We start from the raw sequence: 144,179 nt of genomic DNA, 5'->3' as shown, positions 1-144,179 counted from the left end.
TCATTTTGTTGCCCAATTAATGGGGCCAGTTTTTTTTTCGCCCGATGTGCTCAGGGCTGGTTCATACTTAGTTTTTGTGCGACGACATATGCCCTAACGGTTACAATATCATATCGGGAAGTTTCGAAGATCCCGTCTTATTTTCTGCTTTCCTCATATTAACTCTATCCTTTCTAATCTTACCTTCGATATCTCTTAGGGATGTCATCCCCGCTGCCTGTAGTATTTTCTCTTCTCTTTTTGTTGTTGCCCATGTTCCAGTAGCATATGTTATTATTGGTTCAGAATAAGTTTAATATAAAACTTTTTCCATTGCTTTGGAACGTTTCGGTCCCACAAAATATCCCTCACACTCAAGTTGAAGCTGGCCGCTTGTTGTATTATTTTCCCTATTTCCTCGGCTATCTTTCTATCTTCTGTAATCTCACTTCCAAGTACGTAAACTTTTGACCACTTCCAGAATTGTGTCATTCAGTTTTATCTTTCCCGTTCCTTCCTTCCTTCCTTCCTTCCTTCCTTCCTTTTATCATCACTATTGTTTTACCCTTTTCTGTGCTTATTTTCATCCCACATTTTTCCGTCTCTTGGTTCCATACATCTACTTGTTTTTGCACTTCCATTTCATCCTCACACCATATCACTACCATATGCAAACAACAAGGCTTTTGTTTCATCTCTTGCCATTCTCTTTTTAATGGTATTATGAATTTCCTCCACGACTATTATGAATAGTATGCTGACAAGACACTGTCGGAAATCCGTATCAACTTGAAACAATTTCGACGGCACTGTAATCGAAACCGACTTTCAACCTATTAGGTCGTGTTACGTACATTCAGTACGTGTTGAAGAGATTTTAAGTACAGAACAAAAATGGCCAACCAGACACCAGTGGGATCCGAACCCACAACCTCCCGTCGGTTACACCTGTCACATGCACAGGCACTGCTCACAAGTGGGGTTCGAACCCACTATCTCCCGAATACTGGATACTAGCCGAACTTAAGCGACTGCAGCTATCGAGCTTGGTTGTATGCACACGCTATTAGGTGACTATCCCATGACATTTGCTAAGTCAGTGTATATTGAAAGAGTTTACTAAAAACAGCTTTGGCAAATCCGTCCGTGCGGTCTACCGGACCGATTTCCTTCATTTCTGTTTTATTTTCTCCGGAATCACCTGCCAGTGAATAATGAGACTGATAGATCTCTAAGTTCAGCCAACTTTTGAGTAATCATAAAATCAAATCATTAAAAAATCACGTCAATAATTGCAGGCGAAGACTTACCCTAACCCGCAATACATGCTGTACTTAGCAGATTGCTAAGCGACTAAAACTTGCATTATATTCAACAGATGGCAGGGCGTTCCTAATAACTTACATGCTGCTAGGAGGAAAAGTCTACGTACAAACAGACCCCATAATCACATACGCCTTCGACATTATGTGGGAACACCTATCGAAGAATAACCTAGCTACGCTAGAAATAGCGAAGGTCATGTATCGTAATAAAAATTCTCCGCCTGGCAAAAAATGCTCCTTCGAGACTGACCTATGAGCCCACAAGACGACCGCTCTATACAGAAGGACTGCGATTTAAAATACCATTGCTTTCTATGACACCATACCAAGATTTACACAAAGAACTGATGGATTTGAAAAAAGCTAATATATGGATAGATTACAGATGGCATGATGACGTCAGATTGGATTAATTCTGACCGCGAACTGCGGCATACCATAAAGCGCTTCTTATTAAATGTTCAAAAAACCATAGAAAAGGGCGGGAAAACCAATATGACTACGAAAGGCGTTTCAAGACGAGTTATCTGACCTGTTTATAACGAATGCTGCTGAGCAGCACTGGTCCTGTAGTATTTAATTAATTTTAATTGGATTTTTAAAATGTTGCAATATTTATTCATTTTTGGGCAGCTACCTCCGATGGATTGTATTTATCCGAATAACCTTTAAGTTATACAGCTGATTTTGTATTATTTGGAGTGAATCTCTCAAAATACTGGTTGACATTTCTTGTAGAACATTAGTAGGGGATCGAAACATTTTGAAAATAATCACAGAGAAATTTGTGATTTTTACGTGCTCACCAACCAACATACCATTAACTTTCCTCCACCTCCTCCTTCTTCTTCTTCTTTATCTGTTTACCCTCCAGGGTCTGTTTCTCCCCCGGACTCAGCGAGGGATCCCACCTCAAGGGCAGTATCCTGGAGCTTCAGACTCTGGGTCGGGAGTTAAAACTGAGGAGGATGACCAGTACCTCGCCCAGGCAGCCTCACCTGCTATGCTGAACAGGGGCCTTGGTGGGGGATGGGAAAATTGGAAGGGATAGACAAGGAAGAGGGAAGGAAGCGGCCGTGGCCTTAAGTTAGGTACCATCCCGGAATTTGCCTGGAGGAAAAGTGGAGAAACCACGGAGAACCACTTCCAGGATGGCTGAGGTGGGAATCGAACCCACCTCTACTCAGTTGACCTCCAGAGGCTGAGTGGACCCCGTTCCAGCCCTCGTACCACTTTTCAAATTTCGTGGCAGAGCCGGGAATCGAACCCGGGCCTCCGGGGGTGGCAGCTAATCACACTAACCACTACACCACAGAGGCGGACCACTTAACTTTCCAATTATTAACTTTATACGTAATGAAAGGTATTAGAGTAAATAAATTACAAGGGCCTATATAATAATCATTTCGCTTACTTTCTACCAAGAAATATGTCATAGAATCGTAGGCAAAATCTGATGGGAAATTTTAGAAAAGTTAATTCTACAATAATTATATTCAATTCCTTGATGACAGTCCACATATGATATGAAAAATGCGCCCACCTTGAGGCTATGATCGTTAAGGCGTCAAATCTACATGGTCTGATATCCCGCTTATCCAATTCGAGTCCCATTGATGGAAAAATATTTCACTATCAGAATGTTGGCCAGCAGGGTAGAGGAGGGATCTCACCTCGACCACCTCAAGGGCAGTGTCCTGGAACGTTAGACATTGGGTCGGAGGATACAACTGGAGAGGAGGACCAGTACCTCGCCCAAGTGACCTCACCTGCTATGCTGAACAGAGGCCTTGTGGAGGGATGGGAAAATTGGATGGGACAGGCAAGGAAGAGGGAAGGAAGCGGCCATTCAAACCTCTCCGCAGTGTTCACATGGAGTGAGGGCATATGGCCCTGTTGATGGTGATTAGTTTTGGACAGTTGTTTGTAGCTTTATGAAGAGTACGCAGATCCACAGACGTTAAAGCACAACTCTGAGCTACAACTGCACTCAATATGGTTTGTAATGTACTTCTACAATACCTGTCTTGATTCCATTCGAATGCCATATAAAACCTGGAGAGTGTAACTTTTATTCGTAAGATAAATTAATAGTCCATTTAGATTGTCCAATTACTTAACAGACAGTATATTGGACTTTTGAAGACAGGCTTGTGTACTAGTATAATAATAATAATTTATGACAACATAATGCAGTAAATGTGCATGTTTATGACTAGAAAATCATGATATTATATTCCAGTAATTTTTGAAGGTTAGTTTCGTCCTTTGCGGGATCCTCACCGTCAACTTGAACTGAAGTCATATATTTCGTCTTCCATTTATTAAGCTTCATCCGTACTGGCCTAACCGATCATTCCAATCCTGGATATAGAGTTGTAGATCCAGATTTTTTTCTGCAGCTAGCATGACGTCGTCAGCGTAGAGAATGATCCAAGGCAAAGGTTGGTAGAGGTCGGCTGTAACACTGTCCGCTACAAGGACGAACAGGAATGGTGATAGGGTCCAACGTTGTTGAATGCCGAATATGAGTAACCGGACACTTCTGCAGCGGTTCTAACATAACTTCTTGGCTCTGTACAAAGAGATTGTAGTCAGTTGGCAAGATACCCCACGATGCTATACTGTCAGAGTGCTACCAAATGAGGTCACACGGCACATGATCAAAAGACTTCTCGAGATCTAACAAAGCTAGATATGGTGGCTTGTTCTTCTCACGGTATTTCCTAATAAGCCGTGTGGCGTGAATTGTATCGGTTATTGGTCCATTTTTCGAAGATTCATCTTGAATTTTGACCATCTCGATGATCTCACAAATCTGCTTGTCGAGAATGCGTTCAAATACACCCATGATGTGGCTCATTTCAAGACGAAATGGATAGTAATTGGCACAATCATTTCGTAGATGAACACCGTGATGCTTTGTAGCCAGTCACTTGGCGTTTGTCCCTCTTGGACTATTTGGTTGAAGAATCATGTTTACCAATCTGCAGCATCTTATCTTCGGAAGCACGACACCTCTGCAGCAATGATATTTGAACCATTGGCTTTTCGCGATTTTGCCAGATTTAAAGCAGCTTTTATTTCTATGACGTCGGCAGTGCGATGGGTTCCTTGATGGCAATCCCGAGTGGATTGGATGGTGCGTAAATTTAGATCTGCAGGAAGTAATTTTCCCAGCCTCCTCATGCTGTCTTCCAATCAAGAATCAGGCACCCAGTTTCGTCATTAATGCCATAGAAGTATTGGATATCTTCCATTTTAAGGTATCTTGATCTGACGAGTTGGTAGAAGTCTCGCTCGTCCTTGCATGCGACCATTTTTGCGGATAGGTCAATGTGCCTATCGGTCTTTGTTGCTCTTACAACCTCCTTAACCTCTCTAGCAGCTGTTTTTAAGCGTTCCAATCGGAAGGGGTTTATTCCTCCAGAATCCCATGATACAGCTATTTCTTCCTGTAAGGCACATCTTGAACTTCGACTTTCCAAAGTCGTACGTCTTTTTCTTCGACTCGACATCATCCTGACGTTGTTATTCGAAGAACAGTACTCGCGTCTTCCTGGACAGCCTACCTCATTTTTGACCAGTTTTCTCCAACCGTTGTGATCGGTGGCAGAATAATTCGCTCAATGGCGTCGGTTTCCTTCTGATTAAAGCGTCGCCGTTTGATCCTCGCTGATTGGTGTTCAGTTGCGACTGATTCCTAGGGCTGTAGTGTATCTTAGAGTTCGAAAACAGAGCCATCAAACTTTGCTAATGCAACTGGCCTAAGACCCACGCCATTTGTCGTTCCGCATGTCCCATTGTAACACAATTTTTATCCACATCTGATGTTGCATGACTTCAGTCCATCACGTTTCCTGCACCGAACAGGCTTCAATGCACCTTTTTCCTACAGTTTGTAATGCCTACGCGAGTGACGCAATATGGGACGTGGTGACTAGCTTGTCTGTCTCTGCTCATGCGACGTTAACCCTTGCATACTTCTCGCGTCAACGGGGCCTCACAGACATGTGTCACTTCCAACGGATTCCCTAAGCTTTAGAACTGTCGCAAGAAACAGGATTCCATGAGAATGTGACTGTTTTCACAGTCGGCTTGTCACGTAGCCTGTCGCCAGAAATATTAGAACTACTGCGAGGGAGAAAATTAGGTCACTCTTAATATGGAGACGCCCGTTGTAGCCACTCGACGGGAGTACAGACGCTACCTTTAATAGGACCTCAAGAGCATTTCCTCTGCTGAGTCCCATTAGCCTCCTGCAGGAGATCATCCTCTCGGAGTCGTTGGTCCTAACAGGGAGCGGAGTTGTTCACCGCAGTCCTGAATTCGGCGTTGAGTCGCTGACTGTACGATCTTAGTCCATTACCGCAATAGGACTTAAACCATGGCTAGAAAATTGTGTTCTGTTCTATTAAAAAGGAACATGAGTATACTTATTCGAAAATATTGAATGAGTCTTCTCGTTCATTGAGATTTTTGTTTGCTTTGTTTAGATTTTTACAAGTTACGTCGTACCGACACAGACAGGAAAGGATAGGAAAGGTCTAGGAGTGGAAAGGAAGCGACCTTGGCCTCAATTAAGTTACAGCCCCAGCATTTCCCTGGTGTGAAAATTGGAAGCCATGAAAAACCATCATCAGGGCTGCCAACAGCGGGGTTCGAACACACTATCTCCCGAATGCAAGCTCACAGCTACGTGACCCAAACCACGTAGCCGCTCGCTCGGTCATTGAGATATTGGTGGTGATGAATGTTTTAACGTAAAATACGAGATAGTCATCCCCTCTTAACGTTTGACGTGGGAGAAAGGGGGGGGGGGGAGATCCGTCCCTCTGAATAAAGAATGTATCGGCAAAAGAAACATGAGAGGCTTGATAGAGAAAGACTCTCCACGCTTCGCAAACTTCACTCCACCGTAGTCAGATGACCAAAGGAGACAGGATGGGAAAGAGTCAGACACTAGTTATTGGAAGAAATGCCATCCCCAGTTCGAAAGCCGTGAGCCCATGAGGGTGCTTCAAAGAATAATGTTTTTAGCTTTACATCCACTAAATACTTTCTCGGTTTCTGTAGACTCCGACGTGCTAGAATTTTGTCACGTGAATTATTTTACGAGCCAGTAAATCTACTCACACGAGCACCTTGGACTCAGAAAGCCAGCTCTGAGCCCTGCAAGTACGTGGTTCTCTGAAACACAGATCAGTTAATCGGTAACATGTTTTGTCCTATTGTTATATCTTTAACATCGCATAACACTGGTAGCAGTAACACTGGTGCATGAAAGAGTTAGGACCGAGAAGGTAGCGGTCGTAGCCCGAATCCTCGGGTGGTCACAGAGCTATCCGCATGTCAGCGGGTCTCGGGAGTTCGTTTTCTTTGTTAAGTGCTAAAATAAAACAATAAACAGAAATACTCTGCCAGATTATGTAAGGAGTGGTTTAAGAAAAGACATGGTTGGCTTAGAATACCTAGAGAGAGAATATCCTTATTGACGATGTAATGATGAGCAGACGTGTTTATTGTGCCAGAGGAATTGGCACTGAAAATTTATATAACATATTGTCCTCAGAAAATGAGTAGAAATAGCGTACGACATTTTCTGCGGTGAGTTTATATGAAAAGAAAGGGTCTGTGGAGTGAAAATATCGGTCAGTATCCTTGAAGAGCGGACCGCGTCTCGTTTATGTCCACAGTTGACAGCGTCAAATGAATGACCCTCCGGCGTCAGAAGAAGGAAGCCAAAGCATTTCACCCGAAGTTATATTGTAGTATTCACTAGTGAAATCTTAATCTTTTAAAGTCTTAAAATACCAGGATATATTGGTGCCTTAAGACTAGGTAATTAGCTAACGAGTTATAGGTGGTAGAAAAACCTTCCTTCTTAAAAAATAAGAAATACGTAAGGTTTCTTTTTCAGTGACCCTCCATAATGGCAGAATACCAATAGTTCGAATCCCTGGCTAATGCATGGGAAGCCACGCACGCGTTTGTTTACCTGGCCAGAGACGTACACCCAGCAAGTGCTATGATTTTTGTTTCGTTTATTGTGTTTGTGTTGGATATTATTCTTGTATTTATTTTTGTTTCTGCGTGAGTTCTGCCTCGTCATTGTATAGTATCTTGGGTTCGTTGTTCAGCGTTCCAAGAATGTATCTACCAGTTTGATTTAAGTGATTATTATTATTATTATTATTATTATTATTATTATTATTATTATTATTATTATTATTATTATTATTATTATTATTATTATTATTATCATTATTATTATTATTGTGTTGTTAATCATTGAATTTGAAATACTTAAAACCTGTTGGATATAATTATAAGAAAAACAAAAAAGTCAGTTTTTATTAAATGAGAGAAAGGTGTCATAATATGCGATACTTAGAATAAATACTGGTGAATATGTGAACTAAAACTAACGGTTACTACATTGTTAAGTACTTCTCCTTACTAGATGAACACTTTCCACTATTTTCGGCTCAGTTTACAACACTCAGGGCACACAAAGTTGTCTTATTGTGCTCAATTCTCTCCATGAGTATGTTCGGAAAAACGACAAGTGGAGAAGAGACATTCTGCGGCTTTGTCTTCAGCATCAACATCCAAACAGTCACTCTCCACGAGATGAATGTCGGAATCGGAGTCCCTCGATCACTCGTCTTGATATTTTCTTTTTACAGGTATCCGAGTCTTCTGCACGAACAACTTTTCCACCACTGTCTTCTACATTGACTTGATAGCATATTTATGCTCTCTGGATTCTTTTAATTGTTTCATGCAAGGAGAAGATGTTATCAGCTCAGCTGATCCTGTACGTGAAGGTCTCCTTGGACCAATTGTATCCTGAGCTGATTTGAGGCATGGATCTGATGTTTTGTGGACTCACGACTAGTCCAGCGTAGATGTTACCGCTTGTACCAGGCCTGCCTGATGTTATGGGAGAGTAATGTTCACTTCCATATTCACTATGGTTCGAAAGGCGAGAGTCAATTTCCCGATGCACTGCGAATTCGTGTTTTCTGAATATGTGCCTATTGCAAGGGACGAATCCTTGTTTTCGGAAGGCATTTACAGAAGGCATAAAACTGATTTTCAATAGCCAAATAGTACTTCACAAGTTCATTTTTAAGATCGGATGATAAAACAGAGTTTGTCCCAAGATGAACATCTTTCGGAATCTAAACTCCTTTTTTGGCACCTCAGAATATTTTAAATATTTCAAATTTCCCATTTCTCCAATTCTCGCGCATCTCACAGCACGAACCATAGCTTGTTTGTCCCAAGTTTTCCTCTTAGCAGTAGGTGGCATATGAGAAAGGTAAAATAAAATAATGTCGTCGCTCGACCGGTAAAAGGTTGTATTCCACAAAGCTCTTCCTATCAATTATTCTCCTTAAGACTGGTCTCGCCTCCCAGCCACGTACGGATATGCAGGCCATCAGAACAAATTTTGTTGAATTCATTTTCCTATGCCCATGTGTAAAGGAAAATGAACCTTACAGTACCGTACTGTAGGAATGTACGTTTGCATTACGTATTTACGCACTCCTAGTGTACAATGCATGTAAGGTTCATTTTCGTTTAACCATCGACATAGGAAAACGAACACAACGGACATTGTTCCGATGGACTGCGTATCCATGTGTGGCTGGGAGGCGTGACCAGTCTTAAGGAGAATAATGGATGGGAGGAATATTGTGGGATACAACGTTTTACCGGTGAAGCGACGATGTCATAAATATCTGTGGAAGAGCTATCATTCAAACGCAGTTTGTCAGACTACTTCAACTGGTACTTCTAAAAGATAAAAAAGGTATGTAGCAAGGACATGTGATCAACATTCCGATATTTCATACGGTTTACATAAAACAAAATCACACATCATGCATTTTCGAAAACATGTAGGTAAACCATGTTGTAAACAGAATATAAAGTGCTCATTTACGCACGGCAAGAGATTCTACTCGAACAAATAGTTTATATTAACTCAACAAAGAAAGAGTTCCCAATATGCGACAGGGTGACCTAATATGGGATAGGTCCTCATATTAGGTTCCCTGTGGTATCGCAAATTAGGAGCTAGCTACCTTGCTTTAAAAATCTTAAATCATAGTCATCACGTTTGGTTTGAAAGAGAAATAATTGCCGTGAACTGTGGTTAATTTTATTACAAACTAGCTGTAGTACCCGGCGTTGTCGGACAGTTTTTTAGAGTTTACTTTTAAGATTTTTATTACCAGTTAGTTATGTGTGAAGTTAATTTTTATAGAATTCCTTTTTGAGATGTTGATTCATATTTTACGATCTATTATGTAGTTTTAGAGTTATTTAGATGTGTCTGATTTCACGTTTTAGATTATTTAATTTTCGAGTAAAACTTTGTCCTTGTGGAAGCTCGAAATGACTGGGGGGTATTTGATCCTTTCAAAAAATAATAAGTGAAAATTACATTTAGGCCTATTTACCCGTCGCACTATTGTACACGATTTCAACAGCCATTAAGATTGTCACCAATCAGCTTTGTGACTCCAAAAGCAGTGTATTCAACACTAATCTCGGTCATTTTAGACTATTTACTTTTAAGCTCCTCTCAGCCCTCCCCTCCCCATCCACCCCCCTCCCCCTCCGTCTCAATGGAGGCTGAACGTGGACTTAAACGGTATCCAGAGCGTCACAGTTTGTCTCAGTTTCACATAACAATGCATTCGATATTAATATCAGTTATTTTTCATAGTAAATAGTATTCCAACAGTATTCTTTTTCCAGATGATAAGTCATATGTGTAGGTACCAACTTTCGTTGAAAACTGTTCTGGGACATACCCGCATGCATCCATATTCTCGGTTATTTTTCATTCATATTCACCCCTTCTCAACCTCCACACTGACTGCGGCGGAAGTATGACTTACCATCCAGAGTGTCACAGTTCAACTCGGTTACCTCGTAAGCAATTTATTCGACATGAATATCAGTCATTGTCGTTATTTCTATATTTCACCACCTTCCCTAGAAGTGCTAGGGGTGTTTTACCCCAACAGTACTTTTTTCAGATAGAAAGTCATATGTGTACCAATTTTGTCTGAAGTTTATGCTATAAGGAACACAAATACATTCGTAATTTCGGTCATTTCGGACACTTTTTCCACCCCTGCTCAACTCCATGCCGAGGGGGCTGAACACGGACTTCAACGACATCCGGAGTGTCATTATTCACCTCAGCGAACCCGAAAACTATGGACTCTATATTAATATTTGTCGTTGTCTATTATTTTTATATTCCACCCCCTCTTTCTGTGTTCTTTTACAATTAACCCCCGCCGCTAGGAGTTCTAGGGGTATCTTATCCCCATGGTAATTTCTTCCAGACATACTTATACTCGGCCCCTTTGGATATTTTCCTTTCTTCACCCGTTCTCACCCCCTGACGATTGGGACTGTACTTTGCCTTAAAGAGCATCCAGAGTGTCACAGACCATCTCAGCGACCCTGAAAACTATGGATTCGACACAAATAGAGGTCGTTTTCGGTTATTTTTACATTTCACCCCTACTCTAGTGGGCTAGGGGTCTCTTACCCCCAAGGAATTATTTTTCAGATAGTAAGTCATGTACTTGTATCCTTGTATCAATTTTGATTAAGAGCTATGCTGGAACATACACACGTCCATTATCTCGGCCATTTTGGAAATTTTGTTTTTCACCTTTTCTCACTCCTTATACGAAAGGAGGCTCAACTTGGACTTTTAAAAAGTCCGGAGTGTCAATATTAACCTCAGCGACCCCGAAAAGATTGGATTCGATTCTTTTTGGATTATTTTTACATCTTACCACCTCCCCCTACCCCTCAGGCTATAAAAAATTCGGAGTGTCACTATTCATCTCAGAAACCACTAAAACTAAAGATTCGACACTATTTTCGATTGTTATTGAACAATGAAAACCTACAACCTGTTTTCCAGTCATTGACCGGGTCAGGGATGGAATGAATGAAGCAGGTATAGGCTATTAGTACGATGGGGTCGCCACTCCCAAAGTGATTTATTAATGACTGATAGATGCTAGGAAATGAGAATGGAGAGTGTTGCTGGAATGAAAGATGACAGGGAAAACCGGAGTACCCGGAGAAAAACCTGTCCCGCCTCCGTTTTGTCCGGCACAAATCTCACATGAGCGACCGGGATATGAACCACGGTATCCAGCGTTGAGAGGTCAACGCGCTGCCGTCTGAGCCACGGAGGCTCCATTATTATTATTATTATTATTATTATTATTATTATTATTATTATTATTATTATTATTATTATTATTATTATTATTACTACATCCTACTCCCTCCCTAGTCTCCACCCCAAAGGGGGCTGAATTTGACTTTAGAAGTCGGAGTATCACTGTTCATCTCAGCGACGCCAAAAACGATGGATTCGACACAATTTTCCATTATCCCCCATTTTCCCCCGTCTCCCCCCCCCCCAAAAAAAACTCCAAAAGGCGCTGAACTTTGACTTTAAAACCGCAGTGTCACTGTTAAACTCAGCAACCCCAAAAACGATGGATTCGACACTATTTTCGATTATTTTTATATCTCAAACCCCCCTCGCTCTCCACCACAAAGGGGCTGAACGTAAATCTGGAGTGTTGCTATTCATGTCAGCGACCCCGAAAAGTATGGATTCGACGCTCTTTTCGATTATTTATATATCTCACTCTCCCCTCGCCCCACCCCAAAGGGGCTGAACTTGGACTTATAAAAATCTGGAGGGTCACTATTCATTTTACTGTCCCCGAGAACTATGAATTCGACACTATTTTCAGTTATTTTTATATCTGACTCCCCTCTCGTACCCCCACCCCATAGGTGGCTGAACTATGACTTTAAAAATTCCGGAGTATAACTATTCATCTCAACGACCCCGAAAACTATGTATTCGACACTATTTACGATTATTTTTATATCTCATTCATCCTCGCCCCCACCACAAAGGGGACGAACTTGGATTTATAAAAATCTGAAGGGTAACTATTCATTTTAGCGACCCAGAAAACTATGGATTCAACACTATTTTCGATTAATTTTTATATATCACTCCCCCTTTCGCCCCCCACCCCAAAGGGAACCGAACTTGGACTTTAAAATAATCCGGAGTGTCACTATTCATCTCAGCAACCCCGAAAAGTATGGATTCGACACTATTTTCGATTATTTTATATCTCACGCCTTCGCCCCCCGCCCCTAAGGGTGCTTGGCGTGTCTTACCCCCACGCGGTTTATGTCCTGATACTAAGTCAGAAGTGGACAAAGTTTGTTTGAAATCGCTCCAATGGTTTAGGAGATGTGGTACAAACCCGCATACACACATACATACAGTGACTTGTATACCAGTATATTGAGAGATTATTATAATTTATTAAAGACTCGCCTTTGCTCGTTGGGAATCCCCAGTTGCTGTTCGTTACGATTGGTGATAACTCGTGTCATTCCACTGTTGATATTCTACATGCATCACAAATATTTTTTCACATCTAATACACAGCTACAATTTCCAAACGGGCTAGACCCATCAAAACTGGTCCTATGACATATGACGGTAAGTTGGATTACTATTTCCAAATAAAAGGCACGGTCATGAACCTCTTAGCAAGAAATGTGCACCGTAAAACATAGCGGCGTGTTTCCATCCTCCTATACCGGGTGGCCCACCAGCCCCTTGCGATCCAGATTTATGCATCCCTTCACATTTACTACAATTCTGAAACACATCGGTCCATCTTCCTAAACCAGGGTAATATAACGAGATGTGTGTTTACGGACCAGAAGACAGAAGGAATCGTGAGCGCCACTATTAATTCATTATGGGTACCTCGAATGAACCAGTAAACCGAGTACAGGTACACAGATCACGTACTGTAAAACAGGTGGTGGACGCACAGACCGGGAGCACGGTACTTTATAAGCTGGGAAGTGGGGGCCGTAGGCCAAGTGGCGGAGTAGCTCACATGGCAAGCGGGCGGGGACATAAGTGATAGTGGACAGTGCTCGAGGTAGGAGGTTCGAATCCCGCGTGCAAACATTTTTAACAGCCAGTTGCCTGGGATGTGGTGAAGATGCATACTTGATAGCTTCCAAGGACTGATTTGTTTATTGACCCTGTAAAAGACCGTATGTATCGTTGCATTGGGCATGGTGCTGGGTTGGACGAGGATGAGGAGATGATGGTCTGTTGCCAGTTAGTTACGTCGTACATGTTCCATGCTTCGTAGACCACAAGTAGGGCAAAGTATGCCCCATTGGAACGATAACAACATGCGATGGCAGGTAAGTATTGTACCGGTAAAAGAGCCCGACTCTCAGATTATATTTTAAAGTAAGTAAGAATATAGTTCTCAGGGCTAAAACTGGGTGACTAGTAGCTAGGGCTCGGTACAGGAGGTAGGGTCCTATCTACAAGAAAACTTTGACTTTGACTGAACATGAGTTTATTCATATAAGACATGAAATTGCACATCACCTCCAGGTAGATATAAGCTGTCTTCCACATAGTCCTATAATATGGCTCGGATTCTCTAGTTCACCAAGCCGAGCAGGTTGGAACACGTTCCAGAAGATTCCAGGGACTCCGTACAGAAGCAGCTGGACTGTCCGGGTTGGTAGAAGGTAGAGATGCCTCGAACTTTCGAGGCCCAGGTTGAACCCCGATGATCCAGGTGATGTTGCGGATGATCATTTATTACCTCAGTCCAACATGACTGAGAGGGTTGATGTCTCCAAGGTCACTCGCAGTACTGATAAATCTGAGTTCATGAAAACCTTGGATGATTAACCTATTAACGAAGTCACTAGTAACTATTTGTCAAGACTTTCAAAATTTAACACTCGTAAAATGATATGTCTCTGTATACGAGGATTATGAACACTTTCAAAGGTCACCACTAGCAAAAGTCTTTCGCCTCTGAATAAATACTGGCAAAATAACACAAGTCCCTTCTCATGAAACTATAACCAAATTTAAAGTTCATCACTGGCGAAGGTACAAGTCTCTTAATGAACACGGACGAAAAACATAAGTCCATCCACATGAAAATCTGAACAGATTTAAAGCTCATCACTGACGAAATTTATACATTTTTGAATCAACACTGGCGAGTGTACAAGTCTTTGAGTGAACAAGGACGAAAAACACAAGTCCACCCACATGAATAAATTTACAGTCTATCACTGACGAAATTTATAAATCTATGAATCCACACTGGTGAATGTACAAGTCTTTGAGCGAACATGGACGAAAAACACAAGTCCATCCACATGAATAAATTTACAGTCTATCACTGGCAAGGTATCCAAGTCTTTGAATAAATACAGGTGAAATCCTAAATTTATGTTTTAAAGACGTTGAATGAAGTTAGAGTTCATCACCGGCAAGTTTATAAATCACTGTTTATTAGAGGAATGAGTCTCTTAACACTCGCAAGTATTGCAGGTTCAATTTATGAAGAATTCGTTCTTTAACATACGTAAATAATACAAGTCCAATTATGAATGTAACACACGTAAATAATACAAGTCCATTTCATGAATAATTGGAAAAATTCCAGTCTCGAACACCCGTAAATATTGTAAGTTCAGTTATGAAGACTTAGAAAATGTTCTATAACACTCGAAATGTTGCAAGTCCACTTGAGAATACTTGGAAGAATTCGTTCTCCTACACTCGAAGAAAACACAAGTTCACTTTATGAATACTTAGAAAATTACAGAGTTCCTAGTCGGGACCGTCACTACACGACGATAGTAGCAGCGAGAGTGTCCACGCTGACTACTCAGCTGTAACTGAGTGAACAGGCTACAGTGGGCCCTCGTTTTATTCGATCCGGGACGTCTACGTCACAATACGGCTTGACTGAATATCTCCTGAACCCTTCGATGGGTTTACTTGAAACTCGAGCATTGCGACGTTCAGGTGATTCCAAACAAGATGACATATCGCTCAAGCCGCTAGCATAATTATTACGGGAGTTACAAAATTTTCCCCGTCGAACAATCTGGAAGACGTGACGTGGAATCTAGAATATACGAGTCCAGGCTGGGAACACGTGCTGTGACGGGCGGGCGGTCTAGCTAGCCCCTGTGGCTACGTCACAGCTCACAGCTGTCCTTCACTCGCTTGCTTGTCCCGCTGACGGTAAACAAACCAGGCGTGCTCAGAACATCACGCGTGATAATTAAATGTCATTTATACTCAAAAAATACTCATGTACAGGTCGTAACCGGTACAGTATGTAGCTGCGCGAACTCCCCTCCTTCGAAACAATTCACAACACAAATTTTATTCACTGCCTCGAAATGTATTCCAGTGACGAGTATGTGGATATGTTACTTATCTATGGAGAATCTAGAAAGAATGCATACCAGGCACAACGCCCGTACCAAGAACGCTGTTCGGATAGACAACCGACGGGCATGACATTTCGGAGTGTGGAAAGACGCCTGCGGGATACTGCATCCCTGAGGAGGACACGGCCTGTTCGAGATCATCCCGTGACGTCTGCTGACAATGAAGAGGTCGTGTTTGACGCTATCCGGGGTAACCCTCATACTAGCACACGGGCCATTGCACAGGAGACGAACATCAGCCGAGCGTCTGTTATGCGGATATTGCACACCCACCGGTTTCACCCGTACCATCTGCACTTATACCAGGAGCTCCGTGGTCATGATTTCGATGCTCGGTTCAATGGATCCTACAGCATGTAGACACTGATCCTGCTTTTCTAGCGGCTCTCTTATTTACGGACGAAGCACGATTCCACAACAATGGAACCGTTAATCGCCATCATATCCATTACTGGATTGTGGATAATCCCCATTGGGTGCGACAGACAGTTTTCTAGGCACAGTGGGGCGTGAATGTATGGTGTGGAATCATGGGAGATCACCTCATCGGTCCCCATTTCTTTGAGGGCGATCTGACCAGCCAACGCTATCTACGGTTTCTCCAAGATGAACTACCCCGTTTTTGGAACATGTGCCAGTCCTTGACCGCTGCAGGATATGGTTTCAACATGACGGAGCTCCACTGCACGCGGCGGTGGTCGTCAGGAATCATCTCCATGCGACGTATCCTGATAAATGGATAGGAAGGGGAGGACCTGTCTTCTGGCCCGTCAGATCGTCCGATATTACACCCCTCGATTTTTTTCTGTGGGGCCATGTAAAACATCTCGTGTATGCACAGTTGCCGGCCAGTCCTTGTCACCTTAAACAGCTCATCACCGAGGCATGCCGATCTGTTTCGCCGGAGATGTTGCAACGGGCTAGACGGTCCTTATAACATCGCGCGCAGCTCTGTATCGACCACGGAGGTCGTCAGTTCGAGCAGGTGCTGCATTAAATGACATGGATAACTGAAATCCTGTCACATGTTTCTTAGCCTCCGTCAACCCAGCTCCATATCAATGGTTCTAAAATACTTGCATGGGACTTGAACCTTCTAACCCTCGAGTACTGTCAACTATCACACATCCTACCGTGCATTGGCTATATGAGCTACTGCAACACTTGACCTTGCGGTGCCCACTTCCCAGCCTATACAGTACCGTGCTCCCGGTCGGTGTGTCCACCTCCTGTTTTAAAGGACGTGTTCTGCGTATCTGTAATCGTTTTACGGGTTCATTCGAGGTACACATAATGAATGAATAGTGGCGCTCACGATTCCTTCTGTCTTCTGGTCCGTAAACACACATCTCGTTATATTACTCCGGTTTAGGAAGAGGGACTGATGTCTTTCAGAATTGTATTAAATGTGAAGGAATGCATAAAACTGGATTGCAAGGGATTGGTGGACCACCCGGGGTATAGATAGATAGATAGATAGATAGATAGATAGATAGATAGATAGATAGATAGATAGATAGATAGATAGATAAGTGATAAACATAACGGTGACATCCATTCACCTTTAGGCATAAAAACCCGTCAAGCACAAACACTTCAAAAACTCCAAGCGGAAATAACTTAAACACACTAGGTTTTTTCCAACACGTAGTTCGCTACCAATACATGGGCGCATTCACGTATATAGGCCTAAGCATGTATTGACTTCGTATTGGTTAGGGATTGATACACGATCAGGTTGTGCTGGAATGGATTCTCGTTCATGTTATGAATAGGCATAGAGGAATACCTTCTTTCGTTGTCACTTTGCATAATATCCTCAATAGCCTAACATTTGATGAAGGTATCGCAAGGAAGAAAGAAGTATGCCTGCATCAGGAGACAATGATTCAGTGTTTCTGCGCATGTCACAGAAATGTACGGATCAGTACATGCTCTAGACCGCGGGCTACTTCCGACCGTTAGGGACCGATGCGAAGAGTTAGTTGGAAAGCCTGACTATAGTACACGGACGAATACATGAACGCAATTTTGACTGTGTTGGAAAGGATGTTCCGTGTTTCGCATGAGCAAAGCGGCGATGTACTGGTACAAGGACTGTGTTGGAAAGAACCTAGTCTCTGCACGCTGGCCAGCCTCGCATTGGCGGCTTTGTTCCCTCCGTAGATCTTGAATCCGTTGGAGACACCTTTCGGGCAGCGTCCGATAGACTTCACCACTTACCACGGCTAGAATCTAGGCTTTTCATATTAGGAAACCATCTCATGCGGTATTTGACACCTTCCGAGACACACAAAGGAGTTACAAACGTCAGTTCAGAGAAAGGTCTGGTGTAGACACACTTTACAACGTAGTGCGTTCAAAGGATAGCAAAGGAAAATGTTCGTGCGTCGGAATTCATTTCAATCCAATCAAGGGACTGGAGTGACCAACAAATGCTTAGGAATTTCTGCCAACATTCAATAAAAGAAAACAATTGGAAAATAGATGCTTGGGTGCGATTCTGTACTCTCGACTGTACATAACATACGCATTCTCCCAGAATTAAAGCATTGTGAGAGAAAGTTATGTTAGATATAGCAAACTATTAGGCCTATATTCGATTCATAGTGATGATTATCAGTATTTTGTGAAAATAAAAGAAGTCCCTGGACCAAAGTATCCTTTCTTCGCTGTTTTCAGGCTGACTTCGATGTTAGGAATGTGTTGGTGAAGACAGGTACATATCCGACGGCTTTCCATGCTAAAGGCTCGAACTCCAGTTTGAACTTTCAACCTGAAAGATCACGTAGGGTCAAGGCTGGTATCCGACATCAAACCCTCGGGCAAAGCCAAAATGAGCTTGAATAGTTCCATTAACCCATTCTGTCACTGGGCTCAGAATTCCTCCAAAGAATAAGTTATGAATGAAAACCTTGAAGGAGCTATGCAAATCTGGTGCGAATGGAGCCAACAGATTTCCTCCGAGAATGATAGGTGGAAGAGGGCTAGGAAAATTATTTAGGAGAAGAAGATCACTCTGAGTATCTCAATATTTCAAGGGTATCTCAATATTTCAAGGTAACAACCATAGAAACAAGAAAGACCAAAATACGAGATGTGAAAAGAATATTATAAGAGGGAGGAGCTCAGATCACACACATAGTCTTGGGCTGAACACTAAAACAGGTATAACAGTTCGTAATGCAAATGAATTATTATTATTATTATTATTATTATTATTCATAATTTTACAATTGGGAATATGTGCTTCTTCGGTACAATGTACAATGTAGCCTACTGTTTAATGCATACGCACATATGCTCCGTATGTGCTGATATATACTTACAATGTTGACATATAAATTTGACAGATATTTACAGGATATTTCTTCTTATCATTATTATTCATTTTACCCTCCAGGGTCGGTTTTTCCCTCGGACTCAGCGAGGGATCCCACCTCTACCGCCTCAAGGGCAGAGCCCTGGAGCTTCAGACTTTGGGTCGGGGGATACAACTGGGGAGAATGACCAGTACCTCGCCCAGGCGGCCTCACCTGCTATGCTGAACAGGGGCCTTGTGGAGGGATGGGAAAATTGGATGGGACGGGCAAGGAAGAGGGAACGAAGCGGCCGTGACCTTAAGTTACGTACCATCCCGGCATTTGCCTGGAGGAGAAGTGGGAAACCACGAAAAACCACTTCCAGGATGGCTGAGGTGGGAATCGAACCCACCTCTACTTAGTTTACCTCCCGAGGCTGAGTGGACCCCGTTCCAGCTCTCGTACCACTTTTCAAATTTCGTGGCAGAGCCGGGAATCGAATCCGGACCTCCGGGGGTGGCAGCTAATCACGCTAACCACTGCACATAGAGGCGGACTATAGGATATTTACTATTCATAAGTAGTCAAAATTATTAGTAGACTATTTTCATTAGTCCTCTGTAGATGGTGGACGGTTCATGCCAACAAACTTCCTTACTATATGGCAAGTGGCCAGGATTGTTACTTTTTGTAATTCTCTGCAAGTGAGAGGGTGGAGATTAAATTCTCCAATGCTCATGTGTAGTGTCTTTGGTACAATACCATTACATCCAATCACCACTGGAATGAAGATAACATTGTTGAGTTTCCACATGGTGTTCATTTCTGTGGCCAGATCTGTGTACTTGGATAATATCTTCTCTATATGTTTTGATTGGATGTTGTGAGGATTAGGCCAGGCTATGTTAATTATGAAGCAGTCTTTCTTCTTTTTATCGACAAAATTTTTGTCTGATATATTTCAGATAATAGTTTTATCAGTGATGATACTTCTATCCCAGTAAGTTTTCTAATTTTCACTTTCCAAGACTGATGGGGGTTTGTATTTCCAATATGCTGTATTACAATGGATTAGGTTATTTTGTCGAGCTTATTTCTGATGAATAATTTTTGCAGTTTGGTCATGTCTGTACTTGTAGTCTATATTTGTCATTAATCGACAACCTGAGGTTATGTGTTTGATTGTTTCTGGAGATGCATTACATTGTCGGCACTGATCTGAATAGACAGATGGATCATGCAGTACATGCTTTCTGTAGTTCCTTGTGACAAGGCTTGATCTTGTATGGCGAACATGAAGCCCTCTTTTTCTGGGTATATATCTAAGTGTGTCAGCCACTCATGCGACGCTTGTTTGTCGATATACGGCTCATACTCATTTGAGTATCGTCCGACAAGAGGTTTCTTTTTCCATAGAACGATCCTTTCCTCACTTGTGGAGACTGAAATTGTAAGTGAAGCCGGGGTGTTTAGACTGAATTGTGTAAAACCATTTTGGCTACAACCATTGCACTATGGCCTCCTTGGCTCAGACAGCAGCGCGTCGGACTCTCAACGCTGGATACCGTGGTTCAAATCCCGGTCACTCCATGTGAGATTTGTGCTGGACAAAGCGGAGGCGGGGCAGGTTTTTTTCCGGGTATTACGGTTTTACTGTCATCTTTCATTCCCGCAAAACTCTCCATTCTCATTTCATAGCATCTATCACTCATTAATAAATCACTTGGGGAGTGGCGACCCCATCGTACTAATAGCTTATATCTGTTTCATTCATTACATCCCTGACCCGGTCATTGACTGGAAAACAGGTTGTAGGTTTTCATTTTTATTGCACTATGCAGGGCAGAGGTTTCTGATTTATATTTGAAATAGCACTTTAGTTATGCAGTTTGTTCATTGTGTAATTTCACAAGTTCTATCAGTCCACTACCACCATCAGAACGTGGCAGAATGAAGCTTTCTTTCTGAGGCTTATTTTGGATGATGCATGCGATGTTTTGTCAGTAACACATTCACTTTGGTTTGAAGATCCTTCAACTCAGCTGTAGTCCACTTCATGACTCCAAATGAGTATGTGAGAACAGGTATAGCAAACGTGTTGATGGCCTTAACGATGGTTTTTCCTGCGAGCTTAGAAGGCAGGATTCGTCTTACTCTTTCAATATATGTCAGTCTCACTGCCTGTTTAGTTCCTTTGTGTCGAATCCTTGGTGATTGGTTATATCCATATATCTGTTGATTCAGACTGGATGCCTTGTGCTGAGAAAGAACTCCTCCTTATTGTCTGAGTAGCACATTTATCGAGTCCAAATTTCATGCAGATGTCTGTGGAGAAATTGGGGGTAATTGAAACAAGGTGTTCAAGTTGTCTCTGTGATGCAGCATACAGTTTAAGATCATCCATATACAGTAGATGTGAGATTTTGTAGATTGTTCTTTGCTTATTTTGATAGTGAATCCATAGGTTGTTGTACTCAGTAAATCTGAAAGTTGGTTCATAGCAAGACAAAACCATAGCGGACTGATGGGATGCCGTTGGAAAATGCCTCTTTTTTATTGGTACTTTCATTGTGGAGGTTAATTGTAGTTGCCCAAGTCTCCATGGTAGTTGCTAGGAATGTCACTATTGTAGGATCAACTTTATAATATACTCTAAAGACCTCAAAAATCCAGGAATGTGGCACTGAATCAAATGCCTTTCTGTAATCTATGCAACAAGTGTGCATATTTCGGTTGTTATGGTGTGCTTATCCCATTATTATACTATCAATTATTAATTGTTATTTATAGCCTTTTGTGAACTGTTTTCAGCCCTTTTGTTACTCAGCAATGATGTCATTGTCCCTACAGTGCTTCTGGATTCTATTTGTAACAAAACATATTATAATTTTGTATAGAGTTGGCAGGCATGTGATTTGCTGGTAGTTAGCTGGATTTGCTGGGTTGTTATTTTTAGATTTTAGGTACGTGATTCCTGTAGTGAGAAAGTGTGGAAGGGTATGATAAAATTGAATGTGGTAGGTGAGCAATCTGTGTACACTGGTGAATTTCTTATAGTAGTAATTGTGTATGCGGTCTATTCCTGGGGTCTTCCGGTTGTGTAAATTGTTAATCGATGTTACAACTTCTAATGTGAGATTTACTTGGGCCACGCTTTCAGTATTCTCAACTTTTTTCTTGATAGTTTGAAGACAGTGTGGTGCCGCTACATTATATTCTATGTGTGTAGCCCATATAGTTGACCAATATTCTATTATTATTATTATTATTATTATTATTATTATTATTATTATTATTATTATTATTATTATTATTATTATTATTATTATTATTACGAATTGAACACACTACATAATACACATAAACTACTCGCTTAAAATATAGGATACTTTATTACGGGATAAGTTAGAATTTTACACAGTATTATCGAGAACAATACTGAAAAGTTATTATCGTAAAAATTTGAATTTTTCATGAAGCTCGCTGCCGCTGATATCAGAATTAAAATGTATTGCTAATCGTTATCTTTTCTGTAAAGTATAAGATAAATTTAAGGTTTAATTAAAAGTTACAAATTTCCATTTTTAGTGGCATTAGATTAATCAGATGCAGTGAAATAGATAGAAGGGTAAAAGTACAAGTGAGTTGAACTAGCTGTCAAATATTGTCGCTGAAATATCACGCCTGCACTTTAAGGCATAAAATGCATTTTAATATTAGAAGTAGCGTACACATTAAGAAAAAATGAACCTTCTAAAAATACGTTCGACTAGCCGCTGGTTATCTATGATTTCACAATGACAATGTAAAACGTAATTTGATGTCATAATGCTCGCTAACTCATCTTTCTGCCAGTTACTCGACAAAATAAGCCACACAAATCTCACAAGCATGTCAGATGGGATGATGTATGGTCGCATTAAATCCAGTTATAAGCCAAAGAAAAGAACTAAAAAGATCTTGTTTCCTCTTACTAGCATGAACAATCACTTCAACAGTATGCTTTCTCTAGAAAACAGCAAATGGTGGTTGTCAGTCATGTGATTCATTGAATTTGAAATCAAATAGCGGTATAGAAATTGTTTATGGAGATGATGTTGTTCTTGTTCTCGTCTCGTCAATTATAGTTTATTGGCATTTTATCAGAAACGTTGATTTGTGCTATATATCCTCAATGTCGTCAATCTTCTTCCTAATCTGGCACTGTCTTCTCACGGAGGGTTGGCGACCTATTTTATGATTCTAATGTCAGAGTTGTCCAACCACTGTCGGAGGTTTCGCATCCAGGATAACCTTCTCCACCCGCGTCTACGTCACTCTTCTATCAAGCCTCCTATGATCAGTTGTATCAGCCTGAATTTGTCATTTCTGAAGATGTGACCGAAACAAGCTGGTTTAGCAAGGGCCAGGACTCGACGGAGTACCTCTTCGTTCGTGATGTGGTCTACCCATAGGATCTTCAACATCCTGCGATACAATCTCGTTTCAAATACCTGTGGTATGTTCGTTGACGAAGCCTGTAGTGTCCACCCTTCGATACAGTAAAGCAGCACCGATAACACATAATACTTAACGACACACCAACGAGTTTCTAAATGGAAGTCACAGTTGCACACAAAATGTTTTAATTTCATAATGCGCCGTTCCCACGTCCAGGTCGAGTCATAAAAACGATCCAGACTAGCTCAATGTTATCATCATTCATCAATTAAATATCGATTTGGTGTCTTAGGTTTCAGAAGTACAGCCATCCGATGAGACAAACGGATAAATTTTATATCATATCAGCTCGTTGGACGTCTCCATCTCGCAAATTAATTCATGTTCTTTCATAAATTTATATCATTCTTAACCTATAGATACTTATAAGTACTTATCTAACCTAAGGTACCATTAAAAAATTAAATAAATTCGTCTAACATCTCTTTATTAAATTAAAAGATCTTAAAAATAGAGCGAAATTGAATATCCTATAGAAAATCTGGCTATCTCTCCACCTAATTAATCTAATTAATACTTATATAAAATATTTAAAGGCCTTTGATATCAAATAAAATTTAACTCCTTGCTATATACATTATTTCTGTTGAATATAGAAAATGATTCAGAGATGCTCATCATTTATGATAAATTGTTAAATTAAAATCACGTTTCTTACTCTTTCTTTGCTTATACACAACATAATTCCTTACATTCTTCCCCTAAAATTTGTATACAATACATTTCAAATCTATTCACAAGTTTTCAGTTTGTTTTGTCTGCATCTGTCTGTCAACATTTCATAATTACCGTACGTTTATATCACGTTTATTAACCTTTAATATAAGGAAAGCATTCGTTTTCTCATTCATTTTTATCGAGTATTTCAAGTTGAAAGTCTTTTATATTCATATATACAAGGAAGAAAAGATAAAGATAAGTCATTGAAACATCACCAAATAATCATAAATTACCATTACTGGTCATTATTTAAGTCATTCATCAAAAATAAATATAAATTTCCAAAATCCATTTAAGTGCCAATTATGTATACCATATGTGATCTGTCATCATGTCACCATTAACACCTGACATCTTATTTAATGTTATTTCTGGAAATTCTGTGGTTTGTCATCTAAGAAGACTCTAACAACCAATGCCATTATCATCCAATTATGGAGAACCTATTCTGTGATACCATTAAATATGAACAAGCAAGCCTCCTAACTCCATTTCTTTGAATAAACACGTTTGTGGTTAAGAATTCAGGATAATATGGGATAATTTCACTTTCACTTCCCTATATGGATTCGTTTTTTATGATCTACAGGTACCTAAACGACATATGCAAATTACATGGGTCATATTTAGTGTTATATATGGAATACTGAAGGATTAATATACGTTATGGAATCAAATACATTTACTCTTAACTTTAAATCGCGTCAACTAATTTATTATGTATGTGTTGTTGTGTATGTTGGGTATTCAGCCCGAAGGCTGGTTGGATCCTCAACAGGTTCACCATTAGCTGTCATAGATGGCCTAGGTGTAATTGAAGAGGCGTACTAGGGAAATGAGGAGTGAGGTAGTTTCCCGTTGTTTCCTCACTAATTTATTATCATCAATAAAATAAAAATAATCATCACCATCATTATTCTTCTTAATACACAACCATTATTTATATATATATATAACATCTACTTCATATTTCTCATATCATATCTCATCCTTCATTTCAATAACCGCAATAATCTATCTGGACGCATATGACTTCATAATTATTATTCATCCACCTATATATTCCATTTCCTTCTCAATTTTCTTCAGATTCTTCTCATATTATTCACATGCCTTCTTATGGTCTCAATATAACCTGTATATGGCATTACATTATCTCCATTTCATAGTATAACACCCTAATATAATCATAACACTAACCACAATGTCGTATCATATTAACAGCTGAAGTAAGTTAACCTCTTTACTCAATATAGACAGCATTACGAACGCATAACCTGGTTATCACTGATTAAATACATCCTAACCCAAAGGATTTGTCATTTCAGTTAGATGACTACCTATCATCCTCTTATGTTGTTAAATCAATGTTTTTTTTCCATTCGTAACATCACTTTTCTTGAATATAAAATTATGACAGCACTGCACACACATATTGCATACAAATAGAAAATGGCACTTTTCAAAAAATGTTATTTAAATTACTTACGGTAATGTTATTTCAATAAACTTATCATTTCTTCCCTGTATTCCCTCGCTGGTATGTCCAAATGCTAAGGACATCTCGTCAATACGGCTGTTATATCGTGGTGGTCTCTGGGAAACATATGGGTAGGTCTCTCCTCCTTCTCCGCCATCTAGGGATAGCTTAGCTGGCTTCAGGTAACCATCTCCAGACAGCCTGCCTCGGTCTTCTTAGTGCATGACGCTGGCCATTTCTTGCGCAGTTAGGATATAAATACAGATTAACATGGTCAGTTTCGTCATCTTGGTATTAAAAGCCTTCTATGATTCATAAATATATATTGAGAATGATGCTTCTTTCAATTAAACTGTGCTTATGTCTTGCAGACTACTAATATGGCTATAAAGATCTCAATTATAATCAGATTTAATTTACTTATAGTTTGTTTCTAATCGCCGTAGTATTTCTTATCTTCTTGCAAGTAGTTTATGATGCTATGTGTTTCTTTCGCTTGGTATCTCGTGACGTAGCTGGTTACGTAACGATTTCGACAAGTCGTTCTAATTCTTCAGCTTATTAATACGCAAGTATGCAGCATTTCCGTAGTCTCGCTCAATTTTCTTGATCTTAGTCCTGTTTCTTTTCCAATTTAAGCCTTTCTATGAACGTAGTCTCCTTTACGTGTTAATACGTTGTAGCGATCTGCTCGAGTTGGTTTCTTCTGGAATGATTTTTGTAATAATAAATTTGTAACAATCTTGAATCTTTCATTCTTTTTTCCCCGCCTTCTAGATGTTATTTCTCGGCTTATGCCTGATGAAAATACAATCTTCTCGACATTTACGTTTAGATTTGCGTCTTGTTTTTAATGTCCCCACGGCATAGCGTCCATTTTTGTTCCATGACGTTTACTGCTAACTGTGAAATGGCACAAGAAGTACACTTCTTGCAGTACCGATTCTGGTTTGGATTTCTAAATATAGATCCTAGGGAAGGAACAAGCACAAATATATTTCTGGAAGGAGCAAAAATCGAATCAGCTTCCCACTTCAAGTACCTCGGAAGCACAATCTCTAAAGACAACACTGACAGGCAAGAAATACTCAGCAGGACACAGAAAGCATCAAACTTCTACAGTCAAGTCAGAAATCTTCTCTGTGACTCCAAAGTACCACAAAAAGCAAAAACGATCATGTACCACATTTACTTCGATTCTCACGTACGGTTTAGAGACAATTACCCTACTAAACAAATACCTAAGTAGAATCCAAGCAACTGAAATGAGATACATTAGAACCATGAACCAAACTACTAGATCAGAAATGAAGTGAATAGGAAAGTAGCTGGTAAAGAAACGCAGACTTCAGTGGTATGGGCACATAATGAGAATGAACAGGGAAAGACTGCCAGAAAATATTTGACCTTAATCACATAGGAAGAAGACCCCAGGGAAGACCAAGAAAACGCTGGATAGAGACTGTAGGATCAGATGTGGAGGAGAGAGGACACAAATGGGAGGATGTACTGGAACAGAAGATGTATGAAGACAGAAGGAGATGGCGAGCGCTTGTACACCACACCCGGGAAATTTGAGTTGGGAAATGATGATGATGATGATGATGAGATCCCATTCTTTTGTTATCCAGAATCCTAGATATTTGAACGTTCAATGGTGTTTCCGCCCAGGGTAATTATTATTAATATTATTTCAATGTGATGTCATCTGGCTTTCTGCTCGTCAATTTCGTCGTTCCGTTTTACTGTCGGCCTATTAGACGGCACAGTAAACCAAATCACTCGTGGGCGTCTATTGTTGAGTTTTAATCAAGTTTGTCGGGTGAACATCATATGTGTCACCAGAGATCTTTACATGCCAAATTCCTACGACATGGAGTGTCGCGTGGATTTTTGTCCGTCCTTCAAAAATCCGACTATCGCTGCCGGTTTCGAACTCGCTACCTTGGGATCCGAAGGCCGACACTGATCCACAGATCCACTCAGGGTGATAACAGCGTTAGTGATATTTTGTTTTCCAATTTCTATGAATTGTGGTTTTTGAATGATTTAAAGTTCGAACTCCTTGCTTATTTCGTTGATGCTGTTCGGAAAGAATTGAAAATCTTCTAAGTACTAATCTAGTTAGCCTATAGATGATATAATAATTACTTAAATAGCAGCAAACAGTGTCATACATATCTGAAAAAATCTCACGTGGAAGAAGAGAACTTGGATAAACAACTTGGAAACTAAGATGTGTACAAAGTTGAGATAAATGTCAGATAAAAGAAATGGACTCTAAATTTTTAAATGCATAGAACTAAAAAACCAAGTAGCCTTAAATTATGATATCTTTGCAAAATGTCAACGAAAGTTATTAGGTGATCAGCAGAATACACCTACCATCCCACTAATTTTATTCACTTGTCTTAGAATCTGCATAAACTCCCTGTGCGTTTCAATTCTGCACTTCGGTAGACGGAAAATAACAATTTGTCTCGTTTTGCGGGAAGGAATGCGTGTTAATTTTAACTCGGGTAAATTAGGATAGTCCAGGCAGACCGACATACATTATGAACTGTGTATTCATATCCCCGTGGTGAATTCTTAGTGAATCGATATGCATATTTAGACAGAATAAAACCTAATTTGTCGAACAGTTTAGTACATTAACACTTCATACCGATTCATTTTGAGAATTTGATCTTTACTCACTTTCAGCCACTTATGAATAATGTAAGAGAATTTACACCTTAAATATTACTCTAGATTTGATCTCACGAGTGACCAAGAATATGGACTGAAAATTGCTACAATTTCTTTTCGGGAAGCTTAATTTTGTAAGTGCATTAGAAACGAAGTAATAAATACTCATTAAACGATACCGGTAGTTAATTTAGTTACTAAAATAGGATACCGGTACCAAAATCACTAATTTCGATACCGTAAAATTCAATTCTTCAGCCCAAATGTTGTAGTTTGAACTTATCAGCTACTAATTTCCTCTACGATACACTTTGAAATATTTAGGGTTAAATGTCACTTTTCGCACTAATCACTGATATAGTTTACATCTAACTATAATTATTCCCAGTCACATATGTTTAGGGTAACCAAATCACTGTGTTCAGCTGGGTGCAATCCGAGTTTTAGGCACTCCCCGCGAGATGCAAATAAGGAAACCAAGGTGGGGTTTCTTTTCTGTTTTATAAATACGTATAGGGGAGACTGCAAGATGACTTTTAAAATCGGGCAGTACCCATCTAAACTGAGTTATTTGGTAACCCTGAACATGAGTGACTGGGAATAATTATAGTCAGATGTAATTGGGCTGATAATAAATTCAGAGGGGGAAAGTGTCTAGATCTTAATTTATTATAGTATGTATTAATGGTAAGGGATTTTTTTAATTGGTATTGTTTTATCAGTATTACAATTTGTGTCTATGGCATTTGCATCCTCTCCACTAAACTTGATATCCGCACCCTCCCCCAGAGAAAAGTGGCTGGATTCAACGCTATTTGTTCTTTGCTCTGACTTATCAAATGCAGTGAAGATGCCGAACGACAAGTTAAAGTACAAATTAAAAGAATAAGGCTGAATTCGCGGTTCTGCATGAAGGAAGAATGGTATTTGAAGCAGAATGTTTGCTTAGCAAATTTCATTAGCAGGTATTCTGATGACAAATGCACTGAATTCTGGATAATTGTGCAGTGTTTAATACAGCCGTAGAAAAACTATTTCCCTTATTAAACGCTCATTGGGTAGATGAGAAAAATGTGTTCGTGTCAAAAAAATGTCTGATTGTCTCCTATGACTACAGTTGTGACTTGTTCTCAATTCTATGACAGCATCAAATCATTTTTTTATGATTTTTAAATGTTTAGAATCAAGTTTCTTCGAAAGGTTGGGGGAGTAGAAATATTATTGTTTCAAAAAATGCATAATATTCACAAGAATAATGTTCATTGTTAATATAAAGAATACGTGCAATAGCCCCTCGTTTTTTTCATTTTAGAATATGGTGACCCTACTTATGTTTTGAAAAATTGTGTAATTGTTAAGGTCATTAGCATAGAACAGCAAATTGGCTAAACGTATTTGTGTATTTATAAAAAGAGATCTCGATGATTACGTATTGCACACGTGCAATTTCTGAAAATCTTTGTTATTGTTATATCTGTTTCCTTATTTAACGCATGACAAGCCATATTGCGTATCTAAAATGAACTGGGAATATAAATCGATATATCGCCCACAATAATTATCCAAGTCGAATGTAGAATTATCTCAGGATCGAAATATTCAATGATAATTTCCCATACCGAGCGAGTTACGGGGTTCGATGGGCAGTTCGAGTCCTATCATCGGTCCTCTGAAGATGTCTTTACGTGCTTTCTCTTTTACACGCCAAGCAAACGATGTGACTACACGTTAATTAAGGCCAAAAAATCCTACCTTCCTAATCCTAACCCGTTCTTATCACATCACAGCCAAAAAATTACCTCCGAGTTGGTGATCCGTTAGAAATAATAGCAAAAGCTCGCCAGTCCTTTCATTAAATAAGAAACCGGAGTTGTATGGATTCATATCACAAAAATTTAGCAAGCAGAGGCAGATTCTTAGACGTAAACCAAAGCCATGCACTTTATTCCATAAAATGATAAAACATGTACCTAGGGCCCACACAATCTTCAAAGTTATACCGACTTTTTCTGAAGAGATTTACACTTCACTGGATTATCCACTTCCGGATTACTTATCAAGATCAAGTTTATGTATTTTTTTACTATAGAAAACACATTCAGTATTTCTCAAAAGAGAGTGTTGTGAACTAAATGTATGATATGACTGGTTCGAAATACTCTGAACGATTTTCATCATTTTCTCTAATAGAAACTTGGAAATGGTTATCGGGGAATGACCTTCCTGCCTAAGAATTGTCATAACGTGTATCACTTAAATCTGTGAGTAGAGAAAAAACTAGTAATTATCAAAGGAAAGACACTCACTAGCGAATGTAACAAATCAACACCCATACGAAGCGGATATTCGTCTCAATATAAAGATAGAAAAAGTTCATCAGCTACCAGAAAGAAGAGATTCGAAGTGAGAGTTCTGAGCAAGGTAGAAGAACTAAAAACTTAAATAAATAAATAAATGAATACTGGATTAAAGCCACTGTGTTTATTTAATGAAGCCGAGCTTTCAGTCAAATTGCATTGGCCTTCATCAGGGCAAGTTAAATTCTGGTTCCGACAGTGAGCAAAGAAATTCAAAGAAACGTGGAAGTCATGGCCGTACTATCCACGGCCTACCCCACTAATAGCACTCAAGGATCGTCGTGCTGTAATTCACCACCCTCTGTCGACGGTTTCGTGAGCACGTCCCGCTGTTCCATGGTTGTGTTATGCATGTATTTCTGCAGTACAGGTCTCCATGTATTTGATAACATGAAGTCGTCTTCCCTGTTGATGTTATTTGGGCGCAGCTCTATCTCTATGGCTTCTCTTACCAGTCGAGCATAGAAGTCTTTTACAGGCGCGATGACCTTCGCCTGGTCAAAGATGATTTCATGGTCTGTACTGTAGAAATGTTCTGCTATGGCATTCTCCGACATTCTTTACCGATCTAATGTGTGCTTTCACCCTGGTGCTGACAAACCTTTTCGTCATGCCAATATATAAGCAACCCCAACCACATGGAACTTCATACACGCCCGGTGTTTCAAGATCTGGTTTTCTTTGAATGGTCGAAACAGGGATTTGAGGCACTGCCTACATGACTGAAAACAGACTTGTTTTCCACTTGTCCACCCAATTTTATCCTCGAACCGTGACCTTCTAGTCTGTTTACCACACTTTCTGACAAATACTCTGATTGCTCAAGATTGCTTCACTCACTTGCTCACTGAATGTGTTAAGTTGAGACTAGCTTTAAGAATGCTTTTAAATGTAATTTTTAATTCTGCACTTATTCACTGCACTGACATTTAATTACACTTAATTTCTCACTTTCACCGACTTTGCTATGTCTTCTTTTCATATGTTATACTTAACCTGATCTCAATTATTAGGGATTTCCGACTGGGAGGTCACGGATCGAACCCCGTCTTTACAGGTCATGCGACGAGCAATATGGAAAGCCCCAAGGTGAAAATAGCCAATTTACTAACATTGGATGCATATTAGAAATTGTATGGGAAAGACATTAGATTTACAGGTTACACCTTACGAGAGAACGCCAGGTGTTTGTTTTAAAGATCAACGGGAAATACAATGATACTCTGTGGGATGGAAATTAATCACTTATGTAAATTTGAGTAAATTAAATATGGAGTACGAAAAAACATACAAAAGTCCCAAACATTATGTTATCAATTACAACAAGAACTAAATCACACTTGCCGACACGAATTACAATTAGAAGCAAGCCGATTACAAAAGGTTCAGAAATTAAGAGATAATATAAAAACAATTCACTGAAGAAAAGGGTAAACGTGAAAGGAGAGAAATTTTAAATTTAATAGGAACTATATCTAAAACATTACTCTGCACATTAGATCAGAAAGATTCGGACTACTATAAAATAAAATTTTATAATTAGAGAAAGAACGAATGTCAATGCTCATAATCAAGAAGGAACAAATGACCGTTGTCAAATCAACCCTACAATCGGCCAATGAGTTAAGATTGAGTAAACATTGAGAACAAATAAGATAATTTCTCGAAATTGAAACGGGTCAGTTAAAACAAGTGTTTTTACCCAAATGGATGTAGAGATTGCGATCAATAGGCAGCTACTCGAAATCAAAGCTATTATATAACAATTGTACGATCAATATACGGTAATTGCATCCAGGATAATGTATGCCCAATTAGGAATTATACATGTGCAGATTTTAAGCCCCTCGGAATTGTAAGAGCCTATAGAAAATCTAGGGATCAGTTTCCACAAGGTATGACCTAACCATTTGAGCTGGGAACGACTCAGGAACATTTAATCTATAAGATTGTAAATGTAAATGCATTTGTCAATAAGAATATGCTGGTATATGTAATAATCATGCCTATAAGTGACAAGGAGACTTATAATTTGTATGAAATACTTCCTTTCCTAACACCAGTACAGAACAACATAGGAGAATTTGTACATATTAGAAGTGAAAAAGATTTTATTGTGATAGACACAGAAAAACAATTGCATGCATACTTAACTGAAATGCAAACAAAAATGTAAAGGAATTAACGAGAATTAAAGAGTATGTAAATCAGAGCTTCCACTAAAGATAATACAGGAAGAGTATGTAAATCAGAGCTTCCACTAAAGAAAATACAGGAAGAAAACGGTTGTATAGTTACCTTACTAAAAGGTGTAAATGTTGTACCTAGAAACTGTGCAAAGGATGTCCCTCATATCGAACAATTAACGTGGCTTTTCTTCTTCTTCTTGTCCGTTTGACCCACTTTGATGTACGATCGATCAATCAATGGTTAGGGAGTCGTGTTTTCCTGTCCTCCAGGTACTTTTTCATCCTTTCAGACCTTGCCTTCCTCTCTTCTTCAGAAATTCGGTGTAGTCGTTTGGGCTTCACCCTATTCTGAAACCTCTTTATTTTATCTTTGGTTATTTTCTTTGCGGATCTATCTACAAGCATAACTTCTGTAATTTGGAACACTCGTAGGTCCTTCTCAGTTTCCTTAAACCAGTTCGGCGTGGTTTCCTTATTGCAGAAATAGTCTGTGATTCTTTTTGTGATCCTTTTCAGGTCCATTCTTAGGATGTGGCCATAAAAGCCAGTTCTCCCTTTCCTTATTGTGTCGGAAATCCTTTCAGGTTTCCTATACAGGGTTTCATTCCTGATGTGTGAAAGTTTCGTTATTATAAAATTTGGGGCCTAGAATTTGTCATAGTATTTTCCTTTCCTTGATCTCCAACTTTTTCATTGGACCATATGTAGTTATAGACAGTGTTTCTGCAGCTTAAAGGGCTTCAGGCTCGACTACTGTATTAAAATGTCTGATCATGGAATTTTATGAGAGGGATTTTTTGTGATAGGTGTCTTTCGTAAACTGGAAGGCTGTTTCTATTTTGGTTTGTCGAGATTCCATTGCTTTATTTTCAAGACCATTCCAACTGATCTATTTGAAATCCTCGACGATTTCTAATTTCTGTTCCCCAACTTTCAAATATTTTGGAGGATTCTTAATGTTGGTTATTATTTTGGTCTTTCCAAAGGCGATTTTGAGACCTATCTTCTCCGCTTGTTTCAGCAGTTCGAAGGACTGCTCCTTGGGTTCCTCCCACGTCTCAGCTAGTAAGGTCATGTCATCTGCGAAAGCTAAACATTTGATCTTGATACCCCTGTTTACCGATCCCAAACGAATTCCACCACTGTTTGTCTTATACCATTCTCTGACTGCCTTCTCCAAGGCACAATTGAACAGTATAGGGGACAGTCCGTCACCCTGTCGGACACTAGTTTTGATCTCAAAAGGAACCGGCAATTCTCCCATGAATTTGACTTTGGAAAGTATATTATGAGAGTTTCCCTAATGAGGATTGTTGTTTTGTTGTCTAGACCAAATTCTCTGAGTACAGAAAGGAGACTTTCCCGGTTTAGTGAGTCATGCGCCTTTTGGAAATCAATAAAGGGGATGTTTGTTCATTAGAGAGAATAAATATGTATATCTAGCACCAGAGCCAACAAAAATAACTGTAGTGTGTAAGGACACCACTGATGGCTTTAAGTAATTCGCGAGGAAATTACATTTTATTAATATTGTACAGTATATGGAACCAAACAGCAAAATAGGTCCACAGAGAAGGTAAACACGACCAATAAAAGAGATGTGATACCAGATGTCTTGAACAGTGATTTGAAATTCGGAGATGTAATAAAGTTGGATGAAGCCCCCTTGCACACTTTGCTAACACATGTTGGGGATTTTAAACATGCAGGCAAGAAAGTAGAAGAAGTTGAGAATTTAATTATTGATAAGTAAAAGGAAATGTTTGCAAACCATTTGTACTCCAATTTTAACGTCTATGAGATAATTGTGTGGGCAATTGTCGTCATACTTTCCGTGTTAATATGTTGTCAGTGTTGTAATACATGTCTTGCCTATATGTATTAAAAGTAATATTGGGATTCAGCTACTGGATTTTGTGCTAAGATTTGTTTTAAACAAAAGATAATTAATGCAAGCCTAGTAAAGAAAACGTCACCAGATGATGACATAGTAGTACATTTTGAGAGACTTGGAGTGAGTGGCACTCGGCCAAGTACTCGTAAGTTAGAATCAGAATCAGGTATTTTAGAGATAGAGAAAGATAGAGAAAAGTGCAAATATCCCGTATCCAGAGGATTAAAGACAAAGCGAAAGTATAAGAGAGTGAAAAGGGAAGAGACTCACAGAAGTGATCGCGACGTAGGCCGCGATACACTTCTTTTCCCGGGCGGGGGGGGGGTGTCACGAGCGCAGATTCGCAATACGTCCGTACGGGGGAATTACGGAGCGAGCGCACCGAACGTGGTTCGACACGTGACCTCCCAGTCGAAAATCCCTAATAATTGTGATCAGTTTAAGTACAACATATGAAAAGAAGACATAGCAAAGTCGGTGGAAGTAAGAAATGAAGTTTAATTAAATGTCAGTGCAGTGAATAAGTGCAGAATTAAAAATTACATTTAAAAGCATTCTCAAAGCCAGTCTCAATTTGACACATTCGGTGAGCAAGTAAGTGAAGCAATCTTGAACAATCAGAATATTTGTCAGAAAGTGTGGTAAATAGACCAGAAGGTCGCGGTTTGAGGCTAAAATTGGGTGGGCCAGTGGAAAACAAGTATGTTTTCAGTCATGTAGGTAGTGCCCTGTGAATTAAAACGCACTTAGTGGTGCAACAATTCCTTCTAGAAAGATTGAGTGGAAGACATCTACAGTAGTCACATGTATGTGGAGGAGACGGGTGGGGCCACACCTGAAGTAACCAATAGGAAGTTAACATGTCGGTGATGATAGAGAATATTGAAGTAGGGATGGTGGTGGTGGTGGTGATTATTGTTTTAAGAGAAAGTACAACTAGGCAACCATCCTCTATATAACACTAATCAGAGAGAAAAAATTGAAGGGGTCCGACACTTCGAAAAATGAAGATATCGGCCAAAGGAAGACAAGGACCACCAAGGGCGTGAAAATGAAAGACTCCCTAGCCCTCACAAACCTAATAGTATCGAGGTCGGAGAAGAACAAGCGTTGACCAAGGGAGGTCGGATAGGACAGATGAAAGTGATGAGCCTGGCACAAGTAAGTGGAAGCAATGCCAGGACTCATCAAAGTGCCCCGTGGTCTCCAACCCACGCTCCAAAGTTCAGAGCCCATGGGGCCCCTTTAGTCGCCTCCTACGACAGGCAGGGGATACCGTGGATGTTATTCTACCGTCCCCACCCACAGGAGGTTTGTAGTAGTGGTTGCTATGTTCTAGAAACTCAGAGAAGGATAAAAAGGAGTGGCGAGGGAGACTCGGGATCAGTTTGGTCAGTCGATCAGTCGGATCAATCAGCCAGTGAGTGATCAGTTGAGTGGTCACTAGAGAGTAAACTTTGGGTCTTGGTCACCCGTGTTTCATTTAGTTATGACAGACTTTCTAAGAATTTATTCTGAATGGAGGCAGACAACAGGCCTCTTCGTAAAACGCTGTCTAACGCAAATAAGCTCTGTACGCTAGAAGTTAGTAAGCAGTTTGTGTAGCGTAGTGGACAGTTCTCCACTTGGGCTGAAATTATCTGAGAGGGACTCCTAAGTACATTACGGTACGCACGTAAGAACGTGTCACCTACCAGGATCGAATTCTGGACGCCAAGGAGGGAGGTGCAAGTCAGAAGAGAGAAGAACGAAGAAAGAAGCCATATTCCACAGCTAAGTATTTACCATTTAAGGGACAAAGCGAGCAATAGGAGCTGCAAATGGTAGTGCAAGGAAAGGACTCAACGATAAGAGAATTTAAGAACTGCTTTAAGTGTTTGTAGAAGAATTAGGTAGTGCCAGTATTTTATAGAAAGTATAGTGCGCAATTTGTTTAATAAATAAGTAGAATAAGTTGTAAAATTACCAGGGTGTCAGAAACATTTTTATTCAGTGCCAATCTATGTTCGAACCCAAGTCCTCAGTCTACCTAATCCTTACTGTCACGACACTTTCTTCTCTTCTCAAGCTATCGTTACCTCATGGTACTTTAAAATTAAAGTATGTCTGACAAAATGTGTATTTATTAATTATCACTAACCACAACATCATAGCTCCGTAACTGAATAGTAGAACAGTCGGTATCTACAATTTTCAAATTACGACCGCTTGCAAACTTCTTGTATTAGAACCTGATAAAACACCCAATTAAGTTCTAATTTACTCCAGTCTTATTTTGTTCATGTCAATAAGAATTGTTCCTGTACCGAGGGTACAGTACCGGTATCTCTTTTTATGTACTCCATGAGCCGTCCTATAGTATGTCCAACCATGCTAAAGACTCTGAACTTTGAGGTATTGTAAGAGTTTTTCTTCTATAGTTGGATGTCTCTGCCATCGATAAAAAGAGACCTCTTGAGAGTAAAACCCTAATCCTAAAAGGAAGTTTGTATTGCTATGTTTTTAGTTTCGAAGTTACTCATATTTCCTCTAACTCCTCCTCTAGTTCCGTCAGCCTATCTTCAGCTAGATTGTAATATTTCTGACCCGTTTGGAACCCTTTGGCTACTGTAAGCTGCCCAATCCGATCTTTGGATTGTAAACATCTAGATTTTTCCGGCTTTTTCTCTATATAAGCTGGGGCATTTTCACCCTCAAGGTCTTGCATTACGGTGTGATTGTATGAGCGCATCGACTGAGGAGAGAGAGAGAGACCCTCTCCGTGACGTCGTGGAGGCGGGGGTCTAGGCGTGAAGGAACTTACAGCTAATAAGGTATGGCGGAGTAAATTTATCGGAGTGTGTGTGAGATTTTAGCAGCTTTCTTTGAATACAATTATTACGGCTCTCCATTTCTCTTCATAATGTAGATTCGTCTTCGGAATTACATAATTATACCCTTATTGGATATTGGATGAAAGTAAGGGATCACGAGTGGTTACCCTCGTGATTTTCTCATTTAGTTTGAATGGAGTGACGAAGTTTTTGTAAATTTAAAAATTAAATTTGTTTCGACCTTAAGTGTTTCTTCCAGTTAGTCACTCAACAGTATAAGATTAGTCTCTGCTTCATAGGGATATCAGTCCACTTAAGATTGGAATATTTTCCGTTTTGGAGAGCTTGATTTCCGCCTCCTTTTAAATTAGTTGTAGGCCAATTGTGAAAATTATATTTTTCTAATTCGATTCCATGTGGCCAGGTAGTATAGGCCTTTGTTTGGCCTCTGTATATAAGTAGTAGGCAAGATCTGTATGCTTCAACATAACTGTTGAATTTATTATCATTCATGTAATTTGATAGACTTTTATAAGTATTCCATTATGGGGCTGATTTGTGAAACTTTTCAAAAAGGGTTGTATCCCTTAGCTGGAAACTATAGTAAGAGGCGTGGTATGTATGTCTAGCCTCTACTAATCCATTAGTGTAAATGGGAGTTTACTGCCTAGACTATGCTACTTGTTAGGAGCCAATATGCTCAAGTTGTACCTGTGGAAGCGCGAATTAGCTCTTATTTTGTTTTGCTGGAGCCGGCGAGCTCCTGTGTTGTGCAATGTTATAAAGGTTTATAGAGCAACTCTGCTCGTCTAAAAATTGTTAACTTCTCGTCATGAAATTGAAATGTTAATAGAAAAGGAAGAAGTAAATTTTCCGGAATTTTGCTAGTTCAACTTTGAATATTCCTTGTCTTCCCATTCAACCCAGGCACTTCTTATCCACTGCGAGCCACGGAACCACCCCAAGAGTGGTAGCAGCGCGTGGTTGAATGGGTCTGGATAACGCCCATTTTGACAGTTTTCCACAAAAGTTGAAATTTGAACTAGAAAATTATCTGTTTTCCAAATTTTTCTATAGCTTTCCAGTTTTCAATATTCATCACGTCGATCCCTAGAGAGGTTCTTGCGCCTTGGTATCTACGCAAGGAAGAATTCATTTACGAGCTATTAATTAGGAAGTATCAGTCTCGTAGAACGGTTGCAACAGACGCGCCACGGCTAAAGGACACGTTAGTGTTATCAATTAGTGGAGAAAAGGAAGTTGGGGTGCAATTGTCCACAATCACCACCAATATTGCTTGATCTTGAATCTGTTGTTAGTTTTTGTTTGTTTGTTTGCTTGTTTCTTGAAGGAGGTGAGCCCTCTATTAACCAACTTAAACGTGTTCAGGCCAGGCTATTTCACCTTTACAATCGAGTGGGGGATCTGTTGTCTCTTAAGGTTAGCGAAGAACATTCTAGTGTGTCTACCTCATTGTGTCAACATATCTCAGATCGGTGTAATAAGGTGACTCAGTTTATATCTGGATTCATTAGTGGAAAAGTAATTACGTGGCTCCTTTAACCATTAGTGTGGATGAGGATCACAATAAGTCATCGAGTTTAAATCTACCAATCACATTCCTGTTTTAGATGAAGAGACACCTCCTAAAGTTATGGTTGATTGTCCTAGGTAAGATTTGAAAAGCGCTGCTGATACCCCAGGATTTGTGCCATTCCTTAAAATCAAACCACAGCGAGCTCAGGCCCCATCCGAACCGTTAGCGAATGCTGCAGTTGAGTAACAAAGTCTGTCACCATTTTCGTTAATAATGCGGCTTTTGAACCGCCTAATCGTCCACTGGCTGCTCCTAGCTTTTCACCGGCTTTTAGTAGATTGCCACATCTTCTAGCTATGTTTCTGAAACGTATTTCCATATTTTCGATCAACTCGACCAATGATGGAATATCATTCTCAGATCTTGCAAATAATATATCCCTATACAGATGGTTTTTTATCCGACAATATTGTTAAAGCTACAATGGAATGACCTCAATCGAGACGTTTTACGCCCACCTCCTGACGAATTGTAGTCCTTCTAGAGCGGTGTCTTCCCTTCTGCAAACATACTACTTTTGGGTTCAGAGGCCAAATTAAAATCAAGCCGCTTTTATTCTGGACATTAGGTACTATGCCCGAGTCTTCGCGTTGCACTACTCTCCCATGGTCCAGACCATAAAAGAAGGCATTTCACCGTCCTACCGCCCTTACTTGTGTTTCGCTTCCCATCCTCAAATATTTAGGGAGCTTGAGGCTATATCTGCTTCTGTGGAGGGAGTGCAATACGCCGATACTCTTAGAATTGCGCGCAATCTTCTACCACCTTCAAACATTTCTCGGCCAACTCAGCGTAGAAACTTCGCCCCTCGTAAATGCTATGCTTGCGGGTCTACGGACCATTTAAGGAATAAGTGTCCATTATTAATTTCAACAGCTTCTAAGAATGGATCTTCTGCCTCCACAGGCTGCTTTAACTGCGGCTCATTTATGCATATAGCTAAGAATTGTAACTTCCCTAAAGCTGCTTCTTCTTTTCAGCCTCTAGCAGTAACAGCAACAATATGTGACTAGACTGTCCGGCTGAGTCTTCTTCTTACTTCTCCGTGCATCCTGGCTCAGTCGAGTTTAAATCGACCGAACAGATTTTTGCTGTAGATGAGGAGACACCTCCTAAAGTTATGGCTAATTGCCCTAGGAAATGTTTGAAAATCGCTGCAGATACCCCAGGATTTGTGCCATTCCTTAAAGTCGAAATAAAGGATGAAACAGTTGTTGTTTGAGTCATCAGTCCTTAAACTGGTTTGATGCAGCTCTCCATGCCACCCAATCCTGTACTAACCTTTTTATTACTACGTAACTACTACATCCTGCATCTCTTATAATCTGCCTACCGTATTCATACCTTGGTCTACCCCTGATGTCCTTAACGACTACACTTCTCTCATAAACCAACTGCAGAAGTCCTGGGTGTCTCAAGAAGTGTCCTGTCATTCTATATCTTCTTTTCGTTAAATTTAGCCAAATCGATCACCTCTCACCAATACGATTCAGTATCTCCTCATTCGTGATTCGATCTATCCATCTACCTTCAGCATTCTTCGGTAACACTACACGTCAAAAGCTTCTATTCTCTTTCTTTCTGACCTAGTTATCGTCTATGTTTCACTTCCACACAATGCCACACTCCAGACGAAAATCTTCAAAAACACCTTTCTAATTCCTATATCAATGTTCGAAGTGAGAAAATTTCTTCTCCTAACGAAGGCCTTCCTTTCTTCTGCTAGTCTGAATTTTTTGTCCTTCTTACTTCTGCCATCGCTAGTGATTTTACTACCCAAGTAACAATACACATCTACTTCTTTTACGACTCCATTACCTAATCTAATGTTTCCTGCATCACCTGACTTCTTTCGATTGCTCTCCGTTACTTTTGTTTTGGAGTTATTTATTTTCATCTCGTACTCCTTACCCAAGACTCTTTCCATACCATTCAGCAATTTCTCCAGATCTTCTGCAGTCTCGGATAAAATAACAATATCATCAACAAATCTCAGGGTTTAGATTTCCTCTCATTGGATCGTGATTCCCTTCCCACGTTCGTCTTTTATTTTCTTTACTGCCTGTTCTATATACACATTGAAAAGGAGGGGAACAAGCTGCAACCTTGCTTCACTCCTTGTTGAATTGCTGCTTCTTTTTCAAATCTCCCGATTCTTAGCACTGCAGACTGATTTTTATACAGATTGTAGATAATTCTTCGTTCTCTGTATCTGATTCCGACCACCTTCAGGATCTCATAAAGCTTGGTCCAAACAACAATATCAAATGCCTTTTCTAGAACTACGAATGCCATGTACGTTGGTTTGTCCTTCTTTATTCTATCCTCTAAGATCAGGCGTAAAGTCAGGATTGCTTCCCGTGCTCCTACATTTCTTTTGAATCCAAACTGATCTTCCCCCAGCTCAGTTTTAATTTGTCTTTCCATTCTTCTGTAAATAATACGTGTTGAAATGTTGCAGGCATGAGATACTAAACTAATGGTGCGGTAGTTTTCACACTTGGCATCATCGGCCTTCTAGGGAATATGTATAACGACAATCTGCCGAAAATCGGATGGCACTTCCCCTCTCTCATACATCTTACACATTAAATGGAATAACCTCACCATGCTGGTTTCTTCCAAAGCAGTCAATAATTCAGAGGGAATGTTATCAATTCCAGGTGCCTTGTTCCTATTTAGGTCTCATAAAACTCTGTCGAATTCTGACCTCAAAACTGGGTCTCCCATTTCGTCAGCATTAAAAGCGTCTTCTTGTTGGAATGTTGAGGTTTTCTCATAAAAATAAAATGTCATGTAGCATATCTTGTACATATTTTAGTCAAGTGGATTATCTTCGTTTGTTTTATTCTTTGGACGTTTTTTAATTGCCATGTGTGTGTGTGTGTGTGTGTGAAAGTCAGTTGTAGTCAACAGTTCGTATTAAATGGATGTGTCATGAAGCTGGTGTTTCAATGGTATAAGTTGTTGTCCTCAACGCGGTGTAAGCGAGTAGAAATGAAGATATTTCAACACTTCTTGTTCCAGAAAAGTTGAGAGAAAAGAGTGTAAGGAACTGCTTCAAGGAACATGTTGTACAAGGACAGAAAAGGTTGAGGGAAACACAATAGAGGAAGAATGGACAGTCGTTACCTTGATGCAACTGTTGGATATGTTCCTCGCATCTTTCTGCCTTGTCTCATTCTTTTAGTGGTTTCAAATATGCGCTCTTAATATTCATGCACCTAGATTTCCTTTCTCCAAAGGTTACCTTGGTTTTCTTGTATGCAGCATCTACCTTTCCTACGACCATACAATCTTCAACATCCTTGCACTTCTCCTTCAGCCATTCATCCTTAGCTGTCCTGCACTTTCTATCCACTTCATTCTTTAATCACCTGTATTCTTTTCTGCCCATTTCATTTTTACATTCTTGTACCTTCGTCTTTCATGAATCAGGCCCAGTATATCCTGAGTTATTCACTGATTCTTAGTTGATCTTTCCCTTCTTCCTAGCATTTCTTCAGCAGCCCTAGAGACCTCATTCTTCACGACTGTCCATTCTTCCTCTATTGTGTTTCCCTCAACCTTTTCTGTCCTTGTGCAACATGTTCCTTGAAACAGTCCCTTACACTCTTTTCTCTCAACTTGTCTAGATCTCATCTTCTAGTGTTCCTTCCTTTCTCCAATTTCTTCAACTTCAGGTGGCATTCCATGACCAACAAGTTGTGGTCAGAGTCCACGTCTGCTCCTGGAAAAGTATTGCAATCCAACAACTGGTTTCTGAATCTCTGCCTAATCATAATGAAGTCTATCTGATACCTTACAGTGTCTCCATGTCTCATCCATGTATACAGTCGTCGTTTGTGGTGTTTGAACCAAGTATTAGCAAGGACTAAATTATGATCGGTACAGAATTCAACCAGCCGACTTCCTCTTTCATTCCTTTGTCCCAATCCGAATTCTCTTACTGTAGTACCTTCTCTTCCTTGGCCTACCACTGCATTCCAGTCTCACAATTAAATTCTCAATCACCTTTTACACACTGTATTAAATATTCTTTCTATTCATATATTCTTTCGATTTCCTCATCATTTGCTGAACGAGTGGGCATATAGACCTGCACTATTGTGGTGGATATTGGTTTGGTGTCTGTCTTGACAACAATAATTCTTTCACTATGCTGGTCATAGTAGCTTACCCGCTACCGTGTTTTCTTATTCATTATTAGACCAACTCCTACATTTCCCCTGTTTGATTTCGTGTTGAAAATCCTGTGATCGCCAGACCAAAAATCCTGCTCTTCCTGCCAACGTACTTCGCTTATACCAACTACATCTTACTTTAATCTATCCATCTCCCTTTTCAGATTCTCTAACCTACCACAACGATTAAAACTTTTAACATTCCACGAATGTCAGTATCCATCTTCCTGATGATTTCCGCCTCCCGTGTAGTCCCCACCCGGAGATCCGAATGAACCAGTTACACGTACTGCCCTATTTTGGGAGTATAGTACCTATTATTTCATAAGACTGGTATTCCAAGTTAAAGTCCAGTGGTAAATTTGCTGACTATGCTCCTTCCAACTTAAAATGTGTTTCGGCTAACTCATCCCCCTTAGAAATTTGGGATTATCTTTGGAAAAATACGTATTGCTAAATGTACATGGAAATTCAAGTTTTATATTGCTAAACATTGTCATGCCTCATGATTCTGGGTGCCGATTTCATGTCCCATTCTGGTCTCGTTCTTCATCTTCAAAGGAAATCATGGACTTTCAAATTTGATAATGAGCTCTGGGTTTCTATTTTACCACGCAATTCTGCGTCATGTTCTCGTATTTCGCCACCACAGAGTGATATGCTCTTAGCTCTTAGTCATTTACTTTTTTTGCCAGTTGCTTTACATCGCACCGACACAGATAGGTCTCATGGTGACGATGGGGCAGGAAAGGGGTAGGAGTGGGAATGAAGCGGCCGTGGCCTTAATTAAGGTACAGCCCCGATATTTTCCTGGTGTGAAAATGGGAAACCACGTAAAACCATCCTCAGAACTGCCGACAGTGGGGTTCGAACCTGCTATCTCCCGCATACTGGATACTGGCCGAACTTAAGCGACTGCAGCTATCCAGCTCAGTCATTTACCCAAGGACCAGGGCAATTATATTCGTAAATTATGCCAGTCATTTCCCGATGTACTTTCCGAAAAGCTAGGTGTGACTGACATGATTGAATACAAGACAGGGGTTGCAGATTCGATCCCTGTCAGATTTCCGCCTTATAGGTTGTCACCTCTTAACATGAAAGCCCTCAAGGAAATCTTTGATAAAAACATTCACTCCTCTACTTCAGCATATCCATCCCCTATTTCCCAGTGTCCAAACCAAAGATTGTCTTCAGGCCAGCAGTTGATTATGGGGCGTAGAACCGTTAGGTTATTTTAAAATCAGTACCTCTCCCTGACTTGCATTCTTGTTTTTCTTGGTTTCGTAAGGCTAAATTCTTCACGATCTCGGATTTGAATCAAGCCTATAATCCGATATCCCTTGCTGAAGATTCGAAGCACTTAAGCGCCTTCACTACGGGTTGGAATCTCCATGTATACAACCCTGTGCCCTTCGTGCTCCCTACAGTAGCGGGCCGTCTATACTAGACTGCCAGATAGAGTCTTCTCAGATATCAAATTCAACTATCTTTACCACTATTTATATGACGTTGTTGTATTCTCTGAGACTTTTGAATAACGCCTAGTTCATCGAAAGGAAGTCCTCAGGCGTCTTAGAAAAGCAGGATTGACTGTCAAATTGTCGAAAGTATAATTTGCAAAACCACCGATGTCCTTCTTGGGACATATAGTTTCCCCTGATGGCGTTTTAATAATAATAATAATAATGTTATTTGTTTTACGTCCCACTAACTATTCTTTTACGGTTTTCAGAGACGCCGAGGAGCCGGAATTTAGTCCCGCAGGAGTTCTTTTACGTGCCAGTAAATCTACCGACACGAGGCTGACGTATTTGAGCACCTTCAAATACCACCGGACTGAGCCAGGATCGAACCTGCCAAGTTGGGGTCAGAAGGCCAGCGCCTTAACCGTCTGAGCCACTCAGCCCGGCGATGGCGTTTTTGTTGGCCATTCTAGGACTCGAGTCATTCGTGACTTTAAGCCACCTAAGGTGTGGCCAGGTTCATCGGGATGATCAGTTTTTAGGAAGTTTATTCCCAACTTCGCTAACCGTGTGGCACCTTTGAATCTGTTTCGCAGAAAAGGAGTTAAGTTCGAATGGTGTCCGTCTCAACAAGCTGCCTTTGAGGATCTCAAACTAGCCCTCTGTAATGTGCCGGTGTTGACCATGCCAGATTTTTCTAGCGAATTTATCGTTCGAACAGACGCTTCTTCATCTGCGATCGCAGCTGTTCTTCTCCAAGTCTCGGAACTCGGAAGGCGTCCTATTGCCTAAGCGTCTCGTACTTTGTCACTTCAAGAGGCTAATTAGTATTCTGTGTACCAGTTAGAGGGTTTTGCTGTAGGGGAGGAGGGGGAGGGATGGGACAATGGGAGGTTTCGGACTTTCTGTTTTAAAAGAATTGGTTGGCAATATGGAGTCAAGACATCATAATCATATTTGAGTTTCATTTATTTAAGGCTGTCATGCTGGAATTGCTTCAGTGTGATTCAGTTTACAAGCTAGAGGTAAGTTCACATGATTTTCACTATCTAAAGTAAAAAATAAGCTGTTTTTGAACTAAGTATATAGTACAATATTTCATTTTGGAACTGTGAAAAAAGTATTGTTGATTCAGTATTACTTTACGTTATTATGAGTTAAAAAATTAGTTTGCTTACATAACCTAAAACTAGTATTTAGTAACAAAATAGAAATATGGTAACCAAGGGAGGGTTGGGAAATTGTGTCCCAATGTTCCCCCATGTTTTCCTTTCCTGACATAATTTTTAGCCTTTTTATATTCTTTTCAGATCTCATTAGCAGTTAGCACTATGCCACTCGTGTACAAGAAGAAGACAGATAGGCAGCCACCATCTGGGGAGGTAATTGAGGCTGCTGTACGTGATATGAAGAATGGCAAAGGGTTACGGTGGGATGGGATACCTAAAACAACTTTGTCTAGGTATGCAGTGGACCATGCTACTAAATTATCTCATGTTGAAAAACGCAGTTCCTTATATAATCACTCCCAAGTGTTCACAAAAATAAGAGGAGTTCTTGTTAGCACAATATTTAATCATGAGTTCTAAATTAAATTATGGACTCACTAGAGTGGGGGCAAAAATCTTGCATTTGAGTTTGGTCTTAAGAATGAAAAAGGGATACCTGCAAGTTGGTTGGCTAACAAAATAGCAGGGGAAGACTGGATGAAAGGTTTTATGAAAAAAACCACAGTGATCTATCATTGAGAAAACCTGAAGCAACTAGCCTCTCACGGGGAACAAGTTTCCAAAAAACAAAAGTAGGAGATTTTTTGGGAATTTGAGATCTGTTTTTGAACGGTCCCATTTTGAACCCCACTCTGTATATAATTGTGATGCGACAGCTTTAACTACGGTGCAGACACCACAAAATGTAATTGCTGAAAGAGGAGCTAAGCAAGTGAGCCAGGCAACATCAGCAGAACGGGGTGTGCTGGTGACTCTTTGTGGAAAAATATCTGCCAGTGGTACATTCATCCCACCTTACTATGATTTCCCTAGAGTGCATTTCAAATAGCACACGTTAAATGGTCCCTGCCAGGATCAAGTGGGTCCGCAATCCTTCAGGATGGATGACTGCCAACATTTTTAGATTATCTGCATCATTTTAAGAAATTTGCTTCTACAACACAGGATAAGCCAGTTCTCCTTATATTTGACAACAATGATACCCACATTTCTATTGAATCTCTGAACTTATGCAAAGAGAATCATATCATTCTTCTTACACCACCTCCTCACTGCAGCCATAAACTCGAGCCGTTAGATATTGTCGTGTTTGGACCTCTGAAGAAGTATTAGAACACTGCTTGTGACTCTTGGATGTTGTCTAATCCAGGCAGGATTATTTCCATTTACGACATATCTGCCTTATCAACCACTGCAATGACACAGGTTTTTTCACCAAGTAATATTCTGTCAGGACTTAGGAAAAGTGGAATAAGTCCTTTTGACTATGAAATATTTTCTAAGTCAGATTTTCTTGGTTCAAGCGTAACGGATTGCCCTTTCCCAATGAAAAATCTTGTACTACAGCCTCTTCTGTAGTAAACTCTCCAACTACCAGCTGAAGTACCAGTAAACTGCAAGCAAAACCAACAGTAACAGACACTCAAATAACATCGCCAGAACAGATACGAACATTTCCAAAGGCCCCACTGAGAAAGATTGTGGGAAGAGGTCGGAAAAGAGCCAAAAGTCGCATACTGCCCGATACCCCAGAAAAAAATATAACAGAGGAACAACCAGAGAAAAGAAAAGCAAAGGGCAGTGGTATGAAGAGTGCTAAAAGAAGAAAGCTGATATATTCAAGCAGTAGTGAAAAGGATTTGAATACATTGTGTGACAATTCCGATGATAACCCTTTTGGCATAACATCATCTTCAGATTCAGAGCCAGAAGAGGAAATATGCTCTGGAATGTACGTCCTTGTCAGATTTTCTACAAAGTTAAGCATCATACGTTATGTTGGACATGTAATGAATATACATAGTGATGGTAATTGTGAAATTAAATTTCTGAGAAGGAAATGTTCTGGTTGTGAATTTGCCTTCCCAGAAGTGCAAGATATTTCCAGTGTCAGTAAGGACGATATTGTTTATGTTTCTCATAACCCAGTGAAAAGGGGAAGAACCGAAAGAAGAGAAATGCAGATAATCTCCTCAGAAAAAGTTTCAAAATGCTCGATAACCTGTTTCCAGAGGAAGAATTGCCTCACTTTGTATCAGTGTTGTTCATGTTTAACTTTTTTGTAATTATTCTCTATGTTGATGTGATAAATTTGTATACCATTCAAAACATCATGAATGTTTTCTATGTAAAATGATATATTTTACATGTCCCAACCCTCCCACCTCACTGTCCCAAACCTCCCATTCTAGGGGAGGGTTGGGACAGAATGCAGGCTATAATAAATCTGCTCGTGCAGATTTCAAATATTATATTGTGTAAAAGGAAAAAAGAGGTCAATTGAGGAATGGTCTGAAGAGAGTATTTCATATAAAAAGTTTTTTTAGAATGTTTGAAGAATTAGTCTAAAAATTAAGTGGGGTCTTTGCTGGACCTCGACATACTGATAGAATTTCTCGCTGGGCCATTCGAAACTCTGCATTCCACTTTGATGTACGACATATTCGTAGCTCGGAGAGTGTGGTATCGGATGGCTTAAATAGGATGTTTTCTGGGGATGCTATTAGTTATTCTGATTCTGAGGAAAGTTCTCTGCCTTTTCTCTTAATAAATGCCTGTGTCGATTCCATTCTTAGTGACGCTATAATTTTGTATCATGATATTGGTGAGTTGCAACAAGAAGATCCTGTACTCGCTCCCATCATTTAAACCCCTTCTTCTGGGGAACATGTCCCTTATGTGCTGAGGAATGATTTTTTGTTACCCTAGGCATGACCAAAAGATAAAAATTGTGTTCCCTCAATTTTAGTGACCATGATTTTTAAGTATTATCATGAGACCTCACTTGGTGGACACCTGGGAACTTTCAAATCTATGAATGGAGAAATGAAAGAACGCGTGAAGGTATGTAAAACCTATTTGATTACCAAAGTTGGGCTGTTGTCATCTCATCAAGCTTCCCGTCCCATGGAGCGATTACACATCGACTACGTGGGACCATTCCTACAATCAAAAGGGATCGGCAATAAATTCATGCTCGTGTATGTGGATGGGTTCATTCGTTTTTTCATGGTTGTTCCCTACTAGACTTGCCACTGCCCAAACTACTATTTCATGCCCGAACTCTATCTTTTCATAATGTGGCCCTTGTCAGTATATTGTTTCTGATAATGCTAAAGTTATTAACTTACTTCCAATCTATTTCGCAAGTTTTGTTTTGATCTTTCCATTTTCCATGTAACTAATGTAACAAATTCCCCCTATTATCCTACGCCACCTCTAGCTAAGCGTGTTAATCGCAATCTTCAATCAGCACTTATTGCCTTCCACCACAAAGACCATCTCGTTGGTATACCGCATTGCATTGGCTGTCCTTCGCTTTCAATTCAGCCGTGCATGAGTTACACAAGTTCTCACCCATCTCTCTTATGTTCAAGTTCGTGCCTAACACCCCGTTGTCTAATTTTTAGTCTATCAACGAGCTTTTACCAGAAACAATAGATCCATAAAATATCCGTGACCTATAGAAAACAGCTAGGAACAACCTTAAAGCCTCTCATAAAGTGAAAATGAGGTATAATAGTGGATGAAAACCCACGAATTTTAAGGTTGGAGATCATATTATGGTCAGGAATTTTGTTCCATCGGGCAAGCTTGCCCCCATATTTCATGGACCTTGTGTAATTGTAGATTTTCTCACGCCTGTCACCCTTCTGATGACTAAGTCGGAGATTGAACGTATTTTCCGAGTTCATCTCTTGCAATTCAAACCTGTTTGAGGCCCTTGTTGCTTGTTTCATTTACTTTCAATACACGAAGCTCCTAAACATGGTTTCTTCATTTTCTGATATTAGCATGTAAGTTTAATTTAAATAGTCTTAAGTAGACTCTTGCACCCTTATTACCAAAAGTTAGAAAGGCAACTGTAGCCTCTTCTTTATTTTCTACTTAATATTTAATTTAGTAACAGGTCGCATCCCATATTTCTAGACTTGCTTGGGTGCATCCAAGATTTTAAAGTAACTTTAATTAATATAAATTGTTTTGTAAAATCTTTCCATAAAAGTTTTTTTATTGTCCCACCTTTCCGCCCCCATCTCCCTAAACGGAAATTTACTCTCAGCTATACCTTTCCTATATTTTTCTAAAACCACCTCAAACTCCCTAAAAGTATGAAAAACTGTTGTTCTTCTTGGAAATAACTGTTGTTGCAGCGCCCAAATCTATGTCGGAGGTGTCGAGCAATCATCCTATGAGATACTCCGGGGCGTGGACAGGGCCCTCCTTCGCTCCTGATCAGACTCCAGACTCAACTTCAACTCGGGCTTGTTTCCTGGCAAATGTGCTAGGACTCAGCACTAGCTCCACCACTCGCTACTTAAGCGATCCGATGATCTTCGGTCTTGGCCACTCATCGACCTGGATCTCATAGTACCGAGGGGCCGGTATCTGAGGGTACTAAACAGACCTGACCTACTCGTCCGAACTTCGGCCGCTAGGGCCATGCTCGCCATCAACCTGGGCGTCTCAGCCCACACTTGGACTTCTGCCGTGCAGTTACCGTCATCTGTCGTCGACATCAAAACAGAAAAACATTATGGATGATGTACTCAAGATTCAACTTTTGTTACGAATTTTAAATTTTTTGACAATACACCAAAATTATCAAAACTGTTTAAGTTGTCGTAAATCTTCGGAGGGAAGATCTGTACCTAGGGTATAGTATCTCTATTTGTGTACTCCATGAGCCGTTCTATACTATGTCCATCTCTGCTAAATACTCTGAACTTTGAGACATTGTAATAGTTTTTCTTCTGTGGTTATATGCTTCTTCAATCGACATACAAGAGACCTCTTGAGGGTAAAACGCTAACTAACCCTAAAAGAAAATTTGTATTGTTATGTTTGTAAACTTTATATTATGCTGTTGTTATTTTTAGTTCCGAAGTTGCTCATACTTCCTCTGATTCCTCTTCTTATTCCGTCATATTATTTTAAGCTAGAACGTAATATTTCTGACCCATCTGGGGCCCTCTTTTGCTTACTCTAAGCCGCCCAATCCGATCCTTGGATTGTAAACATCCAGCTTTCTGGCTTTCTCTCTACATACGGTGAGGCATTTTCAACCTCAAAGTCTTGAATTACGGTGTGATTGTGTGCGCGTATCGACTGAGGAGAGAGAGAGGTCCCCCTCCGTGACATCGTAGTGGCGGGGGTTTCAGCCTGAAGGAAGTTCCAACTAATAAGTTTTGACGGAATAATTTATCGAAGTGAGCGTGAAGATTGTAGCAGCTTCCTTTAAATGTAACTGTTACGGCTCTCCCTTTCTCTTTATAAAGTAGGTTGGTCTTCAGACTTAAATAATTATACCCTTACGGGAAGTTGGATGAAGGTAAGGGAACACGAGTGGTTACCCTCGTAATTATCTCATTCAATTTGAGTTGAGTGACTAAGTTTTGTAAATTTAAAAATTGAATTAGCGTGTTTCAGCCTTAAAAGTTTGTTCAATTTAGACACTCCATAGTATTGGATTAGCCTCTACTTCATTGGGCCATCAGCCCAATTAGGTTTGGAATATTTTCCATTTTTGGAGTGCTTGATTTCCGTCTCCTTCCAAATTAATTACCAGCCAACTGTAAAGATTCATTTTTTAATATCGGCTCCATGTGGCCAAGTACTGTAGATAGATAGATAGATAGATAGATAGATAGATAGATAGATAGATAGATAGATAGATAGATAGATAGATACTAGTTTATTTTAACTGACACTTTTAGGGACACGTGTCCCTGTCTTACACTTAACCAGTGAAATACATAAATAATATAAAATAAAAATGTAAAATACTGAATAAATGAAGAAAGATACTGAAACAAATTACTATGCTACTATGCTATCCTACTGTAAATAAAAATATATATAATAATACAGAAATAAATTAACATTTTGCTTCCTAAGTACAATAATATAACACATACGAAGAAATTAACATACAGCGAATTACAATAATAATATAGATAAACCACGCTAATATTTACAATTTATTTGCCCAATTCCAGGCTTTGGCCTCTGAATATAAGTTATCGAAGGGTAACCTTTAGTAGTAAGCAGGATCTGTGTATTTCAACATAATTATATAATTTGTTGTACGGATGTTCAGTCCTCAGCCCTAAGGCTGGTTGGATCCTCAACAGCTTCGCAGAGGCGTAGCCTACTAAGGAAATGAGGAGTGGGGTAGTTTCCCGTTGCTATTACATATCAGTCTGCCAAGCGCGCTGAAATGCATGCACCAACCAACCCTGTGAGCAACATTTTTCATACAATTCATAGCAGGGACTGGCTACATAAGGAATGGCATTACTCATACCCCAGTCATTTTCATATTGTCAAAGCCAAGGATAAGACTGAGACAGATCAATGAAAGTAACAAGAAATCAATCATGTAATTTGAAATACTTTATAAATAGTCCATTATGGGGCTGATTTTGTACAACTTTTCTAAAAGGGTTGTATCCCTTAGCTGGAAAATGTAAGAAGAGACGTGGTCTCTTTTCTGAAATGTATGGCCAGCCTTCACTTATCTATTAGTATAAATGTGAGTTATTCCCTGGACTATGGCACTGCCTTTGTGATGTACAGGCCGTACCGCAGCTAGCGCGAGAAAGCAATCAGCTGATCGTTAGGGTGGAATTTTAGTACATGAGTTAGTTGAGTTACATGTGAATTCTTCGCTGTTTTATTGAAATTTGTATCGTTGGCCGCATGTTTACTCAGATATAGATGAGATAAGTTGTCGTCGACTGCATTGTTAAGTGAAAAGTCCTTAATTAGTGAAGAAAACTTAGTATGAGCGTGTATTCATGTGAGGCTATAGATTAAAAAGAACGTTCTTTAGTGTGTTAATTTTGTAGTTTATTTGTGTAATGTTATCTCCGTAGTTAAAAATTATATTGAGTTAGTACGTTCTATGTTTGTTTGTTTTTTGCTATTTTGCAAAAGATGAAATAAATCGAAGAATTGAAATAGCAAAGGTAGCGATGATCCGTCTGTGGAAGATCTGGAAAGATAATAACATCACCATCAATACAAAAAAGAAGCTCGTTGAATCTCTAGTCTTCTCAGTCTTCTTGTATGGCCCAGAGACGTGGACCATCCTCAAACGTGATCGTGAACAGATAGAAAGCTTTGAAATGTGGTGCTGGAGGAAAATGTTAAGGATTCCTTGGACAGCTCATCGCACGAACACATCAATCCTGAACCAACTTCAGATAAAAGTTCGTCTATCGTGTAAGGTCTCTCAGCGGATTGTACGCTACTTTGGACATATAATGCGCCGAGATGGTAGTCTTCAAAAGCTGATTGTTGAGGGCAAAGTCCAGGGAACCAGACAACGAGGACGAGTACCAGCGCGATGGATTGACATGGTGAACGGTCCCCTACAGAGTTCTCTCAGAGCAACCACATCGAAAGCTTCAGATAGGGAAGAATGGTGGAGTATGGTTCATCGGCTAGAGAGCTAAATATTATGATAGTCACGACGCCTCAGTCATGGGGCAAAACGAAGAAGATGATTTACGTCGCACCGACACAAATAGGTCTTATGAGATAGGAAAGGCCTAGGAATGGGAAGGAAGCGGCCGTGGACTTAATTAAGGTACAGCCCCAGCATTTGCCTGGCTTCAGGGTTGCCGACAGTGGGATTCGAACTTACTATCTCCCGGATGCAACCTCACAGCTGCGCACTCCTAACCGCACGGCCAACTCTCCCGGTGTTCTATGTTTTATTACCAACCACAATGTGTACATAATTAAAGGTTATCAGTAGGAGAAATCATCATGCCTACGAGTTGCTGTGTGCCTGGCTGCGAAGCGAATTATAAACGAGGAGAGTACACTCCAGTATTTGTGTTTCCTTCTGATGAAGAAAGAATTATATTATAGAAGAAGGCTATTCCTAGGGAGAATTGAATAGTTAATCACAACACAGTTGTATGTACCAACCACTTTCCTGAAGACCAACTCATGAGGGGAAATAAGAGTGTCTCGTCCAGATGGTGAGTTAAAATGTCTAATTATGTCATAAACATGAGTAATTATGTGATAAACATGGTAATATTAGGATTAGGTATTGAAACGGTAACGCCCTACGAGCATTCACGTTTCATTCTTTTATTAAGAGAAGCTCGCTAACACCCGGCCGTAAGCCTTTAAAACTTGCGCCGAGCGCACAGGCATAATGGGAACTGCGAGCAAGTTCGCGACGTTCCAGAACACCGGCCAAGGACAAGCGACGTCACGCAGAAGGTTCCTTCGTGTTCCATTGCTGCATGAACGAAATATAAGCGAGTCGCCAGCCTGGGGTAAGGCAGAATGTAAGCAGAAAGCCTGCAGTAAAGCAGAGGGAGTGCGCGGTATGCGACGGCAGTGTGCTGAAGGCAGAGAGTGGAGTGAGTCGGCAGTAAGCCGTGAGTCAGCGAGTGTGTGCAAGTAAGTCGTCGCGACATAATTCGTCTCTCGGTCCGGCTGTATATTTGAATTCGTTTAAAGACTGTGTTCTCGCCAGCTTGAATTCATTTAAAGACTGTGTTTTCACATAAACTGTGCCCGCTTTGAATTCGTTTAAAAACTGTGTTCCTGCATTAATTGTGTCAGCTTTGAATTCGTTTAAAGACTGTGTTCTCGCCAGCTTGAATTCATTTAAAGACTGTGTTCTCACATAAACTGTGCCCGCTTTGAATTCGTTTAAAGACTGTGTTCCTGCATTAATTGTGTCAGCTTTGAATTCGTTTAAAGACTGTGTTCTCGCCAGCTTGAATTCATTTAAAGACTGTGTTCTCACATAAACGGTGTCAGCTTTGAATCCGTTTAAAAACTGTGTTCGCGCATTAATTGTGTCAGCTTTATTTCATTTAAAGACTGTGTTCTTGCATTAACTGTGCCAGCATTGATTTCGTTCAAAGACTGTGTGAAAGCAGCGGTAGTATTTCTAGCCAGCCTCAATTTCCTTTAAAGACTATGTCTAACCGTTGAACTGTGTTGCATTATGATCTTAAGTGCCAGTGTTAATCTGAAAATCACGACGTACGGGAATTTGGACTGTCATTTATTTCAACAAATGTATTATGCTGGTGGAGTACAGTGCAGAGACTGTACTCGATAAATTTAATTTTCTTTATGAAGTGCTTGATCACCGCACCTCGGAAGGTTCTAGATTGTTTCATTTGCGTATTATTCCAAATACGAACTGTGACTCTAACTTTATCCTTGCTACTGTGGGAACTATTCCGGCGTGCTTCGCCATAGGGAAGTGTCACACCAGTACCCCACGACGTCAAATGTGGAAGCTCCACATTTCCCCGTTCCTGCCTCTGGTTCGAGTCATCGACGGAAGACAACGCCGACGCCGACCGCAAGACGACGCAGCCGCCGCGGGACAACGTCCTCTTCACGCCCTCAGGGACAAATCTACAATTCAGCTATAAAAGGTGACGTAATTATTTGCCTGTTTATTGAATAAACTGAAGGATCCACTTAATCATGAATTTTTCTTTCACTACCCTTCTCTCTTACTCTCTTAGCATGGGCCGTACACGCCTTGTCGTTCCTCATGCTCTCCGATAAACTGAAGTACGGGCGTTCCTGTTACAGAGAGAAGGTAGTGAATAGTGGCACCCGTGACGTTGGGGCCAGATTAAAGAGAGTAAAGTGATAAAAATTAACTTTGAAATCAGTGATATCTTAACTTACCAATTCAAATAAAAGTGCATAGTACGTACGTTAATTCCAGTTCAGTGAATGTGTTAAAATTTTACGAAGTTCAATTCAATGACTTTGACGAAATTTTAAACTTTTGGCACAGAACTCTGATCAACTTTATGGCACAAGTGATTATTTTTTTTTCTTTCTCTTGCTATGTAAAACATTTCAGGCATAATGTTCATGCACAGGCTTATATAAATTTTGATATTTATGTTGGTGAAATTTTGAACTTTACCATTGGACAATAATGGTGATATTTAATTTTATGCACAAGTGTTTGATATTTTGTGTTGGTGAAATTTTGAACTTTACCATTGGACAATAATGGTGATATTTAATTTTATGCACAAGTGTTTGATATTTTGTGTTGGTGAAATTTTGAACTTTACCATTGGACAATAATGGTGATATTTAATTTTATGCACAAGTGTTTGATATTTTGTGTTGGTGAAATTTTGAACTTTACCATTGGACAATAATGGTGATTTTACGTATGAGGTGAATGATTGTATTTTCTGCATTTTGTGAAAATAACGACATTAATATGGAAAATATACTAGCTGCCATCGAGGCTTTGAAACTCAGTCTAGATGACAGGATTACGGAAAGTAACACTAATCTCGGGCGTAGAATTGCTGAATCTAACTAATAACACTTTAGGAGCTCAACTTAAAGAATCTAACAATACTTTAGGAGCTCAACTTAAAGAATCTAACGCGACCCTGGAAGCCACTAAGGCTAGTATAGGTCAACTTAAGGAGGCTAATGAAGCAACTAATCGTAGTATCACTCAACTTAAGGAGGCTAATGAAGCCAACATTGTAAAATTGACAGAATCTGTTGATCAAAAATTTGCAGAAGTTAATAATAATTTGGAACGTAGGCTCAATAGTGCAGGTGCCGAAATTGAAAAAAGATTTAAAGAATCTAACAAAAGAATGGATTCTAAGTTTACGGAAATAAATGAAAGATTAACACGTGACTTAGAAACCATTAAGCAAGATATAAAATCACAAGTGGCGGAGGACTTAAAACTTGCTTTCCCGTCTTCTTCTCAGGAGGTCCTTAAAGAAGTAGAAAGCTTAAAGGAAGAATTTCAAGAGTCCCATGCTCAATTATCTCTTGCGCAAACTAAAATCGCGTCTATTCAAGACAAACTTCATGAATCTGTTAAAAATAATTTCATGAAGTTGGGAAACGAAATTACTCTTCTGAAAAGTCAGCAAGAGGAGGCCGATAAACGTGTCAAGACTCAGTTAGATAATGCTCACACGCAGATTACTCGTATCTGTCGCGATGTAGCAGAAGTCAAGACCGACATAGAGAAGGAGGTCAAGGAAATTGAGAATTCCGTACAGGGGAAAATTAAAACCCTAAAACTTGAACTCCAAGGGGGTATAGAAGCTCTCAACAGCAAAGTATCGCAAATCGAACAGGATGTTTCATCATCTAGCCTTCACAACACTAGTGGAGAATCCATGAATGTTTCCACAATTTTTAAAATAACTGAGGAAAAACCAGCCAAATTTTCGGGGAAAGAGGAGTATACTGCTAAGGAGTTTATCCTCAACCTCGAAGAATTCTTTCAAGAAAATCACGTTAAGACCGACCGTCGTTTACGAATAGCATCTCGATTGTTAGAAGGCAAGGCGTTAATGTGGTTTACCGCTTTTAAATTCAGTATTAACACTTACGAAGAATTTAAGGAAGCCTTACTTAGACGATTTTGGAGTGCTGAGGCTCAGCACCTGATAAAACTTCAATTATACTCTAGAAAGTATAACACGTCCGTCAATTCCTCGCGATATTCAGATTATCTCATATCTCAGCTTAAAAAGATGCAGTTTTTCGACCCTCCTTTACCGGAGCAAGAACTTATTCAGGTCATAACGCTGCAATTTCCACCAAATGTTCAGGAAATATTGGTGGCAGCAAACGTCCAGGACTTGGAGCAGCTCGATGATGTCCTGAGGAAACTCGATACTGCGCACACTCAGAGCGCAGCAAAAGCAGGTCGAACCAAAGAAACTACAACCAACTTTACGGAAATGAAAACTCCGGTTCAAGTAAATCCAGAACCGCGAGAAGAAAGAGAAACTCGCCGAGATATTCCGTTTCGGTATAGAAGATCTAGGAATCGCCCCTACGAAGGGAGGGCTAAGTTTCAACCTGGACCTTCATGGAGGCAGGCAGCTAATCAACCCAATGATAATAGGAACTCCCAGCGGGAAGAATTAGAGAAACGTTGGAGAGAGACTACGGAGTATGTAAGGAATAAGAACAGGGAAGAGGGTTTACCTGGAGCAGCTTCTTTGGAATACCAGGCAGAGATACAGAGAAGAAATGAGAGAACGGAAATGGATCCAAGAGCTACGGGTACAAAAAAAAACTTTGTCGAAGCAATAAAGAGACTGCCTGAAAACCCGGAGGGAGGAGAAGTAGTATGTAGCGCACTCATTAACCATTGGTATTTAGAGGATGCAGATTTACTATATGAGGATTCAACACCACGACAGCCTCAGATACAACGCGGCTTACCAATCATTATCACTAAGTTAGGCAATATGATTGTCCACTCTCTAGTAGACTCGGGATCGCAAGCCTCACTAATTTTGCAGAAATTAATAGATGTGGCGCAGGAGACGACCTACATCTCCATCTTGCCGGTTGCTCAAGTTAAGGTTAAAGGCATAGTTCCTGACAAAGCTATTAAATGCAAATTCCAGGCGTTTCTTGAGTTAGAAATTGGTGGTGTTAAGTTCCAACATCTATTTTTGATTTTGACGCAAATGAAATTTGACTTAATTCTTGGATCAGACTTTCTCATTCAACATGGGGGAATCATTGATTATCCCGCTAATGTGATTAAATTTTTCCACGTCGAATCTGTAGGGCTACAGTTGGTTACTTATAATGACGTGAAGAATCCGGAATGTGAGACCCCGGTGGGCATAGTAGAAGGCAAGATGAGCGAGGCTCCGCCTGTCGAAGAAAGCGTCCACGAAGAGGGGCGACCCGAGGAAGTGGGACCCGTAGAGGACCAGATGGCGTTCATTATCGATGATGAGTTTAACGAGGACCACTACAACTTCACGCTTTTCGCCAATGTAGCTGAAAGCCCAGATTACGATGATGATAAAGTAATAAAGGCAATCCAAGAGCTTTTTAAGAAGTTTCCAGATGTATTTTCTGAGAAACCTGGAGTCATTAAGGGTTTCAAGCACCACTTAGATGTTACTGACACATCACCTTATAAGAAACGGCCTTATCCGATACCCATGAAGTACTTGGAAGAAGCACGGGTCATCATTAAACAGATGGAGAATGATGGAATCATATCAAAATGCGTCACACCTTACATTAATCCTCTGGCTATAGTAAGAAAACCAAATGGTAATCTGCGCATATGCCTCGATGCGAGGGCTTTGAACGATAGGCTTGTGTTAGAATATGACCACCCTCCCCTACTCCGGGATGTAATTAGGAGATTTCATAACATGAAAGTATTTTCTGCTATGGACATGGCTTCTTCATATTTTTACATTTTATTGGATGAAGATAGTCGGAAATTTACCGGATTCATCTTTGATAATGTCACTTATGCCTTTAATAGACTCCCTTTTGGCATTAAGAACTCTGGTGCAGTTCTTATCAGAGCCTTAGAGGAACAACTTTCCGATGAAGTAAAGGCAATCACCACCATTTATGTGGACGATATCATCATCGCGTCCGAGTCCCTGGAACAACATGTACGAGATGTTCATAAGGTGTTGGAGGAATTACAGACCAAGAACTTTAAAATTAACGCCAAGAAAAGCCAGTTTTTCAAAACTGAAGTTTTGTTTTTAGGTCATCTTATTGGAGGGAATGGGATCAAACCCAATCCGGCTAAGATTCAATGTATTCTAGAATTTCCTAAACCCACAAGAATGAAACACATCAGGCAATTCTTAGGCCTCTGCCAGTTCTTCGCACAGCATTGCCCTAATTTTACTGAAACGGTAGCACCTCTGCAGCAGTTGTTGAGGAAGAACAACAGGTGGAAGTGGACTGATGTCTGCGATAAAGCATTTGTGGCGACAAAACAGATGTTGAAAGACAATGTTCAACTCGCCTATCCTAATTACGAGCTACCCTTTTATATTGAATGTGACGCCAGCCACGTAGGGATCGGTGCAGCTCTTTTCCAAATTGATCCAAGGGAACCTGAAGTTCGCATCTTTCTCTCGTTCATGAGCCGCAAGTTGAGACCCCATGAAAAGACTTATACGATAACAGAGTTAGAAGCCCTTGCCGTAGTACATTCTCTCGTTTACTGGAAGAAAATAATCTTTGGATATCCGGTGATTATTTGCACAGATCATCAAGCTCTGACGTTTATTCTCAAGTCAGACATTACAAGCGAACGGATAACCCGATGGGCGCTGTTTGTACAGCAATTTGATATCACTGTTGTTCACAGGCCCGGAAGGAAAAATATCCTAGCCGACGCATTAAGTCGGAATCCGACAGATGAGGTTTCGATCCATGCGATTGAAGTCATGAATGAGGAAGACGAAGAGTTCTTGCGACGACTAAAGTATCTAGCGCAAGCTCAAGGAAGAGATCCTCTAAGCCATAAGCTGATTCGTTTTTTAAAAGGATTTATCCCTCAAGACGACGACGAGTATCCTCGTATATCTAGGATAGCTCAAAATTTTTGCTACCATGATGGCCTACTTCACAAGTACGTCGACCTCGCTAGAACAACAGATCGTATTTATGCCCCTCCTCAAATAAGGACTGCTATTATATGGCATTGCCATTCCATTTCTGGACACGCCGGTACGGACAAGGTCCTAAACCTGATTAGAGAAAGGTTTACCTGGGAATACTTACGCCGTGACATCCGTAACACCATTAGGACTTGTGATATTTGTCAAAGGATCAAGCCCAATAACAGGCTCCTCCGGGAATATCCACGACCTCTAATACCTGAAAAACCTGGCCAGATCTTCGCAATGGACCTATATGGACCTTTGCCCAAGGCGTTACGTGCCAACAGATACATTGTTGTCACCATAGATGCATTTTCTAAATACACTATGTTGCTTCCAATTCAGAAGGCAAATACCGGGAACATTCTCCGCAGGATTCGTCGAAACATCATTCCCGAGATGGGCAAGCCGGAATTTCTCTTAACAGACCATGGAAGTCAGTTTACCTCCATGGAATTCCAAGTTGCACTGGAAGAACTTGGGATAAGGCATATCATGAACTCCATCCGACACCCGGAAGCCAACCCAGCCGAACGGGTTATGCGCGAAATTGCCAGATTCTGTAGATTGTATTGTGGACAACAGCATTGGAAGTGGGTTGAAGTTCTGCCCATTATGCAAAGGATCGTCAATACCACCATGCATGAGTCTATTCAGGACATCCCTTTGAGTGTACATAAAGGCCTCACCCCTGACAGACCTTGGGATCGAGTTTTGCCTGATCAACCTGACGCAGCAGTGAGCCAACAAGCTCGCATTACCAAGGCACTTCGGCAATTACGACACGCTGCTCAAATCCGAGAAAAGAAGTTACGACATCACAAGTTTCGACAACCCTTACAGGTGGATGACCTAGTATTAATACGCAAGCCTGCAGTTTCACACCCTGACCAGGGAATTTACGCCAAATTTTGTCCCTTGTTCATAGGACCCTTCAGGATACTTACCGCACTAGATAATGGTGCCTACGAAGTAGGAAGGGCAGATAGCGACGTTGAGGGGATCTTCAACTCGGCCAATCTCAAGAAATACTTTACTAGGAGATGAGCAAAAAGAAAATCGCCCAGCAATTTTCTTTTTCCCGAGCAGGGGGGGAGATGAAACGGTAACGCCCTACGAGCATTCACGTTTCATTCTTTTATTAAGAGAAGCTCGCTAACACCCGGCCGTAAGCCTTTAAAACTTGCGCCGAGCGCACAGGCATAATGGGAACTGCGAGCAAGTTCGCGACGTTCCAGAACACCGGCCAAGGACAAGCGACGTCACGCAGAAGGTTCCTTCGTGTTCCATTGCTGCATGAACGAAATATAAGCGAGTCGCCAGCCTGGGGTAAGGCAGAATGTAAGCAGAAAGCCTGCAGTAAAGCAGAGGGAGTGCGCGGTATGCGACGGCAGTGTGCTGAAGGCAGAGAGTGGAGTGAGTCGGCAGTAAGCCGTGAGTCAGCGAGTGTGTGCAAGTAAGTCGTCGCGACATAATTCGTCTCTCGGTCCGGCTGTATATTTGAATTCGTTTAAAGACTGTGTTCTCGCCAGCTTGAATTCATTTAAAGACTGTGTTTTCACATAAACTGTGCCCGCTTTGAATTCGTTTAAAAACTGTGTTCCTGCATTAATTGTGTCAGCTTTGAATTCGTTTAAAGACTGTGTTCTCGCCAGCTTGAATTCATTTAAAGACTGTGTTCTCACATAAACTGTGCCCGCTTTGAATTCGTTTAAAGACTGTGTTCCTGCATTAATTGTGTCAGCTTTGAATTCGTTTAAAGACTGTGTTCTCGCCAGCTTGAATTCATTTAAAGACTGTGTTCTCACATAAACGGTGTCAGCTTTGAATCCGTTTAAAAACTGTGTTCTCGCATTAATTATGTCAGCTTTATTTCATTTAAAGACTGTGTTCTTGCATTAACTGTGCCAGCATTGATTTCGTTCAAAGACTGTGTGAAAGCAGCGGTAGTATTTCTAGCCAGCCTCAATTTCCTTTAAAGACTATGTCTAACCGTTGAACTGTGTTGCATTATGATCTTAAGTGCCAGTGTTAATCTGAAAATCACGACGTACGGGAATTTGGACTGTCATTTATTTCAACAAATGTATTATGCTGGTGGAGTACAGTGCAGAGACTGTACTCGATAAATTTAATTTTCTTTATGAAGTGCTTGATCACCGCACCTCGGAAGGTTCTAGATTGTTTCATTTGCGTATTATTCCAAATACGAACTGTGACTCTAACTTTATCCTTGCTACTGTGGGAACTATTCCGGCGTGCTTCGCCATAGGGAAGTGTCACACTAGTACCCCACGACGTTAAATGTGGAAGCTCCACATTTCCCCGTTCCTGCCTCTGGTTCGAGTCATCGACGGAAGACAACGCCGACGCCGACCGCAAGACGACGCAGCCGCCGCGGGACAACGTCCTCTTCACGCCCTCAGGGACAAATCTACAATTCAGCTATAAAAGGTGACGTAATTATTTGCCTGTTTATTGAATAAACTGAAGGATCCACTTAATCATGAATTTTTCTTTCACTACCCTTCTCTCTTACTCTCTTAGCATGGGCCGTACACGCCTTGTCGTTCCTCATGCTCTCCGATAAACTGAAGTACGGGCGTTCCTGTTACAGTATATTTCTACGTAATCAGACTTGCGGCTTATTTGAATTAGTGTGTTTGAAAATTCAATTACAATTTATGCAGTTTCGAAATGCATTGTGGAATAAGACTGCTGAGATTTTCCCCATCAAGACTCATATCATAGGCAATGGTTGGTACAGGGTAATGCTATGAAAATTTAATATGAAGATAATCGTATAGGTGTTATTTGCTGTATAAAAACCTACATTTTTAACAATAACTTGAATTCATTACAGTGACAGTACCATAAATGTTTTGTTATTGTTGGAGGTTAGCTTACTCGTAATCTCTTTTGTAAGTACCGAATTGGTGGTACAGAAATAATTTACATTTTTACCATGTTGTATTGGTAATTGGTTGCATATTTTCTATCGGTATGTATGATGTGAATGTTCCAGTTGACTAGAAAATGGATAGAAATCGCAAGACTATGTCTCAAAGTGTACTCACACAAACGAACGGATATACGCGATAAATAGAACGTTATGTCAGAATTAACAAATATTTATGGATAGTTTTTGGTTTCATAACGTGTTAACAGTTTCTTAAGTAATTTAAACGAGTGTGTTATACAAGCGGAGCGGATGCGTATAGCCTACAAATCCCATCCAAAGCGTGATTTCATCAGAGCTACAGTACGGCCTGTACATCACGAAGGCAGCCTGACTATAATCAAATACTTTAATACACCAATACCGGACAGCTTGCTGTTTTCAGCGAGAAGTCGATAGTGCTGCTACCTACTTGGAATGGTGTGACCAACTCTTCAATAACTTATTGCCTGCTTATTGCCATCTGTATGATTCTTGGCGTACTGGCGTGTTGTTTATAATGTACAAGTATTTGTCACTAAACAATCTTATATTGCATTTGGATTCAAAGAAAAGTTTTATGCGCTGAACATAATGGCATGGGAAATGATAAGGACCGCAAGTATTAAAAAAAGTAATGACCTCGCACCTGTGTTGAGGTTACATTCTATGCCCCTTATACTAAGAAATCGCTTTTTTTTATTTTGCTCTTTGCTTAACATCACACCGGCACAGATAGGTCTTATGGCGACGATGGGATAGGGAAGGCCTAGGAGTGGGGGGAAGGAAGCGGCCGTGGCCTTAATTAAGGTACAGCCCCATCATTTGCCTGGTGTGAAAATGGGAAACCACGGAAAACCATCTGCAGGGCTCCCGACAGTGGGATTCGAACCCACTACCTCTCGGATGCAACCTCACAGCTGCGCGACTCTAACCGCACGATCAACTCGCCCGGTTATTAAGAAATCAATCAAATACTCTACTGAAATGTTAGTGGGACGTAAAACCAATAACATTTACAGACTCTAGTACACTCAATCTTGAGTATCCGCATTGTTAAATAGTACCATCAATTTCACAATTGAAAACTTGTGGGCCTGTAGGGTAATGATTATCGCGGTAGTCTTGAAATTGAAAACTGAAAGCCATGAGTTTCGAATCCGGTCAGCTTTTTTTAACTGTAAGAAAATAGGTCATAACTTTCTTTACGTCCCACTAACTACTTTTACGGTTTTCGGAGACGCCGAGGTGGCGGAATATAGTCGCGCAGAATTTTTTTTACATGCCAGTAAATCTACCTACACGAGGCTGACGTATTTGAGCACCTTCAAATACTACCGGACTGAGCCAGGATCGAAACTGCCAAATTCGGATCAGAAGGCCGGCGCCTCAACCGTCTGATCCACTCAGCTCGGCGTAAGAAAATTATTTCAGTGAAATGAAATGAAATGGCGTATGGCTTTTAGTGCCGGGAGTGTCCGAGGACAAGTTCGGCTCGCCAGGTGCAGATCTTTCGATTTGACTCCCGTAGGTGACCTGCGCGTCGTGATGAGGATGAAATGATGATGAAGACAACACATACACCCAGCCCCCCGTGCCAGCGAAATTAACCTATGATAGTTAAAATTCCCGACCCTGCCGGGAATCGAACCCGAGACCCCTGTGACCAAATTTCGTGTCAGAGCCGGGAATCGAACCCGGGCCTCTGGGGATGGCAGCTAATCACACTAACCAATACACCACAGAGGCGGACGATTACTATTTCTCCAAATATATACTGGTACATTGTACTTCAATGACTCGATCAAAATCACACTTTTTAACACAATGTAAACACAGCTATGAACCAACCACATGTCTCAAACGTTCGCCCACGGAGGCGCCATTTTCCTCCCAAATGATAGTAGTATTAAGGTCCGATATATTGTAGTCGGTCTTGTATTAGCTCTTAACGGGTACCATAGCAAATACTTTAATACACCAATACCGGACAGCTCTATCCTCTATCTCAACAGCCTTGAGTGGAGTACGAACAAGCGACGGTGGTGACATCTAGCGTGTTGGTGTGAACTGCATACTTGTCTATGCTACAGTTGAGAGGAATGCATCTACACTCATTGGAAATATTTTTGTTAAAATAATTGAACTATCATAATAATCAAGGATGAAATTTTAAAATATGAAATGCCTCCTTCATAAACCTCCAAATGAGAAATATGTTAGCCGTGCCTTTCGCTACGTCTTAAAAATTAAAAGCAGAATTTGTTTGAGGATCCACCCAGCCTCTGGGAGGAATATTTAACAACTACTCTCGCCTCCTAGCTTTCTCCCGATTACCTGGCGCAGCACTTTGTATGGACTTAGCCTAGTTTTGCGGCTGGATGCCTTTCCTAACCTCAATCATATGTGGAGGGATATATATTCACTATTGCGTATTTCTGTGGTTGTTTCTCGTGTGATGTGTTGTATATATTTGAAGATGCGTGTGAATACGAACACAAATCCATAGCCCCCGATCTACAGGAATTAAAAGACGCAATTAAAATCTCCGACTCAGTCGGGAATCATACCAGGACCCTCTGAACCGAAGGCCGTACGCTAACCATTCCGTGGTGGTGATTATTGTTTTAAGAGGAAGTACAACTGGCCAACCATCCTATATTAACACTTTAATCAAAAGGGAAATGGAAGAGATCCAACACTCCGAAGAATGAAGGTATCATCAAAATAAAGAGAAGGGCCACGAAGCGCTAACCATTCAGCCAAAGCGCCAGAGGGGGCAGATAACTTAACAACATCCATGATTTATTAATATTTCGGGAAAGAGAAGGTGTAATTAAGGAACAGGAGTTTTGGTCCATTATTTTGCCTTCTTCTTCTTCTCCTCCTTATTTTTCCTCTTCTTCTTCTTCTTCTTCTTCTGCTGCTGCTGCTGCTGCTGCTTCTTCGTCCCCTTCGGTATGGCCGATCTTCCCGAACTCTACAGGGAAACTCACCTCACGCTACTATCTCGCTTTTGCTGTACTTTGAATTTTCTGTTTTACCTCTGAAGACAGAAATACATAATCTATATAATTATATAATACACTAGCAGATGTACCCGTGCTTCGCTATGGAATTCTATACTGCATACAGAATTCTAGGCTATAATTGTAGTGTACATGTTGTGAGCAAGACTGTATTAAATTGCACAGCTCCTAACGTTACCCTACATACGCGACGGGGAAATTACCAAATGAATGAAGAATGGGATAGGGAATTTTCATTGTAATGGTAGGCCTGTATGCCTACTATCAGTCACAATCAGGTTGGGGAATTTCATTATAATGGCAGACACTCACTCTTCATCTGCCTGTTTACATCCTCAGAAAGACTGTCTTAGTAGTTTTCCCAACTGAAATGAATATAGGTCATTCCACTGTCCGTAGAAATGGCGCAAGTAAAAGCAATGCGTTCATATAAAATACTCAATCAAATGGAAAACCATTAATTTCCTCACTTTTTACGAACAATATGCCTACAGCACGATATTATGTGCTGACAGAGGTAGTTACCCTACATGTGGTTACAGTGTTGCCAGATTGCCACTCTTCAACGTCCTTTTTCTGCCGGATATACACGCAGGACGAAAGTTTGTGAGAGACTTTTTTATTGCTGGCATGTGAGGAGTCGCACTGCGACTCCCGAGTGTGCGAATTTCGCTTCACCCTGTATATTGCCGTACTGCAACATTTCACAAAATCGGTCATTCCTGCTGCGTTCCTGGTTGTAGACTGAATTATACCGTTGCGGATACTTCAACTTTTAAATTCCTTAAAGATGGAGCTTTACGGGAGAAATGGATAAGGAGTATTCATAGGGGAAAATTTGTAAATCAAAGACCAAACTGTTGTATGTGTGAAACATTTCGAACCCAAATTTGCGGTTAGGGAAGATCTCTTTATTTATTTATTTCTTTTTTTCTTTCTTTCTTTCTTTCTTTATTTCTTTCTTTCTTTCTTTCTTTCTTTCTTTCTTTCTTTGGGCCAATGACCTCGATGTTAGGCCCCTTTAAACAACGAGCATCATCAAGCTTTCTTTCTTTCTTTCTTTCTTAATCTGCTTACTCTCCAGGATTCGTTTTTCCCTCGGACTCAGCGAGGGATCCCACCTCTACCGCCTCAAGGCAGTGTCCTGGAGCGTGAGACATTGGGTCGGGGGATACAACTGGGGAGGATGGCCAGTACCTCGTCCAGGCGGCCTCACCTGCTATGCTGAACAGGGGCCTTGGTGGAGATGGAAAGATTGGAAGGGATAGATAGGGAAGAGGGAAGGAAGCGGCCGTGGCCTTAAGTTACTTACCATCCGGGAATTTGCTGGAGGAGAAGTGGGAAACCACGGAAAACAACTTCCAGGATGACTGAGGTGGGAATCGAACCCACCTCTACTCAGTTGACCTTCCAAGGCTGAGTGGACCCCGTTCTAGCCCTCGTACCACTTTTCAAATTTTGTGGCAGAGTCGAGAATCGAACCCGGGCCTCCGGGGGTGGCAGCTAATCACACTAACCGCTACACCACAGAGGCGGACGGGAAGATCTCTTTCCAACCGAAAATGGTGAGCCTAATCGTGTGCCTCGTAAAATTCCTAAATTAACTCCTGATGCAGTTCTTACACGTAGAGCTAACCACTCAATCCCATAAAGTGCCGAGATTACGGATAGTGGAAGCCTTTACCTTTCACCCCTCCAAGGGCCTGCATGACCTGTATAAAGATGACTTTCCTTTTGCTTTGCAATTCCTATAGTTTTCCCAAATCAACCTCCTTATCATACAATTAGACTCCACAAAGGTAGGAGAAATCCAGAAGAACGATTGAAACAAGTGATCTGGAGGGAGGAGAAGAATTTCGCTAAGTGGTGTGAGTAGGACTTTTGAATATTTCAGCAAAATTCTTTGCAGCAAACAGGTAGTTCCGTTCACAGTAATTATGAGTGAAAATAGTGTTATATTTATTAAGATAGGTGATGGTTGTAAATTTTGTTTTGAGGATCCACCCAGCCTCCGGGAGGAATATTTAACAACTACTCTCGCCTCTTCTTTCTAGCTTTCTCCCGATTACCTGGCGCAGCACTTTGTATGGACTGTGTGTTCCAAAGTACCGAATTCCTTAGATTTAAAAGTTTTTATAACAATCTGTGTGTGTCTACTGAGGAGTTTAAGTGGATACTGCAGAGTGAAAAAACCAGTGACCTGAAGAGTAATAGGTGGAGTAAATTGGACAGTTTGGTGAGTCATCTTTCAGATTACAGTGAGGAACATATTTCCACATCTGATAGAATTTTTGTCCTAGTAAATTGATTAAAGAAGGCCTTGATGCTTGACAGTGATATGGATACTGTAAGATATAGGAAAATTAAATTTCCTCTAGAACAATTGGAATTGTCTGTAGTAACTCATGTACAGTATTCGTCAGAGCTGTTTATATAGGCTGTCACAATTTCTTACTCATATCCAGGAGCCTATCAATCAATTCGTAAAACTAATCATATGACTCTACCTCATCATTTATATCTTCGTCAATTATTGGGTAGAATAGGTCCAAAAGGCTGTGGTATTGGACCTTCTCAAAAATATTTCTTAATGGAGAAGTCTGAACTTTTGAAGGATGAGGATAAAGGTTTTACAGTCATGATGGATGAAATTAATGTTAATGACAAGCTGACATATAAAACAGGAAAGATAATAGGGATTGCTGGAAATGAGTCAGAGTCAGAGGCAGCCACCACTATGCAGGTTTTTATGTCTTCATCCTTACATTCGAAGTACAAGGATTTCATAGGTCTCTTCACAGTAAAAAGCATGAATCTGAGACACTACTGAAACTAACAGTAGATGTTCTCAAAGTCATGAATGAGCTTCACTTTGATATAGTGTGCTTAGTCTCTGATATCGAACCAATAGGAAAATGTTTGAGCTATTAAGCGACGGGATCTTAAAAACGTGTGTCTCTAATCCAACTGATTCTTCTAAGTCTCTATTTCTTCTCTTTGACAACGTGCAGTTATTGAAGTGCATTCGGAAAAATTGGTTAAACAAATCCAGTGAAGCATTTGTTAACCAAGATGGTAAACAGACATTCAGTGTCACTGGGACCATGTTGAACATTCCTGAAAGTAAGACGACATGCCAGTTCACAACCATTCAGGCTAATTTTTCAGACTTGAGAGACCTATTTCATTCTGAAAAGAGGATGTTATAAAAGCTAGCTCTAAATTTGACCAAGAAGGCTTTGTATCCCACGGCTATCAAGAGGCCTAACGTTGCTCTACCTATGGGTATTTTTTATTCTAAAAATATTTTGGCTTTTTAGATGCTACGACAACTCAATTTTTAAAGTTAATCTCTAAATGGCGGAATATTGTTAATGTTCAGCGTGTTATGAAAGGAACATGCCCCTTAAGTAAGGATGCAAACCCATTTTATGAGACCAATGACTCCAAACTCCTGTTTTTGCAATCTTTGAGATATAGATATCTGGCACATGCCGCAGACCGAAGGTAAAATCACTATTGACACATACATTCCTAGCAATTGTTGATATATGTAAATACGATTTTGATAAGTACAATTATGACTATATACTCACATCCAAGTAACAGACAGATAGTTCGGAGGGAACCTTTGCAGCTTATAGGAGACTGAGTGGCTGCACGTGCAAATTTTGCTAAAAATGAAGTAATGATCACCAAGTTTGTTCTATTTGCTTTTGTAAAAAGCTTGTTTATCAAAGTTTTTACTTTCTCTACAGCTTCGTTTTGAGGAATGTCAATTCGAAGTAAAGTGAGCAGGTGGAAGGAGGCTGCCAAAATAGAATACCACTCTTTGACTTTCCTAATCCCCCTGAAAACTTTCTCGTGAGTCAGGAAGGCCTCGAACGAAAGAAGGCTGCTTTCATTGTTTGTATATAAAATTGAGTTTGTCAATTTATTGGGATGGTAATTTATTGTAATAATCTTTCTTTCTTTCTTTCTTTCTTTCTTTCTTTCTTTCTTTCTTTCTTTCTTTCTTTCTTTCTTTCTTTCTTTCTTTCTTTCTTAATCCCTTTGCCCTCGAGGGTTGCTTTTTCACTCGGACTCAGCGAAGTATCCCACCTCTACCGCCTCAAGGAGCAAGAGCAGTGTTCTGCAGCATGAGACTTTGGGTCAGGAGATACAACTAGAAAGGAGGACCTGGACCTCGCCAGGCGGCCATACCTGCTATGCTGAATAGGGGATTATGGAAGATGGGAAGTTCGGAAGGAACAGTCAAGGAAGTGGAAAAAAACGGCCGTGGCATTAAGGTGGGTACCATCCCGGGAAACCGCAGGAAACCACTTCGAGAATGGCTGAGGTTGGAATCGAGCTCCGCCTCTACTCATGTGACCTCTCGAGGATGAGTCGACACCGTTCCAGATCTCGTAACACTTTCCAAATTTCGTGATAGAGTCGGGAATCCAACGCGGGCTTCCGAGGGCGGCAGCTAATCACACTAACCACTACACCATAGAGGCGAACAATAATTTTAATAATTTTGTAAATTCATGTAATACAGTGACCTCTCATATCCTTTAACATTTAGGCACAGTTTTCTTGATAATTTGCATAACATACTCAATTATTATTAGTAAGCTTATATACTGTTTTACCGAGCTCGATAGCTGTAGTCACTTAAGTGCGGCCAGTATTCGGGAGATAGTGGGTTCGAATCCCACTGTCGGCAGCCCTGAAGACGTTTTTCTATAGTTTTCCATTTTCACACCGGGCAAATTCTGGGTCTGTACCTTAATTAAGGCCACGGCCGCTTCCTTCCCATTCCTAGATCTTTCCTGTCCAATCGTCGCCATAAAACCTCTCTGTATCGGTGCGACGCAAAGCAACTTGTAATATACATACACAATTTATATCATTCTGCTATAATAATGAACTCACATCCTCATCCAGAGGGTATTTTTTTTTGCTATTTTGCTTTACGTCGCACCGACACAGATATGTCTTATGGCGACGATGGGATAGGAAAGGCCTAGGAATTGGAAGGAAGCGGTCGTGGCCTTAATTAAGGTACACACCGAGCTCGATAGCTGCAGTCGTTTAAGTGCGGCCAGTATCCAGTATTCGGGAGATAGTAGGTTCGAACCCCACTGTCGGCAGCCCTGAAAATGGTTTTCCGTGGTTTCCCATTTTCACACCAGGCAAATGCTGGGCCTGTACCTTAATTAAGGCCACGGCCGCTTCCTTCCCACTCCTAGCCGTTCCCTGTCCCATCGTCGCCATAAGACCTATCTGTTTCGGTGCGACGTAAAGCAACTAGCAAAAAAAACGGAGGTGAGTAGTATATATAATTTCAATTACACATCAGCCTTCCTGCCATTCTTAAATTTCTGGCAGTATCGGGAATCGAATCCGGGGCCCTTAGAACGGAATCTATTACCACTAATCTTTAAGCTACGGAGGCGGACACACTGTTGTAATGTATCGCAGTTTTCTAATATTTGCGTGTTTTCCTTTTACGAGGAATGTAGCCTAAAATGCTGGCTGTAATATTTATTGTAATAATGTTGTTTAAGGCCACCAACCGGGCTATCAGCTGAGGTAATTTCCTATCAGTAGTTTGTGGCCAGATTCCATACCCCTTTACACTTTTATTTTGGTTCCTCACGCCTGCCTATATGTTATTATTTAATTTTAAGCGTCCACGCTTTTCTGATCATCATATTGCCTTGTTCAGGCTCAGGTACCCTTAATTAGGTCTACTAACTCAAAAAATATTACGATGGTTTTGTCATATATTCTGCTTTTAATTCCATTGCAACTGCTCACGATATATGAAACCCAACCATTTATAGGTGGCACAATAGACATCATTATATCACAATTCGCAGGTTAATTACATATCATCTGAGGAAAATAAAACTAATTTTAACAGCTTACGTGTTCGTAAGTACGTTTTTTTTTTAACTCGAAACTCGCCTATATCCAACTTGAAACTGCTATAGGGATCGCCCACATTGAGTCCCAAAAATGGCGGCTCTATGAGTAACATTCGTGTCCTGACCTGCTTATTACAGATCTTGCGCGATGGCGAGACCAAGGTCAGTTTGGGAGATCAAGACACGAATGTTACTTATTGAGCCGCCATATTGAGTCTTTAAGTGAGCGTAACCAAAGGAAGGTGTATTCGAATTTAGAGGATTTAGGTATCAATCAATACTGATCTGCATTTAGGGAAGTCGCCCAGGTGGCAGATTCCATATCTGTTGTTTTCCTAGCCTTTTCCTAAATGATTTCGAAGAAATTGGAAATTTATTGAACGTCTCCCTCGGTAAGTTATTCCAATTCCTAACTCCCCTTCCCCTTGCCCCAGTTTGTCCTCTTGAATTCCAACTTTATCTTCATATAGTGATTTCCTACTTTTATAAACGCCACTCAAACTTATTCGTCTACTAATGTCATTCCATGCCATCTTTCCGCTGACAGCTCGGAACATACCACTTAGTCGAGCAGCTCGTTTTCTTTCTCCCAATTCTTCCCAGCCCAAAATTTGCAACATATTTCTAACGTTACTATTTTGTCGGAAATCACCCAGAACAAATCGGGCTGATTTTCTTTTGATTTTTTCAAGTTCTTGAATCAGGTAATCCTGGTGAGGGTCCCATACACTGGAACCATACTCTAGTTGGGGTCTTACCAGAGACTTGTATGCCCTATCCTTTACATCCTTACTACAACCCTAAACACCCTCATAACCATGTGAATAGAACTGTACCCTTTATTTACAATCCCATTTATGTGATTACCCCAATGAAGATCTTTCCTTGTATTAACACCTAGATACTTACAACGATCCCCAAAAGGAACTTTCACCCCATCGACGCAGTAATTAAACCTCAGAGGACTTTTCCTATTTGTGAAACTCACAATCTGACTTTTAACCCCGTTTATCAACATACAATTGCCTGCTATCCATCTCACAACATTATTGAGGTCACGTTGCAGTTGCTCACAATCTTGTACCTTATTTATTACTCTATACAGAATAACATCATCCGCAAAAATCCTTACCTCTGATACCTGTGGTACCAAACATTGAAATAAAAACAAACGAAAAACTATTTTTCATGTAGAATTTAACTGGGCATCTATTGCCCACGTAACCCGTAAATGATATGAGCACATTCACAGCTATTTGAATAGGAAGATAAATAGAATCAAAATTTAATTTATTGAGAAACAATCAGCAGAAGTGCTCATGTACACTCTTTTACTTCTATACAACTTGGTCTTACTGCGTTTCTTATTAATATCATCTGTCAAAATACGTAACCTTATTGACAGGTACATAGAAATCTATACGGCCCCCCTGTTATATTATGAATACATGAAATATTGAACTTCAACTACCTACTTAAAGATAGTTGTAGTAAATTACCTTAGGCATTTCCTTTTATTTAAAAAAAGTAGTTACCGGCACTGCGTTTCCAAAAGTTTACTTCAGCATCCAGCATGTCGACAAACATTGAATGCTTCTTGAGCCGAGTGCATTAAATTATGTTTGCTAATTGTTGCCATCCATTCATGTGGTGAATTCTTTGGGTTCTTGGGCAAAAATACTCTTCACATATACAACAACAGTGATGTTTTTAGCTACTCTTACTAGTTTATGGATAACCCACGCAGCTAAATAGTAAAAAGTGATTGTGGTGACTATCGTTTCAAGAGAAAGTACAACTGTACAACCATCCGCTGTTAACTCTGGAGGAAAAAATGAAGGAATATGACACTTCGAAAAATGAAGGCATCGGCCAAAGAAAGACAAAGCCTATGAAGTTTGTGAAAATGAAAGTCCCCTAGGCTTCAACTGCATGAATACCGTCGGGATCGGAAAAGAACAAGAATTGACCAAGGGAGGTCAGATAGTATAGAAAAAGTGAGGAGCCAGGCGAGTAATTGGAAGCAATGCCACGACTCAGCTAAGGGCCTCGTGGTCGCAACCCACGCTTCCAAGTTAAAGAGTCCTGGCCCCCTTTTAATCAACTCTTATAACAGGCAGGGGATACCGTGGGAGTATTCTACCACCACCACCACCACCACAAAATGGCACAAAGCCCACATCTGTATTATGTTTTCAACATCATTTGAAAACTGGTGATTATAATTTGTAATTATGTAAATATTGGGCTACACTTATCATTCGAATCACATGTTTCATTTTTATAGGAGTGGTATAACACTGGCGGTAGATAACTACGAACATGTTTGTATATGCTTTCATAATTCTTTACCCCTTATGGGTGGGCGTTTTATACTAAAACCCACGCTATCCCCTACTTGTAAGAGGCGACTAAAAGGGGCCCAGGGTCTCTTAACTTGGCTTTTGCCACGGAAAAAATTCAAGGTAGTACTCATCAACATCATCATCATAAAAAGAAGAAGAAAACGAGAAGAAAATCGAGCAAGTGACTGTGCGGTTAGGGTCACGTAGCTCCCAACTTGCATTTGGGAGATAGTGGGTTCGAACCCCATTGTTGGCAGCCCTCGAGATGTTTTTCATGGTTTCCCCATTTTTCACACCAGTCAAATGCTGTTGTTGTTCCTTACTCAAGGTAACGGTCGCTTTCTTCCTATTCCAAGACCTATCTGTGTCGGTGCGACGTAAAGCAGATTGTAAAGAAGATGAAGACTACTCAGGCATTATGTAAATATTGGGCTACATTTATCATTCGAATCACATGTTTTACTATTATAGGAGTGGTATAACACTGATGATAGATAACTACGAACCTGTTTGTATAGGCTTTCATAATCTTTACCTCCCTGTGGGTGGGGATTGTATACTAATACCTTCGCTGTCCCCTACTTGTAAGAGGCTACTAAAACAGGCCCAGGATCTCTTAACTTGGAAGTGTAGCTTGGAGACTATGGGGCCCCTTAGCCGAGTCCTGGCTTTTTTTTCACTTCGTCTACTTGCGCCAGGTTCCCTACTATATTTTTTTTCTAAATGACCTCCCTTGCGTAGTTAACACGAAAAGGAAAACACGAATAATATTATTATACTATTGCTTCTGGTTGCTTTTTAAAAAAAATATTGGTTTGGAAGCTTTCCTAGAACAGTTTAACGACTTGGGTGTATTAGGAACACTGTTGGGATGGAATTCCACTTGAGGGTTTCTGTCCATCTAACTTCTATTAAAACTACGATTTATCAAAATGTTATCAGAAGAAAATACATAACGCAACCCACAAATACAAAAATAGTTCATATAAAAATATGATTCTTTAGGAGTAATTTCATTATATTAACTAACTAACCTCGAACAAGACGGAATTATAAGTGGGTTGCCATTTATCACGCCTGCATTTTGTACCGTATCAACCGAGGTCACCATTGCTTATCACTGGAAAGCGAAACAGTCCAATCCCACCAGTTAAATTATTCTGACAATTTGGTGTATTGCAGTACCCCGTTTTCCTTAAAAATGCAAATATATTTCACATCATCACATCAGGATCGCTCACATCATATCGATGCTTAAAACTCAATATGGCAGCCACCGCAAAGGATTGTGGGAGCGTGACCAGACCAGACCTTCATATACAGACCTTGGGGAACACGGCTTAATAGGGAGAACTCTAATGTCGGTAGTCGGAAGTATTTTGAGGAGCCCGATCATTAATATCTCGTAGGTAATGTACCAGGTCAGCTATGGTGAATATTACCAAAATTTGTAAACACAGTGTACCAGGAAGGCATAGGCCCTGGCACATACGAGTTATAAATTTTATTCATGAGCGTACAGTTAAGTTTTGAAGCACGAACAGCTGTGTGAGAGAATGTTCTCGTTCTCACTGCGCTGCATGAGGGACACCGCAAGTCGAGCAAGGTCAAATGACGTCACCAATGCCTGTAGCTTTCCTCCCTTCAGAATTCTCTCGAAATCATTTTTGAACGTTTTAACGCCTGGATCAATTAACATGAGACCAACGCTAAATTGTAGCCAACTTTGTGGAAGTGAAACCCTGAAAATTTGAGATCAATCCGTCCAGTGGTTTCCGAGATATAACAAGTTAAAGTTTGGAAAGGATTATCACAACCTTTCATCACCTGATTCCGAGCGCTGCTCGCAGACAGGTATAAATAGGTCAGTGAACCAGTGGCGGCGCGTGACTTTTACAGTAAGGGAAGCACATATCGTCGCTCCGGAAGAACAATGACATAACTGTCAAAACTGCCATTGTACAGGAGACGCGAAAAACCAATGTATCTTTCGTTAAGATTCAATTACGCCCAAAATTAATTTTGTAGGAAATTGTAACATATACAAGCACACTACAGGATACAGAAATGTTCTCAAAATAATTACTTTATTTTCGCCCAAAATGACCCCTTTTCTGCAAATGCGTCATTGTTCTTCTGAAACTGATCAATATGTAACGAAGTTTTTCAGTAGGATCCGGTAGAAAAAACCCTACATCTTGGTACCATTCTGCTAACGAAATAGGATGAATGAAATACAAACTATAAACACTGAAAGTAATAAAAGAACAAAACTGTCAAGTGTAATGAGCTTCTCAACCAATGAAGTTTCGACCAGGAATCACGCTTACATCATTGTTCCAACGGACACGAAGGATCACTCGTGAAGTTAAAGACATAACTGAGATATACGGCGATATAGCTCTGAAGTGCGGTCACAAACAGCTCAGATTTCTACAACGACGCAATTACCCTCTAGCGGCCTACAGCATAACTACAGTTCGAACGATATTCACACGTGCGCGCTACGTATTTCTGAACCCAGACGACCACGAAACTCCATTTGATCAAATTGTGCAGTTGCGTCATTGTTCTTCCGGAGCGACGATATCATAAGCTAATTAGATATATACAGTAAAATCAATACAATAACTCACATAGTCTTGTGCTATTTGATTGTTAATTCCATTCGTCTCTCCTTCTTGACGAATATTTTATGACAAGGCTGTAGAATTCTTCTTCATTCTTTGATGACTTCAATTTTAGTAACGTCTTCTCAATCGACAGTAGAGTCAAGTTCGAGAGTCTCTGTTGTCTCTGTGTGTTTCTGCAGTAGGTGCGGGTTCTCCGAAGTGCCGAAAATGAAGGTTCGGCACTAGCACTGAACACTGGGATAGTTGAAATCAACGCACATTACTTAACCAGTTCAGAAATGGCAGAAGATGACAATCCACTACTTTTTAAATAAAACACAAGTTTTAGAACTCCCATTGTAAGATCCTCATCGGAGATATAAGCTACGCTGAGCTCGCTTCTGAGACGGGTGAAGTCAAAATGCTGACCGTAACTTTGTTTCTAAGAACAGAATGCTGTTTCACAAAAACTTTTCTTCGTGTTCTTTTGATCAACTAACTGTAACAATGTTAATTTCTCGAGTGCTTGGAACCGAAATTCTAGTTGGGTACGGTATGTATATAGTCATATATGCGACGGTAGTGTAAATTTATGTCGCAGGTTTCATTTTGATGTAGCCTCTTCTTTGGCAGCTCGTAGTTCTCTTGACATTTGTTCCTTACTCTTTCGAATTCATTTCTTTTTCCTTGAATGATACTTTTTGTTTCCTCTACTTTGGCAATACAGAAATTAACATCCAGTGCTTTCGTTTGAAGGATTTCAAAGAGAGAATCTGTTAAGCAAAATATCTCGCTGTAAACTAATAAAATAAAATTGAACTGGAATTCCGAGAGAACGCTGCTAAAACTTCGAACTTCGTGATACGTTTGACTATCCCATTGCTCTGGATTATCAAGGATATTCTCCAACAACTGAACTAATTCTTCTCTTTGTTCACGAACTGTTTCAACAAGTCTTCCGTTGTAATTCCATCGTGTTGGACACACTTTAGGAAATCGTCTCTTGACTTCTTTATCCAATGCAGTTCTCTTCGTCGAATTAAAGACGAAGGAGGCCAAGCTACTCAGAGTCATAAAGAATATTTTACATTCCTTTATATTAGTTGTCTGTGCAAGGAAAAGGTTCAGTCTGTAAACAAAACAATGTATGAATATAGCGTCGGGGTATTTGTCTTTCACTCTTTTCTGTAAACCACTGAGACCTCATGACATCTCTGCGGCTCAATACTGAGCGACTAGTTTAGAGCCACTGTTGAACTCGTCCATTATGTGGAGCACGTGATCTGCAAGAGCAGGAGCACTGCGATCGGCGCTTACGTCGGTAAATCAAAGAAACCACTCCTGTACTTCTCCATCAGCAGAAGTGTACCTAACAACAGTTGAAAGTTGGGAATGGCCAGAAATACCAGTAGTTCCATCAGTAATAATCGCCACAAATGGTGACTGTGATATTTCATTCTTTATTTCGGTTAATAACACACTGGCTACTCCGTCAATTAAGTCATTTTGTACTTGATGTGAAAGACCTATGAACACCGTTGTTTTCTGCAAATGATTTGCCAGTGTGTCGTCGTACTTGCTAAGCAGTGTTATGAGTTCTATGTAATTTCCACGATTTAAGGAACTTTTATCTTCTGCATGCGCTCTGAAAGGAAGTTCTTGTCTTGCATGATATATTACAACGTCAGTCAGTCGTTGGATCACTTTTCTATTCTGTTTTACCAACTCGTTATGTTGTATTGCCTCCAGTTTACGCTGCTGATCGAGTTGCAAATCTATTCTGGTCGTTCCGAAAGCTGTTAACAGAATTTCAGCTCGGATAGATGTTTGTGATTGCTGATGACGCTGAGATGTTTTAAGCAAGTTATTCATGTCATCGAAGCCTACACTGTTCCACACCCCCTTTTCATTTGAAAATAGAACGCAAAGCCAACAGTAGAGTTTTGATATTTTTGACAACCACATAACCAGCCTATTTTTTCCATACTGCTCTGTATTAAAGTGTCGAACGCAACGTTTCGTTTTAGTTTTTACACCCGGTAAATCAGGCACTAGTCTGCTACCGGAAATTATATTACTCTTCTCTTGAAAAGCCCTCGAACTCATGCCCTGGATTAAGAGAGATTCTAATACGCATCCACACACCCCTCCCCTCTCCTCACTCACGCCGACAGTTGTCATGCTTCAGAGTCTCAAGGCAGGGAATGAGCACAGGGAATGCATTCCCTTCTAAGGCGGCAGAATAGCAGTAGTTCCTTTATTTTATACGTGTGCACGTTAATTTGGTTTAATTTTCACAAACAACGGGAAGTAAATTAAGTGGTACAATTCACTGTACGATATTTCACTTCAGTTGAAAACACAAGCACAATTAAACCTTTTTCTCACAAGTCATATTACATATAAATACTCTCGAACGGAATGAGTCGTGAAATGCATTCCCTTCGGCGGAGATTCCCGAACCCAAGCGAATAATTACGAGGGGACCAGAGTGAAGCCATGGTCGAGTCAAGCAGGCCACTTGCCTAACAAACGGCTTTCATAGCACATCTTTGCATAGCTCTTGGAGACAGACGAATGTTTGCAACTCTCAACTGCCCATGCATCACTGTCACGTTAAACTAAAGTTAATTATACATTATACAAAATGACACAAAATTTAAAATAAATACTGGTTGCAATAAGATGCATAAATATATATATATATATTGTGTAATAATGTTTAAGGGAATGACTCATTCCCTTCATTCCATGGAATAACCGCCCCTGCAGTGAACCAAGGTTAGAGCCAGTGTGTAGTGTGTGTGTTCTGCAATTATGACAGAAGGACAGTATGCTCCGTCGCGATCCGCGAGGACATAGTGGTCACACCCGAACACTTTGAAATTGTGCGAAGACGTCGCGAGTCAAGTTTCTGCCGCGTCGCGACGAAGGAAATGTTCTACAAGTTTCTCCGACAAAATCGTCGTTATATAATACTTATAAGTGTGTTAACCGAGCGAAGTAATAACAGAAATTGTGAATTGAAATATCAAGTTTTTCATTTATCAGTATACGACATTGTGGACTTTGTTATTTTCACGTAATTCTGAACTGTATCACTGAACTGTAACAATATTCTAAAACATTGCGTGTGGTGAACTAAAATTCTAATTTGTGACCATTTTCATGATTCTGGGACGTATTTCTCCTACAATAGTACAATTGTGGACTGTGTGAGGCATTATTACACTAGACATTCACCAATAACAAGGCTAGAATTGACTATTTTTTGTGCATTTTCCCGATATTTCGATCGCTACTACGAGAAATTAAGTGGACATTAAGAACTGTTTATGACAATATTAAGTAGTACAGACTCGTGTGTTGTAAATCCAGTCATAAAATCGTCTTAGTCTATGAACAGTATTATTCTAGAGACTGTTGTTAATAACATTTTTTCAAGTGCTTATGAACTGTGATCATTATTCTACGGTCGAACCTCAGACATAATTAGTGTCTATTATGAACTGTGACAGTGTTAAATCCTAATTCCATAAACTGTGTGTATAAAAACTCTGTTTTCCGTGTTCAGAACGATTGTAAGTCCTTACTCCATTAACCTGACTTACAAATCATACGGTAGCATGGACTGTGATATTCAAAGTCATACATTCAACACTGTAAAACTAACGTGAGAATAGAACTGTGCATAGAAACTTGTGTCGGTGTATTATATCTATCCTAGTGATATTTGAGAGCTCTATAGTGCCAATCGAATTTTCCGTGTTCCGACATTACCTCAAAGAACAACGGAAATCTTGGTAAAGTGTTGTGAGATTCTGCTGCATCGAACGTCGTTTCCAATGTGGGATTAACGTGGTTTCTTCAATTACGGTACCTATCGAGCGACGTCGACGAGGGATATTAACGTGGTATCTTCACTGAACGGACTTGTCAAGTCGCCGATGCTGAGTTTGAGCCTTGGCTGCAGGCTTCGGAATGTTCCAGGCACCGAGCCACCGGACGGCACAACACCAACACTTGTAAGCAGACTCCAGGTGATCTTCTCATATTTTGAGTGAGTAATCCTACTGACTGACTTTTAACAAAGCACTCAGTTAATTATAGTGCTCCAACAAGTGCTTCGTGTGAATTTCAGCTTGCAATTCATCTATTCAAGAAAGGTTCATATCTTGCTTTTGAACTGTAAATTCCCTTTTAAAATCATATACTACTTGAAATAATTTCACATAGATGAACTATAGAATTTGCAAGTGCACTACTTTATTTTATTTTCAACTTAAATGAACTGTAGAAGTATACAGCAAGTGATCAAATATTTTTATTTGAACTATCAACTATTCATTAAAGTGTGTGTTAATTTTATGTTCAAAATATTATAAAGACTGTAGGTCTACACCATAAGTGATGGACTTAATGAAATTCAAGGTGCAAAGTGATATTTATGTATTCAAATCCTTATTAGATGAACTGTAGGGTGTATATGATCTCTAAAAGAGTGATATTTATTTTGGACGTTTTTAAGCAAGTAGACGTCTCAGAATCCCACAGCATCGATTTTTTATTTTCCATTTTTGAAAATATTGGCTGGAAATTTGAGTTTCAACGTTTCAACTGCAGGGTGAATTTTTATTAATATTTTTAATAAACACTATCAAAAGATTTTACCATCTATTATTCGCCCTGCGATACTATCCTTCTTTGTACCTGCTCCAATAAGAAACCGAACACTACCTGAGATCCTTCCCATGCCCTGGCCCCACAATCATTTCCTGGTACAACAGACATATACTATAAACTAGCTGTAGTACCCGGCGTTGCCCGGATAGTTTCTGAATATTTACCTTTAAGATTTGTATTACCAGTTAGTTATGTGTGATGTGAATTTTTATAGAATTCCTTTTTGACTTTCAGATTGATATGTTACGATCTATTATGTAGTTTTAGAATTATTTAGATGTGTTTGATTTCAAATTTTAGATTATTTAATTTTCGAGTAAAACTTCGTCCTTATGGAAGCTCGAATCGACCGGGAAATATTCGATCCTGGCAAAAATTAATAAGTGATAACTATATGTATTTTGCCATCGCACTATAGATACGATGTACAGGATTTCAACTGTCAATGAGACTGTACCCCTCTCGCCCCCACCCACCCCTAAGAAATAAAAAATCTGGATCGTCACCATTCATCTCAGTGACCCAGAAAACTGTAGATTCAACACTTCGATTATTTTTATATCTTACTCCCTCCTCACCCACGTCCCAAAGAGGGTTGAACATGAACTTCAAAAAATTCGGATTGTCACTATTCATTTCAGCGACCACGAAAACTATGGATTGGATAATATTCTAGATTATTTTATACCACCCCTTCGCCCCCTGCCCATAAGGGTGCTAGGGGTGTCTTACTCCCCACGCGGTTTGTCTTCTGATACTACTTGATAAGTGTACCAAGTTTGGTGAAATTGCTCCGGTGATTTAGGAGGAGATGTGTCATTTACACACCCACACACACAGCCACGCACACACATACATCCATTTTTGTATATAGTAAGAAGAAGATAAGATTTTTATATATAATTTTTCGATTATTTTTATATCTCATCCCCTTCGCCCCTCACTTGGACTTGCAAAATATCCGGAGTATTACTATTCATCTCAGCGACCCTGAAATATATTAATTCGAAACTGTTTTTAATTATTTCTATATCTCACCCTCCCTTCGCTTCCCACCTAAAAGGGGCTGAACTTGGACTTTTAAAAAATCTGGAGTATTACTTTTCAACTCAGCGACCCCGAAAAATACGAATTCGACACTATTCTCGATTATTTTTATAACTACCCTCCCCCGACCCCACTCCCTTAAGGGCGCTAGGGATGGCTTACCCCCATAGTGCTCGTCTTCCAATAGTAAGTAATAAGTGTACCAAGTTTGGTTGAAATTGCTCCAATGGTTTAGGAGGAAATGTGTCATTTACACACAAACACACATACATCCATGTTTATATGTAGTAAGATTTTTATACTTCACCCCCTTTCCATCCCCGCCCAAAGGAGTCCTATGAGTGCCTTACACAATAGTATATTTTTTCCAGATATTAAGTGTTAATGTACCCATTTTGGTTGGCAGCTATGCCCAAACGTACATATTATACATAATCTCACTGCTCTATAATCCTGGAGCTGACGTTGCCATGGTTAGGGCAGTTCATTTCTTTTATCCGATTCCTAGAGCAGGGGTAGTGTGGTGCCAATATCTCCGTAACGGTTGATTTTAGGGCCTTTTGCCCGTAGGGCTTACCGAGTTTTGTTCTTTGCGTCAAGAGGATTAAATTGAGCTTTGTCTCGTCCTTTATACGACAAATTCGATATTTTGCCTATATTACCCTATTATTTTTCTCCCCCCCCCCCCCCGTGCCATCCCACTTCGAATTGTTTCGAAAATAAAGAGCCCATGTTACTCACTGGCAATGTAGCTTTCTATAGGTGAAGAAATCTTTAAAATCGGTTCAGTAGTTTATGAGTCTATTCGTTACAAACAAATTTTTCCTCTTTATATAATATTAGTATAGATATAGTATGTCTGTAGGTCTGTATTGTAAATGGCTCAGTTTAGCAGAATTTTCTTTGGCCAGAACATTATCTTCTTTGGACTGGACCAAGCAATTTTTGTTTGGTATACTCAGTTGGCGGACCTGTGAATGTGCCAAAGAACATCTTTGCCTGGTCACAAAAAGCGCTCGCGCTGTGTTATTCAAAAGTTATATTTTTTTGGAAGTCTGTTGCACGAGTGGCGATATAAGAATATACCTCGTTTACATCCTTTCGCTTCATATGGTGTGTTGTGGAGGTTTATGTTGTTTTGTAACAAATATTTTTCCCGATATCACTCCGTTGACAGTTGTTATTTTTCCCTAACCTTACATTAATAAATTCGTCCTCTGCTCTAGGTCTTCTATTATATGGGATAACAAAAGAACTTTTCTGAATTTAATTTAAAATCGCCAAATGTTTTGGATCTAATTATTATTATATCAACAACAGTGGGCCTACCTGTATACTGAAGATTAGTGGCGAGTGTATCAACCATCGTACGGGGCACAATTTGAGCAACAGATCTAGTGCATAACAACTTCGGACAGTCCTTCAGGACGCTGCTGTTGCACATAGTACAGTGTATCTGATTGGAAACATTCAGAAATCTGTAGTTCCCGGCACGTACAGAATCCTGAGAATTAATTAATGAAAGTTCAATGACAGTTTAGAAAATAAAGTACTATTATATTGAAGTATGATAGAGAGCTTTGTAACTTATATGCCTGTATTATTATGCTTCTTAGAATGTACCAGATAACTTTGTGGGCTTAAGTATTATTATTATTATGCCGGATGATTGGTATAATTTGCCTTTTCCTTAGAGATATTAACTTTTTTAAACAATATATTGGGACCGGTGACATAGATGTAGGCCCCTTCAAACATCACTTAAACAATATAGGTTCTTTCCTCTGCAATGTCAGGGACCATTTAAGAAAGGGATTATACAAATTTGCAACCAAATAAAATATCATATTGGTCCAAACAAACATTTACTTTAATATGTTAAATGATATATAAATGAGTATTGTTTACTGGGCCCCAGGTCCTTACTTGATCTTCTCTGTATGTACAGGTAATGTCAATATCTTAGCCTTACACTTACATTTGGATTGTAAGACGCCCTCGGTCTTTCCTCAGTGACGTGTATAGACATTCTCTCGAGGGTTTTCTCCCAATATACTTTTCTGTACATGATTATGGTCATAAATTGCTATGGGCAGACACTGTTAAGCCCTAAATTTATTTTTTCAGGCAAAACCTCTTTCTTTCAGGATATCCCTGTTGACCCTTCAGTCACATCACCTAGTGAAGAGGGCACCAGCACAGAATGCAATGGAACAGAGAAGGTATAGGTTTACTTTCTGGTTATTTAAGAAAAGAATGTAAAATACTATAAGAAAATGGTAAGAAAATAAGATTTTGCCTTATATCACTTTATCAAACTTGTATTGTCTGAAACAATATTCTGTTGTAGGAATTGCCTTGCAATCCCACATCTTCACCGTTACAAGGAATGGAGCCAGAATGTAGTAATACTGAACAGGTACTAAATTTTTATTATTAGCAATTTCCATGGGGCCATTCCACAAGGTGTAATGTTTGCAGTGTGTATTTAAAGCAGTTTTCAGACACTTTTCATCAAAGCATACTCAGGCGCTCTTTAAACCACCTCTTACCGGGCGAGTTGCCTGTACGGTTAGAGACACGCAGCTGTGAGCTTGCATCCGGGAGATAGTGGGTTCAAATCCCACTGTCGGCAGCCCTGAAGATGGTTCTCCGTGGTTTCCTATTTTCACACCAGGCTAGTGCTGGGGCTGTACCTTAATCAAGGCCACAGCCGCTTCCTTCCAACTCCTAGGCCTTTCCTATCCCATCGTCGCCATAAGACCCATCTGTGTCAGTGCGACGTAAAACCACTAGCAAAAAAAAAAAAAAAAATTAAACCTCCTTTCAACTCCATTTTACAGTACTGTGACGTTTAGTTAACTTGCACACTTTTTACGAGTTATGGTCAGTGATTACTTTTTTAGCGAAGCAGACATGAATACAGTCTGTTGCTGTTCTGCTTGCCGGCCCTGTGGTGTAGGGTTAGTGTGCCTGTGTCTCGCCCGGAGGCCCCGGGTTCGATTTCCGGCCAGGTCGGGGATTTTTCTCTCGACCTGAGAGATGGTTTGAGGTCCACTCTGCCTACGTGATTAGAATGAGCAGTTATCTGACGGTGAGATGGCGGCCCCAGTCTCGAAAGCCCAGAATAACGGCCGAGAGGATGCGTCATGCTGACCACACAGCCCCTCGTAATCTGCAGGCCTTCAAGCTGAGCAGCGGTCACTGGGCAGACCTAAGCCCTTTCAAGGGCATTAAGTGCCGTAGGGTTTTGATTTTTGGGGCTGTTCTGCTGGATATTTTAGTGAATTTTTAAATAATTGGTTATTGTACAGGCAAAAGATTTATTTTGGCAATTTTTACAATCTAGGATTTAAATCTTACAAGAGAACATAATAGTCAAAGCATGCATAGTTTGAATCCCGGCTAATACCACAGGGGATTTTTAAAAATAAAAAGCCATATGCTTGTGGTTCGAATTCCATGTCAAAATAGATGTACGTCTATGCTCACGATATCAACAGTCGTATGAAACTACAAGTTTACTTTTTTAAATTTTACAAGGAAGTCGTGTCACTTCAAGACTGAGGAGGAGTCATCCTGTGTCTAGTTTGCATACAGTACATAAAATCAGCTGCTAATAGATAACCTTGTACACAGCAAAGCATCTTTCTCCTAATAGGAAAATGATCGATCAATAGGAGTTGGAGTTACATTTCACAAAGTGGTGGTGGTAGCGGCGGTCATCATTATCAAAGTTCACAAACTGATTAAAGCAGACTTTTAACTCGCACTATGACGGAGCTCGATAGCTGCAGTCGCTTAAGTGCGGCCAGTATTCGGGAGATAGTGGGTTCAAACCCCATTGTTGGCAGCCCTGAAGATGGTTTTCCATTTTCACACCAGGCAAATACTGGGGCTGTACGTTAATTAAGGCCACGGCTGCTTCCTTCCCAGTCCTAGCCCTTTCCTGTCCCATCGTCACCATAAGACCTATCTGTGTCGGTGCGACGTAAAGCCAATAGTAAAAGAAAAATAACTTGCACCATGAGGAGCAAATAAAGAATAAATCAGTACTCTGATCACTTAAGTTCATTTCATCTAAATCTGAAGAAAGAAAACACTTCAGTGAACACTTTTGTTATTTTTTCTTCATTCTCCCCAATTTATTGGGTTCGACATGTGATGTGGATTTGGCTCACTTTTATGGTTGGATGCCCTTCCTATAGCGCACTGTGTGTGGAGGCATGTATTCATTATTGCTTGTTTCTGTGGTGTTTGGTAGTGCAGTTGTAGTGTGATGTGTTGTTTGTTGAGGAAAAAAGTGTGTTAACACAAACTGCCAGTCCCCAAGCTAGAAGAAGTTACCATACGCAGTTAAAATCCTCAGTCTAGCCAGAATCAAACGGGGCCCTCTGAACTGAAAGCCATTATGCTGACCCTTTAGTGTGGGTAAACCATTCTGGACAATCAGACATGTAACCATGAGAACTCTCTTCATTTTCAACCTTATTAGACTTTTTTTTTTTTTTTTCCTGTAATGGGTTGACTTGGTGAACAGCACTGAAGATTTACCTTGTAATGTCCCATCAGTGAATTTTTCATAACAGCTGTTCTTTTCTTTGGACTTCAAGAAGTACTTGCTTCAGCCCTCCACTGCTTTTCGTAAGCAATTGCACGAGAAAGATCCTAGACAGCTGTTTCATCATTTCTCTCGCTGTGGGAGCTGTGGAATAACACCCACAGTATCTCCTGATGGTAGTAAGAGGTGACTAAAAGGGGCCCCAGGGGCTCTCAACTTTGGAGCATTGGTTGGGAACCATGGGACCCTTAGCTGATTCCTGGCATTGCTTCCAGTTACTTGTGGCAGGTCACTTTCATCTGTCCTATGCGACCTCCCTTGGTCAACTCTTGTTGTTTTTCAACCCAGATGGTATTGGGCATAGAGGCCTAGGGAGTCTTTCATTTTCACGTCTTTGGTAACCCTTTGGCCGATTTCTTAATTTTTCAAATTGTCTTACCCTTTCCATTTTTTCCCTCTAATTAGTGTTAACAGAGGATGGTTGCCCAGTTGTACTTCCTCTTAAAACAAAAGTCACCACTATCTCATCATTTCTTTCTCATGCTCTCTCCTTCCTGTTCTCTCTCTGCTCCTGTATGCTTGTCTCTTCTTTTTTAATTTCTTTATTCATCGGCATCTTCTTTAACACATTTGATGCTGGTCCTGGTCCTTGCGGCACAAAGGAGCTGAAATCATAGTTATGTAAAATCTTGAAGTTGAAATTCTGTAATTAACAAATATTGACTTCAGGGATAATTTCTTTACACCACCAAGGTCCTAAGAACGCTAATGATCATCAGCCGCATGGGCTCGCAGCACCAGCATTGACTGTGTTAAAGACAGGCTACAAGTTTATTTTTATTTTATTTTTCTGTTTTCCTCTGCGTTTTCCCATCAACTAAATCATCATTATCTTTCCTTTTGTCCATTTTTTCTAAAAGTAGTAGAATAAAATATTCCGAGAAAGTCATGTACCAGCATCAAACATTGTAAATGTCTTACTTTCCATTATTATATGGTACAATAAAATTACAAGACTAATAGTATCACAAACCCATAACGGATAGGGCATATTAATATATTCATAGAAATTATTAATATTGAATTGTATACATATAACATACAAGGTCGGATCAAAAAGTTCCTGAACTATATCTGTTGACAGAAATGTCCATATACCCAAGTTTGAATATCATTTCCTTCAAAAAAGCCATCTTGCACAGCAATGCACTGGTCCCACCGTTTCTGCCACTCCTCGAATCCCGCCTGGAATTCATTTTGTGTTAGCGAGTCCGGAACCTTTTGCAATTCACACTGGATCTGGGCAGTGGTGTGGAAATGGCAGCATCTACATTTTCATCTTTGGGAAAAGGAAGAAGACAACAGGAGATCTGGATAGTAAGGCAGGTGCAGAAGCTATAATGTTGCATTTGGCAAGAATCATGAATGACTGTGCATTGTCATCCTGGAGAATCCAATTCTTTGTGTGCCTCAGATCCAGTTGCTTTTGCTAAATATTTCTCGTCAAATGCCATAGAATGTCGCAGTAAAGCTTTCTGTTGATGGTTTGGCCTTGGGTTACAAATTCACAATGAGCAATGCTACAGGTGCTAAAAGAACACAATGTTTATAATTTTCGTTGAGCTACAGCTCATTTTCGCAGTCTTCGATAATGGATATGATGGGACTCTTCCATTGCAACGACTGCCACTTTGCCTCAAAGTCATACCCTTAGACCCCAGACTCATCATCAGTGATAATTCTGAATGTAAAGGATGACTATCATTAATAATCTCCCGACAATCCTTGTGTACAAGTTCCGGAATTTGTTCCATGTTTCTTGGTGGGGGGCTGATGCTTATGGAAGGCTTTCAGATCGCTCGTAGTCTCCAAGGGACATTCTTCTACCTGTGAAACATCTATGTCACTCAAAATATTGTCCGTGATTAATTACCTCTTTGCCGCATGCTTGCCAAAACATGTTCAATGTCTCTGTGGCCAATTTGCCCATTTTGAACACAAAATTTCACATTGGCTCATTGTTCCACCTTTTTATCTATGATGATGGCCTAATTGCAGACTACCACACACACATTTTCACAAAAATAACACTATAAAAACTCCCTTTTAACACAGCGATGCCGCTTGGCACACTGTCTTATCAAGGTTCAAGGTCACTACGGTTTGTGCATTTTATGTTTCAATTTGACATTTTGAGTGCTGCAGATTGGTGGAGAAGATGCGTATTAATGATTGGCTAATCGCAGATAGCCATTCGTGTGTGCAGAGGTCTTCCTCTACCCAGTGTTGTCTGGCTATACTAAAATGTTAGGGAGAAAAACAAGCATTTATGACTTCAGAAACTATGAAAATGCAAACATTTGATACTTTTTCAATATTTTATTCTTTGAAAATTTTAAAATGGAAGCTAAGCATTTCAGTGTCAACTTAGTTTAAATGCTGTAAAAGTATGGCTATTAGGCAATACCATATGGCTGATAAGAGGGAAATGGGGAAAATGTTAAAAAGCAATTATCAATGGGAAATGGTAAATAAAAATTTAAACAGGCTATGGGATGGGTTTAAAGTCATTGTTGAGGAGTGTGAAAACAGGTATGTAGCTTTAAAAGTGGTAAGGAGTAGTAAGGACCTATAATATTATAACAGGGAAATAAAGAGATACAGAAAGAAGCAGATTAGAAAGAAATTGAGTTAGAAATTGTTGTGGGAGTGAGGAGAAATTGAAGGAGCGCAGTAGGACATTGATTTCAGCGAGAAAATCAGCTAAGGATAACGTGATGGCAAACATAATAGGCAGCCATATGAATTAGGGAGCAATGGAAGAACATGTATAGCTACTTTAAGGTAGAAACAGGTTCCAGGAAGGACATTCCAGGGATCATAAATGAAAAAGGGGAGTGTATATGCGAGGACTTAAGGCACAAGTTTTCAGTCAGCAATATATAAAGGTACTCGGATATAAAGATAATGTCCGGGCAGAGGAGACTATTATAGGTCTTTTCTGCTCTGATGGCGGGCAGCCTGCATGCTGTCAGGGGAAGTGGGGTGGGGGTCAGTATGTCATTGCCCAATCAGACAAAAGGTCACCTAGCGGTGGCACTGAGAACTACTCAGTCGCCCGGGGAGTTTGCCACGCTCACTTCGCTCTATGAACTGCTGTGTTGCCGAGTAGTCTTACAGTGTGCGTATGGGTATTACGAAGAGCTTGTTTGATGAGTTTGTTTTAGGATTATTCTTGTTCTATGAGTAATTCTTGCCGCATTCTTACTGCATTCTTCAATTAGCGTGTTTGTGGCATGTGATGTGACGTTAATTTGTTTGTTATATTGTTACTATTTGCGTTGCTCTATGTTGTTATTGTTTTTGTTGTATGTAATAACTGCACTATATATCTTACAATGGCAAAGAGGAAGGAGATCAGGAGCCAGGGTAGAAAAATGATCAGCAATGTTCATGAATATTTTCAAAAGGAAGCAGAAAATAATGTCCCTTTAGTGAGTGTGTATAAAGTGCAGCAGAGAGTGTCAGAAGCTTGTCTAGTTAGTACGCAAACCGTTAAGCGTATAGTAAAGGAAGGTAAAGACAGTACCCAGTCATCTGGTTCCATCTCATTTCAATCACTGCACAAACGAATCAAAAGGAACTGTATAACAAAGGCAATCCACGGATTCCATAAAGATGTAATAAGAACTCTCTTCAATTATTACATAAAGAGTTTATACCCGACACTGAACAAATTACGTAGTGATTTAGAAAGAGAGATAAAATTTAGATGGGGAGTTATTTCATTGTGGAGGATACTGAAGTCTATGGGGTTCAAGTATTTAAAAAAAAGCGATGACCGTAGAAAATTGTTAATGGAGAGAGCAGATATAGTAACAGCCAGAGTAACGTATTTAAGAAAAATGCATCTTCTGAGGAATAAGGAACCTTCGCCCCATATGTTTTATTTAGATGAAATTTACATTCATCAGAATTACGCTCCATTGAAAATCTAGCAAGATAATGAGGGTACAGGAGGTTTAAATGTTCCTGCGGGGAAAGGTGTACGAATTATTGTGTGTCGCGTAGGTTCCAGTCACATTGGTTTTCAGGCCAAAGGTGAAATCGACCAGTGATGACTACCACACTGATATGAACACTATGGTTTTTAAAGAGTGGTTTTTGAAGTTTTTAGATGCTCTTGACGAAAGGAACATCGAAGACGCAATAATTGTAATGGTACAGCTAGAACGAATCCCTACAACGAACACACGAAAAGCTGATATATCATGGTTATCTGCTAGGAATTTTCCTCACGACAGCAATCACAGCAGAGTTGAACTGTTGTCTGTTGTGAAACTAGTCAGTCAAAGGCAAAAATGTACGAAATTGATACAGTTGCTGACAGAAGAGGCCATACCATTGTTCGCCTGCCACCCTATCGCTGTCAGTATAACCCCATAGAGCTGACTTTGGGAAATGTTAAAACTGCTGTAAGAAAAAGGAACAAAACGTTCAAACTAGCTGATGTCCAATCTTTAATGGAAGAGCAGCTGGATAAAGTAACCGAACAGGAGTGGAAGGCTTGTGTGTCACATGCTGAAAAATGTCAAGAGGACGATTACAAAAGGAACGTGGTATTGGACACAGTCATGGATGATATCATCATAAATCTGCGAGACGACAGCCACAGTGAGGAGTCGAGTGACTAGGATATTGCCGGTGATAGCTCTGGTGATAATGACGAGTGTTGGAGTGCTGTAACATGGATACTTCAGCTGGAATAAGGTAAAGTAAAAAAGTAAGAAAATGTGTTGTGTAACTGTGTACTTTTGTACGAATTGTTGTTTGGTCTGTTGTCAATGCACTTGTTATATGCATTATTAATTAACTCGTACTATACTACATCGGTTGTAGTAGTGGCCTCTGTCTCTTTCCCTTAACAGCCTCTCGCGCCGTACTGGATTGGTCGGCCCCCTTGCTCCCCGCTTCCCCTGACAGCATGTAGGCTGACCGCCATCAAGCAGAAAAGACCTATAATACTGGAAAAATACTGAAATTTACCTATGATGATAATAAAGACATTTATAAAAATATACAAAATTTGGAAGCTAGAAAGGCAGCTGGGCTTGATAAGATTACTTGATTACTGTTTGCATGAAGGAGTGATACAAAATGAATGGAGAGTTACAATAGTAGTCCCACTGAACAAGGAAAAGTGTGACAAACATAAAGCAGATAGTTATAGGTCAGTCATCTTGACATGTGTTGTTTGTAAGCTCTGGGAGAGCATTCTTTCTGATTATATTAGACATTTTTGAAAAATTGCTAACTGGTGTGATAGAAGCCAGTTCGTGTTTAGGAAAGGTTATTCCAGTGAAGCTCAACTTGTAGGATTCCAGCCAGATATAGCAGCTATTTTAGATTCAGACAGTCAAATGGACTGTATCGCTATTGACCTATCCAAGGCTTTTGATAGGGTTGTATATGGGAAATTACTGATGAAAATGAGGACTATTAGACTAAACAAAAGAGTGAATGAAAGGACGGCTATATTTCTAGACAATAGAACTCAGAGAATTAGAGTAGGTGAAGCGTTATATGATCCTGTAATCATTAAGAGGGGAGTTCTTCTGGGCAGTGTTATTGGACCTTAACGTTTTCTTACATATGTGATATGAGTAAAGAACTGGAATCAGAGATCAAGATTTTTGCAGATGATGTTCTACTGTATAGAGTAATAGATAAGTTACAAGATTGTGAACAACTACAAAAAGACCTCAACAATGTAGTGAGATGGACAGCAAGCAATGGTACAATGATAAACGGAGTTAAAAGTCAGGTTGTGTGTTCACTCATGGGAAAAGTCCTCTCATTTTTTTTTTCTATTGGCTTTACGTTGCACCGACACAGATATGTCTTATGGCGACGATAGGACTGGGAAGGAAGCCTTAATTAATTGCCTGGTGTGAAAATGGGAAACCACGAAAACCATCTTCAGGGCTGCTGACAGTGGGATTCGAACCTACTATCTCCCAAATACTGGATACTGGCCGCACTTAAGCGACTGCAGCTATCGAGCTCGGTGTCTCAGTTTTAATTTCTACGTTGGTGGGGATGAAAGTTCCTTATGGTGATCACTGTAAGTATCTAGGTCTTAAAATAGGAATGATCGTAACTGGGGTAACGGGATTGTAAATAAAGGGTACATATCTCTGTACATGGTTGTAAGGGTATTTAGGGGTTGTAGTAAGGATGCAAAGGAGAGGTCATATAAGTCTGGTAAAACCCCAACTAGATGGGACCCTCAACAGGATTTTTTTTTTTTTTTTTTATTAGCGTTACAAAAAAGGTTGCAAAGTTTGGGCTTGGGAGAAAGGAGATGAGCTGCTCATCTGAGTGGTATGTTCCAAGCTGACAGTGGAGAGATGGTGTGGAATGACATCAGTAGACAAATAAGTTTGAGTGGTGTTTTTAAAAGTAGGAAAGATGGAAAGATTCAGTATGAAGATAAAGTTTGAATTCAAGAGTACAAATTGGGACATATATCTGTTTTTAGGAAAAGGAGTCAGGGATTGTAATATTTTACCAAGGGAGGTGTTCAGTAAATTTACAAATTCTTTGTGCAATTGAGAAAAGCCTAGGTGAACAACAGATAGGGAATCTGCCACCTAGGAGCTGCCCTAAATGCAAATTAGTGGTGATTGATTGACACGGTCTTCTTAAATAGAGCAGAAGGACAGGCAAAATTAGTGACATTAATTATGAATAATCGGGGATCCACAGAGGCTTGTGAACCAATGACCCATAGTCTGATGGTGTGAAAGAAATGAGCCAAGAAAGGCTCGCAATTATAAAAATAGGTAATGAAATTAGGACAAGATAAAGTAGAGTTGAACTGTGTTTATTAACAGATGTCCCATGCTCATGTGTAAGAAAAGGAAAGAAGGAAATTGTATGTAGTTCATCATATGCCAGGTAAAGAGCTCAGATATTTGCAGGTCCCACAGATGATGATGATGAAAGTTTTAAACCACACCCCCTCAGCTAAGTGGTGAGAAGAATTATGTCACTGAATCAGCTTTGACCGAAGCCCTGCACTAGGGTAGGTTTACCGCTGCTGTAAGAAAATGAATTGGGATGTTAAAGCCATTAGTCCACTCCTACAATGGAATGCTACAACATTTAAATGTTTCTCTTTTCCAGGTCTTTAAGTGTTTGATCATAGGCCATGTGTATTGTGTCCATGTTGTGTTTCTTCAGTGTAATGTGTTTCTTTGTGGACATCGTATATGCCAGTGGTTGTATGTTCAGACCTATCCAAGTTGCTGCGGACGCATCTGTAATATAAATTCAGTGTCATTTTAAAATTCTCATTTGTAAGTACATGAACCTTGCATTTCTGTCCATGTAGTTCATGATAGAATAGAGTTAAGGGCCATGTCCGATGGTCCACTTCCTGGAATGAGCTAGCCATGAGAGTTCAGGAGAGGCTGTAGGGTGCATTACCTACGTGTTAATAGAAGGAATGATCTTCATTGAGGTAATCAAATTAACACGGTTGTTAAGAAAGGTTACAGATCTCTTCACATGGTTATGAGGTTATTTAGGGCTTGTGAGGATATTCAGCAGAGGGCATATGAGTCTCTGGTAAGACCCCATTAGAGTATGGTTCCAGTGTAGGGGGCACACACCAAGACTACTTGATACAAGAACTGGAAAAAGGTCCAAAGGAAAGCAGCACAATTTGTTCTGGGTGATTTGCAAAAAAGGAGTAGTGTTACAAAAATGTTGCAAACTTTGGGCTGGGAAAACTTGTGTGTAAGGAGACTAGATGATAGACTAAGTGCTACGTTCTGAGCTGTCAGTGGAGAGATGACATGGAATGACATTAGTAGACGATTAAGCTTCAGCGGAGCTTTTAAAAATTAGGAAAGATATGCAGGTAAAGTTGGAATTCATGATGACAAATTGGAACAAGTGATTCATATATTGGATGAGCAGTAAGGGATTGGAATAATTTATCAAGGGAAATGTTTGATAACTTTCCAAGTTCTTTGAAAACTAAGAAAAGTCTAGGTAAACAATTGATAGGGAATATGCCACCTGGGTGACAGCCCTAAGTGCAGATCATTGAGGACTGATAAAGTGAGAACCATGTAGTTTGTTGCAACTTTTCTTCCTTTTTGATTGAGTTTGCTACTACCACATTTATTTGAACATGTCTATGGGAAAATCTGAAGTATTGGCAGTTTATTCCAGAGCTGAGGAATATACGAGCTGAATCAGCTGCCCCTACCAATATTGTTTTATGCAAACTGCAATATATATATCCTGTAAACATCTTCTGGTATGCACAGGAAACGTAAAACGGATATCTTTCTTTTTACAGCATACACAAAAATAGGATGTTGTTATGCCATGTATGTATGTAATGTATGTTTGATTACCCCTTAGTCCTTTTATGCAACGATATTATTAAATAATAGAAACCACTAGTGTGCTCTCTAAGTGATATGATATGAAAATGAAATGTCTGTGAAACCTGAAGTGGATATCGAGACCATGTTAAAATTGTCATGAACTGTGATCTACCCACATTACCATGGTGCAGTATAAAGTAGATGGTAAGAACAAGCGAAGCGCTACAGTGCACCAGTCTAAGATGTGATAGGCTCAAGTCCAGGGCAGGGATACTCTTTAATTTTTTATTTACCCAGTTTTTACCATCCTCTTTTATGCACATTTGCAGTGAATGTAAGTGTACATGACCCTAAGATATGTCATCAAGGTCAGACGAAAACTGGATAAGTAGTGAGGGGGAACCAAACTGGACTAACAGTGGATAGTTGCATTAGCAAGCTCAAAGTGATGACCTGCTAGGTTTCATGCACATCTGGGCACATCACAGAATGGATATTCTAGTGTGCTGTAGCATAGCTGGTGTTGTTGTTGATCTGCAGGTTTTGTGATAATTTGGCAAAGGCACTTGGGATTTTCTGACTCCTGGGTGTAAACTGTTTGTTTCAAATGCCCTCACAGGAAGAAATGCATGATCGTCATCATCATCATAAACCACCACCTGATGTCGAGGTGTGGTGTACAAACCCCCTCCATCTTGCCCTGTCCTTGTACCACTCTTCTTCCACTAACATGTCCCAATCATGCCATCTCAGCAGTACATCCTTCTTCACTAAATTAATCAACTTTCTTCTCTGTCTTCCCACGGCTTGACTTCTTTCCACCTGTCTTTCAAATTCGTGCCTTACAGTGTGTTTGCTGGCATCCTCTTTATGTGGCCAGACCACTTCAGTCTTGATTCCTGGATCCAGCTGAGTAGAGAATCTCCAATTCCCACTTCTAATATTTCCTGATTTTGTCCTTTCTGGTTTTCTGTACCATAGGAAGAAGTCTAAAGTGTTAAATTAGGTAACCTGACGGGCCAAGACCCATTATCCTGGATGTCTCATTCAGATGGTTACGGACAGCTAACGTCCAATGTGGTGGAGCTCCATCCTGTTTAAGTCACATTGTTAAACATTCTCCAAGTAGTACATCCTCTAGAAGTGGGAGTTCATGGCGTAGAAAATGCAGGTAACGTATGCCTGTTAAATAGCCATCAAAGAAATATTATCCAATAAGGTCATCACCCAAGATTCCACAATACTTTCACTCCCCTTTACACTTGATTGTCTGTCACACCCAATGGGAATTGTCAGCACTTGAATGGTTGACAGTATTATTATTGTGGAACTGAGATTCGTCCAAGAACAGGATTTTCGACAGGAATGCTGCATCATTTTTCCAGATTTCCTAACAGCCATTGACAGAACTCCATTCGAGCTTTGAAATTCCACGTGTTGAACTCCTGGTTTAGCTGTAGATGATGGGGGTGAAATTTATGCACAAGCTGTGCTTGTAGTATGGAAGCTTGACTACTCTTCACCTGTTCTGCAATTCCTCGTATACTTTTTTGCTTTATTGCAAGCTATGTCCAGAATAGCTTCCTTATTCTCACTAGACATTATGGTCTTCTCTCAGACAGGTGGTATCATTTGAAGTACCCCTGTTGTTCATACACATCTTTCAACACTGTGGAAAGTCTTTGCAGTCAGATACCTTTGCTGATATGGATGTAGTGCCTGCAATAAATTCTCTGTTGCTTCTCTTGTCAACATATGTCTGTGGAATACATAGCAAACAACTGAAGCTACTTCATTCCGATTGTATTGCAGTGTGTGCAGTGCAAAAAACAATAATAGGAGCGTTTTACTGCTGCTTACATGTGGCATACAATGGCCGGGTATAACCATTGTAGCTTTATATCGATGTAAACCTTTTTATATAATGTAGGAATCGAACTATCAGTGCTGTGTTCCATTAGTTGGTTGGCTACCATTTGACCACATGCGCTATACCACAGCTGTGGGTGAGACTTGTATTAAGAATGGTAGATTACCTCTGGTTCACTGTTTCATACGCTGTCCATGTCACTGTATCGTAGTTTTAAGCAGCAATTTTATGTTTTGGTATACCTGGTGGTCACCTGCCACATCTTAGCATAATTACATGGTAGACTGACATACAGTAAATGATTGGAAGGATCTCATATTTTTCAAATGGTCTATAGTCACATAGCTGGAATTATAACAGTATTCAAAATAATTTGTAGGATGTTCTTTCAGTGCATTAGTTCCATATGGGATGTTAGCAGAAAAATAAATTTCGATCTCATGGCGATCTCGCACGTATCTTAGGCTGTAAAACAGTATATTGGTTGGGGCAGCTGATTCACCTGGTATAGAAGAATGCTTAAATTATTTTTTTAAATAAATTATGTGTATTATTGTGCAAATTAACTGGAACACAGTCACGTGTGAAAAGCACTGCAGACACTCGGACGTGCACAAGAAACACAAGGAGTTAAACAGGCAAGAGGAAATGAAACAGAAACGATTCATTCGAGAACATCCAAGACTGACTAGGAGAAATTTATTGTCGATGCAACAGCCTTTTTTCCAGACGATTATATTCCTTGAAAAGTTGTATTGTTCACAGTTTCGAGAATGGATGGAAAAATATTTAACAGTAATTATTAATATGTATAATATAATTTGCAGTGAAATGTCAGTATAATGTAATAATTGCATGCAGCTTGGTTTGGCATGCATAATCTCGACACATATTCTTATGTTGTTACAATTTACAATCTTCATCATATAGATCCATATTAATACAGTTTAAATTAAGAACTATTGTTAGGTTTCATGGTCCACCCAATCAATACACTTCACTTTACAAGTGAAAACGCATTTAATATTAAAATATATTATACATTCTTTGGTACATGTTTCGCCTAATTTAAGACTTCTTCAGCCATAGTGTCTCGTAACAGATTAAGATACATCATTGTTGCTGTCTCATAATTTTAAAAATGGATGAACTCATGTCCTTTACGAAATGTTTGGATCCATTTTTTAAATTATGAGACAGCAACAATGATGTATCTTAATCTGTTAAGAGACTCTATGGCTGAAGAAGTCTTAAATTAGACGAAACATGTACCAAAGAATATATAATATATATTAATATTGAATGTGTTTTCACTTGTAAAGTGAAGTGTATTGATTGGGTGAACCATTAAACCTAACACTAGTTCTTAACGTATTCATATATCGTAATGCCGGGCTGAGTGGCTTAGATGGTTGAGACGCTGGCCTTCTGACCCCAGCTTGGCAGGTTCGATCCTGGCTGAGTCCAGTGGTATTTGAAAGTGCTCAAATATGTCAGCCTCATGTCAGTAGATTTACTGGCACGTAAAAGAACTCCTGTGGGACTAAATTCCAGCACTTCGTCTCAGAAAACTAAAGTAGTTAGTGGGACGTAAAGCAAATAGCATTATTATTATTATTACCCTATATCATAAAGTTATTTGCTCTTGAGATTGATATTGATAGTCTCATAACATGCCTGTGTTTAGACCACCGACTCTCATGCATGATTCACAACCGAAAATGAAACGAAAAATAATTCATTTATCATAAATGTGTCCAGGGAGAGCTAATTGCTGTTTTATTGTCTCAGGGGGTGGTGATCTTCCAGAGGTGGAAACTTCAGACAAAAATATATACCTGCAATAAAACAACAATGTGAAGAGAAATTTATAAAGACTGTCTAGGACAGGAAGTTGGTAATTTTGTGCAAAGAAACCACGAATGTCATTTCATTTTGCCTACTTCCAACTGTATCGAAGTTGTAAAGCAGCTGTAGCCAGTGTCCACCACACTAAAAAATGCAGATTCTTAAACATGTTGCCAGGCTCTTGTCAGTGTTATCACAGAATAGTGTATTGAATACAGTAATAGTGTCATCATAACGTCAGATTCAGCCGCCTCAAATCAAGATCTCCTATTCAAACAACGCAGAAACTTGTTAGGTGGGATTTCAGTCCAAAAGCTGATTGGCAACAAGAGTGGACAGCGTAGCTCTGACTCAATGGCAGGCATTGTTCAATAAGAATCTTCCATCTGGCTTTGACTTGCCCCGCAAGACATGGGTAGCCCTTAACAGAGTCCGTACTAACCATGGGAGATGTGGAACAGTGATGTTCAAGTGGGGTATGAGATCTTCCCCAGCCTGTGACTGTGCTTCAGTTAAGTAGACTATCGAACATATTGTCACCGAATGCGTTGGAAGGGCATTCGTTGGATCCATCCAGGACTTTGTGGTGGCTTTTACTGAGGCCATACGATGGCTAGAGAATTTAGATCTATCTCTTTGAACCCTTTTGCTTGCATGATTGTTTTCGCTGTTATAATGTGTATATTTTGTAATTATGTATGTAATATTAATTGTGCTTATTGTTCATATATATTGTTTTGTGTATGCTACCATATGCTAATAATAGTAATAACAATAATAATAAGTGCAAGGTACACAGGCTAACTTTGGAAGATGCAATCCATGAACAATGTTGGGCCCTTAAATAGGATTTAATTGCCAGATACAGTAGGTCACTTTTGTCAACAGATGTATATCATTGCCTGAGAAAGCATTTTAAAACATGAGATAATGCAAGTTCAAGTACCCGTCGCCATAAGACCTATCTGTGTCGGTGCGACGTAAAGCAAGTAGCAAAAAAAAAAGAGTTCAGGTACCTTTCTTTCTTGCAACAAAAGCCTGATTTAAAAAAGCAAGCAATCTTGTTTCCTACCCTTGTGTTAACACAGGAGGGGTATTGGTTACCATTAGCTTCATACAATGGTGATTACCTAGAGCAGCAGTTTCCAGCCTTTTTTTTTTTAAACTTGTGTACCGCCTGGAAACCATTTTGCATAAATTGTAACCTATATTAGCTAAATGTGCTTTTCTGGCTGGTTACCTTGGTAATGAGTAGACCGTACAGCCAGCGTCTCAACACTGAGTGTCGGGCAGCGGTAAGTAAACACATTCTCCTAAGGTGATCAATGGCTTTGGGTGGATGAATTTCCTTGGGTGGGCAATGATCCCTCAGTGTAGAAAACAACACTGGAACCTATCGAGTAGCATGTGATCCCAGGTTAGGGGAGATCTGGAAGGCATCTGTACTCCATGTTAAGAGCGATCTAATCACCTGCTGGCAGTCAAACCCTTGTAGGGTGATTAAAGCAGAAAACTACTAAGATATTAAGTTGCGAAAGCATTTAAATTTTGATGCAGGTGCTCTTGTAAGTGAATGGATGCTAATGGATTTGGAAGAACACTTGCATGGATGCGAACTGGAATTAGTTTGTGATGTAAAGTAAACTATCCTACTGTTAAGCAGCTTTGTCACTTTTACGTAGTATCAGATATGTGTTATGAGGAATTTTGGGCTATGGACAAAACTCCTAAAAGGATGAATACATTGATGAGAACTGATGCACTCCCACTAGTAAATAGAACACCTCAGATCTGTGGTGGCAAGGATCACCTTATGCACATCAAACACATCAGAAGGGATTTCTAGAACTATACATCTCCAATATCGGCAGCGTTGTGAGCAAAAATATAAAAAGAGCGATACCATCTCTATACAGGCCAGGCAGGCACTATTCATTATCTCAGCATTGATTGGGGTTGAGTGGTTTGATCGTTAAGTGTTGCCAGGGGCAGTACAAAATAAAAGGAGACAAACAATAAGAAAAGGTTGGTGACAAAAGACCCATGAATAAAAACCAAAGAAATGATTTGTGAGTAAAATGTACTATAAGAATTTTCTTTTATTCTCCTAAGCAATTGCCAATTTTTTATTTTTTTTAAATTTTTTTTAAATTTTTTTTTATTTTATTTTTTTTAATTTTTTCTGAATTATGGATATAGGGGATTAAGCTGATGTTGCTCAAGCTATGCATGATGGGTGGCAGATAAGAAAGGGAAAAAATTATTATTGAATTATTGAAGGAATAATTTCTGGTGAGGTCTGAGTTAAATGCAGTGATGACCTCTTTCCTACTGTAATACTTCTGAATTACTTAAGTCTTTTGTGTATACTGCTTTGAGTTTCTTATTAAATCTTGCCAGCCATTTGCCCTGCCACTAGCTTTTCATAGGAGGATGTTGGGCATGATAGAATGTGGCTCCCAACCTCTACCATGTGTTTTCCTGTTTTGGTGTACCATTCAATTTGTGTTTCTGTATATGTCTTGTCATTTTAATATGCATGTTCTTGATTACAGACAGAAAATAACACGGGGCGAAGTAGGAGGAGAAGATCTGAACCTGTCAAGTTTCAAGGAACCATCACAAGTTGCTCCTCAGAGTGGTCTCGTAAAGAAAGAGAAGCTTTACTTATTGCTCTCAAAAAGTATGGGCACTTGGATCTTGAGAATCTCTGCAAGGCAGTTCCTACTAAAACTCCTGAAAGGATCAAGCAATACATCAATACAGTGTGGAAGCATTCTCGGCTCTCTCTTATGAAGTCAGTAGAGAAGAAGCACCAGGAGAGAAAGGGGAAGAAAACTGCTCCTTCAGATAAGAGCTATTTGGCTCCTCTTGATCAGTGGTTGGAGAAAATGAAGGATGCCATGCCTTCTAACTTCAATGAAAACAGAGCGGTTTCCCTAGCTAAAGCTGTCCAGTTTATTGCCAAGTATGAGGATCAACCCGATCCATCAAAATGTGGCGGAGTGGATTTCAGGTTGGTGATCTATAAATTACACGTTATCTTTCCTTGTACAACAGTTGTGTTAGACTTTCATGGTCCATACAGATTACTTAGCAAAGTGACATTTCTGTTTTTTGTAGGTCTGTGGCTTCACATGTATTAAATTCTTTCCACTTTGATATGAATTTTAACCAACAGTAGCTCTTGTTATGACTAGAGGGGAGAAAGAAGGGAAAGGTCAGATTAGACTTGCAGACAAGCCCCTGGAAGTAGTGGAAACGTTTAAATACCTGGGGAGTGAATTAATGTAGAATGCTCGACTGGATGCTGAGATTAGTAAAAGGATTCAAGCTGGAAGTTGTTTCTATCATAGGGTAAGAAACATGTTATGGGACAAAGATGTGCCAACGGAAGCAAAGGATACTATGTACAAGATGTATTATGTACCCATAACAACTTACGGAGCAGAAACTTGGACAGTGACAAAGAAGGATGAGAGTCGAATACTGGCAGCCGAAATGAAGTTCTTGAGGAGTATGATACAGAAGAGTAGAAGAGACAAAATAAGGAATGAGAAAATCCAGGAAGAAATTGGAGTGGAAAAAATGAATGATAGAATAGATAAGATGGTTTAGGCACATAAAGCGAATGAGCGACGAAAGAATGCCAAAAAAGGTGATGGAAATGCAAATCCAAGGAAGGAGAGGCCATGGACGACCACGATTGAGATGGAAGGATACCATCCAACGCAGCATTATAGAAAGAAACCTGGACTGGGACACAGTGTTGGAAGAGGAGTGGTGGAAAGACTGAAGAAAGTGGAGAGGAACCATATTTGCCCCTACCCGGCTACAGCTGGATAAAGGGAAATGATGATGATGATGATGATGATGATGATGAGTAGCTCACACCAACTGAGTGGAGACAAGTGGGTTCAAATCCCACTATCGGCTGTCCTGAGAATGGTTTCCTGTGGTTTCCCATTTTCACTTCCAGGCAAATGATGGAACAGTTCTTATTCATAAACCACAGCCAATTTCTTTTATCTCGGCACTAAGTAGTAGACATAACAATTAGCTCGCACTTGCTTCAGAGTTCAGGGTGAAACTTGTTAATATGAGTGTAGCGGATGGAAATGACACATGTGAGTCCCTCAAACAGACTTAAAAAAATTCAGGGAAGCCTGGGCCTTACAGTAACAGGTTTCCTTTCAGCACTCTTTGCCTTTGTCACAGTGCAAATAGGAGAGTTGGTCCTTCTGTCTTGCCTCACCTCCTTACCAACACGCAAGCAGGCTACATCTGCCATGTAAGAAGCCTGTGAGATTTCTAACTCTTCCTAAAGCGATACTGCAGATCAAAAATGCATATTGTAGCATATATTATTGATGCTTATTAAATTTTATTCCTTACTGTATAGTTAGTTTTCAGAAGAAGAAGAACATTTTACGTACAGTTTTTCTGACTCTGTATTGGAGATGTGTGTCTCCTTGGCTGCATGCTTGAAATGCTTCTTTAACACACAAAAATGTAGAATTTTCTGGTAAATCATTAAGAGTTACGAAGAAAATGCATGGGAGCAATTATATATGAAAATTTAATTCTAAATCTTTTCATTTTGTAAAACTGTTCCAAGTAAACTGTCACTGTTTGAATTAAAATGCATATAACTTTTTTGTACGAAATCAAATTTAAATACACTTACTAGGTTTGCATTTTCTAATAGTTTTAATCATTTAGATACTTTTTTTAAAGGGTCCCAGACATACATTTTCCTCTGACTTCTCATTTTCTTTTGCTGCACGGCCCTGTTAAGAAACAGTATGATAGTAAGTAGCCTGTATGTTAATCGAAGGTACCTGGTATCAGCTTGTCAAATTTGAGCTTGATTAGTCAGGTTGTTTCTACGTGAAAGAAAGACAAACAGACCAATGTTCAGATATCATTGATTAGGGTAAATAAAGTAAGAAAAGAGCTTTACTTTGCATTCTTAGCACATGCACAACTAAGTAATGACTAGAATTTTTTCCCTGATGACGAACTTCCAGTTACTCTGTAAAGTAAAATCTGTGTCGTGCAACATCCCAATTGTTACTTACAAAGGAAGTATGACACCTTTCATGCCAAAACCTTTCGTGAAATTCCAGTGGCGGAAGCCATTTGCCATAAGAAATAAGAAGGCCATACCAAACTATTAGATGCCTGTTTAAACTGCAAGGCCCCGAAAACAAAAACTGGAATCCTCACTCAGTTCTATGACAGTTCACTTTCTGACAGATTTTAATTTTGTCTTCATTAAGTTATTAAGGAATTTCACATTTCCATGTCCACAACTAGGCTATCACAATACAAATATGCATCACGCTAGTCAGTTTCACACAACTATGTTCCTAATCCAGATATAGGCTACTGTATTACGCGACAAAACTTCAGTGTACCACTCAACACAAAATAAATTTCTAACTTCTGAATGGAATGCGAAACTATTAAAGGGTAGAGAAGGGTCACCTATTCAGTACCATAAGCTTGTATATTGTCTTATAAAACTGGGACTAGTTTCGACCCCATATACATTGGGTCATCTTCAGCCTACGCTACAATTGGAAGACATATGCACACATATAACCAATAATAAATTAAACACTTTGGTATGCCACAATTTACGATCTTAATTTAAAACATTGAAGAAGTCCAAACAACACATCCAAACTTGAAACTAAATAACACATCAAAACTGCTATGGTTGATGCCGAACTATGTCGTCCCTCCTACAGCAGCCAAATGTTCCTGAGTTGATCTGGGAGTTGGCATCCCTATCTGCATAGATGAGCAACTTTATTTATAATTTATGTTTGTTCAATATAATATGGGTAATGACTTTTATGTAGCTTGAAGGGGAACATTCGTAATTTGAATAGGTATTCCTTTTCATCAGATGTTGTGATCTATTGTGTAATTTGGTTTGAAATGAATGTCCCTATGTTCTTCGTAAGTTGCGTGCATTTGATACGGACACCAACACCAGAAATCTGGTTAAAAGAAGCAGAATCAGATATATTTTCTGATTACTGAAATTAGATTCAAATGACTGGGAACGTGTTGAATGTTCATTACATGTTCAGTAGGAGGTATTGCTACCCCTGGCTGCAATTACTGCCGTGAGGCTTCTGATCCATAGTCCAATATTCTTGCACCTGTGCAAATGTGCTGGTCTTCTGGCTGGTTTTCTAGAGGCTAAATTTGCCTCATGGAGCCTCCTCTTGACTGTGTTCTCACTCACAGCTGTGTCATGGACCTGCATCAGACTACTCTTAAGCATCAACTGCTGTAAGACATCGGTTCCTCGACACTTGTAGCCTCAAAAAGCGATCTTATTAGGTAGAAATGCACCTAGGACAACCTGAACCAGGCTTTCTATAGTAGATATGTATATATGTCTTAAGCAGTGGCAAAGTGGCAAAGTTAGGGCTACCGGGCAAGTTGGCCATGCGGTTAGGAGCGTACAGCTGTGAGCTCGCATACGGGAGATAGTGGGTTTGAACCTCACTGTCGGCAGCCCTGAAGATGGTTTTCTGTGGTTTCCCAGTTTCACACCAGGCAAATGCTGGGGCTGTACCTTAATTAAGGCCACAGCCGCTTCCTTCCCATTCCTTGGCCTTTCCTGTCCCATCATTGCCATAAGACCTATCTGTGTCGGTGCGACGTAAAGCAACTAGCAAAAAAAAAAGTTAGGGCTCGTGGCTTTTTCTTACATTTAACCATGTACTGTAATTACAACATAATAAAGAAATATCATTCAATTAAATAGCTAAACAAGATAATAATTTAAAAACATGTAATAAGGCAAGCTAGCAATGCGCATCAATGAAAAATATGAAGCATAATAGTTAAAGAGTAATGAATACATACTAGGCCTATAAGGGGACGTATGCATAAAGTCTAGCAAATGCTTTTGCTACCTCCTTTGTAAGCATATGCTGGAATAAGTATGAATAAAATAATCTAGCAGTTGCTTTACTTACTGCTATTTACTTGCTACCAAGCATTTGCTTAATTTTCCTGCAAATGCTGAATTCTACATGAATAAAACCTAGCATGTGCTAGTACTATGCAGCCATTTGAAGATTTATCAAGCCAATCTCAGTTAGCTTGAAGTTTGTTCTGTGACGACTTAGTGTTGCTTTCTGGTTGATTTAATGGCGCAAATTGTGAATATCCGACGCAGGAAACTGTATAATCCCGGACAGCGTAGTGATGAACGTGCATATAAACATTTGTATAGATTTAACGAAGAAAATGTTGAATTAATTTTGAGCTCTTTCTTGGGAGAAAGTGACGAGACACGTAGTGGTGCATTAACATCGAAGGAACGAATGCAGATATTTCTTCGTTTTGTTGGCGATCTGGGTTTCCAAGTTGGGATAGGAAAAGATACGGGAGTGCATCAAAGTACTGTTAGTAGAACCATTGATTTCGTCAGCGAGAAAAATTTTCAAAAAGCACATCACTGAATAAAATTTCCGTCACGTCCTCATGAAATTAATATGGCAGCAGCGCTTTAACTTTCCTTCGCTTCTATCAATGTACAAGCAACACGCAATTCAAGTGAACTTTTTACAAGTGTTGATGCTAGCTGGCCTGGTTCTGTTTACAACAGTCGCTTATGAAAGATTGCAAGACCACGCAGGAGCTGCAATACGTAAAAATTATATTGTATATACATGAAGTGGTTGAGTGTAAGAAAGGCCCAGGAGCCCTAACTTCGCCACAATAAAGACACTTTAATTAATAATAATAATGACAAAGCCTTTGATTTCACAGAGGATGGCGATTGCAAGTGTAATGGGAAGAACGTGTTGCATGCTCTATGCATGCGGCCAGATGCTAATTTAGACAATGTTACAAATGCTGGTGGAGAAGGGGAATGCAGATTGTGAGGCACTCTACCTGGAGAACTCTCTGTTCACACTCGCAATAACCAGGGGGAATGTGGAGCTCATCAAAGCACTACTGGAAACAAGAAAGGCAAACTCCAACCAACAGCTGACGCCAAAGTTGCAGTGCCGCTAGGTGTACTGATGACTCGGTCAGGCACGGACAAGCTACCGCCAAACGATGTCATGGAAATGGTTTAACATTGGAACATTGTGTCGGAAGAGGGATGGTGGAATGACAAAACAGAGTGGAGAGGAATCATATTTGCTCCTAACCGGTGTCAGCTGGAAATGGGAAAACGAGGATGATGATGATGATCGTGGTAATTTCAGCTTCCCTCAAATATTTTACACGGCATTCTTTAAAGAGCATGAATGCTTCTATGAATTATTCTAACTTCATAAATAACATAATTTATTAGTGCTAGATTAAACACAAACTCGTGTGAACAAATATAAGGACAGAGAGAGATCTTTATAAATTGAACGCTATTTAGAACCGTGATTCTGATCATTTGATGCCATTAGGAAATGTTCATTACAGTTGCCTCAGCAGCTCTGTGAGATAAAGCTACCCAGTGCAGCGCACAGGCAGAATTCTCCATACTTTTGCTATTTGCAGTCCAAGGTCATTTGCCTGTAGTTGATGCTGATTTTTTTTTTATCTATCTATGGTACACTGAATAGACTTTATCCATGAAAATCTAAAATGCATTCACTCCGAACACTGAGTTTATAGTATTACCAACACTCAGTTCTATTTTATGAAAGAGTTGTGTGAAGGGACTGAAAATTAATTTGGGTGTTGAAAAAGGATCAGCGCTCTATATTTCAAAAGAATAGGCAAACAGTGAGGTTATGTATTATGGATGCAAGAACATTGCTGAGGAAAGAAATATTTGATCATAAAAAGCCAAAGCACACAGAACAGTCGTCGACAAAGTTAACCTTGCAGAGGAGCAACATTACAACATCAAATTGGTCAACAACTCAGTAAGCAGCATACAAATACTAATTAGGTTTTTTTTTACAGCATACAGTGTAGCAAAAAATTTAATTTCATATTGATTATTATCATATGGTGGTCATAGGGCCATTATTTAATGCCTAAGCTACATGGAAGACATTCACCGAGACTCGAACGCGGAGGCAATAGGACACAGAGGCTGAGCTATGTAAGCGAGGCAAACAAAGAAGGCAGCTGGGTGCGGCCAAATAGGCAGAGAAGGAACCAAGCCAAAAGCGAGACAGAACACTTGGATTTTGTTCGGGGAAGTCCCAGTTGCCAATATAAGCTAGTGAAATCTGAGTGAAGACAGGCCTAGAATCATCTTAACCCGTTAACTGCCAACGTCTGATTGATCGGACGTTCGAGGTTCGGTCTAAAAACGCCAACGTTCAATTGATCGGACATTCTGGCAAAAAATTATTTTCCTAGTTATTTATTCATTTTAATAATGTACTGTATAATACATGTTTTGGACTATTATTAAATAAGACTATATACATCAAGTTTTAAAGTTGGTAGCTCTGATGACCTTGTAGAAGCTGATGTTTTGTTGTAGCAGTTGGCGGAAGTAAGTCTGCTGCCAGGTGCTAGCACTTCTCCTGTCTACAAAGACTGAGATAAAAAGTGAAATGAAATCAAAGAAGAAAGGAAACAAGTTATTTATAACCAGCAAGCCTTCTGTTATTCGGCAGTACAATTCTTATATGGGCGGAGTTGACTCATTATATCAAATGCCATTCTGCTGATTAGATGAGCGCTGGACACTAAAGTATTGGAAAAAATGACATTTCACATTTTTGGAAGAATGATAATCAACTTGTACATTTTGTATAAAGATAATACAGACAAACCCCTATCAAGACTTGACTTCATAATTTCATTAGTTGAGGAAATTGCTGCTGAGTGGTTTGGTGACCAAGCGGCAATTTAGCTCCCACGGGCAGGCAACGAACCCCTTACTCTTTTACCAGGAAAAAAAAAAAGAACTCAACTGTTCCATATGCAGCAAGATTAGTACTAGTCGAGGTGGTAAAAAGAAAAAGACCAAATACATTTTTAAACAGTATAAGAAGGGTGTACACCACCAAGCTCGATAACTGCAGTCACTTAAGTGCGGCCAGTATCCAGTAATCGGGAGATAGTGGGTTCGAGCCCCACTGTCGGCAGCCCTGAAGATGGTTTTCCGTGGTTTCCCATTTTCATACCAGGCAAATGCCGGGGCTGTACCTTAATTAAGGCCACGGCCGTTTCCTTCCAATTCCTAGGCCTTTCCTCTCCCATCATCGCCGTAAGACATATCTGTGTCGGTGCGACGTAAAGCAAAATAGCAAAAAAAGAAGGGTGTACACACTTTGTGTCTCCCTAAGCACATTTAAAGCACATCATAAACATGTGTAAATATTAGTAAATAGTTTCTTGTATCGTATTTTTAAGACAAAAAGTGAATTTTTGAGTGTTCAGTTTCTGTAAAATTGACATTAGTAATCATTTCTTACTTAAAACAAACCAGAAACTGCAGCCATTTGCATATAATGTAAGATTAGAAAATTTCACGTCAATGTAATAATAATAATATATTAACTACCAGGCGAGTTGGGTACGTGGCTGTGAGCTTGCATCCGGGAGATAGTGGGTTCGAATCCCACTGTCGGCAGCCCTGAAGATGGTTTCCCATTTTCACACCAGGCAAATGCTGGGGCTGTACCCTAATTAAGGCCACGGCCGCTTCCTTCCAACTCCTAGGCCTTTCCTGTCCCATCATCGCCATAAGACCTATCTGTGTCGGTGAGACGTAAAGCCATTAGAAAAAAAATTGTAACTGTAATATTGTACATAAAGCTCTATTTTTTATATGTAGCATAGGAAACACCACCTCTCTAAAATAATGCAGTTTTTGATAGTAAAAATGATTTTCTCTAACGTTTTTTGATTATAAATTTCTCTTTTTTCAAAGAAGGAAAATATTTATTTGAATTATCACTTCATAAAATAAAGGTGCATTAATTTACATCCATAAAATGTCCGAAGCATGGCCTTCAAAACAAAAAAATGCCCATCCAATTTGCATAAATTGAACAGAAATTATTACGAATAATTTACTGCAAGGTAAAAAGTGTTCATTAGGCCTTGGCGGTATAAGACATGGACACCGCGTATGAGGCTGGCGGTCACAGGGTTAAAATAAACTTGGAGTGCACTGAAATTACCGAGTCTGAAGTAATGTACTATTATCAAGATCCGAGCCGTGCAATTAGGGGCGCATAGCTATGAGCTTACATCCAGGAGATAGTGGGTTCAAACTCCACTGTCGGCGGCCCTGAAGATGGTTTTCACACCAGGCAATTGCTGGGGCTGTACCTTAATTAAGGCCACTGCCGCTTCCGTACCATTCCTAGGCCTAAGATCTGTCGGTGTGATGTAAAGCAAATTTAAAAAAAAAAAAAATCAAGATCTGATACGTTCCGAAGGTTGAAGTAATATTCAATATTACACATTTGACAGATTGATGAAGCAGTGTAAGTAGAAACACAGTTGGGCAGTAGTGATTAGATACAGAAGTTTTTCGCTATTGGCCTTTGAAATAATGTGGAATATTTAAAACATTAGAATGTTATAAAACAAATGAACTTCAGTCAATTAAAAGGGGAATAGGTTTCCGACTACGTTCCGCCTTTCCAGATAGGAAATTACTGAGTGTTCCAGCACCACTGCATCCCTGTTCATGGGGCAGCAGAGATAATCAAAGTTTAAAACAAGGTTATGTTTAAGCCTATGTCATACAGAAGTTATAAACTGAAGTGCCTTTAATTGCAGCATAACAGTTGTTTACATCCTGAGCACCCCATCCTTTTTGCCTATTTTTATTTTTAATGTAGATTAAATTAAATTACATCTATTTGGTATTTCAGATTAAATTTTTCCCGTAGTTACAGTGTGACAAAGAATCTCTTTGAGGTTTCTTTAAAGGAGCAAATAAGAACAGCCTCTTCAGTGAATAAGCAGAAAAGGAAATAGACCTACACAATAACGAGTATGAAAAATTATCTTAGCAACTATCACAGTCAGGCATTCAGTGTGTGTTGTTTCTTGGGAAAATGCCTTCTGACGTGGTTATATAGACTGTTCACACCATACTGTATACGTGTTGACACAGTTAAGCGAGCAAGTTGGCTGGGAAGTTAGGGTCACATAGGTGTGAGCTTGCATTCGAGAGATGGTGGGTTCAAATCCCACTGTCGGCAGCTCTGAAGGTGGTATTCCGTGGTTTCCCATTTTCAAACCAACCCAAACCCCATGGCGCAACAGCCCCGAAGGGCCATGGCCTACCAAGTGACCACTGCTCAGCCCGAAGGCCTGCAGATTACAAGGTGACGTGTGGTCAGCACGACAAATACTCTCGGCTGTTATTCTTGGCTTTCTAGGCCGGGGACGCCATCTCACCGTCAGATAGCTCCTCAATTGTAATCACGTAGGCTGAGTGGACATCGAACCAGCCCTCAGATTCAGGTAAAAATCCCTGACCTGGTCGGGAATCAAACCCGTGCCTTCCGGGTAAGAGGCAAGTACGCTACCCCTACCCCCCCGGGGCCGGCTTTCTACTTTCACACCAGGCAAATGCTAGCTAGGGCTGCACCTTAATTAGGGCTACAGCTGCCTTCTTCCCAATCCTAGCCCTTTCCCATCCATACGTCACCGAAAACTTTTAAAGTGTTACTGCAATGTTAAGGTAAGGTAAGGGTTATTCTGCCCGAAGGCAGGTCCGAACCTCCGCAGAGGTGTTCCTGAGCCGGAGTTTACGTGCGGTAGGGTGGCCAGTTCCTTTCCGCTCCTCCATTCCCCTACCCCCCACCAACAGCGCGTGGCAACCCATCCAACTCCTGACCACGCCCAATGTTGCTTAACTTCGGAGATTTCACGGGATCCGGTGTTACAACACGGCTACGGCCGTTGACCTGCAATGTTAAACCACTAGCATATTTAAAAAATACAATATTTCTGTATAGTCCACAATAATTTTACATGGGTGCTTTTTTAAATATATATATTAGTGATGGGCAGAGCTCTCTCTCGAGACCGATTCTGTGCTGCGATATGTGCAATGGTCCAGTAACTATGAATGTAAGCGTGGTAATATATCATCAGCAGTTATTGCGTGAAATAACGTTCTCATATGGAAACGTTTGTGCTGATAAGTATTGTCAAAGGCCTGGAAAAGTACTGTATGTTTAACTACAAGCCCCTTAATACCATTAACGAAAGTGAAAACAGAATGACATTATCTTAAACTGTTCACGAGTTATTTGAGGTGAACATCTTATGTGAATAACCCTGTATAATTTGTTAATAACTGTAGATTGGATACACACCTACCTGGATACCTCGTAATTGTTGTCGACAGGGTAGTTTCTTGTGAGGCAAACTGGGTCGGAGGAGTTCTCTGTGATGATTTCCCTTCAGTGATATGTGTTTTTAAGCGCTGGATCATCCCAGAAGTATTTCACTTATTTTGAACAAACAACACAGCGGGCTGTGCTATGTGATATCTCTTCAAAATAATCCCTCGTCCATGACTTACGTTGCATTTCGGACCTCGTCTTGAAGTTGGCACGTACAGTTAGACACAATACACAAGCACTGGTCAAATGGATATTGAATGTGGGGTCTGATAAATTATGAGTGAGAACGATGTACACCTACAGTAGCAGTCAGTTTCTGTATTTAACCTACTCATTTGTGTATTTACCGCTGCATACTATGCCAGAATATGTTTCCTTTATAATTATGTTAAACAGCATCAGTAATAGACCTCGGTAGAAATGAACTGCCTAATCGCTCGCCGACACATATGTACAGAAGGGTGAAGGCCCATGATTGGCTACTTGCATACTCGGCACAAACAACATTCAACTCATCTACTTATAGGCCTACGACATACTGCTCGCCACACACTGCGAGGACAATGCTCTCAAGATCTGTCAACATTTCTTGCGAGAACCAGGTGCTTGCGCTAGTCTTGAGAAATCTCAAGCCCCCTTCTCAGACTGTCCATCATTAATACACACATATACATATAAATGATGATTGCTATGAACTAGTACATCTTGATGTCTACACCCTTTACTGCTCATGTGAAAGAGATTGTTTATCATTGTCCACAGAGCCGTATATGAGTTCCTATTCTGCATGTTGAGTGGCTTTCCCCCAAAAACATTGGATCCCACAACATCCCAGTTCCTGCTCATCATCATGAGGAATTTTGCCCGGACCATGAAGAAGACGAAGCTTGATCTTCAAACACAACTACTACAACAGCCTCTCTCAGCTTCTTTTTCAAGCAATGATCCAGAGTTTGTCTGTGAAAAGTGTACTGTAAGTATCCTACTGTTATTATCATTTCAGTGTTAAAAAATGTCTATGTATAATAAAACAACTAATAATAGCAAAATTTAGTTTTATTTTAAAAAGTGTAAAATATTATGAATAATTTTAAAAAGATAGCCTCAGGTACCTGAGAGGCAGCATTTCTGGACGTATGTACCTGTTAATTCTTAATCTACAATACTACATTCTCTCCACAAACCCTTGTAGTGGATAATAGCAATTTGGAATTGCCTTGTATACGAGAAGGATCAAATATAAACTGAAATTTTCACCCAGTAACTGAAGTACCAAAGGGCCAAGTTTATGACCTTGAGTGGAGAGTGATAGGGATTTGTGGAGCAGATTCCTTGTCCAACACATGTGGACAGGCTTTCCTCTTATCAGTTGCAAAATGAGTGAGCAAGAAATGCATGGACTGATGCATTTCATTTTTCAATGCATCTTCTTGAAGTTTTTGCCAAAGAAGGCATCAGAACTGCTGAAATACTGGGAATACTGCAGGCACAGTTTGTGGAATAAACCCTTTTAAAGCCAAATGTCTGATCGGCATTCAAAGTTATTGGGGCGGAAAGTTATGGAAAACAAACCACACCACCAATGGCCCCAGCCAAGTGTCATGGAACAAAATGTTCATGCTGTTCGTTACTTTTTTGAAGCAGATGGCCACATAAAGGTTTCCAAAATTGCATCAGCAGTAGGAGTAATTTAGTGCTCAGTCCATCCTCAGTGATGGCCTTGACTACTGGAAATTGTCTGCACGGTGGAATTCTAGTCTCCTTAAATACATGCTTGTGTGGAAAATTTCCATAAGCTCCTGATTTGCTTTGACAAATGCATGTGGGATTTTTTATTGAAAAGTTATATTCCTTGGGTTTAGATTCCATGTAAATTTGGAGTCTCAACCAAAATATCAACAGTCATGTAATACAACAAGCTGACTATGGACATGATAGGCCTATAGGCTTTTGGGCTTATGCCGTGTCAAGAAAATAAGGTGAAATTCTTTACGTTTGCAGAGAACTTTGCTCTGCGTCTTCAGGAGAAAATCTCAACTGTTCAGGAGAAAGGCTTCTTAAGGTATGAGGTTTGAATTTAGACGTTATAATAGAAGTGGAAGTGGTACGTTCATTCATCACCAAATGGCTCACCGGACGCAGTACAGCACTAGCGTTCAAAGCGGAAGCTGACGTAACCATCAAAATCAGTCTGAGAAGGAGTCTCATAACAGGAGTACACACATATAAAAGTATGACATAGACACAAGCCTGGAATTAAACATCTGGCGATGAGGAACGTACAAATTTGGGAAACGCCGAAACAAAATAACAATAGTGAAGAGGCAGGGAAGGGAACTACCTACGTAAATCCTTAATGGCTGGCAACCAAGTAACTGATAGCTAGCGTCCCTGTTGAAATTGTTAGGATTTCTATGTATTTCCGTAGCTTCCCTTATAACCCTAGAACTGTAGTATCTAGTGTTGGTAAGAGCTCTAGCATCTTGGAACACGACATCATGACCCGACGATAGAGTGTGCTCAACTATTGCTGATTTGTCTGGCTGGTTGAGACGAATATTAGGTTCATGTTCTTTGACACGAGTACCAATGGACCGACATGTGTGGCCAATGTATACCTTGGCGCAAGTACAGGGAATTTCGTATACCCTAGGATGTAAAAGTGGGGACAATTTGTCCTTGGTTTTACCCAGACTGTGAGCAGTTTTAGTGACGGTGCCAAACACGGTTTATATATTGTGTTTGCGGATGACCTTGGCAATTCGATCTGTGGTTCTGTGAATGTAAGGCAGGTAGGCAGTTCCGTTCACTTCTTCCTTCTGTGAGCTTTGCTTGATCGTTTCTCTGACCCTACAACTTGTGTTTCCAACGCCACCGTGAAGCTCTTAAGGCAATCTTTAATTCCAAAAGAGAAGGCTAAACATCTGTCCCCGTGGGACACAGTGCCACCTAGATTATATGGACTTCCTACGTATGCTCTGGCTAAATACCTAAGGAAATTTCTTCAGCCACACATAGGATGTACTGAATCATACATTAGGGACTCTCGGTATTTCGTCAACAAGTTGTCAACCATTACCCTTCAACCTAATCCACTTTTGGTGAGTTTCAGTGTGGAGTCCTTGTTCACTAAAGTGCCGATTGACTCGGTCATGTCTCTCATTGAACATCTGTTCCCTGAGGAAAGTACTAAGCTATTTTACCACTGCATGACTTAGCTATTTCTCGTGGAATGGGAACTTTTACTAACAGACGGGCGGAGTGGCTATGAGAAGTCCACATTTGCCTGTAGTGGCTAATTTCTTTATGGAGCATTTTGAGGAGGAGGCTGTTTCTTCCCCCCCCCCCCCTCCCCCCCCCCCCAAAAAAAACCCACGGCACTTAACGCACTTGAAAGGGGCTGGGCCTGCCCGGCGACCGCTGCTGAGCCCGAAGGCCTGCAGATCACAAGGGGTCGTTGGTCAGCATGACGCATCCTCTCAGCCGTTATTCTGGGCTTTCGAGACCGGGGCTGCCATCTCACCGTCAGATAGCTCCTCAATTCTAATCACGTAGGCTGAGTGGACCTCGAACCAGCCCTCAGGTCGAGAGAAAAATCCCTGACCTGGCCAGGAATTGAACCCGGGGCCTCCGGGTGAGAGGCAGGCACGCTACCCCTACACCACGGGGCCGGCAGGCTGTTTCTTCAGCGCCCGTCAAACGTATGATTTAGTGGAGGTATGTTGATGATACATTTGTGGTCCTGAGAAACTTCATCTATTTCTAAACCACCTAAATCAGCAACATCCTTCAATTAAATTCAGTATGGAGACTGAGTCGGACGGATGCCTTTCCTTCTGGGATGTTCTAGTAAGAAAGCATCTATCGTAAGCCTACCCATACAAATCGCTGTCTTCATGCAGATTCTCACCACCATCCAGCACAAAAGCAGGGCATTCTCACAACACTCACCAAGAGTGTGAGACAAATTTGTGACCCATCAAATATCCAGCTGAAAATCGGCATATTCAAAGTCACATTCATGGGTAATGGTTACAGCGATTTGCAGATTCATAGAGCCCTGCATCCCAGAGAAATGACCAAGCAAAGCACACAGAAGGAAGAAGTGAAGGGAACTGCCTACCTGCCTTACATTCGCAACACCACAGATCGAATTGCCAAGGTCCTCTGTAAACACAATATAATAACCGTGTTTGGCACCATCGCCAAAATTGCTCACAGCCTGGGTAAAACCAAGGACAAACTTGCGCCAAGGTATACATTGGCCAAACATGCCGGTCCATTGGTACTTGTATCAAGAAACATGAACAAAATATCCCTCTCAACCAGCCAGACAAATCAGCAATATCTGAACACGCTCTATCGTCGGGCCATGATGTGTTCCAAGATGCTAGAGCTATTACCCACACTAGACACTACAGGTCCAGGGTTATAAGGAAAGCTATGGAAATACGTAGAAATCCTAACAATTTCAACAGGGACGTTGGCTGTCAATTACTTGGTTGCCAGTCATTAAGGATTTATGTAGGTAGTCCCCTTCCCTGTCCCTTCACTATTGTTATTTTGTTTCAGTGTTTCCCAAATTCGTACGGTCCTCATCGCCAGATGTTTCATTCCAGGCTTGTGTCTGTCATATTTTCATATGTGTGTACTTATGTTATGTGACCTCTTCTCAGACTGTTTCTGATGGTTCCGTCAGTTTGTGCTTTGAACGCTAGCGCTGTACCGCGTCCGGTGAGCCATTTGGTGATGAATGAACGTACCACTTCCACTTCTATTATAACGTCTAAATTCAAACCTCATACCTTGAGAAGGCTTTCTCGAACAGTCGAGATTTTCTTCTGAAGTTCTCTGTGAAATGTAAAGAATTTCACCTTATTTTCTTGACACAACATAAGAAGCCTATGTCTTGTCTATGAGTACGGGTCGTGAAAGCATCAATGGCAACGACCTGACTGTTTGAATTGAGTGTTTTAAAACATGGTGATAAAGCTGGGCACATCTACCTTGACTCTGTAAGCTCTGCCAGTAGGTAAGCTTTTTACTGTCCATTAGCAATGTTGGTAACAATATCGTGTGTATTTCCCTAGTCTGTTCATTGTACAGACATGCTGTTGATGTGACATATTTTGTAAAACATATATTTTCACATTGGACTTAAAACTTCATAAACATTGTGTTGATTTTATCCTGTTAAGCCTGAAATCATAAGTTACATTCGAGTAATCATTGTCTTAAGTGCTGCTGAATTTTGAAAAGTATGTCTGTACAATGAACTCCAAGCATGTTACTTTTTCATTCATTATTTTGTGCTGCATATTTTGTGCAGTTATCTGTAAATTGTTTGTTTAATATGTTTTTATAACATTGTGTCTCAGTGTCTCTACATCAGAATAATGTTGCTCTCTTTTTTTTTTTTAGGATGATACAACAGTTCATGCTAGCATGACGGAACTGCTGAAAATACCAGGTTTCAACCCATTCAACATACCTGTTGAAATGCTAAAGAAGTAGTTGTGGTTCCATTGTCAGCTGTGATTAATGCTTTTTCCCACTTGTGATTATTTAGTAACAGCTGTCTTTTTGTACATTTCTGTTACTTCAACATATATTTAGTGACTTACCATATTGGCCCGAACATAAGACAGCTTCACATCTAAGACGACCATGAATTTTTGAAAGGTATTACAAAAAAAATTAAATAGTGAATGTAATTACAACCTCTTCAAGCTCTCCTAAAACTAATGATAAGATAATTAAATAAGCCCTGAAGTAAGATCTAAGAACAGAAGTTGTATTTAATATAAGGATATTGTGGGCTATCATCAGTGTAACACTGATAGGCATCCAGATTTATCGGTATAATCTGCCAGTAACCATTACTGAGTGGATTGATCACACGTACTAATGTGCTACGACTTTGTAGCTATGCTCTGCGTTCAGGAGACAAATGGGTTTGAGCCCCAGCATCAGCTGTCCTGAGAATGGTTTACTGTGATTTCCCATTTTCACTTCCAGTCAAATGCTAGGACAGTTCCTATTCATAGACCACAGCTGATTCCTTTCACCACCTTACCCATTCATTCACTATCATTCATTCATCTTCATTAGCTCCTCAATTGAGGTTGGCATCAGGAAGGGCATCTGGCCATAAAACATGCCTTATAATTTCATCTTGCCTCTTCCCGAACCCCATATCAGGAAACAGGACTACAGGTTAGACATAAAATCTGCCGGTAGGCATTGCGCAGTGGTAACATAAATAACAAGCCTGTACATTTTGGGAACAGTACAAATAGGTCTTTACAAAAATGAGTTTTCAAATGTTAGGCTGCACATATACAACAACTGTGGTTTTTATTAGTACATTGTCTGATAATCGGGCCAATATGGCAATCATTCTACTGGGAGAGCAATTTATTTTGCCCAAAAGTCATGGTAAGTAACTTGTCTGCCTGACCTTTCTCTCCTCCAGGCAAGGCATGGACAGGATGTGGAAGCAAGCTGACCAAACTGTAAGCATGCTAAGCTTTGGAAAAGAGAAAGTGAGAGCAAAGAAATATGTATTACAGTGTTATTAACCATTAGCCCTCCCTTTTTTTATATGAACAGGCTTGCCTCACCAGCTCCACTTAAATATCTACTTACAGTTGGACAAAAGATGTTGCAAAGATATGCACTGCAAATATATTAACAAAATAGGACCAGTTATCTCGCTTTGCACTAATCACACACCATGCCCTAACTTTTTCATCATGCAACTGAACTTTGTGATCTGTGTGAGGATTTTTACTGTCCCAATGCCGACAATTCTGACCATTCACCTAGCTCAGATGAAACAAAGCTTCATCACTCATTAAAAAAATTAAGTGCAGGATCCTCACTTCCATCATGTATGGATTGTAAAATTCACCTGCAAAACGCATCTGGTCAATAGTACAATTCAATTTATGATCTGCGGATATTTTTTTACGGGTGAAAATTGATCATTTTAAGGCCATTACACACAGAACCTATAAACATGCCACATGCTTGGGAGAGCCACTGGATCAACTTTTTTCAGACTCGGTTCCATCCTCGCTCAGATATCTTGAAGCCATACTCGGTGAGAGCTTGTTTAGGACATTGGTTCTTCCTATCAGAAACGGAACCTGTTTTTCTCCACTTCTTAAACAACCTCATTACAGTAGTTTTTGATGGCCAAGGAGCCTCCGCATAGTGACGCTAAAAATTATGAAAACCTTTTTCAATGACTTCTTTAACCTTTTTTGCTTTCAAGCTCTCAGCTGATGGATGTGTGAAAACTGTCAGCCATATTTACCACACTGTGCACACACACTTCTTTAAAATTACATGGAAAGCACACTAATAAAGATATCAACATGAATGTTTGTAAACTTATAGAGTATACGTCACTTACTATCGCTGCAAGTAACTCATGTCTCTAACGCAAACCGGTTCAATGTTTAAAAAATAACAAGTGTGAAAACAAAGTTACGAGTTTCAGATTTTGAAACTTTTGAAGTTTTCTGGGAAATATTGTTCATTGCCCAAGTTTGTGATTGATGTTAGTAGAAAGGCTATATTATTGTTTACTAGCATGGTAAATATCAAGATTCTATGTGCATTAGATCCAAGGATAGATTAAAATGTGTAAAGTGATGTATCACTGAAACATGTCAGTCATTTTTGCATAAAATGCACATTTCTTACTGCAGTGAGGATTTGCAAAATTCTGCTTCCTTTGCCCATGGGACAGTCGAAATACAAGTGAACATTATGTTAAACAAGAGTGAAAGTCTAGAAGCTCTTATAACCCAAAATGTCCAGCACATCCCACGGTTTGACCCACAAAAGCACTGCTTCCGCTTCTCCATATAAAGCAATCAATGGCTTTAGATCTGCACAGGTATGCCACTAGTGGAGATTGTATTGAAATGATGTTTCCAGTACTGTGTTCATATTTTCATAGTTTTCTTTTAAATGAACAGAGTGAGCAATGGGTACAAAAGTTTTTAAATTTCCATTATGCAGAAGAACAGCCTTCATATTTTGCTTGGAAGAATCAGTAAATAGCCTCCAGTCTGATACAATATTATAGCACTGTGTAGATATCTTCTCAAGTTAGCTATTTATTTAAATATCACCCTGGATTATTTTAAAAAGTGTCGTGAAGGAGGCTGGCAGGCTAGTGCCCAGCATTCAAATGAGCCACATTTCTTCACCTCATTATTTCAGGGTTCTGTTCAGGTAGGATTCTTAAATATTTACCCTTTATGAGTAGCACTGTCAGATGGCACCTACCTTCTCAGAGTTACCCCAGTTTATTGTAGACATCCAGAAGTTGTAGCACTGAAACTATGATTCCCTTATTCAGAGTTGATAATAGCTGCTAGCTGCTTTTGGAAATCTAAAGGCAAATGTAGGAAGTTTATGTCACATACGGCAATCCCTTTCTTGATGCGTATCCGGTAATTCCTGAAATCCATATGTGTAGTCAGGATTGTTGACTTTTCCCGTGAAATAAGTAGGCTTTGTTGACACCCACCAAAATGTGACCCTGGTGCAATAGGCTGATTGTCCTTCATTTTCCAACAGATGCCCTGTTTCTTCTATCAAGTGCCCATTAATACTGTCCTGTACAAGAAGAGCCAACTTACATTTTCCAAAATGTGCTACTCAAGTTGTGTGCAAGAGATTCATCCATTGTTTCTTTTAACCACAAGTGTGAATCCTTGAGAAATTTTACTTTCAGCATTTTCCATTTTAGAGCAACATTGTATGGTAATATTTCCTGTCTCTTTTGAAGAAAAATAATCCAAGTGACATGAGTAGTATGAGAGTTTCTTTGATACCATGAAGTTTGGCCTTCTAGCTACTGTACTTGTATAGGGAGTATAAATTAAGACTTTGTAGCGGAGTACAGAGGAAAAGGAGTGCAGAGAAGTGGAGATAGTGAGTGGACATTTGTCTCAGTGAAGCGGCATGATTACTCCTATCAAAACTAAACCAAACTGAACTTACCAGCTATATACATGCTCAGAACCAATAAATGTAATGAAAATAATAAAGCAAAACATAAACTAGTAAATGAAACTGAACTCATCAGTATTTACAAAAAAATTTGAAAGTGAATTACTTGAGCTACAATGCAAGCTTCATATCTTGTAATGAGATTATAAAACACAATCTATTTTTAATTCTTCTGCAGTTCACGAATTATTTCTGTAAACTTTGCCTTTGAGATTTCCCCATAGATAAGTCACATGTGCTTAACATCATCCTGCCATACCTTTTCTCTTCTTCAGTCAGTTCAGCAAAAAATGGTTTGAGAATGTCGTGAATATAATGGTCGAAAGTAATCATGTCCTGGAAAAATATTGGACCAATAATCGTCGGGCACTAATAACACACCATACACCCATCTTCACATCGTGCAGGGGTGTCGACTGTAAAACGTATAGGTTCTCTGTATCCCAGATCCTATTGTTTGGTCAATTAACATATCCACTCAAATGAAACCATGCTTCATCACTCATAAAAAGGAAGTTTGGATCCACGATACCATCGTGGACGCTATTCATTAGCCAATTGCAAAATCTTATGTTTGCAGTGAAATCTGTAGGCTTTGTTATGGACTGAATGAGGCCGGTAAGATCGTAAATGTAATAATTTTGTTACATGCTTACGAATGTGAAATACCAGTTTCCTGAGCTACACTCCAAAGAGACTTAAGTGGACTGACTTGCAGTCTTTCCTGTAGATCTTCTAACCTCCCCTGTGTGAGAGCTGTTCCCCTTCCTGTTTTTTCTTATTAGTTACGGAACTAGTACTACGCCACTTGTGAACGATTTGTTGCACGTAACTTTTTTATGGTACGTCGAACCAGGAAACTGTCTGTGGAATTTTCAAAGATGCTTTTTGACAACTTTCTTCTTCTTGTGCAAATAGCACTTGATCAAAAATATTCTCTGTGCTGTAGTGTACTTAACCATCATGATAATAACCTTACAATGCCCCTTAAAAGACCAATAGTTACTAGCGAACAGAGCGACAGAGCTAAACATATGCTGCATCAGCTGTCAACACTTCTCATCATGCCAAGCATGACTCGAGCCATATGGCGCTTGCTTGGGGATGCCCACAGCCTGAGACCAGAAGTGTGAAGTCTTAAATTATACTCCCTGTATTTTTTTACCATGAGCCCATGGCTGAGGTTTAAATGCCAATGTTTTCTTGTTTGTTTGTCTTAACTCTTGTCCCATTTCCCTACAGGGTCGGGTATGAGGTGAGGTGAATCTATCGTGGCGGGTTTTTATGACTGGATGCCCTTCCTGACGTCAACCTCATCAGAGGAGTTAATGAGATGAAATGAGTGTTGTGGTAAATGATAGTAGGAAGAGAGAGGGTGAAACCTGGTACTGGCACATGCCTACTCCTGTCGAATAGCACCAAGGGGCCTACTCAAGACTTAACGTCCCCATCTGATGGATGAAGCACCATCAACCGCATTATATGCCCTCAATCCATATGAGCACTGCAGAGAGGTTTGGAAATTAATCCAGGCTTTTGGCACGCAACCTAGTGATTAGAAATGGTATACTACCACCTCCCCTACCCTGCTGGTCAACATTCTGTGGTAAACATTTTTCGACCAAGAGGACTCGAACTGGCTAACCACAGTGTCAGACCATTTAGACTTCAATGCCTTAACAATCATGGCCACCAGGCGGGCATTGAAGTGCAATCCACTCATAGTAATACTGGAATGGCGGGCATTTAAGTGCAATCCACTCATAGTAATACTGGAATGGTTCTCCCGTATTATTACGGTAATATACATCTGAGTTCTTGTCGAATTTCATTTTAGTGGGCATAACTTATTGATCATTATATCCTGATAAGTATTGGAAAGAAACAAGTGTCATATCAAATCACAGCTCCTCTTTCTGTCGCTCTCTTTTCCCACAATGTCCCGCCATTATGTTGATCCTATTTTGTGTCCCTTCACTTGTTCTTATCAATCTATATGTGACTTTATTTTCTAAGTGTAATCAAATCAGTATGGAGATGATATTTTGTATCTGACATCTACAGTAGGATGTGTGTTAAGGAGGGGGGAGAAACAAATGATAAAAGACTGATGGGTAATTTATGTTACTTTGTATATAACATTAAAAGTTACTTCAATTCTCCTTTGCATTTGTCTAATTTTAGTACTGATTCCTTTACCTCATAAGCATTGACTACCACGTGTATGCGTAAGTCTTTTCCAGTTTCACTAAGAGATGGCGCAAGCGAACAGTACTCAGCGTATGAATTTGACACATACGTCAGTTTGTTCGTCTGACATTAACCTACCAACATGCACAAGCTGAGTCCGCCAAACACTAGCATCTGTGTTGTATCGTTCAATGATCATATCGACGTTTGTGCCTGAAAAAGAACATTTGCGGCATGCATTGCTTTTCTTATTTAATCAAAAGGAAAAGGCTGTGGAAAGTCATTGTTTGCTGGTAGAAACATATGATGAACACGCTCCATCGGTTAGAACATGTGAGACATGGTTTCCACAATTTAAACATGGTGATTTCAAAGTGAAAGACAGTGCGCGCTCTGATAGACCACAAAAGTGCAAAGACAAGCAATTGCAGGCAAAACCATTAATGCACAATGCTATCGTCAACATATCACGCATTGATGGAAAGATGAATGGGCCAGAAAACATCACAAAGTGATTTTGTTACACAACAATGCACCGTCTCACACAGCAAAACCATTGAAAGACACTTTGAAATCGCTTGGATAGGACATCCTTCCACACCCGCCGTACATCCCTGACCTGGCGTCATCTGACTATCACCCCTTCCCATCAATAGGGCATGCGCTCGTAGAGCAGCACTTCAGCAATTTCGAGGAAGTAGGAAAATGGCTCGACGAATGGTTTGCTGCAAAAGACGAGCAGTTTTTATAGCATGGTATTCATAACTTACCTGAAAGATGGGCGAAGTGTTTAGAAACCAATGGCCAATATTTTGATAAACAAAAAATGAATTTCCCTTGAAAACCACGTGTTTTCTTTGCCACAAAAACCAGCAGAAACTTATGCACAAACCTGATATATGCCAGAGAAACTGTGTTGTAGATATGGCAAGGGATTAGGGGGTCCGAACACCCTCCTGACCATAACAGTTTACAACAACTAGAATAATAATATAAATTAAGATCTGTAATTACACTGACCTGTGAATTCAAACTTTCTGATCATTGCATGAAGTTTACATAGTAATCTTTTATATTTTGGGCATGCTGATTCCGGAACTGAATCAGTTTTCCCCTATCACATCAGGTTTTTGTGCAAATTCAAAATGAAAATTTGATAAAAACACAGCTAAATGGACGAAAATTTACCATGCATTAAGCCTCATTATGTACTGAGAATGGTAAGTCTACGGTTTCAATTTTAAATGTCCTACCTTAATATAAGAACGTCTTCGCCTTGCTTTCCTTGTGTGAGGAGTAGTTTGACCTTCCCTCTTTAGTAACCAGCAGTAATCTGCTAGCATGTTTTTGTTCTATTTTCCTTGATATCTGTGTTCCATTTCCTGTAGATCCTGATGGAATCTTTCTCCTTGCTCTTTGCTCAGCATTCCTAGGTTCTCAGGGAAATAGTCCAGATGTGAATGTAACATGTGCACTTTCAAGCTCATTTTGCAGCCTAAATGTTGGAAAGACACAAGCAATCTATGCACCATTTCTTTGTAGTCTGAATCCTTTGTTTCCAAGAAAGATTTTGACCATATTCCGGAATGCTGTCCATGCCAATATCTGTGCAGCGCACATAACGTCTTCAAAATTAGAATCAGAAAGACGTTTTCTGATATCTGGACCTGTGAAAATACCCTCCTTGTTTTTAGAATTACTGATGCCTGGGAATCGTTGACACAGGTACTGAAAGCATTCACCTTCATTGTTTAGGGCCTTAACGAATTGCTTCATAAGCCCTAGTTTGATATGAAGCGGAGGTAACAGTATTTTGCTCTTGTGAACAAGAGTTTCTTGTTTTATGTTTTTCGATCCTACAGTCCATTGTCTACGTGGCCATTCTTTTTGAGTCCAGTGATGTAACCTTGCTCGACTGTCCCACTCACACAGAAAGCAGGGTGCTTTGTGTAACCTCCTTGTAAACCTAACAGAATACCTATCACTTTGAAATCACCACACTCTTGTATTCCTGGTACTTCAGTTTACACAACAGCATTTCAAGATTTCCATATGTTTCTCACATAATAACTGAATGAGCAACAGGCATGGATGCAAGTTTGTTTTCATTGTGAAGAAGGATGCACTTCAAACTACGCTTGGAGGCGTCGATGTAAAGTCTCCAGTCAGTAGGATCATACTGTGGTGCTCCTAGTTTTAAGATAACCTCCAGAATGTTGTTGCAGTAAACCAAAGCTCCCTATTCAGAAAAGAAGGGTGTAAATTCTTGGTCGCGATGTCTGTACCAATAGTACATCGTCCCTGGTGCAACATGTTCCTTTCACGAAGTCTAGACCCGAGTAACTCGGCAGATTCCTTTGTAAGGCCAAGATCTCGAACGGAGTCGTTTAATGCACTTTGCTCAAACAATTTTTTCTTTTTCAACACATTCAGGGGAGGAATCACAGTCAGAGTTAGTGCCTGCCATTTCTGCGTCAGTTTTAGAAGAGGGACAATTCTGTAAATGTTCTGGACACTATGGTACTAGTGTATCAGGGCCATGAGGAACGGGTAAAATTGCAGATCGAATATTGCTTGGATACACAATGTTACCTTTGTTGCTACTGTTAAATCCCTTCACATTCACGGAACGGAAGTAGCAGTGAGTACTGTGGTCTGGGGTCCTCGCCACACCATTGGAATATCGAATGGCAACGCAGTTCGCTTACCGTTTTTCCATTGGCGTAACTGCTTTATACAGGTTCTACAAGCCTTATGTGGTGCCCACGGCTTGTCTTGGTCTTCAAGTTTCAAGCCGAAGTAGGCATAGTAGGCCTTTCTCACAAACTCGGTTATATTGTGCCGCTGTCTCATTGGCACAAAACTTCCATACACATAGCAGAATCTGGATTGTTCTTGCAGCCACGTCTTGGCATGTTGATAGATGTAAGTTCAATAAAAATATTAACACAGTGCATCACTCACATATAGAACGCTTATGAAGACAAAAATCTCTTTTCACTAGTAAGCGAAACACAACTCAGACTGTTGCGGACAAAGCACAACAAGAGAATGATGCCACTCAGCCAAAACCGCACATTACCGGCTATGTTGTACATAGTTGCTGGCTCTACACTCTGAGCGTGATAATAGAGGTCTACAAAATGGCTGGAGGACGTCGAATTAATAAAATAATAAAAATTAATAAAAGAATATGGAAATCTGAATTAAAGCAACACTCTTCCTAACAACGTAAGAAGTGCATTAATGCATGTGAGGAAATAAATGTAATATAGGATTTTTGTGAAAATGTGATGTGATGGGGAAAAATTAAAATTGGATCCTGATTCACGATGCAGACGTCATCCTAAAAAGGAATACAGGATAGCGGCAATGAAACCATCGCAAGATAGTGTTATTGTTAGTATATGTTTTAAATCTCACAACATTAAGTATATAATGACACCTCCTCCCAATAACTTTTGGGTCGACAGCACACTGTGTCATTCTATATCAATTGATATTTACGCTGAAGTCGTTTCATGTTTCTGTATTGACAATCAAGTTACATGTTCTTGCCTTGTTATGAGTGATGTTTGTTAGAAATAATTTTTAATGGATTGCCTTCATACTTAGCTGCACGTTACGTAATTTTATTCTGTTATTGGTTAAAGAAGCTGCAGATTGAAAAATATTCTTGGAATTTCAGCCATATAAAGAGACTGATTCCTTTCCCTCAAACAGAAAAACTACCTACACCACTGCTGAGAGATTGTTTTGTTCTTTCAACGTTTAACTTGATGTCAAGACTGAAAATTATGAGATCATTACTCTGACAAAATTTTAGGACTGTTATTTTTTAAGACATGGAAAGTGACATATCTTGCAAAATGAAGTATTGCACTACAAGCGTCATCAGGTTCTATGAAGTCACACCCAAATATTTTCAAATGTATAAACACTTATGCTTATTTCTGTTTAAATACCTGAGAACTTGAAATCTGAAACTTATCTTAATGAAGACCTCTTTTCTCTCCACATTTTGTGGTGGTTTGTCATGTGATGTGTTGTTAGATAGATAGATAGATAGATAGATAGATTTATTTATCATCAACAGGGTATTTGCCCAATTAAAGATGATTCAGTAAATCATAATATACAACAAGTACACCTTAAATAAATAACACTAAATTTCCTAAAATAACAAACAAGTTCAAACTAAATCTAGAGACCTTCATATGCATATTTACAACACCTTAAATAAATAAATAAATCTTCTTAAATAATTGACATTATTAAACTACGTAGCCTCCGTGGCTCAGGCGGCAGCGTGCCGGCCTCTCACCACTGGGTTCCGTGGTTCAAATCCCAGTCACTCCATGTGAGATTTGTGGTGGACAAAGCAGAGGTGGGACAGGTTTTTCTCAGGGTATTCCAGTTTTCCCTGTCGCCTTTCATTCCAGCAACACACTCCAATATAATTTCATTTCATCTGTCATTCATTAATCACTGTCCCAGAGGAGTGTGACAGGCTTCGGTAGCCGACACAATTCCTATCCTCGCCGCTAGATGGGGGCTTCATTCCATTCCTGACCCGGTCGAATGACTGGAAACAGGCTGTGGATTTTCACTAAACTACATCTAGAAACATTTGCATACACGTATTTACATGTTTTACAGAGAGGGCCTTACATTTATGAGGTCGTTAGGGCACGTCTGATTTTAGACGGGGGTGAGTGGAAAAGACCCACTGATTCACCCACCTCATTCAGTGATGTTAGTGCCCTCAGAAGCCATCACCGTATTAACTTAATGAAAAAATTCTGTAGTTATGTAGACTGCCAACGCGTAGTCCATTATTTCCAACCACTGTTTCAGGACTGTGGTTATGGAGAGGCTAGTGGAAAGTTTTGTGGGTATGGCATACTGTTCCGCAGAGAGGGGAGGAGCAAATCGAACGTTGTTGATCCTCCCTATTGGAGAGGGGAGGGCAGATAAAAATCTAGCATACTGTACGATGGAGAGGGGATGGGGAAGTAGGTGCAGAGCGAGGGGAGCATTGTGGAACCTTCCTACTATCTACTGGAGAGGGAAGAAAAGGTTATTTACCTTCTTCATGTTATAGTGTATTTATGTATTATGGACAAATGCAAGTTAATGATTTTGGGTTGAATACAGAATGGAATTGAAGTAGAGAGTATCTATTAAGATGTTATTTTTATGATAAACCATAATCTAAATGTCGTAAAGCACTAATTTAAAGAGTAAATGTTGACCAGATTTTAAGTAAGTAGAGCGAAGAGAGGAAATTTTTTAAATGTGTATGGTTATTTTGGTTGGTTTTGTTAGCTCTTTTTTTTCTGATGTAAATTTTGATTGCTTCCTTAATATTCAAAGATTTACTTTTATTTTCTATGTGCAAAATTTTTAGATCTGTGTTGATGTTTGTGAAATGGTGTGAACTGTCATATGTGCTCTCTGAAGGCTGAATGCCAATTGTATCTGATCACGTTTTTGTGTTCTTTGTATCCTTGTGTGGAAACTACATCTTGTTTGGTCTATATATGTGGCATTGCAGTTAGGTTCTTGGCACTTGAGTCCATAGACTCCTGACTTGGAGAAAGGACCATTTTTGTTTAGGTTGCATTTGCAATGTGTTTCTGCAGTGTATTGTTCGTTCTAAAGACTACCTTTAGACCTTGCTTTTTGAAAATATTAGCTACTTGTATGTGTTCTTGTTAATGTAGTTGAGAACCATGTAATTTTCCCTCTCATGTGTGCTGGGTTTACAGGCATTTTTCTTATGTTTATTTAGTAGTTTATCTACTGTGCCTGGAGGGTGGTTGTTTTCTTTCGCGATTTGTTTAATGATTTGTATCTCTTCATTGAAATCCGTTGTGGTCATTAGTATGAATATAGCTGTGTGTATCATTGTATTCAGTCCTGCTATTTTGTGTGCGTATGGGTGGTTCGACTCGTCAGTAGTGTGTGACGTCTGAATGGTTTTTCTGTACACTTTGTATGACAAGTTTGTCATTATTCCTACTGATTGTGATGTCTAAATAGTAATTTTCTTGTTTGTTTCTAGTTCCGTTGTGAATTTGATGGGCTTGTGTAAAGAATTTAGTGTGTTTAATAAGTGGTGTTAGCCCTCAAACACAAAAGGATAAACGGGACCTCCTTACTGTAAACTTGGCAGAAGCCTACCCTTCCATCGGTAGTGAAGTTGGGATCTGCAGGGATCCACTGCTTCACCAGTAGGACTTAGAAGATTTTTCTTTAGGCATTGCCTAACACACTTCGTCAGAGTAGATCTCAACACGATCTTAAGACATTTTCCAACAATTCACAGTGAGAGGGAGGTAGAGAATATTGGTGTGTGCAACACAGTTCGACGGTGATTGGTCTGTGTGAGTCTGTAATGTTTTGGGAGTGTTTTTGGTATCGTGGATTACGCCCGCTCACTGAGGTGACCAATAACATGAACCAGTATGTTTAAAATAACATTCTGAATGATCAGGAGTTGCCTCTCAGTCAACATCTGCATGAGTACGCTATTGATACCCCGATTATTTGACAACAGCAAAGTTCATCGGGCTGGACGCATATGTAACTGGTTTTATGAACACTTCCCCACCCTATTACATCTCGATTTGCCTGCAAAATCACTTGACTTGAATCCCATTGAAAATCGGTGGGACATGTTAGAACAGTGGGTAAAACGCCGACGTCAGTATCCCAAAAATTTGGTGGAATTGCGCGATCAAATCCCCAGTGAGTGGCTTAACCTGGATGCGACGTACCTGTACAAGCTTGTGGTTTCACTAACCGAATCCAGGTGGTCATCAAGTCCAGAGGCGGAGTTACACAGTATTAAATGATGCTTGTAATGATTATTCCAGGGGTGACTAATTTTTTGTCCAGTGAAAATAATATTAATAATACTAACTGATGTACCCGTGCTTTGCTATGGAATTCTACGTTGTATACAGAATTCTAGGTTAGGTAGTGTACAGATTATGAGTAAGATTGTTTTAAATTGCATAGCTCTTAACGTTACCATAGAAACGTGATGGGGAAGTTACCAAACGTCTTTTATGAGCAAAGTTCATCGGGCTGGACGCATATGTAACTGGTTTTATGAACACTTCCCCACCCTATTACATCTTGATTTGCCTGCAAAATCACTTGACTTGAATCCCATTGAATCCAGGGTGAATAACATTGTTTAAAGCTCAGACTAAGTTTCTTATTCCCCGACTCTATGTTGTAACCCTTCATTACCATGTTCATAGGTATGTCATGAGGTCCAGCTAATAATATATGCCGTGTTCCGCGACATTCTACGACATATAGTGTCGTCATGAACATTTTTTGCCCAGACCGGGATACGAATGGCGCTGCGTTGGTTTGAGGGGCGAGCGTCTAGAAACGTGCACAGAGAGAAAATGATCTATGTACAGCCAGTTCTTGGAATCACGCTCTCACTTTGCAGACAGAGAAGAGAACAGCCACGCCAACCGCAGGGGAATATTTTGGTCAGAAGGCGGAGCCTATTACAGTGTTTTAACACAAGAGCTGGATATTCTCAGCAATTTCCCTGCATATTCACTAGTGCCAACTCATAGTATTCACTTGTTAATAATAATAATAATAATAATAGTACGAGTCTCTGCAGGTAGAACAACCGAGGGAAGATGAGGAATAGGGAACTGTTGCTGAGAAGTGTGGAGGTAGGAGAAAGGGAAAAGATAGGAAAGGGAAAAATGAGTAGTGGATAGGAAAAGACAGGTAGAACAGGGTCATGGAGAAAAGGGAGAAGAAAGTAGCTTCTGCAGCTGTCAGGAAAGATAGGACTGACCAGGAGGGAAGGGGATTAAATGAGGTGGATAGGGTTGAGGCTGTGGTCATGGGCGATTCCATTGTTAGACATGTCGGGAAAGTGTGTGGAGGAAAGGCTACCAGGGTAGAGTGTTATACAGGAATTAGGTTAAGGCAGATGTTGAGGAAAGTAGAAGAGAAGGAGGGAAAGGAGAAGGTGGTAGTGTTTCACGTTGGTACTAACAACGTAAGACAAGCAGGTAAAAGGACCAACATAGTTGGAGATGTGTGGGACCTGGTAAATGCAGCACGGATGCAGTTTAAGGAAGCGGAGATTGTTATCAGTGGAATGCTGTGTAGGAAGGATACTGACTGGCAGGTGATTGGGGATTTAAATGAGACTATGGAGTGGGTATGTGGGAAACTGGGAGTGAGATTTGTAGATCCTAATGGGTGGGTAGGAGATAAGGATCTGCGCTCAGAAGGCCTTCACTTACACCGCAGTGCGACATATAAGTTAGGAAATTTGTTTAGAAGGGTTATAGGGAGGTACATTCAGGGAAACGGGGTGGCCTAGGGAGCGGTGATAAAGGAAAAGGGAACTGGAAATTAAGTAGGGATGACATAAAAATATTAGTGCTCAAATGTAGAAGTATTGTAAACAAAGGAATTGAATTAAGTAATTTAATAGATATATACTTTATACTCACCAGATATTGTAATAGGAGTTTAATCATGGCTGAGAAATGATATAATGGATGCAGAAATTTTCTCACGGAACTGGAGTGTGTATCGTAGAGATAGGATAGGAATGGCAGGAGGGGGAGTATTCATTGTGGTGAAAGACGAATTTGTAAGCTACGAAAAAGTTAAAGATGACAAACATGAAATTCTAGGTCTAAGGCTCATCTCTGAAGATAATAGGCAACTTGATGTCTTTGGAGTGTACAGACTGGGAAAGGGTAGCACAGATGCTGATTCAGAATTATTTGATAAGATAATCAGCTATGTGGGAAACGATAAGGAAAGGAATGTGATTGTAGCGAGTGATCTCAATTTACCAAATGTCAATTGGGAAGGTAATGTGAATGACAGAACAAATGGCAAATAAGTTAATATGGGAAGGGCATCTGATTCAGAAAGTGATGGAACCAACTAGAGGGAAGAATATTCTGGATGTGGTTCTGGTAAAACCAGATGAGTTCTATGGGGAAACTGAAGTAATAGATGGTATTAGTGATCACAAAGCTGTTTATGTGGTCGTTAAGAATAAATATTAAAGAAAGGAAGATATTAAAATTAGGACTAATAGGCAGTACCATATGGCTGATAAAACAGCCATGAGGGAGTCGGGTAGGTTTAAAGCAATTGTTGAGGAATATGAAAATAGAAGGAGGTGCAGACTGGGAGGAAATAGAGTTAGAATGGCTGTGGAAGTAAGGAGAAATTGAAGGAACTTGCTAGGAAATTGAAATCTAGCAAAGAAGTCAACTAAGGATAACATGATGGCAAGGATAATTGGTGGTCATACAAATTTTAGTGAAAAATGGAAGAGTATGTACAGGTACTTTAAGGCAGAAACAGGTTCCAAGAAGGACATTCCTGGAATAATTAATGAACAAGGGGAGTGTGTATGTGAAGATCTTCAAAAGGCAGAAGTATTCAGTCAGCAGTATGTAAAGATTGTTGGTTTCAAGGATAATATCGAGATAGAGGAGGAGACTAAGGCCAAAGAAGTATTAAAATTTACCTTTGACAACAATGACATTTACAGTAAGATACAAAAGTTGAGCACTAGAAAAGTAGCTGGAATTGATAAGATTTCTGGGGATATACTAAAGCCAATGGGTTGGGATATAGTACCATATCTGAAATACTTGATTATTATTTGGTTGAAGGAGCTATCCCAAATGAATGGAGAATTGCTATAGTAGCCCCTGTGTAGAAAGGAAAGGGTGATAAACATAAAGCTGAAAATTACAGGCCAGTTAGTTTGACATACATTGCATGTAAGCTTTGAGAAAGCATTCTTTCTGATTATATTAGACATGTTTGCAAAATTTATAACTGGTTTGACAAAAGGCAGTTTTTGTTTAGGAAAGGTTACTCCACTGAAGCTCAGCTTGTAGGATTTCAGCAAGATATAGCAGATATCCTGGATTCAGGAGGCCAAATGGACTGTATTGCAATTGACCTATCTAAGGCATTTGATAGGGTAGATCATTGAAGACTACTGGCAAAAATGAGTGCTCTTGGACTAGAAAAAGGATTGACGGAATGGGTGGCTATATTTCTAGAAAATAGAACTCAGAGAATTAGAGTAGGCGAAGCTTTATCTGACCCTGTAATAATTAAGAGGGGAATTCCTCAAGGCAGTATTATTGGACCTTTATGTTTTCTTATATATATCAATTTTATGTGTAAAGAAATGGAATCAGAGAAGGCTTTATGCAGATGATGTTGTTCTATACAGAGTAATAAATAAGTTATAAGATTGTGAGCAACTGCAACGTGACCTCGATAACGTTGTGAGATGGACAGCAGGCAATGGTATGTTGATAAACGGAGTTAACAGTCAGGTTGTGAGTTTCACAAATAGAAAAAGTCCTCTCAGTTTTAATTACTGTGTTGATGGGATGGAAGTTCCTTTTGGGGATAATTGTAGGTATCTAGGTCTTAATATAAGGAAAGATCTTCATTAGGGTGTCACATAAATGGGATTGTAAATCAAGGGTACAGATCTCTGCACATGGTAATGAGGGTGTTTAGGGGTTGTGGTAAGGATGTAAAAGAGAAGGCATATAAGTCTCTGGTAAGACCTCAACTTGAGTATGGTTCCAGTGTATGGGACCCTCACCAGGATTACCTGATTCAAGAACTGGAAAAAATCCAAAGAAAAGCAGCCCGATTTGTTCTGGGTGATTTCCGACAAAAGAGTAGCGTTACAAAAATGTCGCAATGTTTGGGTTGGGAAGAATTGAGAGAAAGAAGAAGAGCTGCTCGACTAAGTGGTATGTTCCGAGCTGTCAGCGGAGAGATGGTGTGGAATGACATTAATAGACGAATAAGTCTGAGTGGCGTTTATAAAAGTAGGAAAGATCACAATATGAAGATAAAGTTGGAATTCAAGAGGAAAAACTGGGGCAAATATTCATTTATAGGAAGGGGAGTTAGGAATTGGAATAACTTACCAAGGGGGATGTTCAATAAATTTCCAATTTCTTTGAAATCATGTAGTAAAAGGCTAAGAAAACGACAGATAGGGAATCTGCCACCTGGGCGACTGCCCTAAATGCAGATCGGTATTGATTGATTGGATTCGCTGGGCTCTCAAAAGCTCGGGACATTCGTGCGAGAAGTCCGCTCCCCCTGCATATTGTGTTAAGAGTCTCATGCCAATTATGTATTACCACCAACGTTGTAGACGAAGTGATTCCACCCTTTTTTTTCAGACGTTGCAGCCAGAAGCTCGAAGAACATGGGTTCGATCCCATGTAGTATTGATTTGGGTCCATACCAGGAGACCTGGAAGGGTCACAGTTTCTATATGCATACTTGTGTGTGAAGTGTACAATTTGTCGTAATTTCAGGGGATTAATCGTTATTCTTATGTTTATATTCATGTGCTTATGGTGTCTTACAGGAAACCAACATTGCTTGGGTCCGCTTTTTGATATAGTATGATAAGATATCCTGGAGAAACATGTATATGCGATACTACAAACATTTATTAAGGTAGTCAAGTAAATCTAGTATGCAAAATACGGCGATATGATTTTCATGATAATGGAAATGTGCGCAATTGTGCTTCCTTAAATCATTCACAACCATGAAAGATACCGAATAATTATGTTCGTCTCACGAGAGGTACCATCCCAGTGTATATAATTAATTATATGTTTTGTTGTGCAGTGATATAACAGATACCAGAGGGTATCGATAATAAAATAAGGGGGTGCCCTTATTCAATGTAAAGTGTACGGTAATTTCCTAGGTGCGTGTTTACAAGATGATTAGAGATGTCAAATGATAGTCAGATATAAAACAGGCTGACATGGACGTGGAGACACCCTCCAGATAGTTGATTTATTACATGTGTAATTATATCGCATTGTCTCGTGTAAGTTTATTCTTGTGACTCTAACAGTTAATTAAAATCAATGTTTTTAAATTGGGAAAAATAATTCGTCTCATTCCAGTAGTTAGTATATTCCTCTCATGTTATAGAACACCCTACGTTCAATATATTTAAACTAAGTGCCCATTTTTATCGAATAGACCATTGACACGTATGCTCTCGAGCTTAGCCGCTGAGGCAGTGAAAGTAGGGAGGATGGGACTTCGACGCCCGGGATTGATTTTCGGTGTTCTCATCCTACAGATTTCCATTCAACATTTATTTGTGAAACTAAGTCGCTTAAATGATACCCTGATGAGCCCGGGACAGGTGCAATATACCGGTTTTCACTAAATTCTCTTTATATCCATTTTCTCATGGCTCGGCTTTGATATGGACTTAGCAACAAAAACACAAATTCATGAATATCTCTGTTATCATAGCCAGTACGGTAAAAATGTATAAGACATAAATGATCGGAAATTTAATTCTATGTAACTTTAGTTATGCAGTATTTATCGATAGGACCACTAATAACATAATCATTAGGCCTTCCCCTAAACTACCATTTCGCTCAGCGTGAATGAAATGATTTATAGCCTTGAATGTAGTGGCTCATTTCCCGACTTTACATACTGATTTCCATTCAATTCTCTTCAGCCGTTTTCTCGTGATGCGTGTACACACAGACAGACCGAATTTTCGGAAAAGTGTAAAGTGCATTTCCTTGTTAGTGTGTACGCGACCGATACAGAAATACCATTCTAAATTCTGAGCAATGTGTAGGCAAAACTCTTATTTCATATATAGATTGCGGCTTTTCTGTCGAAATGAAACTGGTAAGATGTGTTCACAGTGCTTTAGTCTTGAATTACGTTTTTTCATACTTATTTTAACCATCCTTGCATCTTAGGGTGGTTAAGTATTACTACCTCTGAAAATGAATTCTGTGAACACTATTTTAAAGAGCCGAAATATTCCTTTTTACAGTAGATTAGACCTGAAAAGGCTAGGACCTCCGAAACCTGATTTAAATATTACAGGATTTCAGAATCCTTCCAAAAGAAAAGCTGGATATACCATAAAATTCAATCACGCATTGTGCAAGCATGCGAACATATGTGTATGTGAGGTAAGAAATGCGTTCTTTTGCTACACGTGTTTAGCTATGAATTCTGGTGTTACGGGCCAAAGCAATTGAATGAGAAAGTAACAAAGAAACATAAATGTTGTGAAAACCATATAAACAATAGTATTGATTTCGTGATGCTAGGTAAGGTAGACATCTGCTGATAGTTAGACAGTGTGTATAGGTTGAAAATAAAGCAGTTCTGTAAGGTGGTATCGAAAAACCGTTGCATTCTCAGTAAACTGATTGACTGCATCAAGTTTAGTGGAAACTTGAGCTCGCACTGCGGTGACAGGATGTATGGTACTCAGATGGCGACATATTGTATTCGTACAAGCAAGGATCTCTCGAGTTTTGTGTTCACAGGGATAGTGATAAATAACTGAGGAAACGAACACAAGCTCCGTGAAATTCATTTTGCTTTAACGTCTATACGTAATTTTCACTTCAGATTGTACGAGGGCTTTAAATAAAGTGGTAGCAATATTGATAGAATGCAATTATTATTTTTTTTTTTTTTGCTATTTGCTTTACGTCGCACTGACACAGATAGGTCTTATGGCGACGATGGGATAGGAAAGGCCTAGTAGTTGGAAGGACGCGGCCGTGGCCTTAATTATGGTACAGCCCCGGCATTTGCCTGGTGTGAAAATGGGAAACCACGGAAAACCATCTTCAAGGCTGCCGACAGTGGGACTCGAACCCACTATCTCCCGATTACTGGATACTGGCCGCACTTAAGCGACTGCAGCTATCGAGCTCGGTGAATGCAATATTTATTGAACTAACAGGTATAATTACATTCCTTCCATGTATTACCTTTTGCCAATTGTCGGGAAGCCGTTGGGGACCGTTGGCAAGGCGTCCTCTGTTGATGAAAGCGACGGAGCGCGCTACTGCGCGGAGTACAGATGCCACGTCAGGAAATCGACGGCCTTGGAGGGATTCCTTCAACTCCGGAAACAGGTCGAAGTCACAAGGACTTCTGTCTGGTGAGAATGGAGATTGTTCCAAGAAATCCCAATGCTACCGTTGCAATAAGAAATTGTTTGCGACAGGAAAAAAGTAACACGATAGGGCGATCGTCTCTCAATAAACGTGGACGTTTTCGCCGCATAGCCGGAAGCAGATGTAGCCCCAGAAATCGCAAGAGTAATCACTCGTGATGGTCAGTCTGAGACGGGGTCTCAAGATAGCGCAGGCACTGTTTCTCACGAGAAATATCGAGAGCGTTGTTCCAGCATTGTGTGGCGAGCAGCTTCTCGCAAGCCTACAGGTCGACGGAGCTGAATTATGTTTGCGCCGAGTATGCGAATAGCCAAACACGGACCTTCTCCCTTCCCTGAAAACGTGTCAAAAACGACTTGGGCGTTCATTTCTTTCGCTTCTAGCGAGGTTTATTTATATATAGCTATGGGCTTTACGTCGCACCGACACAGATAGGTCTTATGGCGACGATGGGATAGGAAAGGCCTAGGAGTTGGAAGGAAGCGGCCGTGGCCTTAATTAAGATACAGCCCCAGCATTTGCCTGGTGTGAAAATGGGAAACCACGGAAAACCATTTTCAGGGCTGCCGATAGTGGGATTCGAACCTACTATTTCCCGGATGCAAGCTCACAGCCGCGCGCCTCTACGCGCACGGCCAACTCGCCCGGTATGAGGTCTATTTTGACGCAGTATAACATAATTATAAATGATATGGATTCTGTCATTGTATGCAGCGGCAAGTACATGAATGAGTGGGCTAAGTACAGAAACTGATGGCTATTGTAAGTAGTGATGGGCAGTCTGAGACGAGGTCTCGAGATTTCTCGAGACTAGCGCAGGCATTATTTCTCGCGAGAAATTTCGAGACATCTCGAAAGCGTTGTCCCCACAATTTGCGGCGAGCAGCGTGTCGTAGGCCTGCAGGTAGTCGGAGCTGAATGTTGTTCGAGCCGAGTATGCAAATAGCCAACCACGGGCCTTCTCATTTTCGTAAATACGTGTCAACAAGCGACTAGGGCATTCATTTATACCGAGGTCTATTTTGACGAAGTATAACATAATTATAAAGGATACGGATTCGGGCATTGTATGCACTGGTAGGTACACTAATGAGTGGTTTAAGTACAGAACCTGACGGCTAATGTAGGTACACGTAACAGGATACTAGAGGCGTGCGTTATTCCAACTCGAGACGAGGAAAGATGCGCCTTGCTGCATATGCAACCACCATTACGCATGAGTGGAATGTGCAATCTAAATTGCTATAGAGTATTCGTGTCATAATTAGGTAGGTACTTCGATATATGACGGTGCAATGTGAATTGTGTCGAATTGTACGCGACAACTTGAAGACGATGTCCGAAACGCAACGTAAGTCGTGGATGTCGGTTATTTTTAAGAGATGTCACATAGCACAGTCAACTGTGTTGCTTATTCAAAAGAAGGAAAATACATCGGCAGAAATACTTCTGGGATGATCCGGCACTTACAAATGCAGTATCATTGAAGAGGAATCGTCACAGAACACCTCCGGCCCGGTCTGAATCACAAGAAACTACCCTGCCGACAACGATTGTAAGGCATCCAGGTAGGATTACATCCTAATAATTATTAACAAATTATACGGGTTGTTCAGCTAAGAAGTCCACCTGAGATAACTCGTGAACAGTTTAAGATACTGGCATTCTGTATTCACTTTCGTTAATCGTAAGGAGCTCATAGTTCAAGATGCAGTGCTTTCATAGGATTTTGACGAAATTTATCGTCGCACACGTTTCCATGTGAGAACTGCTGATGATAACTATCATGCTTACACTCGTAGTTACTGAGACGTAGCACAGCTCGCAGCACACGAGAATGGGTCTCGAGAGCGTTGCCCATCACCCCTGTTACACGTTCCACTCATGTGTAATGGGGGTTGCGTATATAGCAAAGCACATCTTTCCCGTCTCAGGTTCGAATAATGCACGCCTCTAGTATCCAAGTAGGTGTACAGTACATCCTATCCACAGCTATTCACAAATTATGCATTGTTATTCACCTAAGATGTCCACCCCAAATAATTCGTGAACAGTTTAAGATACTGACATTCTGTTTCCACTTTAGTTAATGGTATTAAGGGGTTCATAGTTGAACATGCAGTACTTTTCCAGGCTTTTGACAAAATGTATTGGCTCACACGTTTTCATAAGAGAACCTTATTTCACGCAATAACTGCCAATGATATACTATCGAATTTACAGTCGTAGTTACTGGTACGTCGCACAGCTTGCGCTACAGGAGGATCGGTCTCGGGATTCTCGCGAGAGTCTCGAGATCGGCGACGTCAGTCTCGAGCGAGAGCGTTGCCCATCACTAATTGTAAGTGTACCTACCTGGATACTAGAGGCGTGCATTATCCGAACTCGAGAAGGGACAATATGCGCCTTGTTACGTATGCAACCACTATTACGCATTAGTAGAACGTGTAATCTTAAATGCCTGAGTTTGGTCCAATTCTTCCGGCAGCTAGGTGTAAATAGTTATCAGATCCCACATTCAAGATTATATGTTTGTGTTTGCCGATAGTTTGGTGACGAAGGAAACAATGCTTTACAATGTTACGGAGTATTCGCGTCGTAATTAGGTACTTCGGTATACGACGGTGCTCCTCACTTTCATCTGTCCTATCCGATCTCCCTTGGTCAACTCTTGTTCTTAGGTATTAGGTTGCTTATCCTAGGGAGTCGTTCATTTTGACGCCCTTCGTGACCCTTGGCTTCCTGTAGTCGATATATTCATTTTTTGCAGTGTCTGATCCCTTCCTTGTTATTCTCTCTGGCTAGTGTTGTATAGAGGACGGTTCCCTACCCTGCGTCCTATTAAAACAATCATCACCACCACCTATATATCTGTGCAATGTGTATTTGTGTCGAATTGTACGCGACTTTAAGATGATGTCTGAAACTCAACGTAAGTCGTGGATGTGGGTTATTTTGAGGAAAAGCCACATAGCACATCCCGATGTGTTGTTTATTAAAAAGAAGTAAAATTCGTCAGTATAAATACTTCTGGGATGACCCGGCACTTAAAAACAAACAATATCGCTGAAGGGAAATCGCCACAGAGAACATCTCCGGCCCGGCCTGCATCACAAGAAGCTATCCACTCGACAACTATTGCGTGGTATCCAGGTAGGCGTACGTTTTATCTACAGTTATTCACAAATTATTCAGTGTTATTCAGGTATGATGTCCACCACAAATAACTCTTGAATCATTTACGATACTGACACTGTGTTTTCACTTTCGTTAATGGTATTAAGGACTCGCAGTGCTTTTCTAGACATTTCTAGGAATAAACCAGATATTCTCGTTTCATAATGTCTCCATTTATAAGTTTTTCAAACAGCACTTTTTTCATAAATCGCTAATTATCTGGATACAGCCGCATAGGATTGCAGAAATTTTGGTGTTTGAGAGAACAATTCAATTTCCCTCCTCTGCTAATCTGCGATAATTTGCGCCACTTACCATAATCGTTTTCGACCATCCATGTTGTGGAGGCCCTATATAACACGAAAAACAATAAAACACTCACAAAATTAATACAAATGGCTATTGCTTTCACGCACTTCTTCGGGAACTCTTGTTATTACGGGAAATTATCGGCCTTCTCGATTCACTCAACACTACGCGGTTTTCTCTAGGTGGCGTTGATTTACCGCCCCACCTGTAAGTTGCAACCCGAAGTCATCTTGACAACCGTACACAGAACCGAGGGAGCTGTGTTTCAACGTTGTGGTGGTATATATATTCTTTATTATACCGATAGGTTTCACATAAGTGGAACGAAAATTCTATTTTTCATGTCGGGTGATTTCAATTACATATACTACGAAAGTGCGCGCATTCTAAAAACTCGTTTATAAACTATTAGGCCTTTTCATTTTTGCCGCGCTGGCCCTGGGTCCATAAGGCCTTTGCCTAAATACGGCTCTGCTGATGGAAAATTATGAAGATTACGCTCGTAGTTACTGGGACGTCGCACAGAACGCAGCACAGGGGTTTCCAGAGCATTGCCCATCACTACCCTGTCGAAAGAATTGGAACAAATTCAGGCAGTTTAGATTATACGTTCCACTCATGCGTAATGGTGGTTGCGTACGCAGCAAGGCGCATCTTGCTCCGTTTGACGTTCGAATGTTTTGCACGCCTGTAGTATCCAGGTAGGTGTACATCCTGTCTATAGTTTTCACAAATTGAACAGGGTTATTCAGCTATGATGTCCACCACAAATAAGTCGTCAACAGTTTAAGATACTGAAATTCTGTTTTCACTTTCGTTAATGCTGTTAAGGGGTTCATAGTTGAACATGCAGTACTTTTTCAGGTCTTTGACAATATTTATCGGCAAACACGTTTCCATGTGACAACGTTATTTCACCCAGTACTTGATGACATACTATCGAGATTAACACTCGTAGTTACTGGAACGTCGCACAGATCGCAGCTCAGGAGAATCTGTCTCGAGATTCTCGCGAGAGGCTCGAGATCCCTGACGTCAGTCTCGAGTTCTCGTGAGAGGCTCAAGATTACTGCCGTCAGTCTAGAGAGTCTCAAGCGAGAGCGTTGCCCGTCACTAGTATAAACAACCACAATCGTATAACTCGAGATATTAAACCTCAATGGTCTTGTGGCTGTTTGTTAAAATGAAAGTGCCGCGTAGCTATAAGCCTGCATGTCACCGAAAGTAATGCGATTATAAACTGCTAGCAAAACAAAAAAGAGGGTGAGCTAAAAACCGCACTATTCATTAACAAACACTACCGTATATAACTAAATACTACTTACTGACAAGTATCGCTTGGAAACGAATAAAACGAGAGTTCTCTTGCATTTCATCATCGTGGTAGCCATATATTGTACAAATTTTGTCAGCCATTACTGTGCGAATTCTTCATCAAGGTGAAACAGTTAATGGTGGAGTCTCAATCTATGTAATTTTGATAATTTAATTCCCACAAAATCGCATGAGAATAATTTTGGAAGTGAAATCACTCTGTGATTTTACGGTTGGGAAGATACTTTGACCCACGAATACTTAATTCCCCTTAATTAAGAATTCACATAATAATGACGAGCAAATTTGTGAAATATATGAATGCTATAATAATTAAATACAAAAGAACTCACGTTATTCTTTCACGCTTCCAAGCAGCAAGCGTCGGGTTATGTATGTGATGATAAGATTTTGTTAATGAGATGTGCCTTTTAGATCACTGTTGGAACAAAGGGCCGGATGAATATTCAACTTTATATATGGTTTCTGGTTTAGTTTTGTTTTTATTTTTTGCTAATTGTTATAGGTCGCACTAAATCGTAGAAGGTTTGCGGTGATGCAAGAATGAGAAAGGCCTAGTACTAAGAAAATAGTGGCTGTGGCCTTAATTAAGGTAGGATTCTTGGTTTTGTCTGGTGTGAAAATAAGAAACCACGGAAATCTCTAACGACCTTAGGACACGAATTCACAATTTCCGTAATACGACTTCACAGCTATTCAACTGAACCACCCACTTGGTAAATGTACATATATATCGCTGATTAGACAGTACCTCATTTAACAGGATCACTCTTCCAGTGCACCGTCAGGTGTTGATCATTTAATGTGAGTTCACACATATTTCGACAAAATAATTTGACCACGCCAGATTTTTAAAATCGAAATTCGGAAACAAGTCTGTTGTTTAGTAATACTGTATGTGTCTTAAACGATAGGTTTAATTTATATGAT

General features: G+C 40.0%; 1 protein-coding gene across 2 annotated transcripts; it reads left to right on the top strand.

Moving 5' to 3' along the window:
- The first annotated feature begins 84,138 nt into the window (after positions 1-84,138).
- On the top strand, positions 84,139-124,346 carry LOC136858005 (uncharacterized). Of its 2 annotated transcripts, XR_011017589.1 has the most exons (7): positions 84,139-84,258; positions 85,293-85,367; positions 85,496-85,564; positions 102,385-102,845; positions 113,914-114,124; positions 118,573-118,833; positions 123,427-124,346. XR_011017589.1 is itself a non-coding variant. In XM_068225402.1 (6 exons), exons 1-6 carry the CDS (start codon positions 84,256-84,258, stop codon positions 118,663-118,665), a joined length of 912 nt encoding a protein of 303 aa, XP_068081503.1. In that variant the 5' UTR covers positions 84,182-84,255; the 3' UTR covers positions 118,666-124,346. The 2 variants fall into 2 exon arrangements, 1 of the variants encoding a protein (XP_068081503.1); XM_068225402.1 differs by having other exon boundaries at positions 84,182-84,258; positions 118,573-124,346.
- Positions 124,347-144,179: the final 19,833 nt, after the last annotated feature.

This window comes from Anabrus simplex, chromosome 1 (genome assembly GCF_040414725.1).
Source record: "Anabrus simplex isolate iqAnaSimp1 chromosome 1, ASM4041472v1, whole genome shotgun sequence".
Lineage (NCBI taxonomy): Eukaryota > Metazoa > Arthropoda > Insecta > Orthoptera > Tettigoniidae > Anabrus > Anabrus simplex.
This window is presented reverse-complemented; position numbering and strand designations above follow the sequence as displayed.

Bases quoted from the DNA above. Each gene is read 5' to 3' on its own strand.
- LOC136858005 (XM_068225402.1), top strand. The intron at 85,368-85,495 runs GTATAGGTTTAC...ATTCTGTTGTAG, and splicing joins AATGCAATGGAACAGAGAAG to GAATTGCCTTGCAATCCCAC. The intron at 114,125-118,572 runs GTAAGTATCCTA...TTTTTTTTTTAG, and splicing joins TTGTCTGTGAAAAGTGTACT to GATGATACAACAGTTCATGC.